We start from the raw sequence: 144,179 nt of genomic DNA, 5'->3' as shown, positions 1-144,179 counted from the left end.
ATGGGCTTGGGGGTCACACAGATCTGGGCCCAAAGGGCTAGCCAGGCTCTGCCCCTTAGCAGCTCTGCAACCTGATGTGCTTACACGTTTCTGGACATGTAAAAGTGGCGCCATCCAAGCACCTGCCTTATAAAGTAATTGTGAAGATTAAATAAGGCAGAATGTAGACCACAACGGACAGCGCTGGGCTCAGTCGACACTCAGCAAACAGAAGCTATTCCAATTATGACAAAAACGAAGGACAAGGGGACAAGTCGGGGATGGGGAGAGGGGACATCGTGGGAGAGATGCATGAGACAGCAGCCCCTCCCCCAGCCCCATCTCCAGGAGCCTGGGATAATGGATGTTCCAGTCCAGACAGATGGCTCAAATGTTTATTAAGAAACCATCCGTAAAAGTTATTGGAAACTTTACACTTGCAGCCTGGTCTCTGCACACTGCCTAGCTGCCACGGCTCTCAACAAGACCTCATTCACTTCCCCGGGCAGCTCGCTCTGCTGCCTCCAGCCCCTCAGTCTCATACCCGCCAGCACCCGGCCGGCCGGGCCTGGTTTACAGAGCACCCCACCCCCCATGTCTGGCCTCCTCCCCTCCCTTGGCTCTGTGATTTCTGACTTGCTTTTTCCAAATGTGACCTCAATCTTTGAATGAGGTCACTTCAAGTGGGGGAGCCGGGGGAGGGTCACCAATATTTCCTAAGTGCAGAGGTCCCTGGGGTGATTTTAGGTGGAACACGGGCAAGTATTTTTCGTCTTATTAGTTATACATTTTTGTAATGTATTTATTTTAATGTGCCTTGGAGGAAAAGGTAGAATATCAATGCCATGATATAGAGTTTTCAGTTCATGTAAACTTGAGTAAAGGAAAAGAGAATGAGAGTTGACTTAAGGAAACTATTAAATCAACAGTAGTGCAGGTGGCCCTCAGATCTGACAGATCCATCTGGGAACACTGCATACTTGATCTCAACCCTCACCTAAAGCTTCCTAGACATGGACAAGGTTTTGATCTAAACAGGAGGGTCCTACCCTGGGCTGGGCAGACAGAGGGGCTGCTCCATGTCCAAAGAGCTCTGGTGACATGTCACACCTCCCTGGATGGTGGTTCTGTCTGCCCGCTGTGGTCTGCACACCTGGCCCGACTTGCTGTCCTCAAATGCTACTCTCATGGAGTTTCCGTCGAACTGCTCAGAAGCCCTCTGTAAGCCCCCATTGCCTGCAGGATGGAGGCCGACTCCTCAGCCTGGCACTCGAAGCCCTTCTGAATCCGTCTTTCTGGCCTCTGCCCCTGGCCCAGGGCACTCACTGCCCAGGCATCTGGTGTCCTTCCTTTGATCTCCCCTCTGCTAATGCTGCTCCACCGAGGTGAACTGCCCACCCACCTCCAACCCGTCCTCGTCCTTCTCAACCCCCTCTGAGGCCCCCAAACCTCCTCCTCCCTGAGGAGGGACAGCTACTACAGCGTAATGCTCACAGGCAGGCTGTGAGTCCTGACCCTGACTCTACTGCTTACCAGCTGTGTGTCCTTGAGTCGGTTACTTACCCTCTCTGTTACCCAACTGCCTCATCTGTAACGAGTGGGTAATGACAGCAACATCTACCTCCTCCCAGTTTTGTTGGGAGAACCGAGTGAGATGCTCCTGGCATAGCACCAGATACACGCTCTCACCACAGTCTGTATCTCTGTCTCCAACAGCCTCTTGACTCTGGGTCAGGTTAACCCCTGGTCCACTGACCTCCTTTCCGGTTCTCTTTCTCATGTTGGAAAGAGCTCAGGATGGCGCAGGGCCACATCTGAACAGAAGACCTTCCCACAGCAGGGAGGGGAGAGTCCGCTTGCTCTGGGCTTTGAGAGGGATTCAGCCCGGGTCTTTGTAGCTGCTTCTAGAAGCCAGCAGGCCTCAGAGGTGTGGGACTATTCTACCATTTTAAGGAATCCTACTGGTCTTTGGATTCTTTGAGGTGAATCCTATTTTCAGAGATCTGTGGGCTCATGAGGCACTGTTGGGAAGAACCTGTAGCTGGGACCAGGGCTCAGTCTCGAGGTTAGTTTGTAGCTGGGACAGGGGCGTCCTCTGAGACTGGAATTGGGACCTAATTTGAGACAGGTTCAGGGTTCAGTGTCCAGCCCAGGTCAAAGGGCTGAGTGGGATTGAGTCAATTTGCAGGGTAGAAGTAGTGTCAGGTGTCCTTTAATTGAAACTTTGTCTTATATCGAGAATTCTCACCAAGTACCACCATTTTACTCTGGGTCAATTCATTTTCTTGAGGGATTCCTGCATCCTCTGACCCCTCACCTTCCTTGAATTAGTTCTTGCCAAGAGCAGCCTCTTGGCACTTGTTTTCCAGGGAGTAGGTGTTTGATAGACATTTGCTGATTGATCGTGGCTGTCCCGTGATGTGTTTTCTTACATTCTCTTGATAGTGGGCTCCATGGAGCCTGAGAGCTGCGTTCCTTTTCCTGGGTCTAAGGACCCTTTGGAGGCTTGAAGAGCATCTATTCCTGGGCCATCTCATGGCCTTCTCTTCTCTGGACCAAGTTATCTTTAGCCTCCAGGGCTCTTTGTGGAACCATCTACCTCTTATCCTTCAAATTTGGCCGAATAGCTGGAGTCTTCCCGGGAGTGGGCGAGGCCAGTGGAGGTGGAGCACAAAGCGTCCCCAGAGCAGGTGGGTGGAGACAGGACGGTGCCCGGACACGAGCAAGGCCACCTGCGTGCACAGGGGAGAGAGACCCGCAGCCCACACCCACCCAGGACTCCTCCCAGGCCCTGTGCTGGGCGCCCCCTGCAGGTCCAGGCCCTGCTCCCTGGTCTGGCCCCTCGGCCCTTGCTCAGGTTGGCTATAGAGACAGTCCCAGAGCCTGGGGCTTAGGACGAATTCTACAGCAAATGGCCCGTGGCCACCCTGGAGCCGGCCTGGAGGAAGCAGCGCGCCTTCCCTGCCCCGCCCAGGCCTCAGCCTTTTCTGAAAGAAATGCTGTGTTCCCTCAGCCCTCCCCTTCCACCCACAGAGCCCGGGTCCCCAGGCGGCGTTCCAGCGGTCCCTCTGTGAGCAGACTCCGGTGACGCAGGGCTTTGTTAGAAAGCCTCATTAGCAGAGACAGAAAGGCACGAAGCAGCTCAGAGCGGCATTCCAGGTGTCAGATGAGGGTGGCCACAGGAGGAAAAGGCCAGTAAACCATACTGAGGTCAGCCCGCAGTCGGATGAAAATAATCAACTGCGACCTGGGAGAGGGGTGGGACGCGAACTGGGGCCATTAAAAGGGGATGCCCCGGGCTCAAGGCAGGAAGGGGAGGCCCTGGGTCCTGGAAGGGCTGCCAGCTTCTCTTGCCTGATCCTAAGGGTCCCAGAGGTGAGGTCTGAACAGCTTCCATTATGTGAACATCTGGAGACGGAGGCTGGGCCTCAGGGGACCCTGAACCCCCAGTGCCCGGCACTGGCACGTACTCAGCGCCAGCCTGCGCTCAACATCCGTTTGATGAATGAATGTATATTTAGTCTGGTCCTGGGGGGCGGGGCCGGCAACAGCTCAGACCTCTGGTGCGTCAGGCGCTGTGCTAAGCACTGCCTATCTAGAAGCTCTTAGGAACCCCACCGCCCAAGTATCACTGGCTCCATTTCAAAGATAAGGGAGTACAGATACCAGAATGTGTTATTTGGGGCTCCCCTGGCTCTTCAGGAACTCACTAGAACATGACCTCCTGACACTCGAGACGGCTGAACTGGGGACACGTTCCTTCACTCCACTATTAGTCATAAAAAGGCTGAGCGAGCACTGGAGCTGAGGCAGCACTGAAGCTCACTCCTCCTGAAGGGTCATTAGTGTGAATGCTGGGATCTGGAGTTCCCTGTCCTGGGGGCGGCGAGGGCCTGCCCCTAGTCAGGCTCTGCGAGGGCGGGGACGGTGCCGGCCTGGGTGGGCTCCGGACCACTGCCGTGAGCTGTTTGCCTTGTCTGGGCAGGTATGCTCGGGGGCTGTATATTTCTGTCCTTCCCAACGGGGAATGTGTGTGATTTATGAAGCCTTTTTAACCTGATGCTTCCTCATAAAGGAGCTTTGAGGAGACTTCAGGGAACCTAGTTATGAAAGGCCTTCCTTTCTGGGGATCTGGTAGACAAGGCATTGCTGCCCGCCTGCCTGCCCTCAAGCGTTGGGAACTGTGCGTGCCCCACCCTAGGTCTGGGATGTGAGGATCGGGGACCCCGGGAAAACTGGACGTGGACTTGTGGCTTGTCCTCCACCCCTGCTCAAGGCTTCTTGTCCTCCTCATCCTCTTAGCAGAAACCTGCCCCGAGAAATCCCCGATGCCCTTGATTTCCAAGGCCCGGGCTTCCCTTGGACAAGCCACTTTACCTCACTTGAGCCTCGGTTTTCTCATCTGCCAAGTGAGCATGACAGTACCTCCCTCAGGTTCTTGTAGTCCCATATTGCACCTCTCCCCAGTCCAGAAAGCCCTCTGAGGACTCGCCTCTATGTGTCTCGTGTATTCTTGTCTCTCAGGCGCCTGAAACAGGGCACGTAGCGGTGGATGCAAAGTGACAATTTGTTGAGCTGAACTCTACTGGATGCAGTGATGAGGAATAAATGAAATGTTTTTGAAAGCTCCAAGCGCAGTGACTGGCTTTGGCGGGCAATTAGAAAATCGGGGTTAGATTTGAATTTAAATCTGACTCTCCCCTACAGAGGCAGAACCCAAGACCCTGGCCCAGATTGCAAGATGGGGCCCCAGGGCTTCAACACTCTCCTCCCGGACCCCCTTTGGACGACCAGGACCAGCGGCAGAGGGCTTTTGTCTGTCTCCCTCGCAGGAGCCCCTCCCCCCACACGGACCTCCCGGCCTCTCTCCATCCAGGCATTAGCTTCCGTGGCCCCTCTGGGGAGGTGGGTGTCCCTGTGTCGGCACAGCCAGGCTGGGCCCCTCTCCAGGGAAGGGGGCTGAGGAGTGTGAAGGACTGGTGTGAGTGACTTTGTTTATTTTCTCTGAAGGCTCCTGCCTGAGCCCTGCTATAAAAATAACCTGCCTGGAAACCTCATCTCTGAAGGGGAGAAAGAAGCTTTTGTACCCAGAGAAGTGGCTCTGACGGCCCCCGTGTACCTTCGTCTCAGCCCCACACATCAAGGAGGAGCTGGCTGAGGTGAGGAGGGTCCAGGGCCCAAGTGAGGGGGGTGCAGGGCAGCTGCCGATGGAGGGCATGGTGTGGGGGAGGGGTAGAGAAGGGGGAGGGGAAGGCAGCTCAGCAGCCTCTGTCCCCTAGCACTGCTGAAGCAGCTCCCTGCCTGGTTAACCCAGGAAGTTCTGAAAAAGGAGGGAGAGGAAAGGCACAAAGAAGAAATCAACAAGAGACATGGGCTTCCCTGGTGGCGCAGTGGTTGAGGGTCCACCCGCCGATGCAGACAGAGGACGCGGGTTCGTGCCCCGGTCCGGGAAGATCCCAGTCCCCGGTCCGCGGAGCGGCTGGGCCCGTGAGACATGACCACTGAGCCTGCGCGTCCGGAGCCCGTGCTCCGCAACGGGGGAGGCCACAACAGTGAGAGGCCCGCGTACCGCAAAAAAAAAAAAAAAAAAAAAGATAAAGGCACGCTGGATATCAAGAGAGAAACTAAGAGGAAAATCAAGTTCAATGGAGAGGAGGCCTGGGGAGGAGACTGAAGTTAAAGGAGAAAGAAAACAGTGAGAAATGTTCACCCACGAGGGATCGGAAGAGACTGCCGCCATGTTGACAGATGTAACGAAGGATTTGGTCCAATTCCTGGGATCCCCACTGTGTGTGCCCCCAGCCCCAAGGGAAGGCCGCGCAGGGGCAGAGCTGGGCCTTAGGGCCCATTCCTGCTTAGCTGCGCCAGCTCCTGCTCTGGCTCAGGCTGGGCGAGGCAGGAAGACAAGCCTGACTGAGGTTTCTCAGGGTATTCCTTACCCAGAGACAGGTCCAAAGGCAAGAAACGAATCTGGAGGGGTAAAAAGAACACTGGCATTGGGTTCAAGAGGCCCTAGATTCAAGTCCCAGCTCTCCCACTTTTGAGCTAAGTGGTCTTGTACAAACCATTTAAAGTCTTCCAGCCTCATTCTCTTCTCTGTAAACTAGAAAAATAACAACTAACCCCCGCCATCCCCAACTGCCACTGGGCACATCCCTAGAAGGGTGTCCAATGGACTCTCTAAGCTGTACGGTGCCAGCAAGATGACAAGAGGGGATGACCCATTTCTCCAGGCAGTGGCAACGGGCTGATGCTGACCTAGACGTCATTAGAGTCTTAGTAACCAGACCACTCACGCCACCTGAAAGCTGCAGGAGAGGCTCTCTGTTCTGCAGCCGGAAGGTCAAAGAAGGGCCTCCAGCATCAGCCATTTGGAGAAGAGTAGGTTCTAATATTAACCACGTAAGTGAAGTCCTTTGCTGTAAGAAACCTCCCATAGTTTTTTATCACCCAAACTTGGGATTGATCCAGTTAAAATCAGAGGTTGGTAGGACACGTGCCATTGAAGACACCCTTGAAACTTTTGTCTAGGAGGGAAGGTTAATCTCTCCTGAGATAATTTATGGGGCCAGCAGAGGGGACATATTATCTCCCTGGGACTTGGAGCTGGTGTACTTTGTGTGACACAGATCAAAGGGGAGAATAAAACTGGGGTCCTGGATGCCTTAAAGCAACTTTTAGAGGGAGAAGTTAAAATGTGGAAAGACTATAAAGGAAGCTCTACTTTGGGAACAAAGAGCCATGCAGCACAGCTGTCCAGCAAAGCTAGGAGAGGGCTAGGGAGCTACAGAAGCCCTAATCACAAGCAGACTGCTGGCACTGCAGGACCTAAAGGGTTCCCAGTGGCCTGAGGCTGAACAGAGTCCTAAGGCAGAAAGAAACAAGGAGTAGGGTGGCAGCAACATGGCTGCTGTGAAATAGAAAGGAATAGGCCTGGTGATGCTGCTGGGACTGTACCCCAAACTGGCCATCAGAAATGCATTTGAAAACTGATTCACGGCATGAGCTCAGGACGCTAATAACAATGATAGTTCATAGAAAATGGTTAGCACAAGGGCTTTCCTGGTGGCGCAGTGGTTGAGAGTCCGCCTGCCGATGCAGGGGACGCGGGTTCGTGCCCCGGTCCGGGAAGATCCCACATGCCGCGGAGTGGCTGGGCCCGTGAGCCATGGCCGCTGAGCCTACGCATCCGGAGTCTGTGCTTCGCAATGGGAGAGGCTACAACAGTGAGAGGCCCGCGTACCGGAAAAAAAAAAAAAAAAAAAAAAGGTTAGCACTGGGACTTCCCTGGTGGTCCAGTGGTTAAGACCCAGTGCTTCCACTGCAGGGGGCGCAGGTTCAATCCCTGGTTGGCGAACTAAGATCCCACATGCCGCGTGGTGCTACTGACAAAAACAAACGAACACACAACCAAAAAACCTGTGGGTCGGGTGCTACTCTGAACACTTTTCATACCTTATCTAATCCAGCCCTGACAAATGTCCTCTGCAGAGGACATGGTGGTTACTTCCTCAGCATCCGTCACACCCCACCCCCACTGTGGAGCAAACTTGCAGTTTGGTAGGGTCGACACCATGCCCAATTCCAAGGGTAGAACCTGGTAGATCTGAGCCAATCAGGGTAATCCTATCACTCATGCCCGGGCAACTCTTTCAGGTTGATCCAAACAAAGTGTAGAGCAGAAGTTGATTTAATGATGAGGAAAGAAAATACTGCTCTCCTCTTTCCTTTTTATGTTAGACCGTATATGTGCAAGTGTGAGGACTGCTGGTGGCGATCTTAGGATCATAGGTGAGCCATCATCATAGTTGAGGATGAACCAACATATCAGCAAAGCCAAGCCAAACCAAGAGAATCACAGAGTACACGCTGAAGCCCTGATTAGACTATTCCTGAAACTCTTATGACCTTAGGATTTTCTGTTATGTGAATTAATAAAGTCCATTATTATTTAAGATTGTTGAGTTGGAATTTTTTTTTCTTTTTTTTTTTTTTGTAACTTGCAAGTATCCAAACTGATGCAGAATATGAGGCCCAGGAAAGTTAAGTAACTTGTTCGAAGTCAAGTATGATACATAAATGAAGGAGTGAAGGAGCTGGGATTTCAATGAAAGCGATATGAACCCGGAGCCTGTGCTCTTCCAACAGCATCAACAAACCACGTTGCTCGCCTTCTGACCATAGACCATCTCTGTGCCTAATCACTTCTCATGTTATTTCGTCGCATCTTCACAACAGCCTTTAGAGGTAGATTCTACCGTTATCCCTATTTTTGCAGATGAGGGAACTGAGGTTAAGTAACACGCTCACCATCACATAGCTCTTAAGCTATCGAGTGTGATTTGAATCCAAGCATCTGTGATGAGGATGCTGGGCCTTCTCTCCAATCTGGTGGCAGAGGCTGCCTGGGAAAGACCCGGGCCGGTCTGCTCCACGCCCTTCGAGGATGAACTGGTTTCCTAATTGTTCCTTATAGGTCGGTCCTGTCTCTCCATGGAGACTGCACAAAAAGATGAACAACAAAGGGAGTCAGGGGGTCAGTTTTAGCCCAATGTTAGGAAGAACGTTCCTAGTGTTCCAGCAATGGAGTGGGCTGCCTGGGAGGGTCCCAGCTCTCCATGGCCGAGAGGCCAGCAGGCCAGGGAAAGTGGTACCTGCACAGCTTAAAGGAAAGGCTGACGTTCTGTGCCCCTGAAGGACTTCCCCTCCCTAGGCTTCAGTTTCCCCATCTGTACAGAGGTTGGGGCAAGACTAGGTGAGGGCTGAGGTGTCTTCCAGCTCTAACATTCTCAGATTCTGGAATTCCCGGAGGTAGAACTCCAGGGCCCAGGGTTTGGCGGAGAGAACAGAGCCACGGCTGTTTGGCCAGCTCCATAGAACAGTGGCTCTCATTGAGCTAGCAGTTCCTGAAACAGAAACAGCCGAATGGAGCACGCAGGGAAGATAAATTCATCTGTGGGTCTGGTGAGACTTGCTGGAAAAAAATGCAGTGCTTGAGGGCCATCCAAGGAGAGCCAATTTTCAACTAGTAGGCTGTGACAGTGCGCTCACACGATAGAAACAGCACCCGGGGCTGCACTCGGCCCTGGCCAGAAGGAAGAGGGTGAACTCAGAGATCACAGTCCCCGCTGACACCACAGGGACCAAGAAGCCCTACTTGGACAGGGCTCCTTACGGTGGGGTCCACTCTCCCTGCAGGCCCGGTGGCGTTGTGTTTGTAATTAGCAAAGGGAGTCCTTTTGGAAATTTACCTTGAATTAAACTGTTGTTGTTTACTAACCCAAAGGTGTTTATTTCAGCAGTAGAGAGAGAGACCACCCTCACAGTGTGGTGAGGCCAGAATTAGACTGAGAAGGCCTGGGGTCTCCTTCCCTGTGTGTATTTGGGTTGGACTAGAAGCCAAGAGGTGGACAAGAGGCCATCATAAAGCGTCTGATGGTCTTTCTGGGACATTCCCTCCACCCTTTGCTCTAATGATGACTGATTTTGATGCCGTGCCTATTTTCAACGTGCCCGGGCATCTGCAGTCCTACTGACCTTCTTTTTCAATCCACTGAAGTAGAGTCAGATAATACTGCACCGTCTAGAGAGGAGAGAACACAGGGTGAGCTGAGGGTCTCTCAGGTAGCACATTATGGCTCTGGGGCCCAAACCTAAGCCCCTCGGCCCCAAAGCCTATACCCTTATTTCTGGCACACTGCCCTCACTCCACCCCCATTTTGGGGGCCACATAGGACTGACTTTTCCAGGCTGATTTTCCTTTTGCTTAGGGACAATGCAGAGCCCTTGGAGCTGGATTAAAACTTCTACAAGTGCCAACTTTGAAAAGATTGATATTCAAATAAAAGCAATTCAAATGGTAAAGTAAGTATAAAGAAGTCCAACAAAGTTTTGGCTTTTACCATGATGACCACCTGTATGCTTAAAAAAAAATCAGATAGCAGAGATTACATGATTAAATTTTTATTTAGCGACCCTGCCCTACTGGTGTCCCGAGTAGTTTCTAGCCCACCTTTGGACCACCCAGCTCCGAGGACATCCCACCATCACAGGTCCCTGGGCCCCCAGGCTACACGCTGCTCTGAACTGAGAGGAAGTCTCTAGAATTGTCTGTGAACAGGGCAGGAAGATGCCTGGACCGGAGCAGCATGCCTGGCTGCTAAGCAGAGAACAGGGAGACCTGAAGGAGGCGCTCCCTGAGGGGGACCCAGGTACACAGGAGGAACAAGCCCTGTCTGGGAACAGCCTCACGTCCTCCCTGGCAAATAGGGCAAGGAAACGAGGCCACAGACATGGAGGCTCCTGCAAAGCTGTCAGTCATATTCTTCCCGGCCTTGGGAAATGCAGCCATGACTACCATCGCTACCCTCAGGAGGGAGATGGAGCTCAAATCCGGAAGGGCCAAGGTAACAGTGTGAGAAGAATGGAGTATTAGGAGTGTCCAGCAAGGGGACCAGGAAAGGAGCTGGAGATTTCCCGACTCCCCACTCCCTAGTGGAGCGGACCCCATCGTCCAGAGCTTCCTAGAGCTAGGGCTCCTTCCTGTATTCTCTGGTTCCTTCTAGACGCCGGTCTGGGGAAGAGGAAGCTGAAATGAAGTTCTGGGCTCTCTATCAAGAATCCGGCTGGCACATTTTCCCATCTTCCCTTCTCTTTTTGTTACTTCAGCAGAGGCTGAAGGGGGCTGAAGGGTTCTAGGGAGAAGAAGATAGGGGAGCTGTATTAACAAGCGTTTGGAGGAATCCGGAGCCCTTTAGTAGCAAATTAATAAGAATTTGTAAAACTCTTCTAAGTAATAGAAAAATAAACAGCTAATAAGTCTTTGATTCTCTGCCTCAAAAGAAGTAAAGCCTGTTTGTTTGGGGAGCAGCGGGCACGCAGTCCCTCCGCTCTGATTCTCCCGGACAGAGTCCCTCCTGCCCACCCCATCTCCTGAGCAGCCCTGCCCCTGGCCACCCACCCTCTTAGGGACCCCTCAGCGTGATGGGGCTGGACGTTCTCCGGCTGAGGGTGGGAGGGACTGGAGACCCCCGGATGTTGGTGAAGCAGCCCAAGGTCCCTGAGGATGGAGATGGAGGAGCCTGTAGAAGTCAGAGCAGTGAACAAAGAGGGCTTTGAACCAGGCCTTGGCAAAAGCTCTGAAGAGCCAGTGCCTTTGGCCCAGCCTTCTTGCTGCCCTCATACTCCCAAGGTCTGACTCAGACAGACTTCTGGCTCTGTCCCTTCTCTCCAAAGGGGATTCCTTAGGTAGCTTTGTACCCCAAATGCTGAAGAGTGCTGTGCCCAATTCATCTGAAATGTCACCAGGGATGGGTTCATCCCCTTGATGTCCTTCTCTTTCAAGAGTAAAGACTTTGGAGTCAGACAGTCCTGATTTCAGTGTTAGTTTCTGCCACTTATCAGGCAAGTGACCCTGAGCAATACGCAATGTCCCTGAGCCTCAGTTTCCTCACCTGCAAAATGAGAATAACGGTATCACTCACTGCACTGTTTGGTTTCACAATGCTTGGCACACAGAAAGCGCTCAATAGACATTAGTATCATGGTTATTATTCCGAATGTCCACCCCATCCTCCATTCTCTCTTGCTCCATGACCACCACCAGGCTTGACCCTCCCAAACTGACGACCCCAGCCCAGCAAATGGGTCCGTCAGATGAGAGCACCTCAGTCTGAGCCTGAGCTAGACTCTCCATGGAGGTGATGGGTATGGGGGTATGGGAATGGGGGTCGTGTGGGAGAACTTCAGACAGTAGGTGTCGGGCGAGGCTGACACTGACCTTAGATGATTGAGGGGACTTACAATGGCCATTCTGTGTCGCTTGCAAAGCACGTGACTCATACAAGTAGAGCCCTGAATGGTCAAGAAATTCACTGATTCTTTGGTTTTGAGGGAGTTCAGCGGACCTATGAGAAGCTGGCTAAACTCATGAAACCTCTTTCCAGCAAAATATAGACTTCTACATGTTTTGCGTATGATTTTAGTAGGTTTCTCTATGGACCTCAGGGTGGCCTCTCTTCATCTCACAGTCAGAGACTGGAGCCCAGAGGGGCTGACTGACTTACCTGGGGACCGCAGCTTGCAGGCGGCATAGCTGTGACTTGAACCCAGACGTTCAGAGTCCTTTCTCTTCCTTCATGGGGAGGAATGCCTTCATCCAGTTCTTTGGCCGAGAGTGTGTTCACTTCTCCTCCCGGGTACTCGGGGGATTTGCAGGCCTGTGGTGGGCTCCCCGGGGATCCTGAGGAGGTCGTTCAAGGGTTAACTCAGGTGTGGCCAGGCTTGGCTAAAAGGGATTGAGAGAGGCAAGGCCAGAGGCCAGGCTGGGAGCCAAGAGCCCCCCGCACGTGGTGGTGAAGGGTTAACAGAGCCCAAGTGTGGCTCTGTGTGTGTGCTCGAGGGCAAGGTGGCGTGTGCAAAGGCGCACGTCTCTCACTCGCGCATGTGGGAGCTACAGACCGCAGGCCAGCCTGGGAGAGAGGTGCCGCAGTGTCCTGGGATGAATGGGTCTCTGTCTTCAAGGCTGTGTGAGTCTCTGTGTGTGCAGTCCCATTAACTCGCCCTCGGCCACATGTGGAAAGGGGAGGAGAGACCTGGAGAAGCCCAAACCACTCAGAGTCCTTCTGATTTTAGAATGAAGTAGAAGCCACAGAAGAAAGACAATTATACTGACCCAAACTCATATATTAATAGAGCATGCACGCATGAAGGCGTGCACACACACACGCGCTCTGGTGCCCTGTCATAACCTCCTCTTCTCAACCCTACTGTCAACCTCCTTTTACACATCTGGGTACTCTGGGGGAAGGATCTTTAGCTAATACCCTAAAACAGATTCTAGAGACCTGACCCTATTTGCTTTTGGGGTGGTTTCAGTTTCGTACTGTGTGTGCCTGTCTTCTCCTTGTCTGTGAGTCTAGGTGTGGCTTCTCTTTCCCCTGCCTCACCTGCAGCTCCCGCGATGTGCGCTCAGAACTCCAACTCGGCCAGCAGGCCTCACTTGCACCGTTGTGCCTGTGATGGATGGGCTTGGCCCAAGTCCTGTCCTGAGCCCCATGTTCCTCCTCCCCCTTCGAGTCCTCTCTGGGCCCCTGTGGCCCTTGGCTGTGGTTTGTTTAATGGAGTGACTCCTGTCGGGAGCAACCCAGAGCTCAGGACACAGGGAGACACTTGTCCAAACTTGCTATTTTTTTCACCAAAAAGAGCCAAGCCACAGTGATTGGGCTTAGTGGCCTGGCTGGGAGCCTTCTTCATCCCTCCCACCACTAGCCTGGCCTCCATTCCCCTCACTGGCCCTTGTTACCAGTGGCTTCTGGTTCAGGACTTCTAGTTATCCATTGGGAGGCCTCCTCAGTAGGAGTCTGGCTTCTTATGTGAGGAGAGAAGGGAGATCTGGGTTCTGTGGAAGTAGCTGAGGCTGAGAGAGATGCCCTGGGGACCAAAGAATAGGCCCACAGAGACCAATGACCATACCATATTCGTCCCTCTCTCCCCAGTGCCTGACACAGAGTAGGTCCTAAAAGAGCGAGTGAGTGAATGTTGGATGGTTGGATGGATAAGTAGATGTGTAGATGGGTGAATGGGTAGAAAGATAGATAAATAAATGAAGACGCTTAGATCCAAGTAGACATTCTGATAAACCTAATCTGATTTCTTGGTCCAAACGTGGGACACAAGGAAGGAGAAACCTAGGTCTAGAAGGTGCAGCCAACTTATTCCTGAATCTAAAGGAAATCTCTTTTCCCAGACTCTTTACAGCGTGTCCTTGAGACTCCCCTGGAGGTCTGGGGTTGGGTGAAACTGGCCTTTTCTCCATCCTCATGTTTTGCTTCAGGCCTCTTCTTGCAGAGGCTTCTCTGCCACTAGAAAAGGTGCTCTGCAGCTGGGCAAAGCAGCACTGAGTTAGGGAGGAGATAGATGGGCAGAGATGAGGCTCAGGCTGACGGGGGTGCCATGGAACAGGACCCTGGGCACAAAATGTTTTAGGCTGGGGCTAGAGCAGACTGTTATGTGCTTGGACCAGGAGGTGGAGAACATTTCCAGCACCTAACACAGGGGCCTGACATAGCAAGCACTTGTATTTTTTTGAATGAATGAATAAAACATTCCTATGTCTTTTTCTCTCTAGATAACACCCCCAAATCATTTTCCAAAAGGTATAGAGAATACTCAAGAGCGCTAGGCCACTAAGGACCTTCCTTTGAGGGTAGAACGAATCAGGGTCAGCAGCCCTGCCGAGGGAAAAAGGGACAGTGGCATCTCTGCCCCCATCCAAACTCTTCTCACCCCCAGCCCTGCTACCCATGGTCCCCCCTCCTTCATCCTCCTCCTCCAGCCCCATCACTAGCTATCATAGTACTGATCCAGAAGCTGGGGGTGCCAGGAGGGAGCAACACAAAGCTGCTGTGTGTACATGAGTGCATGTGTGCTTGCATGAGTGGCCGTGACGAGGGGGCTTGACTGAGGAGACGGGCGACTCCATACCACCAAGGCCAGTGCTGTGGGGCTTGGAGACCCCCTTCAGGGGTCCTGTCCCCAGGCCAGATCCAGTAGATCTTCTCTGGTGCTGAGATCTTCATGGAAGGAAGTTCTCAGAGCTCCTCAGGGGCTCTTGTTGCTGGGATGTGCTCCTGGAGTTTAATCACTCTTCCCTGCTGCAATTTGTTTTGGGAGAGTCCAAGTAGAGCCTTCCCTTAAAGTAGATGCATGGTCAGAGCTGCCCTCTGAATCAGACCTAGAAAGCCTGGGTTTTAAGGCCGGAGGGGGATTGCCTCTGGTCTGTGCTGAGTCCATTTTCTGAGCAGACACAGAACTGTTGGCTCAGGGCAGGCAAGAAAAGACCTCGTGCGCCAAGGGGAAACAATTAGGAGTAATTACCATCAAGAGAGGCCCCCAGTGAGGGGTGAGGGTGGGAAAGGCCGTCTGTTTAAGAGGAAGCTGAAAGTGGCAGACTGATTTTGGGGAAAAAATCAGAGACAGAGGGTGGGAGGAAGGGTTGAGTGTGTGCTGTCTTTCTTTTCCAGGAAGACAGCAGGACTCCTCCCCCTCGGCCTCTACAGGGGCTCTCTGTCCGGAGGTGGGAGGGGAGAGCAGGAGGGCACTGGGCTCTGCATTCCTGAGATTCTCAAACCAGTCGGAACGGAATGGCAGAGGAAACTTCATACTGAGGGGACAGAGCCCTAGACACAGACAAAAGTGAAAAGATAAAATGGAGCACTGTGGAGCACCCAAAATGTCTCCAAGTGTCCCCCCACGTAACGCCCTCGATCCCTGAGAATCGGTGGGGATGCGCTGGATCTGCTTGGTGTCTCCCTACTCACCACCCTCCAATCCTCAGCCTTGCCCCTTTCGGGATTAGAACCAGAGGCCTCAAAGGACAAGTGTTGCTAGCATGGGCAACCTGGAGTTGGGGACAAGAGTGGGAGGCACAAAGAAGGGCAGTTGGAGAAAGAGCTGTCGAAGGAGGGGTGAGGGAATTCCTTGGTACCCCTCGCTAGAGAAGTCAAGAGGAAATGAACCCCAAAGGAGAGGTGCCCTGACATTCCACTTGACCTTCCAAATTAAGGTGAAGAGACAAGTAAGGGCCTCAATCCTGCTCATGACGGAACAGAGGGAGGCTTGGCCTTTGTGGACCTCATCGGAGGCTCTCACTGGCTTCATGCTGGTGGAGCCCCGTGACCCCTGCGGAGTGAGACGGAGCAGGGCTGGCTGTGTGAGGCCACAGGATTCGGGGACACAGGCTCTTGGCTTGGAGTCTCTATCACTGACAATCTGTGAGATTTTGGGCAACTTATGCAATCCCTATGCTCCTCGTTTTCTCATCTGAGAAATGGGGATAAAGTACCTACCTCATACACTTGTAAGGATTAAATGAGGTAATGTATATAAAGATTTGGCACATAAAGTCTGGGGCCAGGGCCTCAATAAATGCTGAGTCTTATTATTATTATTGGAAGAAGACAGCTCTAAGTGCTAAGTGGGTGATGAATCTGAAGCCAGAGGCCCTGGGGGAGGCTGCCCTCTCAACCATACACGAGGAAGTGAGTGAGGACTTGATAGGGTGGAGGCTCTCAATACGGAAGGTAGGCACTGCTCAGAGATGCTGAATAACTGTAGTTCGTTCACTCCTCCAACAATTCTCTCCTTCCGTTGTTCTAGGCACCTGGGATGCAGCATAAACAGAACATTTTAGCAAGAGACTGACAAAGCAAATGAGTAAATAATATAGTCAGATATGAAATGCGACAGAGAAAACATGAAGGGAGCTAGGGAGTGTGAGAACTGGGGTGTGGGAATGACAGAGGAGGTGAGTGAGTGAGGGGCGGGGGGAGAGTGTCTGGGGGAAAGCCCTCCAGACACAGGAAGCTGCAAGTAGAATGACCCTGAGGCAGAAGCAAGGTGGGTTTGTTACACGAACACCAAGCAGGCCTGTGCGCCGAGACCAAGGAGCCGGGGCAGAGTGATGGGGGAAGCTGTTGGAAAGGTGGTGAGCCACCGTGCAGGGCCTCGTGGGCCCGTGTAGGCACAGGTAATTGGCCGGTGGTGGGCTGACCGGAAACGGAGCTCAGGTGTACAAGGAAGCAAACTTTCTTTCCTGGGTTTCAGAAGAGCATCTGATACAAACACTATATATAAAATAGATAAACAACAAGGTCCTCCTATCTAGCACAGGGAACTATATATTCAGTATCTTGTAATAAACTATAATGGAAAAGAATCTGAAAAAGAATAAAAAGCGCATCTGGAACACGAATTCCTTAAGGAACGTGAATTCCACCCCCCTTCCCTTTGTAACCTTCTGCGGGGCCCAAGACCAACCCAGCCACCTGGGGGTAGAGGCTGTCTCTGACTCACGATTGGGTCCAGGTCCCCACTGTGATGGAGTCTTCTCCCCATCTGTAGACCCAGGCAATTGTCAGCTATCTTTAACCACATTGGGGAATCAGAAAACAAGGGTGGCTTGAAGGTTTCTCTCCTCACTCCAACCATTTTCAAACAGCTGAAAAATCTTAACTGTGTCAGAAGAATGTTAGAACTCAAGAAATGTCCTGGAGGGACTTCCCTGGTGGTGCAGTGGTTAAGAATCCGCCTGCCAATGCAGGGCACACGGGTTCGAGCCCTGGTCCGGGAAGATCCCACATGCCTTGGAGCCACTGAGCCCATGCACCACAACTACTGAGCCTGTGCTCTAGAGCCCAGGAGCCACAACTACTGAGCCCGCGTGCCACAACTACTGAAGCCCACGCGCCGAGAGCCCGTGCTCCGCAACAACAGAAGCCACCACAATGAGAAGCCCGCGCACCGCAACGAAGAGTAGCAGCCAAAAATAAACAAATAAATAAATTTATTGAAAAAAAAAAAAAGAATGTCCTGGAGACGACAAGCAGCTCTTCTAACTCAACACAGATAAAACTGTTTCACCAGGATAGTGGAAGATTTATCAGAAGTTGGTGCTTTCTTGTTTTATTCTTTGGAGTGCGAGTTTTACAGGTAGACCAGCGGAAGCACTTCCTGGAGGTTAGATGGTGAGGAGAAAGGGGTGTGGGAGGGGGCAAGGAGACAAGGGATGCTGTTAGGTATCCAGGGTGGGTTGGAAATCCCGACTGGTGTGTTTGGCTCAGGAGGGCTCTCTGGCTAGCTCCACAGACAGGTCTGGTTTTAAAAAGTGCCAAGGAGCCACAGATTTGCATGTTATTTGCGTTTCAGACTTCAATTCCAGGTATGTGGAATGAAATGAATGAATGAACAGTATTCAGACTCCTGGTTAAGGCGTGGACTCCGGAATCCAGACCACACTGAGGATCCAATCACTGATCCAGCTTGGATCAGGAGACACAGACACAGACAGAGACAGAACAAACAGTCAAAGAGACAGAGAGACAGTCAGAGAGACAAACACCATCGAGTCCTTTTTTACCAGGGAGTTTCCAAGTCAAAGCAAGAAAGCAAAATCCACAGAATTTATTTTAAAATAAATCAACTTTTAAAAACTAGGGAGAGAGTCACACATAGATAGTCAGATAAAGGCAACATCATCTATGACTTATCTCCACCTCTGCCCCTCCATCATCTACACCCAGCTTCAAACTGGACCATATGCCTATGAGTCTGCCTTCTTGATAAGGTCCATTGCTTGGTATCTGCCTGGCCTCCTACATGAGTTAGACTCTAAGGTCTTTGAGGATGGGTGGCTTTTATTTCTACCAAATGGTCAAACCATTTCCACCAGATGGTCAAACCATCTCTTCACTCCACCCTCCAGGGCCCCCAAGCCCAGTGCTTAAACACAGGCTTTTTAAACACCTAGCATAAGAGGCTCCCCAGAAGTATTAGATGGGGAAAATGCCCTCCAGGAACTTAGCTCTGGCTAATAGACAAGACACAGCCAGCATGTGAAACAGTCCATTTAAAGGACAAGGCAGACAGAAGGGGACCCACAATCCATAATGGACGTATAACATCACTGGAAATAAAAAACATAAAGAAAACTGTATATAATAGAAAGGTATGTGGTTAGAGAAAAAAATACTTTGATTAGGCCCCTTGCACAGAGACTGAAACCCCTGAAGGACATGACAAACTGCTGAGGAAGGGGCTTTTGTTAAGGGCAGAGTGAGGCATTAGGTTTAGGGTCACAAAGGAGGTGCAGCCTCAATGCAGGCTGATGTGAGTGGACCTTCTACCCCGGACTCCTGCAATGCTGGTTAAGTAAATGTTTAGTCAGTCACCCCTACTCCTCCCTAGCAGGCCAAGGAGAAGCAGCTTGCACTCCTGGCCTGGAAAAAAAGCACCAGATCATTCACCTGCCTTCACTGGCAACACAGGTCTCAGTCCATTCTTGATGTAAAGGACAGATTACAATACATATGCCATGTGGAGTTGTATTATTTTCTAAGCGCTCCAGATGTCCAGATAAGAGATTTTAATGTAATCAGGGAAGGCTTCAAGGGGGTGAGATTTGGGTGTGTGTGCGCTGTGTATTCTTCAAAGCAGTAAGAGTAAATTGGATGAGGGGTGCCCAGCAGGTTGAAGACTCTGGGCTCCTTGTGTGCCTCTCCCCGACAACTTTCCTTTCCCAGCGCTAAAGTTCTGCGAAGGAAGGAAGGACAATCTCCAGAAGTCAAGCAGTTGATGGTTACTCCTCAGTTTAGAATGGAGAAAAGTCAGCAGCTATGATCCGTTCCATTAGGAAAGACTGACCTGCGCCTTAACTCTAAGATCAAGCCAGTGTTAACACTGGCCTTAAACTTGACTTTGAATCTCTACCTTGACCAATTTCTATTCCAAGCAGCCTTATGACCCTCAATAACATTTCAGAATCTTAGACTTTGACCAGACCCTGGACATCTGGTTCAACCACTCCCAACTGGAATTCTCCCCACCCTCTCCCTGACAGGCCAGAGAGGCAGCCTGCACTAAGGTTTCCTCGAGGTTTATCTTGTAGCTAAAAGTCTCCTAGTTTCCCATTTCTCTCCCACAGGGGATGCATGTCTAAGTACTCTTCTCTTAGTGGTGACCAGCATAACCCCATTTACCCTTACGTTACGTCACTCCCCACCCCCAAAGCTGGGAATAGGAATTATGGGCTCTTAAAAGACAGATACTAGGATTCAGCACAGGTGAAATAAGGCCTGGGCTATTAGGAAAGCTGTTGGGTTGAGCCTTACTTGTCCCTTCCCAAATTTTAGGATGAATTTGAAGCTGTGGACAGATTGCTCCTGGGTAGGGAAATATGGCCACTTTGCCAGGAGCTCAGCATGTAGTCTGAGTCAACAACAGGGCCTGATAGCATTTCATGTCCTTTTCTGACTCTCTTGAGTATGTGAGCTCCCAGGAATGAAAGCCTCATATTCCACCCTACCTCAACCCCCCTGGCCCATCCAGGTGGAGCAAGGGAGAAGACAAATGCCAAGTGTCAGTTGTCTCTCTTACTCTGGGTTAAGACATATTTGAGAGCTGGAGGGATGGCACAGGAGAAGGACCAGAAGCTGAAACGTTAAAAACATTGGGGCTCTGAAGTGAACCCTCCCTCTCTACCCACTAGAGCCTTTTATGGGCCACGTAGAACCAGGTGGCGATGGACAGACTATGGAATATGGCTGCTGGCAGTGCTTTTCCAGGCAACCTGTTTCTATCCCAGAACACTAAAACTTTGGGGCTAATCTTGCTAGAGGCAGTGGGTAGAAGAGGCTAGCACAATTACAAGGGCAAAATAAGAGAGAAGTTGATACCACAGAGAAATATGTAGCACCTCATATACAGAGGAGTTAGTTTACACAAAGTATCCAGGCCAGATGAGGGAAAAGCACTTATATTCAACCCTAAACAGGGCTCCCGGGAGCAACGGTGGTTCCCAGGTGACAAATGGGATGGAACTAGCCTCTGCGCCTCGCACCATGTATCCTCAAATGGGCAGGAATGGTCTGATTTTCTCTGTACAGGGTCCAGGAGTGATTGTTGAGACTGCGGTTTCTGCTGAAGGCTTCATATCTGGCATCTAGAGCTTATCATCCATCAAGTGTTCCTTTATTTAGGGGAGGCAGGTAATTATGAGCACTGGACACAGAGGAGAGGGGAAGATCAGAGAAAAGGAAAGCAATAGGCTTTAGTTTAAAGCAGGTTAAACAAGACATTGGTAACATGCCCTTGGCCATGGAATACAGGAACGTCCTAGTTTTTCCCCGTCATCAAGGTCCGCCCTTAAATGAAGAAGAAAGTTTCCAGATGTTAGTCCTGCTCTTCTTGGGCAGCTCTCTGGAAAGAACAGCCCCCACTATGCTAAGTCTACTTGGTTCCCACCCTGGACCACAACCTGTGTCTCAGCCTGGCCCACTCACGCAGGGCATCTCAGGATCACTAACTTCACCTTGTACAAAACTGCACTGGTCAGAAAGTGGGGCCAAATTCAGACAGGCTTAACAATTCCTTGTGTATTTTTCAAAGTGCTTTTGTTGCATGTTTCATTTTCTGCTGTACATGGCAATAAATATTTGTTGCTTTGGTCTGTACAAAAAGTCTGTGAGGAAGGTAAAACAGATGTTATCTAAATGGACAAACAATAAATACAGAGAAGTATCTTGTTTTGAGTCCCCCAGACAATAGCAAGAGTGCCTGAAAAACTCAGGTCTTTTTGATTCATGGTCCAAAATCTATACCATATTGTCACCTTTCAAGTTGTCACTTAAATACATTAAGTACCAAGAATCGATGTTCAGGAGTCCCACAATGAGCCTGCATGCCATAGCTCTCTAAACGAGAATGTGAAAGTCCCAGGAACTCATATATAGAAAGCTATTTATTTCCTATAGAAAACACCAAAAAAACCCAAAACAAAACAAAACAAAACAAAACAGGCAAGAAAGAAAGAAGAAAAAAAAGAAACAAACAAACAAAAGGTGGTCTTCCCCCTAAAGGCAGGCAGTATGGAAAACGTAGGACATCTAGTTGCTGGAGTGGAAAACAGTAACATTCAGTTAACAATGGAATATTTAAAAAAAATAGTTTTCTTTTCAAATTGTAACCTGTGGTAACACATAGAAAAATGTACTAAACAAGCTTGATATAAAACAGAGTAAAATTTTCAAATAAGCCCAGGGAGAAAGCACAATGTTGGAAAGGATGAGGTACATGGGAAGAGAAGAAAAGATTTCGTACAAAACTACCTATTACAATACAGAAAAAAGTATAAAATGTTCCTGTTTTGGAACTTAAGTACAAAATGACACTGGCATTGGATCATTTCACTATCTAGCCTGAGGAGCGCTCAGAGGGTGGGGAGATGCCACATAGAACAAAAGGAATAGCAGTTTTTCATTCTCAGGTTGATCAGTACAAATTCCACCCGTTTTCCAGTTGAAAATCTCGCCTCCCTCTGTAACCTCTACCCCTAAGCCAAATCCATCCAGGAATCAAAATATTCTGTTAGGAAGTCCACAAACACCCTACACATAGGGGCTGGGATCTGTGCGTGCTGGAGCTAAATTTGGAAAATGGTAATAAACCTACAGGCTAAAATGGTGAACACATTCAGCCTTCAAAAAAAAAAAACAAAAACATATCCCTGTGAAATATATATATATATTAAATTCTCTGTGGTTAGAAACATATTTAAACTAGCTAGCCACAGACCAAACTAGACCTGCATTCATCCAATGCTGGAATTTTATGCTAAAGACTGAGGTCCTTCTTCTTGGTCAGAAGTAGGTAGCAGTAAAAGTGGTGCCTTGTCGCTCCACTAAACTGCTCCCTGGGTGGGTCTTCCCCATGTCATGTGTTGTGAGCACATGCAAGCCTCTGCTTTTAAGGAAAGGACTGCCTGGGACTTTGGGGTCCATCCAGGGCTCACGTGTTGTGCCTCAGGAGAGGAAGAAGCTACAGATGATAAAACAGCCTTGTACAGAAGCAGACGGATTTCACAAAGGGGCATATAAATAGGAAAAGTCCTGGAGGAGGGAATTACGCAGGTGCCCCAAAGTCCAGTTTACAGTCACTTTCCCAGTGACATATCTTGAAAATCCTGTGTTTATGTATGTGTGCGTGTATATGCTGGTGGTTTTCATCCCTACCTTTTTGCCCACGTCCTTTCCTACCTCTTAGTAAGGCCTAACAACAAGAGTTTACATGAAATCAAGAGTCTTTCCAAGCTTCTCTCAGGCCCCTAATTAGAGACTGAGTGAGGCTGGAGCCCTTTGAAAATAAGATGGCAGAACTGAAGAAGTGAAAAGCAGTCTCTCTCTTCAGCTTAGGGATGTCCCTCACCCCTTTCACAGCACCAAAGTTTCTTTGCAAAAATAGTATCTGAGATACAAAAGGAAAGGCAGATGTGCTTGTGAGTGCATCTCTCCAGGGCCTGGTCCAGGATCAAGGACTTTACAAGAACAGAGGGTTGGGAGCAGCTGTTTCCAAGGTCTCTGGCCGTAGACAACAAAGAGCTGGTCTCCCACAAGTCCACGTCTGCTAATTGAGAGAGTCTTCACAAGAGCTTTCGGTGGAGGATTTCCCAGACCATCCGCTTCCGGAAGTAGGGCATGTGTTGCTGTAGGGACACAGAGACACCCTTATTTTCATTTCTTGTATGCAGACCTAACACTCCTTTCCGTCTTGAGGTTTTCAACTAAAATAATCTCAGCTGAATTTCTGATCTTTCAAATGGCTCATTCTTTATCACATGTGATTTTTTTTCTTTCTATTGTTTTCTATTACTATCTTTATTGCTATTTTCCATTGTTGTAACCTTAGAAGTTTTGTTGGGCATTGCCAGGAGTCCCCAGGGTACACCCAAATGTCTCCAAGAATTTTGAGAACGGTGTCTATCAAGTCCTCTATGTTAAACTTTTAAGAAGATATGAAAACCTACCTAAGGATACGAAAGACCTGTATGCAGAAAATTATAAGACACTGATGAAAGAAATTAAAGATGATACAAATAGATGGAGAGATATACCATGTTCTTGGATGGGAAGAATCAACATTGTGAAAATGACTCTACTACCCAAAGCAATCTGCAGATTCAATGCAATCCCTATCAAACTACCACTGGCATTTTTCACAGAACTAGAATAAAAAATTTCGCAATTTGTATGGAAACACAAAAGACCCCGAATAGCCAAAGCAATCTTTAGAAAGAAAAAAGGAGCTGGAGGAATAAGGCTCCCTGACTTCAGACTATATTACAAAGCAACAGTAATCAAGACAGTATGGTACTGGCACAAAAACAGAAAGATAGATCAGTGGAACAGGATAGAAAGCCCAGAGATAAACCCACGCACATATGGTCACCTTATCTTTGATAAAGGAGGCAGGAATGTACAGTGGAGAAAGGACAGCCTCTTCAATAAATGGTGCTGGGAAAACTGGACAGGTACATGTAAAAGTATGAGATTAGATCACTCCCTAACACCATACACAAAAATAAGCTCAAAATGGATTAAAGACCTAAATGTAAGGCCAGAAACTATCAAACTCTTAGAAGAAAACATAGGAAGAACACTCTATGACATAAATCACAGCAAGATCCTTTCTGACCCACCTCCTAGAGTAATGGAAATAAAAACAAAAATAAACAAATGGGACCTAATGAAACTTCAAAGCTTTTGCACAGCAAAGGAAACCATAACCAAGACCAAAAGACAACCCTCAGAATGGGAGAAAACATTTGCAAATGAAGCAACTGACAAAGGATTAATCTCCAAAATTTACAAGCAGCTCATGCAGCTCAATAACAAAAAAACAAACAACCCCATCCAAAAATGGGCAGAAGATCTAAATAGACATTTCTCCAAAGAAGATATACAGAATGCCAACAAACACATGAAAGAATGCTCAACATCATTAATCATTAGAGAAATGCAAATCAAAACTACAATGAGATATCATCTCACACCAGTCAGAATGGCCATCATCAAAAAATCAAGAAACAATAAATGCTGGAGAGGGTGTGGAGAAAAGGGGACACTCTTGCACTGCTGGTGGGAATGTGAATTGGTTCAGCCACTGTGGAGAACAGTATGGAGGTTCCTTAAAAAACTACAAATAGAATTACCATATGACCCAGCAATCCCACTACTTGGCATATACCCTGAGAAAACCAAAATTCAAAGAGAATCATGTACCAAAATGTTCATTGCAGCTCTATTTACAATAGCCAGGACATGGAAACAACCTAAGCGCCCATCATCGGATGAATGGATAAAGAAGATGTGGCACATATACACAATGGAATATTACTCAGCCTTAAAAAGAAATGAAATTGAGCTATTTGTAATGAGATGGATAGACCTAGAATCTGTCATACAGAGTGAAGTAAGTCAGAAAGAAAAAGACAAATACCGTATGCTAACACATATATATGGAATTTAAGGGAAAAAAATGTCATGAAGAACCTAGGGGTAAGATAGGAATAAAGACGCAGACCTACTGGAGAACGGACTTAAGGATATGGGGAGGGGGAAGGGTGAGTTTTGACAGGGCGAGAGAGAGTCATGGACATATACACACTAACAAACGTAGTAAGGTAGATAGCTGGGGGGAAGCAGCCGCAAGGCACAGGGATATTAGCTCGGTGCTTTGTGACAGCCTGGAAGGGTGGGATGGGGAGAGTGGGAGGGAGGGAGACGCAAGAGGGAAGACATATGGGAACATATGTATATGTATAGCTGAGTCACTTTGTTGTAAAGCAGAAACTAACACACCATTGTAAAGCAATTATACCCCAATAAAGATGTTTAAAAAAAAAAAAAAAAAAAAGAAGATATGAGATCCGAGCTTGAAAATCAAAAACTCACTTTTTACAGGAGATGTTATAGGAACTGCAAGAGTGAGCTCCACCCAAGGGCTATGGTGGAAAAATCTTGTAAAGCCATTGATTTAAACAGAAGTAAAGAGTTAAGTGAAGGACACAGAATAACCCCCAATCTCTAGTCTCAATCCACCTTGGTCTCCGAAGGACCACATGGACAGAAATAAACAATCACAAACTATAAGAAGACTGACCAGCTGCATCAAGTGAGGGGCAGGGGAAGAGGGCAGCATAACAAATTATACTAGATCAAGGTGTGGCCTGTTCCAAAACTTAACTGCTACCCAAATAAAGGGGAACTATAGGAAACTTGCTCTGGTCCCAGTTCTCTGCTTCTCACAGGATTTGAGGTAGGTGGGAGAGATGGGCGGAGAAGAAGGCTCTGCCCATACATCACAATATGTGATATATGGTAACCCAGGATGTGGCCTATCACTACCCTTTTTCTTGTGAGGCGGCACAGGCAGTAACCACCCGTGTTATGAGCCACAAGCTGAAGCAGAGCCCCCTTAGTGGAGCAAGTGGAGGGAAAAACATCTATCTGGCAGCCTGGAGATGGGGTAGTCATAGAGCTCCCTCCTGAAGGCTTGGCTCACCTGTGTGAAGTTGATTGGTCTGTCTTTGGTAATGCAGTCAGCATATTTACAGGCAAACATGCCACAGTCGCTTCCATTCATCTGCTGTGGAATTTCCTGAAAGGCCAAAAACAATAAAAAAAGTGACATCTTTCCAAGCTTCCTTCTTTCTTATTTGATTATAAGTAAGAGCCAAAGGATATAAATTTTACAGGTTTCCCTGAATTTTGAAGAGATGACCCTGGTCCCCCACTCAGAACAACAAAGGCTCAGAGAAAAAAATTCAGCATCTCAGTCCAGCCTGTGTTATTTCATATTAATCACACAGGAGACTATCTTAGATTTCCATGACACCCAAGGGTGTAAAAGCTGGCCCCTCCCACAAGGGCCAAACAATCTGCAAACATTTCCCATAGATGAAAGTTTAGCAAAATAGCTGGGCATTTATAAAACCTAGTTCTTTATAAGAAACACAATACTAGTTTCCCACAGATAGCTTACTCTATCTTCCCCAAGGAACCAAACGACCAAGCTGAGGTGAGGCTAGACACTAACACAGAAGGCCTCTGGGGACCAAGCAGTAAAATCCTTTTCTTTCTAATACCCTAGTCTCAGGATTTCCATCTCATCAAGGAGAAATGTACCTGGCTTTTCTTGCTGAAGAGTTGCCAGCCATTGGTGTCAAACTCTTTCCTTTTCTTGTCAATGCTTTCTTGCTTCAGGTATTGCCTAAAGGTATTGGGAGAGAATGAGATGAGCTTGGGGAGCAGTGATGACAGCTGCCACTGCAAGAATGGGGTTGACAATCCTTAGGAAGAGTTTTCTTCTGCGCGTCTAAGGAAAACAGTATATACTACTGGGCAGAGAATCTTTGGACTGCTAAGCTTCCTTTGGAGGTCCCACAATTCAGGCCTGCCCTGTCAACCCAAGAGAAGCATGACATCTGCCTTTGATACCCAGGCTCTTTCTACCTACTGTCCGTCCTGAGGAACAAGTTCTGATTCTTCTCCTTGGTTTATATGGGCCTACAGAACTCAATCTAATGGAAGAAAAATGTTTCTCCAGCAATACTGAGGTATTTATTTATTTATAGTCTTGATTCTCCTGTGTGAAAATTCAATCCAAATCAACAATTTGTTGAGTGCATACCTCATATACAGCACTCTTCTTATGTGAACTGCTCACCATTCTGGAACCCAGCCCCCTCCTGGCTGCCAAAATGGTACAGTGAGGAATAGACATTTTGGAAAGAGAAACAGATGGGATATAAAGAGATTTGCATTCTGGTTCCCAGTTGAGCCACTAACTAGTAGGACCTGAGCAAATGTTAAGTTACCTCTGTGGGTCTTGGTTTCTTCATCTGAAAATTTAGGAGGTTGGAGTAGATGATTTCTAAGTAGTTTCTATATCTATATGTATATATCCACTCTATATTTAGAGCACTGGGACAGTAATTATCCCCATTAGGGTGTATTTTTGGTATTATATTATTATTAAGCTTTACTTACTTAGATGGAAAATACCCATTCTTATTCAAGATAAAGATTTCCTTTATTAATCACTACATTGAAGGGATCAGAGAACTGAGTTCAATAGCTGGAAAAACATAACATATACCCAACATCAAACTCTTTGTCCTCAACTCCCTACTTACAAGAGGATCCTGCAGGCTTCATTGTTTATCCCACCCATGGAGTCGTAATAGGTAATATTCTTCTTTCTAAAGTCTACAACCTGGGAATTAAAAAAAAAAAATCTGTGTTTATGAAGTGAAGAAAACTGGTTTCTCAGCTTTTTCCTTCCCTGGAATTTGGAACCTTCTGCCAGATTTCCTATGATATCATGACAAGTTTGATGGACGCTTAGCATTATACCATGCTTAATCTGCAGAGGAGAGAAGAACAGGGGGATTATTTACTCAGAACTACGATGGGGGCTAATTGACTGGTGGCTCCAGTAATTGCCCTGAAACCTTTTTCTAGTATTCAGGTTCTCCATCTGCACTGTGGGTAACAGTGAAGACAAAACATGCTCTTCAGAGAACGTAAGTCGAGTGAGATAATTTCCATACATTTTCTGAAAGATGGTAAAAGAGTCTAGGTTTTGTTTCTTTACTTGGAGAATTTCCTTTTGGCTTATGCTTTTCAAAGGTAACTCAAAACAGACTGTGAAATATTTTTATACTTTTATTAATATATTAAGCTCATGTATCCATGTTCTCAGAGTCATAAAAAATATTAAATTACCAAGTATGCAAGACAAGTCATGATTAGGCAGAAAATAACAGTCATAGAATCTGAGTTGGCAGCATCATTAAGAAGTCACTTTTACTCCCCATGCCTTGCCTTTAGCCTGCTTTGACTTATAACTCCCTTTTAAAATATTTCCAGAAAAGGAAAACTCCACAGCTTTCTTCCAAGACTAAGTATCTCCCACTCTTGACAGGGAGTTCACTGATCTATCCAATTTTTAGACAACTAAATGCTACTTTTTCTGTCAGTCATCTAGTGAAAATGTAGAACTAATATTCACTACTCTCTGTGTATTCTATAATTATATAGATTTCTTTTAAATTTTATCAGTGATAAAAGAGGCACTCACAGCAAGACACCAGTGCACTCCCAGGTGAATGGGCACCAAAAGAATGTCAACAGAAAAGACATCCACTTTCTTGGTCCAACGTTTCACTGCTTGATAACCAGCCGTTTTTAACTTAGTGAAAAAAAAGGTATTAAATGCATGCACACTTGGCAATCCCTTCTCTTTACTTCGCTCCATCAGCATATTCATGTAGAAATTGATGATCTGTGGGAAGAAAGTATATGTATTAAAATAGATACTCCAGCCTTTCAAAATAGTTGTGCTGTGAGAAGGAAACACAGCGGCTATATTGCACAGCATAGGTTAGTTTCCTAATCAATTCAATTATGACTTCAACACCCAACAGCCTCATGTCCCTATATCAAATTCTGACTAGAAGGGAGGAAGGGGTTGAGGTGGTTATAAACAGTGAAAACAGAAAAAGCTGGTGTGTGTGTGTGTGTGTGTGTGTGTGTGTACACACACACACACACACACACATATGTGTATATATATGGGTCCGGATACATATGGGAAGATGTTGGCCGGACTTGTAGAAGACTGAAGATCAGGTTAAAAAAACTGGAAAATGAGGAGGAAGGGGTGGTACAAGGTGAGACTCAGAGAAAAGGAAAGGAAGGAGTACAAGCAGTTTAATGAGGTACACACTAGCAGTTCCTTTAATCTATCGGGACTGTGCGAGTAATTTAAATAAATCCTGAGCTCAGAGTCTAGTGTTAATAAAGCTAAGATCAGTAGTTCAATCCTCCTATGTAGGTCTCCTGATTCTGCACAAAGATAGAAAATTCTGCTCCATGACTAAGGATTGCATTTTCAGCCTAACAAGCCACGTAGCAGAAGCAAACTGTTTTGGCCTCAAGTAGAATTGAGTGACAGAATAAACCATCAACTATACTGGAAAAACATCTCTAAACTGGCAGTAGCTCAGCAATGTCACCTTTATAGAGGCAGACATGGATATAGTATAACCTACATTACATGAGACCTGAAAGTAAAATGACACACATGAAGAGTAAAGTTCTCCCCCAGAAACTATATGGTTAGCTGCCTCATTTTTGTTGATTTCATTTATGCCTTCAATATCAAGTACAAGTGAAAGAAATTAAAATGCTTGATGCAGGAGATACGTTAATGAAACAATGTGTTCTCTAACAATGACTATGTCGTCCATGGTTCCTTTAAGTCCAGGACTCCTTGGTACCAAAGCTTGAAAGTTACTGTGCCGGAAGTTACTGCATACTTACTTTATGTGGCCAGCTGAGGTCAGGCCAGTGTCTGTCAACTGCAAGGAATGAATGGGCTAACTGATCCAAAGCTTGGAAATATGACTAAGAAAACAGGCACATTTTTCAGAATGCTTTTTGGGGAAAGGGAAAACACCACCGTCCTTTGACAAATATTTACACACTAGAATGCCAGAGCAGTGAGCTACTGCCCAATAGTAGGCAACTACATACTGGGGAGGCAGCACGGAACACTGCCAGGAACACACCGGAGCGTGGTCTAGACCAGAGAAAGGGCCTATAGACGAGGATGCCTAAGCAGCTGCAGGGAAACCACATTCACCATGAAGCAGAGCTCTGAGGGTGGTGGGAGGGAGAGCCAGGACTGAAGAAAGACACTGTTCTTCCTGCATCTCTGAACAGAACAACAGGCCCAGAGGACTCAGGTTGTGGTTAATTCTCTGCTGAGTGATGCCCAACAGGTAACTGGAGCTCAGTTATTTACAATAATGACAATGAATTATGACACAATTAGGATCACAGATTTCTCCAATCCAGGTTTTTGATCTAACCCTGCCCCCGAAGATAATGGTGCTAAAGGATGCTTCTCGGCTTGTGAAGGCAGCCAGGAATGCAGGAGGATCTTCTCAGCAAGCACAGATTTCACAGCTATAATCTACATCCTCTAGTGAGAGAAAATCAGCAGGAAGGGACTGATTCCTCTGGCATTCTATCCCACAATATTAGCCATGCTATGAGGCTAAATAAACCCTTCAATCCAGGGGGTGAAGTGAACAGGCAGACAACATGTCAGTCACTGTAAGCCAAACCCTCCAAGGGGCCAGACAAGTTATATATTACAACAGGCAACAAGGACTTAGGACGGAAGTAGAAGAAATCAGGGAGAGACAAGGATAGCCAAGCACATGAAAGCCACGGAGATATATCTCCCCCAGGTGCCCATCAGAGGGGTATACCACCTTTGGGATCGTTACCCTGAAGTGAAAAGGATGACATAAATGAGTGTCATGCTACACACGACTATCCTATTTTTCAGGAGGAAAGAGTGCCAGAAACCAATTAAGTTTAGCTGGACCTACACAGACTGAGCTGTTTGGCTTCTTATTTCATTTTGTTATTTTGAGAGAGTGGACCTATAAAGCTAAAGACCAAGCCAGCTGAACAGGAACAGAGACCTAGTGATCAGGACACCACACTAAGAATCCCTCTTCCACTGCTTCAGTTCTGCCTCCAACCAAGGTTTCTCCGCTGAGAGGGAAATGGCTTCCTCCAAAGTCAGCTCATTAATTAGCTCTATGGAGTGGTCTGGGTTCTTTTTCATTTCTACTGTATCTCAGTAGGAGGGAGTTTAGTGGCTTCAATGTTCCCTCCCATTAACTGAGGACATGTAATCTGACATCTGAGGCAGAATTTAGATCCGAGTTTTTCTCCTCAGTTTTTCAGCTCTTACTCTATACAAATGAGGAAAATTGCCATAGTTCAGCCAAGACACAATCATACCAAAAAAACAAGCTAGGAGTTAGGAGAACAAAAGGAATCCTACACGTCATCTCACAGAGGGCTGAAGATAAAGGAAAAAGAAATGAGAGAAGGGATCACAGTGCTTAAGATGAAAGAGGAGCAGTGATGGTCAGAGCATTTGCTTGTATTTTGTGAAGACAAGGGTCCCTCCCCTTGCATGGTGAGAGCCTCTCTGCACACAGGACTCTCTTAGCTTCAGAAGATCTTCAATTCCCTTTGGAATAGGGGGCTAGGAGTAATAAGTCAGCCCTGTGCCTACTGTTTGTCTTGCACTTGTCCCTCTTTTGGGGGCCCACACTTGCCTCTGCTTGCTGCAGCTCCTGGTGCCTGAAGAGCTGCCCTTCCTGCTGCCTTCGCAGCTTTGGCCATGAGTGCCTACTTGTCTATGCAGCCCTGTCTGGGGGTGGAATGGTTGTTTATAGTGTCTTATTCCTTTGTGATTTTATTTGAAGAGCTGCCAGGTTGAAGCTGAAAAAAGCTTCTCTTTAAAAGAAAAGCCTACCATGTTTTCAAACTAAGGACTCAATCCTTTTCCTGTATGCTACCACAATGACATAAATGACTGTTATTTGTATCCTCCTTCTCACGCAGTAAACCAGCCAAACTATTGTTTTCTCATGCATATAGAAGTAAAACATTTCACAATACAATCCTGACTTTAACCCTTTCCAATTTCACACTTTGAACCCTTATAATTGACTTAGGAAATAAATGTTCTAAAAGTCCTGAGCATGACAGTGTTCCTGAGCAGAGACCAAGATAACTTTCAGGGGGGAAAAAAAGCTGTTTTCCTATTTTACCCCTCCAGATTTTCCCCTCTACATACTCATTCTGAATTTTTTTTTTTAAAGATTTAATTGTATTTATTTTTGGCTGTGTTGGGTTTTCGTTGCTGCGCACAGGCTTTCTCTAGTTGTGGCGAGTGGGGGCTACTCTTCCTTGTGGTGCGTGGGCTACTTGCGGTGGCTTCTCTTGTTGTGGAGCACAGGCTCTAGGCGCGCGGGCTTCAGTTGTTGCAGCACGCGGGCTCAGTAGTTGTGGCACACAGGCCCTAGAGCGCAGTCTCAGTAGTTGTGGCACACGGGCTTAGGTGCTCTGAGGCATGTGGGATCTTCCTGGACCAGGGCTCGAACCCGTGTCCCCTTCATTGGCAGGCGGATTCTTAGCCACTGCGCCACTGGGGAAGTCTCCCTCATTCTGATTTTTAAATTAGACTTATCCTTGTCAACCAGAAAACCCGAAAGACTAACCAAGCAACAACCCCTGAATATTATGAGTCAGAAGGTCACTCACTCCTAAAAAGATCTAATCTAATAATATTATAGAAACCAAGAAGGCAGACTTCAGGTAAGCTCTATGTTACTGCATCCCTCACTGTGTCCATGCAAATTCAAGCAACAAATTATTAGATTTACTGCCAAGGTTTTAGAGAAAGAGAGGCAGGCAACATCTATTTTTATGGGGTCATGACAACTGTAATTATTCTCCCTGTGACCTCACATAAATCCCTGGTTTATCAATAGGACTAGTTCTACTAAGAAACACTTTAAAGAGGTAAACTATAATGATGTGGAATCTTCCCATGAGTCATGTTAGAAACACTATAACTTCCATTCTGGTCATTTTATTCCACATGTTAGAGTGCAGAGCATATCGTAGACCCCATCATATTCACTTAACTAATTTATCTCATTTTCTCTGATTTTTTTCCCTTCTTACGCAGTTTTTATTTCCTAAGGAAAAGCTACTCCCTGTGCTAGGTTTGTCTAGTTGGGCTTAATGTTTGGCAAGATGTTTCCTCTCTTACCAAGCATCACTTAGATTTAACTTCGCCTTGGAAACAGTTAATTATTGAGAGAGAGGTACTGAAATCTTCAACGGTGATTATAAATTTGTCTATTTCCCCTTCCAATTTTCTCAGTTTTTACTTCATCTATTTTGAAGTTCTGTTAGGTGTGTACATATCTAGGTTGTTAATCCTCTTGATGAACTTACCCGTTTACCATTATGAAAAGTCTATCACTGGTAATATGACTTGCTCTGAAATCTACTTGGTGTGATATGAATATAGTTACTTCATCTTTCCTTTGTTTAAGTGTTGGCACGGTATATTTTTTCCATCCTTTTACTTTTAACCTATATGTGTCTTCATATTTAAAACAGGTTCCCTGTAGACATATTTTTTAACCTAATCTGACAATCTGTGCCTTTTAACAGGATGTTTATACTGTCCAATACGGTAGCTACTAGCCAAATGTGACTCTTGAGCACTTGAAATATGACTAATGCAAGTTGTGTTGTAAGTGTAAAATACACACATTTTAAATAGAAGGTAAAATACTCATTAACAATATTTTCAGATTTATTACATGCCAAAATAACATATTTTGGATATATTGGGTTAAATAAAATATATTATAAAATTAGTTTTATCTGTTTCTTTTTACCTTTTTATTAATGTGACTACTAGAAAACTTAAAATTACATAGATGGCTCACATTATATTTCTACTGGGTGTGCTGGGTTAGGTCATTTACATTTAATGTGATTACTGAGATGGCTGGTTTTAAATCCACCATCATGTTCTTCTTTTACTATTTGTCCCATCTGTTCTTTGTATCCTTCCTCTTTCCCTGCCTTCCTTTGGATTGGGTATCTTTTAATTCCATTTTATCTCCATTACTGGCTTATAACGATACCTCTGTTTTTTGTTTTTGTTTTTAACTGGTTGCTCTAGGATTTATATGTCTTTAACTTATTGTAGTCTACCTTCGTATAACATTATACCACTTCATGTATTGTATAGGAGCCTTAAACAAGTATGTACTTCCATTTTTCCCCTCCTTTGTGTTATGATTGTCATATACTTTACTTCAACATGTTATAAACCCCACAGTATGTTGTTTTATTTTTGACTTGTCAATTGTCTTTCAGAGATATTTAAAACTGAGAGCATTTCCACTGCTCTTCACTCCTTGTGTAGACTGAAACTTTTACCTCATATTTTTCTTCTGCCTGACAAATATCTTTTAACATTTTTATGGTAGAAGTCTGCTGGTGATGAATTCTTTCAGCATTTGTTTGCCTAAAAAAGTATAGCCTTATTTTTTGAAAGATATATTTGCTGGTATAGAATTTAGGTTGCCAAGCTTTTTTTTTTTTCCTCCTTCAGAACTTTAAAGATATAGCTATATTGTCCTCTGGCCTACATGGTTTCTGACAGATCTTTGTTCCTCTGTACATGATATGTCTCTTTTCCTCTGGTTGCTTTCATTAGTCTTCTCTTTATCAGTGGTCTTTAGCAATTTGATTATTATACATTTCACTATGGTGTTTCTTCTACTTGAGGTATGCTGAATTTCTTGGATCTGTCAGTATATTTCCAGATTTGGAAAATCTTCCACCGTTATTTCTTTAAACATTTTTTTCTGATACCACTTATACCCCACCTTCCCTTCTGGGACTTCAATTACATGCTTAGGCTTGACACTGCCCCAGAGCTTGCTAAGCTCTAGTCATCTTTCCTCAGCCTTTTTTCTATTTCATTTGAACGGTTCCTATTGCTCTATTTTCAAGTTCACTAACTGTTCCTTCCACAGTGTCTAATATGTTAATCTCATCTCATGTATTTTTCATTTCAGATACTGTATTTTTCATCTCTAGAAGTTCAATTTGGGTCTTTTATATTTTCCATTTTTCTCCTCATAATGTCCACTTTCCTCTACTTTCCTGAACATGTGAATATGTTTATGATATCTGTTTTAATATCTTTCTTGGCTAATCCTATCATTTTTGTCTTTTCTGGGTATTTCTATAGTGACTGTTTTTTCCCTTTGTTATATTTTTCTTCTATTTGCATGCCTGAGAATTTTTAATTGGATGCTAGACATTGTGAATTTCATGTTGTTGGGTTTTGTTGTTACCAGAATTTGCTGTGTTCCTTTAAATATTGTTGGGCTTTGTTCTGTGATATAGTTAAGTTAGTTGGATCAGTTTCAAGCTTTCAAGACTTGTATTTAAGCTTGTTACCATGGGTTCAGGCGGCCTTTATTCTAGGGTCACTTTGGCCCCACTCTTGAAGCAATGCCCTTTTGAGGACTCTATTCAATGCCCCACAACTTTTCTACTCTAGATGGTTGGGACATGAACTATTCTTGGCACCTGTGTTAGCTCTCAGGCTTGTTCTGATTCCTTCTTCCTGGTGGTTCTTTCTCCAGGCTCTGGTAGTTTCTTCCCATATATGTACAGATCAGTACTCAGCCAAAGATTTGAGAGGGGCCCACTGCACATCTCTGGAGCTTTTTTCTCTTTGTTCAGCAACTTCCCCTCCAGTATTTATCTCACAAACCTTAGCCACTTTGGCCTCCCTGAACTCTGTCTCCTCCACTCACAAGACTGCCAGGCACTGCCAGGCTTTACCAGCTCTCTCCCCTCAGCACACCACCCCAGTAAGCTGTGGAAATCATAGGCTCATCCTTTTCATTTCCCTTCTCTCAGGAATCACTGTTATCCAATGTCTGAAAATTCTTGCTTGATGTTTTATCTAGTTTTCTAGTTAAGTTGAAAGAGTAAATCTGATCCATTTTATTCTATCAAGACCAGAAGAAGTCAGATTCATTTACTTGTATGCCTAAATAATTTCCATGTATTTCTAAATTTATCTGATGCTTTATAAAACAACTTTTAGGCCCTCTAAGAAGCAGAATTAGCAGGCCATAAAGAGAAACACAAAGCCTAAAGTAGTCCTCTCCTCAGGATCATTAACCTAAAATCTTAGACTTGGATTCCAGAAGTTATTCAACTCAATCTCCAGGAAATAATAATTTCTAGTACTGACATACACTTAAAAGTATTTCCTTTTGTTTAATTGTGACTTTCAATCTACTTTTGCAACTAATTCCTCCTCTCTTTAACCCTGTCTTCCTTCCCTTAATTAGAAATTTCTTTTAATAACTAATCACCAGACCTGATAAAGAAATCCCCATCTATATGTTATTAGCTTTCCAGCCTCATCTTCTATTCTTTACAAGGCAGCCACTTCCCACATTCCAATTTTGAGAAGTTTCATTTTCTTATAGTAAAGTAAAATGTTAATCCTGTCAATCATTAGTCCTTTGAAGCTGTATAGAATTTAACTATTCACCTATACAAAAATCCATTCTTGGTCTTCCCTGGTGGTGCAGTGGTTGAGAGTCCACCCGCCAATGCAGGGGACGCGGGTTCGTGCCCGGTCCGGGAGGATCCCACCTGCTGCGGAGCGGCTGGGCCCGTGAGCCATGGCCGCTGAGCCTGCGCGTCCGGAGCCTGTGCTCCGCGGCGGGAGAGGACACAACAGTGAGAGGCCCACGTACCGCAAAAAAAAAAATCCATTCTTAAAAACATGTTGGGGGCAGCGGAGTCGAGATGGCATACTAGGGGGATGCGGAATTCACGCCTCCTCACAACTAGGGCACCTACCAGGCACCAGTGGGGGACCACGGACACCTAAGGGGGCGGGAGGAACCCCCAGCAACGGGGTAGGACGTGGGTCATTGGGGGAAGGAAGGGGGAGTAGAGGTGGAGGCGGGATGGGATTGGTGCCCCGAGGGGTGGCTGAGGGAGGAGAAGGGGTAAATCGGGGAACCACTGGGAGGGTAGAGGATCAAAATGGAGTGTGGCCAGGTTTCCGCTGCCCACTTGAACCCCCAGGAACCTGCTGAGATCCCGGGCCTGATCCTCTGCCCACTGAGGCCCCCTCCATCCACGCGGGTCCTGAGGGAGTGGGAGGGAGGGAAGGGGGAGCAAAAGTTAAGGCCGGACCTCCAGGACCAGCACCCCTGAGGGGTGACTGGGGGAGGGGAAGAGTTCCTACAACCAGCGGGACCCACCCACGGTTAGGGGTCCAGGAGCAACAGGAGACCCTGGGGGAGATAGTGGGGGAGGGGCACGAAGGAACGGAAGGGAACAGGGCCAGTACTTTCCTGTCCACTTAGGCACCTGGAAGCCTGTTGGGCTCCCAGGCCTAATCCACTGCCCTCGGAGCCTCCCTCCTGCAGTGCAGAGCCCAAGCCCCACCCCTACACCCCCACCCAGGGCCCTGACTCTACACTCGGAGACCCCCTCCAACGAACTGGGCCTAAACCCCACCCACACACCCTCACTCAGCGCCCTACCTCCAAACTCCGGAACTTCACACTCCTGAGGCCCTCCTTTCGACATGCTGCCTCTCCTCTTCCCCACAGGTCCTAAGCAGAGGCCACGCCCCACACTTAAATGTCACTCACCTAGGCCCCACCCCATGCTCAAATGTCACCCCCCACCCGCCTAGGCCCTGCCCCACCCTAAACACCGCCCCTGCCTAAGTGCCACCCCAGCCTAAACTCCGCCCCCATGGCCAAGGCTTTTTTTTTTTTCCTTTTTTCCTCTTTTAGATTGGGGTTCTGTTTTACCTTGTTGATTCATTGTTGTTGATTCTTTTATATTTTTATTTTTACTAATAAATCTTTTATTTTTCTAATTTTATTTTATTCTTTATACTTTGTTAGTGATCTCTCCTTTTGGCTTTGCCTTTTCTTTTTCTCCTTTTGCCTTTGCCTTTTCTTCCTTTTTTCTGTTGTGGTTTTATTTTGCCTTGTTGCAGTTGTTTCAATTATACTTTAACTTTTCCTAATATATTTATCTTTCTACTTTTATTTTATCTTTTATTCTTTGATATTGTACTGCTCCTTTTTTTCTTTCTTCTTCTTTTTTTTTTACTGTTGCACAAACCTTGTGGGATCTTGGTTCCCAGGGTGGAGGTTGGGCCCAAGCTCCCGTAGTGGGAGCTCTGAGTCCAAACCACTGGACTAACAGGAACCTCAGACCCCAGGTAATATTAATCAGAGTGAGACCTCCTGGAGGTCCTCATCTCAACACAAAGACCCAGCTCTATCCAACTGCCTGCAAACTCCAGTGCTGGACGTCTCAGGCCAAACAACCAGTAAGACAGGAATACAGCACCAACCATCAAAAAAAAACAAAAACTGAAACAACAAAACAATATGTTATAAAGGAAGGAGCAAGGTAAAACCTACAAGACCAAATAATGAAGACGAAATAGGCAAACTACCCGAAAAAGAATTCAGAGGAATGACAGTAAAGATAATCCAAAATCTTGGAAACAGAATAGAGAAAATGCAAGAAACATTTAACAAGGATCTAGAAAAACTAAAGAGAAAACAAACAGTGATGAACAACACAATTGCTGAAATTAAAAATACTCTAGAAGGAATCAATAACAGAATAATTGAGACAGAAGAATGGATAAGTGAGCTGGAAGTCAAAATGGTGGAAATAATTGCCAGGGAGCAGAATAAAGAGAAAAGAATGAAAAGAACTGAAGACAGTCTCATAAACACACCAACATTCGAATTATAGGGGTCTCAGAAGAAGAAGAGAAAAAGAAAGGGTCTGAGAAAATATTTGAAGACAGTACAGTCAAAAACTTCCCTAACATGGGAAAGGAAATAGTGAATCAAGTCCAGGACACACAGAGAGAACCATATAGGATAAACCCAAAGAGAAACACTCTGAGACACATATTAATCAAACTATCAAAAATTAAATACAAAGAAAAAATATTAAAAGCAGCAAGGAAAAAGCAACAAATAACATACAAGGGAATCCCCATAAGGTTAACAGCTAATTTTTCAGCAGAAATTCTGCAAGCAAGAAGGGAGTGGCAGGACATATTTAAAGTGATGAAAGAGAAAAACCTACAACCAAGATGACACAACTCAGCAAGGATCTCATTCAGATTCGAGGGAGAAATTAAAACCTTTACAGATAAACAAAAGTTACGAGAATGTTACGAGAATTCAGCACCATCACACCAGCTTTACAACAAATGTGAAAGGAACTTCTCGAGGCAGGAAACACAAGAGAAGGAAAAGACTTATAAAAACAAAGGCAAAACAATTAAGAAAATGGTAATAGGAACATACATATCCATAATTACCTTAAATGTAAATGGATTAAATGCTCCAACCAAAAGACATAGACTGGCTGAATGGATACAAAAACAAGACCTGCACATATGCTGTCTACAAGAGACCCACTTCAGACCTAGGGACACATACAGACTGAAAGTGAGGGGATGGAAAAAGATATTCCACGCAAATGGAAATCAAAAGAAAGCTGGGGCTTCCCTGGTGGCGCAGTGGTTGGGAGTCCGCCTGCCAATGCAGGGGACACAGGTTCATGCCCTGGTCCGGGAAGATCCCACATGCCGCGGAGCGGCTGGGCCCGTGAGCCATGGCCACCGAGCCTGCGCGTCCGGAGCCTGTGCTCCGCAACGGGAGAGGCCACAACAGTGAGAGGCCTGCATACTGAACCAAAAAAACAAAAGAAAGCTGGAGTAGCAATTCTCACATCAGACAAAATAGACTTTAAAATAAAGGCTATTACAAGAGACAAAGAAGGATACTACATAATGATCAAGGGATCAATCCAAGAAGATATAACAATTGTAAATATTTATGCACCAAATATAGGAGCACCTCAATACATAAGGCAAATGCTAACAGCCATAAAATGGGAAATCAACAGTAACACAATAATAGCAGGGGACTTTAACACCCCACTTTCACCAATGGACAGATCATCCAAAATGAAAATAAATAAGAAAACACATCTCTAAATGACACATTAAACAAGATGGACTTAATTGATATTTACAGGACATTCTATCCAAAAACAACAGAATATACTTTCTTCTCAAGTGCTCATGGAACATTCTCCAGGATAGACCATATCTTGGGACAACAAATGTGTTGGGACAACAAAAGCCTTGGTAAATTTAAGAAAATTGAATCGTATCAAGTATCTTTTCTGATCACAATGCTATGAGACTAGATATCAATTACATGGAAAAATTTGTAAAAAATACAAACACATGGAGGCTAAACAATACACTACTTAATAACCAAGAGATCACTGAAGAAATCAAAGAGGAAATAAAAAAATACCTAGAAACAAATGACAATGAAAACACGATGACCCAAAACCTATGGGATGCAGCAAAAGCAGTTCTAAGAGGGACGTTTAGAGCAATATAATCCAACCTCGAGAAATAAGAAACATCTAAAATAAACAACCTAACCTTACACCTAAAGCAATTAGAGAAAGAAGAACAAAAAAACCCCCAAAGTTAGCAGAAGGAAAGAAATCATAAAGACCAGATCAGAAATAAATGAAAAAGAAATGAAGGAAACAATAGCAAAGATCAATAAAACTAAAAGCTGGATCTTTGAGGACATAAACAAAATTGATAAACCATTAGCCAGACTCATCAAGAAAAAAGGGAGAAGACTCAACTCAACAGAATTAGAAATGAAAAAGGAGAAGTAACAACTGACACTGCAGAAATACAAAGGATCATAAGAGATTACTACAAGCAACTCTATTCCAGTAAAATGGACAACCTGGAAGAAATGGACAAATTCTTAGAAAAGCACAACCTTCCGAGACTGAAGCAGAAAGAAACAGAAAACATAAACAGACCAATCACAAGCACTGAAATGGAAATTGTGATTAAAAATCTTCCAGCAAACAAAAGCCCAGGACCAGATGGCTTCACAAGCAAATTCTATAAAACATTTAGAGAAGAGGTAACACCTATCCTTCTAAAACTCTTCCAAAATATAGCAGAGGGAGAAACACTCCCAAACTCATTCTAAAAGGCCACCATCACCCTGATACCAAAACCAGACAAAGATGTCACAAAAAAAGAAAACTACAGGCCAATATCTCTGATGAACATAGATTCAAGAATCCTCAACAAAATACTAGCAAACAGAATCCAACAGCACATTAAAAGGATCATACACCCTGATCCAGTAGGGTTTATCCCAGGAATGCAAGGATTCTTCAATATATGCAAATCAATCAATGTGATACACCATATTAACAAACTGAAGGAGAAAAACCATATGATCATCTCAGTAGATGCAGAAAAAGCTTTCAAGAAAATTCAACACCCATTTATGATAAAAAGCCTCCAGAAAGTAGGCACAGAGGGAACCTACCTCACATAATAAAGGCTATCTATGACAAACCCACAGTCAACATCGTTCTCAATGGTGAAAAATTGAAACCATTTCCACTAAGATCAGGAACAAGACAAGGTTGCCCACTCTCACCACTATTATTCAACATAATTTTGGAAGTTTTAGCCACAGCCATCAGAGAAGAAAAAGAAATAAAAGGAATCCAAATCAGAAAAGAAGAAGTAAAACTGTCACTGTTTGCAGATGACATGATACTATACATAGAGAATCCTAAAGATGCTACCAGAAAACTACTAAAGCTAATCAATGAATTTGGTAAAGTAGCAGGATACAAAATTAATGTACAGAAATCTTTTGCATTCTCATACACTAATGATGAAAAACCTGAAAGAGAAATTAAGGAAACACTCCCATTTACCATTGCAACAAAAAGAATAAAATACCTAGGAATAAACCTACCTAAGGAGACAAAAGACCTGTTTGCAGAAAACTATAAGGCACTGATGAAAGAAATTAAAGATGATACAAACAGATGGAGAGATATACTACGTTCTTGGATTGGAAGAATCAACATTGTGAAAATGACTATACCACCAAAAACAATCTACAGATTCAATGCAATCCCTATCAAACTACCAATGGCATTTTTCACAGAACTAGAACAAAAAATTGCACCATTTGTATGGAAACAAAAGACCCCGAATAGTCAAAGCAATCTTGAGAAAGAAGAACTGAGCTGGAGGAATCAGTCTCCTGGGCTTCAGACTATACTACAAAGCTACAGTAATCAAGGCAGTATGGCACTGGCACAAAAACAGAAATAATGATCAATGGAACAGGATAGAAGCCCAGAGATAAACCCACACACATATGGTCACCTTATCTTTGATAAAAGAGGCAAGAGTATACAATGGAGAAAAGACAGCCTCTTCAATAAGTGGTGCTGGGAAAACTGGACAGCTACATGTAAAAGAATGAAATTAGAACACTTCCTAACACAATACACAAAAATAAACTCAAAATGGATTAAAGACCTAAATGTAAGGCCAGACACTATAAAACTCCTAGAGGAAAACATAGGCAGAACACTCTATGACATAAATCACAGCAAGATCCTTTTTGACCCACCTCCTAGAGAAATAGAAACAAAAACAAACAAATGGAACCTAATGAAACTTAAAAGCTTTTGCACAGCAAAGGAAACCATACACAAGATGAAAAGATAACCCTCAGAATGGGAGAAAATATTTGCAAACGAAGCAACTGACAAAGAATTAATCTCCAAAATATACAAGCAGCTCATGCAGCTCAATATCAAAAAAACAAACAACCCAACCCAAAAATGGGCAGAAGAACTAAACAGACATTTCTCCAAAGAAGATATACAGATTGCCAACAAACACATGAAAGGATGCTCAACATCATTAATCATTAGAGAAATGCAAATCAAAACTACAACGAGGTATCACCTCACACTGGTCAGAATGGCCATCATCAAAAACTCTACAAACAATAAATGTTGGAGAGGGTGTGGAGAAAAGGGAACCCTCTTGTCCTGTTGGTGGGAATGTAAATTGATACAGCCACTATGGAGAACAGTATGGAGGTTCCTTAAAAAAACTAAAAATAGAATTACCATATGACCCAGCAATCCCACTACTGTGCATATACCCTGAAAAAGCATAATTCAAAAAGAGTCGTGGGGGCTTCCCTAGTGGCGCAGTGGTTAAGAATCCACCTGCCAATGCAGGGGACATGGGTTCGAGCCCTGGTCTGGGAAGATCCCACATGCCACGGAGCAACTAAGCCCGTGCGCCACAACTACTGAGCCTGCACTCTAGAGCCCGCAAGCCACAACTACTGAAGCTCTTGTGCCTAGAGCCCATGCTCTGCAACAAGAGAAGCCACGACAATGAGAAGCCTGCGCACTGCAACGAACAGTAGCCTCCACTCACCACAACTAGAGAAAGCCCGAGCACAGCAACAAAGACCCAATACAGCCAAAAATAAAAACAAATAAATAAAAATATTTTAAAGTAAAAAATAAAAAACAGAGTCATGTACCACAATGTTCATTGCAGCTCTATTTACAATAGCCAGGACATGGAAGCAACCTAAGTGTCCAGGGACAGGTGAATGGATAAAGAAGAAGTGGCGCATGTATACAATGGAATATTACTCAGCCATAAAAAGAAACGAAATTGAGTTATTTGTAGTGAGATGGATGGACTGAGAGTCTGTCACACAGAGTGAAGTAAGTCAGAAAGGGAAAAACAAATACCGTATGCTAACACAGATACGTGGAATCTAAAAAACAATGGCTGTGATGAACCTAGGGGCAGGACAGGAATAAAGACACAGATGTAGAGAATGGACTGGAGGACATGGGGAGGGGGAAGGGTAAGTTGGGACGAAGTGAGAGAGTAGCATTGACATATATACACTACCAAATGTAAAACAGATAGCTAGTGGGAAGTAGCTGCATAGCACAGGGAGATCAGTTCAGTGATTTGCGACCACCTAGAGGGGTGGGATAAGGAGGGTGGGAGGGAGATGCAAGAGGGAGGGGATATGGGGATATACGTATGCATATAGCTCATTCACTTTGTTATACAGCAGAAACTAACACAACACTGTAAAGCAATTATACTCCAATAAAGATGTTAAGGGAAAAAAAAAAACATGTTAGAAAGCCTAATGTGTGAACAGGCACTGTGGCCTACTCTTCTTTTAGGAAAGAGAGCAGAGAAAGGGTAGCCTAATGGCTTTCTGTACATATCCCAAAGACAGGACTTCTGGATTTTACTTCCCTTATAAACTAAACCTGATCCCTTTCATTTCTAGGACCTTATACTCCTTGTCTATAAAACAGTAGAAATAACGTGTCAACCACCTTCTTTTGGAGAAAATTTTAATGCAGCCTATAAAACTGACACGAGAAATGAAAAGAAAAGAAATGGTTATTAATGAAAATATCTGTTTGCGGGAAGGAGAATAGCATTGAAGAGAGAGCAAATTACTTGCAAAAGATTGAGAGTTCACAATTGAGAAATGGAATTAAGTATTTTAAAATGATTATGAATAATTAAGGATATCTACTAATTCCCCTTCAGAATGGTATTAGCTTCTCAAGGGCAGTAATTCTAAAAGCCTGAGAAATGTGGTACTTTGAAAATGGTGCTTTTTAAAATAGTTAAAATAGTTATTAAAGTACTTATTATAACAGTTCTCATCATCATCATGGACATATGAATTTGCACCTGCTTTCAAGGTTAGCATTATTCTGAACTCAGAAGACAAGTACTCCTTACAAAAGTTATGGGTAGGTGTGGTAGAGATAAAGTAGGCAAGGAATCTTTCCTTTCCCTTGTCTCTTCTAAGTAATGTAATTTCCATGAACTTTGTTTGGTAAAAATCCAGCCTCTGGTGGGCCCAGGGAATGGAAAATATGTCCTGATGAATGCTGCCTCTGTAAGGGAGCTCACTGAGGTAATACCAGAATATATAGCAAGAACTCAGCTCATATCCTACTCATTGCTGCCCCCTAGAAGGTTCTGTATAATTTACAACAAACACGAGCTACAATCCCTATAGAATAACTGACTCTTTCCCATTTAGCAGTGGCAGTCAAGAAACGGTAAAAGACCACAGATTAATATCTCCAAATCAAAAACACTTAATTGGTGGATATTTATGACTGTTCTTGATTTTCATTTTGCCCTTTGATTTCGTGAGCTCTTTTTTTCCCCTGTTATTTGACCCAATGTTCTAATATCACTATTCTGAGCCACAAGAAGCAAGGGATGTTTCCCCTAAAGCAAGACAGTATCAAACCATAATTTCTTTACTATTCTTTGTCAAAGATATTATTCAGGGAGTGATGAACTTCTGAAATTTATATCTTATAAACTCACCAATGGCAAAGATGGTAGGGTTAGTTCAGCTGGCCCCATAGAAAATCAACCTACTGGACAAGACATGGTTCTCAAATCCTATACATCTAATCCTAAAACGGGATCCAATTTAAGATTCTGAGGCAGTATGACATAATAGATAAGACCCAATGCTTGAGTCTGAATCCTGGCTCTGCTACTTACTAGTCATGTAACCTTGCAAGTTTCTTAATCTTTCTATGCCTTGTTTCTTTATTAAATGGAGATGATAAAATTACAGTATCTACCTTCAAGGGTTGTGGTGACTATGACATGAGTAGAACACATAAAACACTTAGAATAAACCATAAACAAGACGAAAGACAACCCTCAGAATGGGAGAAAATATTTGCAAACGAAACAACTGACAAAAGATTAATCTCCAAAATATACAAGCAGTTCATGCAGCTCAATGTCAAAGAAACAAACAACCCAATCCAAAAATGGGCAGAAGAACTAAATAGACATTTCTCCAAAAAAGATATACAGATTGCCAACAAACACATGAAAGGATGCTCAACATCATTAATCATTAGAGAAATGCAAATCAAAAGCATAATGAGGTTATCACCTCACACCGGTCAGAATGGCCATCGTCAAAAAAATATACAAACAATACATGCTGGAGAGAGTGTGGAAAAAAGGGAACCCTCTTGCACTGTTGGTGGGAATGTAAAATGATACAGTCACTATGGAGAACGGTATGGAGGTTCCTTAAAAAACTAAAAATAGAATTACCATATGACCCAGCAATCCCACTACTGGCATATACCCTGAGAAAAGCATAATTCAAAAAGAGACATGTACCACACCGTTCACTGGCTATTTACAATAGCCAGGACATGGAAGCAACTTAAGTGTCCAATGCATAGAGAAGATGTCGCACATATACACAATGGAATATTACTCAGCCATAAAAAGAAACAAAGTTGAGTTATTTGTAGTGATATGGGTGGACCTAGAGTCTGTCATACAGAGTGAAGTAAGTCAGAAAGAGAAAAACAAATACCGTATGCTAACATATATACATGGAATCTAAAAAAAATGGTTCTGATGAACCTAGGGACAGGACAGGAATAAAGATGCAGACGTAGAGAATGAACTTGAGGACACGGGGAGGGGGAAGGGTAAGCTGGGACAAAGTGAGAGAGTAGCACTGACATATACACACTACCAAATGCAAAACAGATAGCTAGTGGGAAGCAGCTGCATAGCACAGGGAGATCAGCTCGATGCTTTGTGACCACCTAGAGGGGTGGGATAGGGAGGGTGGGAGGGAGACACAAGAGGGAGGGGATATGGGGATATATGTTTACATATAGCTGATTCACTTTGTTATACAGCAGAAAGTAACACACCATTGTAAAGCAATTATACTCCAATAAAGATGGTTTTTAAAAAAAAGGTATTTGGGGGCTTCCCTGGTGGCGCAGTGGTTGAGAGTCCGCCTGCCGATGCAGGGGACACAGGTTCATGCCCCAGTCCGAGAAGACCCCACATGCCGTGGAACGGCTGGGCCCGTGAGCCACGGCCACTGAGCCTGTGCGTCTGGAGCCTGTGCTCCTCAACAGGGGGGGCCACAACAGTGAGAGGCCCACGTACCGGAAAAAAAAAAAAAAAAAGGTATTTGAGTTCAAAAAAAAAAATACTGCATAACATGAGGTAAATGCCCAGCAGACGTTGGTCAATATTAGTATTTGGAAGGTTTTAAACATACAAGGCCAGGATACAGGTACCTAGAATATCTACTGCTTACTATATTGAGCATCTAAAACGTATCCATAGCTATGAAGCTTGAGTACACCCAAGCTATCAGGCAGGAATGCTCCTAGTGGGCCTAAGAAAGGAGGCAGGTACTTAGGGAGAAAATCCCAACCCAGCTCTCTTTTGCTGTGAAAGTATCCTTCCTAAGCCTGTAGGCTCCTACAGGTTTAGGAATAGGACAAATCAGTTTAAAGATTCTAATGTAACTAACCTACATAAAATAATTAGAACTCTCAGGAGCTGAGAGCCATACGCTTTTTTCTTTTTTAACTCAATACATCAAATATTTAATAATGTAACTTCTATGTCAGTTTAAAAAATAACACGTATAAATGTAGACTATTTTAGAAAGCTTCCCACTCATAACGTAAATGACCTAAGTAGAGACAGCAAGGGTAGTAGAAATGGATTCCTATATGGAAATCCCAAAGTATTCCTTGATGCTGCAACATGGTCAGCTATTAAATATTTGCTCAAAAGATGTGAACTGCAGGGCGGGTGGTGCCTTAAACAGAGCGAGAATACCAATAAGCGAATGTCCTCTCCCTTAGCATCCAAATCTTCAACACATAAAAAGACACAGACCTACTGGAGAACGGACTTGAGGATATGGGGAGGGCGAAGGGTGAGCTGCGACAAAGCGAGAGAGAGGCATGGACATATATACACTACCAAACGTAAAATAGATAGCTAGTGGGAAGCAGCCACATAGCACAGGGATATCAGCTTGGTGCTTTGTGACAGCCTGGAGGGGCGGGATAGGGAGGGTGGGAGGGAGGGAGACGCAAGAGGGAAGAGATATGCGAACATATGTATATGTATAACTGATTCACTTTGTTATAAAGCAGAAACTAACACACCATTGTAAAGCAATTATACCCCAATAGAGATGTCAAAAAAAAGAGATAAATCAGCAGTTCTCAGACATTAAGGTACATTAAAAAAACACCTGAGATGTTTGTTTAAAATACATAACTCTACCACACTGCCTCAAACTTATTCAGGAGAATGGAGAGGGCTGTGAGAGCTGATTCTGAAGCAGGTCATCCAAGGACCACACTTTGAGAAACAGTGAAATAATACCTTTCGTTTCCACTTGATGTTCACTTACTCTTTGAATATAAAAACAAGTGTGAGATTACCTCATCATTGAGCCAGTTCAGATGGTTTAGAGTTTGAATATCTTTGCGTGTAATGGTCAAGCGGAATGCTTCACTCAGAACTTCATCCTGGTTCCCATTACGAAATACATTCTTTATTTCTTTCTCCATTTCCTAGGGAACCAAGAAGTGTCAGAGATCAAGCATATATGGCCTTAGACATAGCAATCTCTCACCAAGCTCCATGAAATCCCTAGACTTAAATCAACTATTTACTTCTAACATTTTGGTTTCTATTCCTTCCAGTAACCTCCCTGATTACTTCCTTCCATCCTAGCTTGTCCTCCCTTCTCTGTTTCAGTACATTTCAGACCCTTGTTTCATATTATTCCTGAAGTCTGAAATAACCTTTTGCTGCCAAATTTCCTAAGTTCATGAGAAGACCTAATTATATTTTATATCTTTGGTCCAAACAATTTCCTGAGAAATAGAATCTTTCTCAAAGGCAATAAGGAAATAAAGGTAGTGAAGTCTTTTAGAAACATTTTCCTAGAAAAATTTGTTTTACTTTTTTAATGTAAAACTGTGGAATTCAGCACAACTATAATAAATGTGTTACACTCACCAGCTATATGATAGTTTTTCAAACAGAAGAATGAATTAAGGAACAGATTTTTAAATGTATGCAGACTTTTATGTATTTTCCAAATTTTTATTCTGTGTTTTATTGCTTAAAAAAAAAGGTAAGGCTCAACTTACTATTTGATATCAAAGTACCAGACACATGAATTAAGTAAAAGTGCACATGAAATGAAACACAAATTTATTAAATGCTTTTTTACTGAAGTCACTATAAGTCACCCATAATTCTTTCCTGAATTTTCAATAATCCTTTAAAAATAAAGCCAAGAAAAATAAATAAATAAATAAATAAAAATAAAAATAAAGCCAAGAGTGGTATGCAGTACAAATGAAAGCAGGAGTATGCAATACAATTTAAATACCAGATTACTTTTATGTTTGTAATTTGTCCAAAGAGTTCTCTCTAAACACAACACTTGCTAGTGTAGGAATTTGGAGTATATAGTTTACCTCTGTGATTTCAGGAAATTCATCTTCGCTCTCCGTTAATTTATGACCTTTTTTTCCTGTTTCTTGGGCGATCGTGACAGGAATCTCCTTTTCAAGAGGCACACGAAGATGCAATTCTACTGAATCATGTACTGAATGTTCTTGTTCCTGCAGTCTCTGAAAAACAGAGCTTCAAAATAAGTGGAATAAAGAAATCTACTATTTGTCTATGTACACTAAGTAGTACTAGCTGAAGAGACCAAGAACATAGACCACTTATCATACAATGCTACGCTACCACACTATCTTGCAGTTACAACAACTTTGATCCCAAATCCAGGTAACCTTCTAAAATTAGTTTCAACCTGGATGTGCTATTCATTTATTATCTCAAAAATATTGTTTTACCTGGTTTTGAAGCTGTAATGCCAGTGCTTTCTGCTCTTCAATCTGGCGCAATCTTTCCCGTGCTCGAGAATCATAAACACTAGTCCTTGGAAATGAAAAGGAATGTGACACAAATGCAGACCACTCTCTCAGCGTCAAGAACATTGCTGACGCACAATGAGCATTAAATATAAAACCCTCAGAGAGAAAGTCTAAAATCCTTATACTAACTTATCACTACATTTACTTTAAGACAGAGTGAAACCACATGGTGTTACTGAAATTATCCTATTATTTTTTGTTGAAATAATGAAAATTACTAGTTTGTTGCTAAACATGAACAAGTGACTGTTGTGTTCGTAAATGTGGAGTCCTTTTTAAAAAACATGCTTCTAAGATTATGGAAAAAGTGAAGCGTCATTCTAGAAATCCAAAAATGAAACTGAATCCCAAAGAAGAGAATAATATAAGATATCATCGAGGTTTTAGTTCAAATATTGTATTTATGATCCAGAAGAAGAAATATGGGTTTCTTTTTTTCTTAAAAAAAAAATCAACTAGACTGGGGGTTTGGATAACTCGAAGTGAGTCCTTGAAACTAGAGACTAAACTTTCAGTGATTTCGCAAGCTCCAGAAATAAAGATTATTCAATAAATTAGTTTTATCAATGTGAAAATAAAGGCACTTACTTTCCTTTCTATATAATAGCTAACTTTGAAATATTTTTCCAATTCAGTTGAGCTTCAACAATTGTTACAGATTTAATAAACCTGAGCATAGATATGTCCCAACTCCAATAGAACCTTTAAAACCCAATAACTTAAAAGTTATTTTCTATATAGACAAACATAGGAAATTTTTACTGACTAAAAATAGGTAGGGTGATTGGCTAATTGACTTCTTCTAACTGCAAAGAAAGTGATAGAGAGGGAAAAATGATACCAAAAATAATAACTTACAATTCTTTGATCCACAGCTCTGCCTGGAAAAAAGTAGGACTATGGGTGGGAAAAGAAAAATGTGACAAATGAGCAGGAGACGTAAAGGAAAATCAAATATTTTCATCAAGAAAACCAATTATTTAAACAGTTTATAAAAATGCTTTACAACTATGCAATAAATAAAAGGACCTAAATTACATAAAACAATTCTAACTGGGAAGTAAAGGAATACAAATATGAGTCATCTGCACACGTACAGTTAAAAAGATGACCCAACATTCAGCCAAGAAACTAAGTTTAGCATGCTCCTTACTTGGAAGAGAGACCAACATGATGTGAAAGAGTACATCACTTGTCAAGGCAATATATTAAGCTAGAACGTTCCTCTTTCCAAATGGCTCAGATTGACAGATTTATTAATGGTATAAAAAAATCTTATGGGTTCTTGGACTTCTCGTAGGTCTACTTGAGTAAAAATACATTCAACCACATCACGTTAGATACTGAAAATCCCCCCGCCACAGAACAGCCCATATCAAATGGATAATGAGCCAATGAACCAAAGCGGATAATCAGCAATACAACTCCATTCCAAAGATGAAAGGTTAGTTCTACTCCATGCAGCTCTTGCTGACAACCCAAGTCAATAGTGCTTAGCAGAGTCACAGGTATGCTCTCTGTTCTAGAGCCTTTTGCTCTTCTCAGACTTTCTTGTCTCCTTTCTTATCTCCTTGCCCCTAACTGAAGGAGTTCTCATAGAACCAAATTAAAGAAGAGTGAACAGTTTTCCAAAGAAAACTTTCAGATATGTAGAACAAGTAAACAGAGCATCAAATTGGCATTTAAGAGACCAGTATCTCCTGGAGCTGCTCTGTGACCTTGAGCAAGTCACTTCCTTTCCATGGGCCTCAATTTCTGGGTTTGTAAACATGGAGATTAGAGTCCCTTTCAGTTCTTAAATTTCTACAGTCTGTCCTGTAAAGGCAAGAGTAAGGGCTCAGAGATTATCCCCTTGCTCCTTAGCCTAACTTCTGAGAATTAGTATTCCCAATCATCCTTAGTTCTGGGTTTTGGTGACAAACTTGCTGTTCTATTACCTCCACACTGTCGGTAGCCTACCTCCTTAACACAGTGAACGACTGATGTAACAGCCAAGAAAGAAAGTCACAGAGATCAGTGGAAGCACTGTGAGGAACTACTTAGTGTGGGATACTAAAAACAAATGAACGTGAGAATACATTTATTGAACAATATAATGAAGTGACAAGAATCACACAGAATTTCATGGTACCGGATCATGCTATTCAAATTTGTCTGCTCCCCTTATTAGAATATAAACTTGATGAGGATAGGAATTTTTCTCTTTTGTATTTACTACTGTATACTCTGCACCAAGGATAGTGCCTGACACATAGCAGGCAGTCAGTATTTACTGAAAAAATAAATAATGTAAGGGCCGAGCACTCCTCTTTAACGGATCAAGGTATCTGCTGGCGCAGGAAAGCAAAATGCAGAGTAAAAAGCAAAATCGGTTTGCTTTTCAGAGATTATACATTACTTCTCATATAACTGAAGCGATAATAATTACAGCTACTTACTGAGCACCTACTTAGTGCTTTATGTATAAAACCCTCTTTGGGGGGTTTTACATATTAGTTAAGCCTCACAATAATCCTCAAATTAATTAAGACTCAATGAAAAATCTGAAAGTGAAATCAAGAAAACACTCCCATTTACCATTGCAACAAAAAGAATAAAATATCTAGGAATAAACCTACCTAAGGAGACAAAAGACCTGTATGCAGAAAATTATAAGACACTGATGAAAGAAATTAAAGGTGATACAAATAGATGGAGAGATATACCATGTTTTTGGATTGGAAGAATCAACATTGTGAAAATGACTCTACTACCCAAAGCAATCTACAGACTCAATGCAATCCCTATCAAACTACCACTGGCGTTTTTCACAGAACTAGAACAAAAATTTCACAATTTGTATGGAAACACAAAAGACCCCGAATAGTCAAAGCAATCTTGAGAATGAAAAATGGAGCTGGAGGAATCAGGCTCCCTGACTTCAGACTATACTACAAAGCTACAGTAATCAAGACAGTATGGTTCTGGCACAAAAACAGAAAGATAGATCAATGGAACAGGATAGAAAGTCCAGAGATAAACCCACGCACATATGGTCACCTTATCTTTGATAAAGGAGGCAGGAATGTACAGTGGAGAAAGGACAGCCTCTTCAATAAGTGGTGCTGGGAAAACTGGACAGATACATGTAAAAGTATGAGATTAGATCACTCCCTAACACCATACACAAAAATAAGCTCAAAATGGATTAAAGACCTAAATGCAAGGCCAGAAACTATCAAACTCTTAGAGGAAAACATAGGCAGAACACTCTATGACATAAATCACAGCAAGATCCTTTCTGACCCACCTCCCAGAGAAATGAAAATAAAACAAAAATAAACAAATGGGACCTAATGAAACTTCAAAGCTTTTGCGCAGCAAAGGAAACCATAAACAAGACCAAAAGACAAACCTCAGAATGGGAGAAAATATTTGCAAATGAAGCAACTGACAAAGGATTAATCTCCAAAATTTACAAGCAGCTCATGCAGCTCAATATCTAAAAAACAAACAACCCAATAAAAAAATGGGCAGAAGACCTAAATAGACATTTCTCCAAAGAAGATATACAGACTGCCAACACACACATGAAAGAATGCTCAACATCATTAATCATTAGAGAAATGCAAATCAAAACTACAATGAGATATCATCTCACACCAGTCAGAATGGCCATCATCAAAAAATCTAGAAACAATAAATGCTGGAGAGGGTGTGGAGAAAAGGGAACACTCTTGCACTGCTGGTGGGAATGTGAATTGGTTCAGCCACTATGGAGAACAGTATGGAGGTTCCTTAAAAAACTACAAATAGAATTACCATATGACCCAGCAATCCCACTACTTGGCATATACCCTGAGAAAACCAAAATTCAAAAAGAGTCATGTACCAAAATGTTCATTGCAGCTCTATTTACAATAGCCAGGAGATGGAAACAACCTAAGTGTCCATCGTCAGATGAATCGATAAAGAAGATGTGGCACATATATACAATGGAATATTACTCAGCCATAAAAAGAAACGAAATTGAGCTATTTGTAATGAGGTGGATGGACCTAGAGTCTGTCATACAGAGTGAAGTAAGTCAGAAAGAGAAAGACAAATACCATATGCTGACACATATATATGGAATTTAAGAAAAAAAAATGTCATGAAGAACCTAGGGGTAAGACAGGAATAAAGACACAGACCTACCAGAGAATGGACTTGAGGATGTGGGGAGGAGGAAGGGTAAACTGTGACAAAGCGAGAGAGTGGCATGGACATATATACACTACCAAACATAAAACAGATAGCTAGTGGGAAGCAGCCGCATAGCACAGGGAGATCAGCTCAGTGCTTTGTGACCACCTAGAGGGGTGGGACAGAGAGGGTGGGAGGGAGGGAGACGCAAGAGGGAAGAGATATGGGAACATATGTATATGTATAACTGATTCACTTTGTTATAAAGCAGAAACTAGCACACCATTGTAAAGCAATTATACTCCAAAAAAGATGTAAAAAAAAAATAATAATAAAGACAAAGGAACCTGAGGCAGTGGAAAAAAAATTAAGACTCAATATAATGTATAATAAGGAAATATTACTTATACTGTACAGAAAAGGAAATTGAGTTCAAAAGAATAATTTGTTTTGGAAGAGCCAGGATCAGAAACTATGTATGTCCAATTCCAAAGACTATATTCTTTCTATTATTATAAAGTATCTTCTAATAAACCAAAGTATTAAGCCAAAATGGAGATGATGAGTATTTGGGCTACTCAAGAGGGTATTTCAGGCTTTCTAGGAAATTCACTTATTTAATACAGATTTATTTACTAAGTACCCATGATGTGCCATGCACTATTATGGGCACCAGGTGGTAGTGCAAAGGTACTAGTACCGAACAAAGTACAGAGATAGAAGTACTGGAAGGAAAGACTAATGCTATCAGGAGAAGCCAGAGAAATGTCCTGAGAAAAAATTAACACCTGAGTCAGATTCTGAAACGCAAAATAAGAGTGTAACAAGTGGACAAGGAGAGAAAAGGAATTCCAGGCCGAAGGGGAAGGGTTGGAATGTACAATGGCACAAAGGCATAAAACACATGGCACATTCTGGGAAATAAGGGCAGATCTGCATTGCTGGAACTTAACCGAGCTGGAACGCTGGGAGATTAAGAATAAAGAGCCAATCAATCAACCAAGCCTTGGGAGAGCAGGCTCCAACTTTGATAAACAGCATCATCCAATAAGCCTTACCCAAGACTATTTCTTGTCCATCTCACTCTTCAGTCATCTCTAGGAGAAATTCTCCATAAAGGAAAGGCAGACTCAGTAAAGAACTGAAGAACTGAGAGCACCCATTACATGAAATCAACTTTTTCCCAAGAAAGAACACCTATTTTTGCACATACATGTAAAGCACTTTTATAAGTGTTTTATCTGGAAGTTAATCTTCACAACAATTCAATAGTAAGGTATTAATACTCGCATTTTATTGATAAGGAAACTGAGGTTTAGAAGAGTAACTTGTCCACAGTTACATGAAGCCTGGAAAAGGCAAGATCAGAACCCAGGTCTAACTCAAAAAAATAAAAAAGTATAAAGAATAAAGCATCTAAACTATAAAGTCTCCTTGAGAAACTATAACAACAGGAGAATTTTTTAAAATATCTAAAGTTTAGAACATACAGGGGAGCTGCAAAGACACAGAGGAACTGAGATGAGAAAGAACATTTTATTATCCTTAATCTTCTCAATGGAAAACTGATACCATTATTATTCTAGCAATTGAATTGCTAAGGCCAGATATGGCAAAGACATAGCAATCTGAGTAGCAACTTACTGGATTACAGAGGAAGAATTACTTGGTACCTCTCAGAGGGGTCAAGTTTCATATAGAAGATCACATTTGAATTGAGACTTAAAAGATAAGAAAAAGACTACTGCCAGATAGACAAGTGGAGGGGGGAGAAGGGGAGCATACCAGGCAGAAGGCACACAATGTGAAAGTAAGAAAATACCTATCATCTTATAAGTCAGCGTCTAATAAACACATGAAAGAATCCAGTATTTACACATGGTTCCTTCTCTAACCTCCACTGTGTTTCTCCTCAAATGTCACCTTATCAGAAACTTGCCATGACTATCCTAGATAAATAGCACCCCCAGACCCTAGTCTATATACTACCCTGCTTTATTTTTCTTTGCGGCACTTATCACCAACAGGCATGTGTTTATTTGCCCATTTGTTCTCTATCTGTCCCCCATCCCTCCCCTTACACCCCTTACAATTAGAATGTAAACTCCTTGAGAGCAGAAACTTCATTTTGTCCACTGCTGTTATTTCCAATGTCTATACTAGTACCTGGCACCCAATAGACTATCAATAAATACTTGTTAAAGGAAAGAACGCATGATAGGAAGCAAGACTTGTGGAGGAAGGGTGGTGTATACCATACTAGGAGTTTGGGCTTGATTCTATGTCTGATAAGCCACCCTCAAGGGAGTTTAATGAATGATTAGATAAGCATTTTAGAAAGATCACTCTGCAGAATGGAAGATGGACTAAAGAACAAGGCAAAGAATGGATTAGAAAACATGGTGGAAAATGGAATGAAGAACAAAATGGAGGCTGGAGGAGAAGAGATTCATCAGGAAGTTACTGAAATAATTCAAACAACATATAAGAGAGGTCTGAGTTGAGGCCATTTTATATTACTTAGATCTTAGTGAAGAAACGGTGATTAAATAGAGGGAGAACAATATGTTAAAAATGTCCTTTAACCAAAGTTTACCTGGGAGTTGGAGTCTGGGAATCTTTCACTTTGAGTAAAATCACAGAGTCTGATCCTAAACAATAAAACACAAGAGCATATCATTATTAACAAAATTCCACATGGCTGTACCTTCTAGATGTCTGTAGTTTAAGTTCCTATACTTTGTTATATTCTATTTCCATAAACATAACACAGCAGAAGGATAAAGGTAAGATGGAAGAGAAAGAGGGGCAGGTCCATTTTCACTGAGCCATAAATAGGGCTTAGTGAAGAGCCTGCCTCACAAATAAAGCAATCACTCTAAAAGAAAGTATATATGCCCTTCATCATCTTCTCCTGGGCTGAGCTTGCTCCCTGTGCTTCTTCTTTCTATTCCTGGGAAACAAGAATGTGCCAAGATTTCTCAAAAGTCTTTAGTTCATGAGCTACCACAAGACTGAATAAGGTGAAAGAGGGAAGGGGAAGGAGGAAGGGAAGAGAGGGGAGGGGACAAGAAGAGGAGGGAAGGCAGAAAGAAAGAGAGCAACCGCTATGTGAGAAGTAGCAGACTCTAAAGAGTATAAATTCTATTATTCTACCATTTATTTTCTATTGATAGAGGAAGAAATCATGTCCTTCTAAAGCACTATGATTAGAATCGCATTTAGAATATTTAATAAATGGTACAAGGAAAGTAATTAAACAGTTCAGTGTAGTATATTTGTTCCAGTTTAGCTGTATCTAAGCATCTGCCATACAATGCATGCTTCTGAAATTAACAGCTTTTAATAATAGTTCTCAGTAAATCACCTCACAAAATTTAAGTTTTCATGAATATGTGTAGCTATATAATGATGTCACCAATAATTTTAATCCCCAAGTGAGAATTTTAAGAAAGTGAGGAATAGATTAAAAAAAAAAATTAAATGACCTGAAGAAGGAGGGGAGAGCCTTAGAGACTGATCTAGCAAAAGATCCCTAATGGCTAACCACTTAACGTAAAACTTGTTTTGAGTTACATGTCTATATACATACCATAAATACACACATAACGCATACTTAAAGAAGGGGCAAACTAAGCAAACAAAAAAAAACTACCAGAGCAAAACTTTTAATTAACTGGAATGCTAAGAGACGGAATATTTTGGTTAGCTGAAAGTAAGGTAGGAAACTTTGTTTTCCAAACTTGCCGATGACCATTCCAAAATGCATAAGGCTACTATACAGGTTTTGTAAGTAGTACTTGTATAAGAACTTTTACTTTAGTTCTTAATTGATGTTCCAAAACTCCTAGAACTTCAGAGTGCTTAATTTTCATTGTAAAGTACTAGAAACAGAGACAGTACTGAAGTAATTGGGCTTAATATACTCTGACACAAGACTGCTCAGGAAGTTAATCTTTTAAATAAATTATTATAGGAAATCATTTGCACCTCCACGTAAGAAAAAAGTAAGCTACTTATTATATGCTTCATTTATTCGTGGCACAGCTAACTGAATTAAATGTATGTAAGGTATCTTGTATCTTATATCTTAATTAAGTTACATGTGTATTACTACCTTGCCTATAATTCACATGGATCCAATAAACTGTTAATTGGCTATTAGGGTTCAAAATACAGTTATACAACACACCATTTTTACCTTCAGATTGTGTATTTGAAGCTGGTAAGTTATCTGGCTGATGTGAAAGAGAGTGGTGATGTTGGGGTTGATGGAGAGGATCAGAATCTTTGGATCCAAATGCAACAACATCTGGGGTATAAGATGATATGGAAAACACATTGTGGGACAATTGTTCCTGGGCAGTTAAAATGCTGGCCAATCCGGATGATGAAGTATCAGAGCCAATGATCTGGGTTGCACAAGAGTTTCCATTTTTAAACAGTGAGTCTTTCAAAGTATTCTTACTGGAACTAAGACATCGAGACCTAGGAAGAGAAGAATAAAACTTCAATATCAAATAACAAAACGTAGAATTCAATTCATTTGAAGAACGTTTCCGTGACTCACAAGTGTAAAGGAAAGTGTGTGGTGGGTTTGGCTACAGAAAACTGTTTCCCTGTGACCATCTGTAGAAGCTGTCTGTAAATCTCTCGTTCTTCCTCTTGAACTGTCTATAAAAGAAAAAAAAAATCTTAAATACATGCAATGAGGCAAATGTTTCCCAAAGTGGTATCTAGACTCCCAGAAGCTCTGTCAAAACTCTGGCAGTGTCCTCACGATAATTAAGAATTATGGTTCATTAATAATACTCTAGAAAATTATAAAGTATACATAAGAGGAGTTGAGTGAAGCAAATACCAGACAGTATATTTTGGAAAATTATGGGGCATATACGTAAATAACAGCATAGAGAAACTACAGGATATGAAAACAGAAGGCCACTTTTGTGTGACTTATAGAGTGCCAGAAATAAAACATTTGAGGACCTCTAAATAGGACTCCAACAAATCCCTTGACTCCTAATACCTGTTAGAAAAACCACGAGGAGGTAACCAGAACAGTCAAGTGGGATATCTTGCTAAAGTTTCCTAGTCTATCCAATTTTTAAGAGTGTAATTATTTTCCAGAGATGGTTTTCATTATTTACTTTTTTCCCCCCTCAAGTCCCAACACTGAATTTAGGGAAAAGCACATACTTTACATCTACAACATAATTCACTTATTGACTTAAACACCTACTGTGCTCCAGTCACTAAGATACCACACTGAATAAAGTCCATGCCCTTGTGAAGCTTACATTACAGTTGAAAGACTGACAAATAAACTAGTCAAGTAGTATGAAGAAAATGAAAGATAAAAGAATAGAAAGTGATGGAGGAGGAACAGCAAGAACAGGTAAGACCTTTCTAAAAAGGTGATATTTCAATAAAAACCTAAATCAAAGGAAGAAATCAGTCATAGAAATTTATAAACAGTATTCCAGGTAGAGTCAGAGCAAATGCAAAGGCCCTGAGACAGAAATATGCTTGATGTGTTCAAGGAATAGTAAGGTCAGTGTGAATCAGGAGAAGAATAATAAGAAATGAGGTCACTTAGCAGAGAACCAGATTACATAAGGACTTGTAACTATAATCATGGTAAAGCATCTACTCTGCACAGATCCCCTGAAGCAATGGGCTGCATTCATTAAATAACATGCCCCAGCATTTTCAAAATCTTATATAGAGCTTAATACAAGCACCAATCTTCACAAAATAATTTTAATACTTTGTGCCAGTGCTAGCAACATCCTACACTGTGACATTTCAATATGCACATAAGCATTTCATTCAGTTTCAAATGTTTGTTAAAAGCACAGTGAAGGCACTTCCCTGGTGGCACAATGGTTAAGAATCCGCCTGCCAATACTGGGGACACAGATTCAAGCCCTGGTCCGGGAAGACCCCACATGCCGCAGAGCAACTAAGCCCGTTCGCCGCAACTACTGAGCCTGCGCTCTAGAGCTCACGAGCCACAACTACTGAGCCCACGTGCCGCAACTACTGAAGCCCACGTGCCTAGAGCCCGTGCTCCGCAACAAGACAAGTCACCGCAGTGAGAAGCCTGTGCGCTGCAACGAAGAGTAGCCCCCGCTTGCCGCAACTAGAGAAAGCCCGTGCACAGCAACGAAGACCCAACACAGCCAAAAATAAATAAATAATTAATTAATTTTAAAAAGCACAATAAATAAAGCAATTATCTATGCAAAGGTAAAGAGACACTAAATTTTTTCTTCTTGAATCTTGTTTTTTGTACATAGTAAATTTCAATTACATTGTCAGTGTAACGTTACTGATCTAACATGATACACCTTGCACTGTGCTGCATGACAACTCCTTATGAGAAAGAGCTATCCTTAAATCTGAATAGTTGAGTGATCAGAAAAGGTAGAACTAGTTGAGCATTTGGTGCAAAATAGACCCAAGAGAAAAAACAAATTTGCAATATTCTATATGAAGAAAATACACACCATTATTTTATCCCTTAGACATTAATATTATATTCAAGATGATGGTGGTCTTCTTTTTTAGTGTTTGTGAAAAGACTGTCTACAGTATTAAAAACCATAATTAAAATAAATGCCTCTTTATTAAAACATAAATTGGCTATTATGAAAATTCTTCAAGTAGGTAATATGAAGAATGAAGCATCATTACAGATTATTAGATTGTAAGAGAGATCTTTGCCAACCAACTCCACTGTGATCTATATACAGGAAAGCTGTGTTATCTGGCACTTTAATGACTGGAATTTTGAATACCCCTCCATGTAAATCTTGACTCCACCTTCCCACTACACCAAGTAACCTAATCCACAATACTACGGGGTTAACAGTATGTTGCTTTCAGGGGTGGTGAAATGGAAGGAGGGAAGGGAAACCGTAAGCGGAATACCACACCTGAGTCATGGATATTAACTCAACCATTTTAGTTCATTTTCACTGACCCAACAAACTACATCTTAAAAAGCTCTGACTGTATTATCATAACATAGGGAGGAAAGTAAAGCAGATAAACTGGTGTAGGAGGTTACTCTGCATACCAAGGGAAAATAAAAAATATGCCCATCACTTAAAGACCTCCAGAGAACACCAAGAATAATGAGATAGAAAGGACCTTTATTTGTGGTACCTTAAACACTTCAACCAAAAGGGGAAACATGAGGTGGGGGGAAGAATAAATCAGGAGCTTGGGATTAACATACATATACTACTATATATAAGATAGACAACCAACAAGGACCTACTCTATAGCACAGGGAAATCTACTGAATATTCTGTGGTAACCTATACGAGAAAAGAATCTGAAAAAGAATAAATATATGTATATGTATAACTGAATCACTTTGCTGTAAACCTGAAACTAACACAACATTGTAAATCAACTATAATCCAATAAAAAATTTTTTAAAAAGACTTAAACCATAAAAAGTTAGAAACATTTCCCTCCTTCCTGATATCACATAGCGAAATGTTTTCTTGAAAAACATTTTTATACTTAGGACTTCCCTGGTGGCGCAGTGGTTAAGAATCTGCCTGCCAATGCAGGGGACATGGATTTGATCTCTGGTCCGGGAAGATCCCACATGCCGCGGAGCAACTAAGCACACATGTTGCAACTACTGAGCCCGCAGCTGCAACTACTGAAGCCCGTGCGCCTAGAGCCCGTGCTCCGCAACAAGAGAAGCCACCCCAATGAGAAGCCCACACACTGCAACGAAGAGTAGCCCGCGTGCAGCAACAAAGACCCAACGCAGCCAAAAAAAAATTTTTTTATACTTATAAATAAAACATGAATAAACCAAGGAGCCATTAAGCAACTCAGCTAATGCAAATTACAAGAAATCTAGATTAACTGAACGCAAAGAGTTGATTTTTAAAAATACTTTAACACACACAAAAGTCCCCCACAAATCTTTTTCCCCAGTATCTTCAAAGAAAAGTTTCTGTCTGAGCATGAACAACCTCAGTCATTAGACAACATAAAATGAACAGAAATAAATCCATATTCCAAATAATTATCTGAACTCCTTCAAATCCCATACTTTCAGTTTAAACTGATTTATGGTTTAAAAAAGAAATTACAGGGCTTCTCTGGTGGCGCAGTGGTTGAGAGTTCACCTGCCGATGCAGGGGACATGGGTTCGTGCCCCGGTCCCGGTCCACATGCTGTGGAGCGGCTGGGCCCATGAGCCATGGCTGCTGAGCCTGTGTGTCCAGAGCCTGTGCTCCACAGCGGGAGAGGCCGCAACAGTGAGAGGCCCGTGTACCGCAAAAAGAAAAAAAAAAGAAAAAAAAGAAATTACAGAAAAAAGGTTAAGAAGTTTTCACTGTTCTACATGTTTATTTGGAAGTTACAAGAATTTATGTTTTTTTTTAAATGATGCAAGGCACTTTTCTTTTTGGGGCTTCATTAAACAATAAAACACTGGGTATATTACATTTTATTTAGAACCATTCCGGACAAGAAAGAACAGTCTAAGCAACTCTCAAAATAACACATCCCTGGTGGCGCAGTGGTTGAGAATCTGCCTGCTAATGCAGGGGACACGGGTTTGAGCCCTGGTCTGGGAAGATCCCACGTGCTGCAGAGCAACTAGGCCCATGAGCCACAACTACTGAGCCCGCGCGTCTGGAGCCTGTGCTCCACAACAAGAGAGGCCGCGATAGTGAGAGGCCCGCGCACCGCGATGAAGAGTGGCCCCCGCTTGCCACAACTAGAGAAAGCCCTTGCATGGAGAAACAAAGACCCAAGACAGCCAAAAGAAATAAATAAATAAACAAATGTGGGGTTTGTTTTTTAAAAAAAAGAATTTTAAAAAAAGGAAAAACTGAAATTATAAAAAAAAAAGAACACATAAGATTTGGCTTTACCAAAAGCAAATGCAAGATGCAAGGAGATAAGGCACCTGAAACTTCAAACATAATCCTTTTTTGGCGCATCTGGTACTATAATGTAAAAAAAAATTCTTTCTATGTACATAACATTAAACTATTTTCTACTGAGAAAGCAAATTAGGAAATTGAGAGGAAAGGAAGCTATAATTGGATAAAATGTTAAAGGAAGTTGGCTAACGTTATGGTTCAAACCTAACAGAGGACCAAAGAAAGTTTAGTAAGTATAAGGACAATTAGTAAAGTATGTTTTTCTTACAAAAAAAAGAAGAAAACCATCAGTGACATCTATAAGGCAGTCTAACATTTTAAAATGCTGCTCAATATGTAGCAGAGAAGCATGTCTGGAAACAACATATAATTGAAAATAAACTACTTGTATTTTTACTATTTAACATTTCTATTGTCCCTAATATTTTTTTCTTTCCTAAACAGAAACTCTCATCCTCTGTAACAGTGCTAAGAGAACCTTCTGTGATAATGGAAATGATCTCTGTTTGTACTGTCCAATATGGTAGCCACTAGCCATATATGGCTAATGAGTACGTGAAATGTGGCTAATGTGACTGAGAAACTACACTTTTATTTAATTTGAATTAACTTAAATAGTGCACGTGGCTGGTGGTAACCCTAATGCTGTGGTCCGCAACCTTTCTGGCCCCAGGGACCGGTTTCGTGGAAGACAATTTTTCCTTGGAACGGGGGGAGGGGGGATGGTTTGGGGACGATTCAAGGGCATTACATTTACTGTGCACTTTATTTCTATTGTTATTACATTGTAATATATAATGAAATAATTATACAACTCACCATAATGCAGAATCAGTGGGAGCCGTGAGCTTGTTTTCACTTGCCACTCACTGACAGGGTTTTGTGAGTCTACAAGCAATTGATTATGGTCTGTGTGCAGTCACACCTCTCTGCTAATGATAATCTGTATTTGCAGCCGCTCCCCGGCGCTAGCGTCACCGCCTCAGCTCCACCTCAGATCATCAGGCATTAGATTCTCATAAGGAGCACGCAGACTAGATCCCTCACATGCACAGTTCACGGTAGGGTTCGAGCTCCTCTGAGAATCTAATGCCACCGCTGATCTGACAGGAGGCGGAGCTCAGGCGGTAATGTGAGCAATGGGGAGTGGCTGTAAATACAGATGAAGCTTCACTTGCTCACCTGCTGCTCACCTCCTGCTGTGCAGCCCGGTTCCTAACAGGCCAGGGACCGGTACCGGTCTGTGGCCAGGGTGTTGGGGACCCCTGCCCTATTGGATAGTATCGTTCTTTAATGTTGCCCTTGAACCAGCCATCAGCCAAGTGGTGGTACAGCCACCACCTGCATATTTCCAAATTCTTCTTCCTCATGTATTATCTTCAAACCCGTCGTAAGACTGAACAGCACAGTGGTGACATGTTAATTCCGCAGATAGCTTCATATTCCTGAAGGTGTTAGACAACTCCAGAAGTAAGATTCATACACAATTCTCCTTCCTTAACATAAGCAACAGATGTCTCTTGGAGATCCCAATATTTCCACGGAAAATAACTTTTCCTCCAGCTTATAAGCTCCCATCAATATTTTAATCCAGGGGGAAAAAGTAACATTTCAATCTGGATTATCTGTAATATCCAAGACTAAATATCTAAATAATCTGTTGAGAGTTTCATTTAATAAAGTTTGGTCCAATATTTCGTCTCGTGCATATAACACGGGTTACTCCTTATTTCTACACTACAGGTGACTTGCTTTTCACAGCAGATTATAGACCTAAAAACAACTGAGGCAAAATTCCCTGCATCTCTTGTTCCATAGGATAGATTCAATCTTTGGCATCTTTTTGACACTGGAGAAGGAAAGATGAACCAGCTTCATGTCCTCCCTTGACCCAGCCTGTGGCCTGGAAGGTGGATTGGAAGGATGAAAGTATTGGGTCAGCCCAAGTCTTCAGGCTGGAAGTGGAGGTGAAAGGAGGAGGGGCTGAATGGTCCCAAGGACTGGCTGGCTAGTGGGTAAATGGGGGGCTTACAATGAACACATTCTAAAGGGCACTGGTGATGCGAGCAGCAGCCACACGGGGCAGGGACAGGTTTGGGAGGCCTGTACCAGCTGCCATGCTGTTACCGTCTTGGTCCCCACAAGTCTCTCGGTACCCTGCTGGCTGCCTGCACTCTAGCACAAGCACAACCCCCACAGCTCCAGTAACTAAAAAAGAATTATTTATGTATGTAATAACTGATACGCAGATCGTACTAAATTCAATGTTTCAAAAGGTACAGTGAAAAATAAATCGCCCTTTCATAACTGTTGCTCAGCTCTTATCACCAAATGCAACTGGGGCCAGTTTCTTGTCTATCCTTCCCCCGGATAATTATGATTTACGAGCTCTGTCATCCTCTGCTTGAATATTTTAGATTCAATACAAATTTAAAACCAAAAAATATACAGCATTTTAAACTATGTAACAAATAATTAAGTTTTGCCACCTAAGAGATCTTCACCGCCAAATTACATAATTATTTAGCACATAATGCTATATTGTTGACTCCACGGTCTGTAAGCGCCAGTGGACAGGAACCACATAACCATGCTGTATAACAGAAAGCATACCTTCTAGACTCCTGCAGAAGAACTGGGCTGCAGGCTGGCCATTTATTAGTTGTGTGACCTCTGACCTTTACTTTTCAACTTTGTAAAATGTGGTTATTACCTCATCTCTACCTATTTCACAAGGTTAAAAGAATTCAAAACAATAATACATGTGGAAAGCACACTGGAAACTCTAATGCTATATAAGTATGAGGTCATTATTATTTATTTGTATCTCCACAGCAACCAGTCCAAAGCTGACTGGATGCACAATAAATATTTAATTGAACAGGTGTAAGCACATCTCCTTATTGTATAAATTATATGTTATATATAAGGAACTGTTTTTTTCCTAAGTTTACTGAATGAATATAACAGTGTCAACACAACATCTTTCTTGTGGAGAAAGCTTATGATCTCAAAGATCTTACTCAAATGAAAGGATGTAAATTATTTAGCTGGCTTCTTGATTTTTCTTTTATATTGAGGAAAAATTATCCTAGTAAGAAGGGCAGGTATCAAATCCAGCAAGGTTAACAGCTTTGCCACATGAAACTAGAGCTTTAATAAGGGTCCAAAAGAGAACAGAGATAGTTTGATGTATGAGAAGCCACTCAGACAATACTGAAGATTAAATGTGCTGTCCAACAGGAATAGAAGATGGTAAGAAAAATACTGAAGTCCTGCTAAAATATCTCCTTACTTTCTTTAGAAGAGACGCTGGCACTCAAAAAGAGCAATTAAGAAAGAAAAAAAACACAGAAAGGATTAATGGAATGGTTAATAAACATCTAAGTCAGAGGGAACACATGGCTGAATGTAGGGAGAGTCTACCTTTTAGAAGCTTTTGTTGCAGGTTTTCCTTACCTCTTCTGCTGTACTAATGTGTCGCCTCTGAGTTTTCTTGGGGCTCAAAAGATTTCGACGACATGAACCACTCCAAGATGGACTTGGAACAGGCTTAATAGGAAAAGATTTTTCATATGCAGACACATGACAGTGATGGTTTGACTTTCCTGTAAAAGTGTTTGATAATCCACTAAAAAAAAAAAAAGTTTGTAAAAGACAAGAACAGTAAGTAAAAGTCTAACCAAGTGATTATTTTCACTTTTAAGAAATAACAAAAACAAAAATTAGCAGAATGACAGATGTACCCTGTGAGGGAAATACACAAGAAATGAGTTGCTGCATTAGGTTCTGCCACTTAGGAGGTCTTAAACTGCCAAACTATGTAATTATCAAACACCTAAAGTTGTATTTCTTAGCTTCGCCATCTATAAGTTCCTTTGGTCAGGAACCATAGACCTGTGTGGTATGACAAAAAGCCTATCAGATTAGACTTCTTCAGAAAACCTGGGTTCTAGGTATGCACCTGGGTTCTAGGTGTGCTAATATGCACACACTTTCTATTTACTCCCTGCAGTCCCCTCTCCCAGCCTTTTGGAGGGAATTACTTTAAGATTAAATATGCAAAGGTGGATAAAGCTGAAGCTTCTCAACTGTTTTTCAATTGAATTTAAGTTTCCTAAAAGACCAACAGAGGGCTCCCGTCCTCCACTAAAAAAAACTAGAAGGCTTATGAGGCTGCATCGCTGTGACTGCTCCTTCTGCCCTCACTACCTCTTCTGAAGGAGAATTTTGCTTTGTTTCTTTATACCATATGTGCCTCAAATAATGGGAAAAATTGGCAAGAAAAATATTTTTGTGGACTCAAAATCTAATTATATCTCTAAGGTTAGGTTAATAATTTAAAGTTTTTTTCTATGTGCTCTTTTTCAAATATCATTACCCAGCACAGGTACTTGTGCTCAATATAATTAATTTTCTTTCTTTCTGCTGAGGCTGAAGAGTAAAGTACATAGCTGACTAAGCTGAACTTATAGAAATGAACTCTTTAAATCAGTACATGTGGTCTGATCCAAATGAAATCAGACTAGGTCTAAAGAAAATTAAAAAGTACATCTACTCCCTCTGACTCTTCAATCTCTAATGTTTCCTATGTGTGTTAGAGTGGGGAAAGGAGCAAGAACTTGGAATTTCAGAAACACGGTTCTTTTCTTAGGATGGGTAGATGTGGCTAGGAAAAAATGGCAAGGGCAATATAATTTGCTTGGTAAAGATATAATGAATTCCCCACAATGTCTTTTGTATTTATTTTTCCTAGAGTGTGTGTGTGTGTGTGTGTGTGTTTAATGCAAAAGATTCTTCTTCCTAAAGAAACAGTATGAGGGCATTTGCGATGCCAGAAAGCAAGGGTGCTACCAACAACTAACGAGGTTGAGTCAGACACAGACATAAGCCTGAAGGAACTTCCACTAGCCAAAGTTGTGAGAATGTAAGCATTCAAAGAATAATGATTGTAGTAGTGGATTAAAACACACTAAATCCATGACACTGAAAAAAGAACAGAAAAATTCATTTGAACCACATCAAGTGGTGATTAAAAAAAAAAAACTTACTTTGAAAATTGGTAATGCAGAAGAAAGATCTAATCACATACCCTGCCTTCCCAGTAGGAAAACTATTTCAGGGTGACCAAACAGCCCTAATTCATGAGGTAAAAAGCTCTCCCTTATAGCAGAGTGCCAATTAATTAGTGTAAAAGAAATGATAAAATTAGAAAACTACTACTTCACTAACACTAAAATTATTATCAGGTCAAAGGAAGTCAAAAGGTACAAACTTCCAGTGATAAAACAAGTAAGTCATGGGGATGTAATGTACAGCATGGTGACTATAGTTAATAATACCGTATTTCATTATTGAAAGTTACTGAGAAAGTAGATCTTAAAAGTTCTCATCACAAGAAAAAAATTTTTGTAACCATGTATGGTGATGGATGTTAACTAGACTTATTGTGGTGATCAATATACAAATATTGCATCATTACACTGCACACCCGAAACTAATATAATGTTATATGTCAATTATACCTCAATTTAAAAAGTGCTATCAGCTAAGGATTATCAACTGATATTAACAACTCCTAGGCTGATGTGAAACTGGTCGTTCATAAAATGCCAAAGTAACATCATTTAGATTACATTCTAGTCACAAGGGGGAAGAAAACCTAACTGTACAATTAAGGACCAGAGCGCTATCACTCTAATCTAAAGGTCAATCCAGCATCACTAATGATAGGACTGTAGGTTTTCTAATATGATGTAACACAGCATCAGCTTTTATTAAAGTCAAAAATCTAGTTTATAAAATATACAGAGGATAGAGGACAAAATCATGATACTATGGGAAAGCAACTTGTCAAATCCAAAAGGTGGAACATTATGCAGAAAAAAGTCATGTCATAAAAAAAGGGGGTGCTGTTCAAGATTGTGAGACTTAAGGGTGATAAATACCAGATGAGATTTTAAACTGCATACTGCTTTGGACAAACTAGCTGTAAAGGATACTTTGGGGTCAACTAGGAAAACTTAAATATAACTTATTCAGTGTATAAGATAAAATTTACTGAATGAAAAAGAGAAGATGACTGACTGAAAAAGATTACAGAAGAGTATGCACAATATGAACTCATTTTTGGAAAAAAATGTGTGCAAACAGAAAAATATCTGGAAGGACATGTACTAAGACATTACAAAGGTGACCTCTGACTGGTGGGAATATGATGTTTTTATTGTTTATTTGTGCTTATCTGTATTTTCTGATTCTGTACAAAGCATGCGCACTGTTTCTGTAATAACATTATTTAAAAAAATAACAGCATGGCATTATTGAGGAAAAAAAGCAACTTGCCAAATGATGCATACAGAATATCTTTAATGAAGATAACATATTATACATTTTATAGTATTACACAGCATATATATCATTCTATATCTAAGCAAGAGAAAGTGAAAAGAAACAAGCATAAGAAAAGATCTGGAAGGAAACACATGAAGGGGAAGGGAGTAAGATTGTGAGTAGTGGTCAAGGGATCTTTGGCTTTATTGGCAATGTTTTAACTTTTACAATGTGACTGTGTTAATGAATACTTATGTAATTTTTAAAAATATTAAGAAGTGGGGAAGACAATCCCTGGGAGTACTCACACATGTTTCCAGAGTCCATGTGCTGATAATCATAAAATAAAATAAAAACCATCTTGTTGGTTTTAATCAGCACCAGAAAGCTTAGCTTTGACTAAGCAGGAAATTGAATGATCCCACATGCCTAAAACCATCACCAGAGTAATATTTAAGAAGTCATAAATACCATATTAAAGAAGAAATATTTACTAATATAATAAAGTACTTGAGGGAAAAGTTTCTAAGCCAAACTTCATCTGCCTTTAAAAATCAGTAGAAGTTTGGTGAGGGAATAAGCAAGGCTTATAAGTTAGGCTAAATATGATCAAGTTTTTTCTGAGTCTAATTTTACAATAGAAGTAGTTGACTAAGGTGTAAGGTTGCTTTGGTTTAAGTCAGGTCTCCGCTCACATGAGAGCCTACAAAATGTGCTGGTTTCTTTGCTACCGAAGTTGCAGAAATTGATCAATTTTCACTTTAAGGTTCAAAATAGCCATATTGATTCTGAAGGGTCCCAATACACTCATATCCACCAAGACTTCCCTCAAAATTCTCTCCCTCTAATTATAAGATTTGGCTGTCACCAAAATCCAGCACAAGATAAATTAAAAGTTGAAAGTTCAAAATGAATTTGTCCGTATCTCTATGGTTTAAAGTTCAAAAGTGGTGTTTGTTACTTTTTAAAAATGCCAATGTAACAACTATCTTATAGCCATTTTCCTTTATATTGGAGGAAGAGCTTGTGAACTGAGCAGCCAGAATACTTACCTTGAGGTCTTTCGGGTTTCGAGGTAAAGACTTCGGCTGTTTCTTGATTTTTGTAAAGTTGAACCTGATGCTGGAGTGGAATTTCTCCACTGGCCATTTGCACTCTGGCCAAAGGTTCTTAGGTCTCCTGAGCCAAGAAAACTGTCTGAGGAAGGGTTGTCTAGAAGAATAAAAGTTTGAATAAATTAAACAAATACCTATACTGGTTCTCCATATGACTGCAACCATGTCCAACATTGTATTCCAAAGTAATGTGGCATATCACCATGTCTCTAATGGAAGAAAGATCCCGGTCTCAACTGCCAGTAAAGTCTGCAGTAAGGGAACTTCTACAAACTATAATTGATTCAGCCATACTAACCTGAAAATTGATGAAGGAGCTGAATCCTGCCACAGCCATGTGCCTTATCTGCATCAATGTGACTCCGTGGTGTCCACCAAAAGTCAACATTTTACCCCAACTATATCTTGCAAGCACTCCCAGGCCTGGGCCTGAAAGAAGGTAGGCCAGACCAGTAAGAAAGCAGGTGGAGGGCCAAGGAGAATTGTAATTCAAATGAACAACAGTTATTGCTTAATAAGCAGCTGGTGTCACTTTCTTGTTTTAATTACCGTGTTCACGACTCAGGGGCTCTGTCTAAGAGCAGAGATAACCTAATTGCTGCTTATTCTGGCCGGCTTATGGCAGGAATGACCCGTCATTATGCATCTGGTTCTGGTATGATAACCTTCAGTCACTTAATGTTATAATCATCAGACATATCAATACTCGGATGCTTGCTGTTGCAATCAGACTAAGCGAGGTTTAATTATTATTTTAATTTTCTGACTTGTGGCTTACAAACTGGGGTGTAAGTTTGTAAGTTTCAGCTAGGAGTAGAATAATTTTTATAGCCTCCTCTCTCCATCAGCAGGATGGGACAATTTAAAACAACACCTTCAAAATAACTTCAGATGTTAGGCTATGTAACTGAGGAGCACCAGCAGAAAGACAAAAATTTAACTCTCTACTCCCTGAATTTTGTCTAATGCCAACATCACTTTGAGGATCCTCTTTCAAAGCATATTACTATGGAACTTTGCACAATATTATGTATTTATGTTATTTAAACTATTTAACGTAGCTTTTGATACTCTATCCAAAAAGTTTGGCAGCTGACAAAAGTATCAGTTTTGTATTGTATTGGAATTTTTTTTTTTAAGCTGATCAGGATTATCAGAATTTAGGCTAAATAAGATGGAAAAAAAGCAGCAGTCAGGGGTGGTATTAGTACCAGTTGATGCACCAGTGGTTGACCTAATGTACTTTCAAAATGAATTACAACCTTTTCCCTTTGTAATCAACAACTATGCTTGATATCTATTACTATTAATGTAAAAATAAGAGACGTGAGGCTAATGAAAATGAGTTTCAATAAAGGACCAGAAAATCATTATCTTTAAGCAAAGTAATAACAGTAGAAATCTTCCTCTCTCATACTTTTTTTTTTTTTGGTTAAAATTTGATTAGGGAATGATCTAACTAGAGGTGTCTACTTGAGGAATAAGTCTACCAAAAAATGCAAATTTGAGACCAAGGATAAACCAGAGTAGCCTCCTCAATGGCATCTGACAGAGGTTTGGGCTTTAAAATTCAAGGGAAAAGCACAGGATCAGGCAATCTGTTTCACCAGAATAAGGTGGTTCCATCCCCACTCAATGAAATCACTGAATAGTGCTCTACTGCTGATGGGATCAAGCAAAGCTAGAAAGGGACCAACAGGAGGCTGCACTCATTCTTTTTTAGTTGACAGTTTAACCCAGTATTCTGTCATCATTAAGAAGTCAGATTGCAAATGTCACAAATAAGATTACTTATGTGTACATACACACACATAGCACTATAGGGAAATACACCAAAATTTTAACTTTGGCTGTGTTCCAATGATAGAATGATGGGGATTTTTCTACTTTTCTCTACAAATTTTCTACAAGGACAGGCAGTAATTTTATGGACATAACAAAATTTTATATTTAAAAAAAAAGTGTGTCAGGCAATCACTTAGTATGAAAGTAATCATCAGTTGCTCCTGTTAACTTTCAGATTTATTTAGTTATTATGAATACAGGATGCTTTAATTCATCTTACCTACTAAATGCCTATTTGGCAACCTAATTTAACATATTTTCCAAAGATAAGACATTGACAATGATTCTAAGCTTGAGCAAAATCATTTTTTTTCATCTTAAGCTACTTTTCTTTAAGATTTAAAATGTTTTAATTTTCTTTTCAATTGTGCCCTTAATAAAATCAAGAGGTCTTCAAGTCTGACCAGCACTAAGTTATTAAAGTGAAAATGTTGCATTTTCTCTGCTTTCTAAATTAAAAAAAATGTTTTTAACAGTCTAATCTTGAGATTAAGAAGCAAATATTTAAAAAGCTTGATACAGAGAGGCAGATCTAGTAAAGTATAAATGGGAAGCTCCAGACTCTAGTTTCTGAAGTTTGAGTTTTTCCTGTGTTTGTTTTCATCTTAGTGGAGGAGAGGATAGTAAGGTAGGAGAGGAGACAAAGACCAGTACAGTCAGAATGAGGAGGCTGAGGCAGGTGAACTGGGGACCCACATCTAGTCCAATCAAGAGGTTAAGTCTCAAGGTGACTGACCACAGAAATCAATGTGGAAATTATTGGAAAAGAATAGGAGCTAAGAGACAATATTCTGCAGGACTTGTAATGAACAAGAATGGGTGCGGCAAAGGAACAAAGTTAAAAAAGTACACAGTAAAAAGATCTGAATTAAAGTCTTTATTATAAGAAAAAAGTATACAGACCCTTGGCATTCACAGATTGAAAGTTCTGATTGTCCGTGAGCAACCTAAAAGGTCTGTGGCATGTCCTAAGCTTGCTTGGTCAGGCGCTAAACTTGGCAGAGGCATAAATCTGAATCCTCTGCTTCAGGCTGTATTTTAGAGAATGAATCGAATAGCTCAACAACCCCATTTCAATATGGTTTTATTATTTGCTGTTGGTATTCTCTAGTCATCACCATGTATAAAGTAACTGTTATGAATTTTTTTCTTTTCCCAAAAAAATGGACTTCAAGTGAGAGATAAAAACTCTGGCATAAGATTTTGATATAGGGATCAAATTGTGGCATGAGGACAAACAGAAAAAATATAACCCTCAAGAATCATGTAACTGAGTAGAAAGCCAGCACTCTGGGTAAATACCACCACAGTCAAAAATATAGGGACCTGAGATGATCTCAGAAATATCCTTTGTGAGTCTATCAAGGGTCCACTGAAATTTAAAAGAAAAAAGCTAAAACAAATTATTTTAAGTCATGTTATTTATAATAGCTGAAAATGGAGAGGGTGAATGGGACCTAAACCATAGACAAAATGAAGGAAATGAAGACACAGGCCCATTATCCTAAATCACAGGCCCCTGGATCCAGTTGTGTTTCTACATTAAAAATTTTGATGATTTTACAAAGATAACCTGGTATATACTATGTAGCACTTCTAAGTATAACCTGAAGCAGCACCCTGTTATCAAACATACTGATATGTCTACAGTAAAATGTGTAAATATTCATATTTACAGAGATAAATAAAAGACAAAACATTTAAATGTCAGTTAAATGTCAGTTCGTGTAGCTTTTGCCAAGTAATGAATTGAGCTCAGGTCAGGTTTTGATGTCAAATAAATTATGAAAATATTCTTTGGTTTTCAGAGCTTTTTGGATTTTGGAATTGCACATAAAGGATTGTGAATGTGCATATAAATTCCATGGATTATGAGAAATCAACAGAAAAAGGTAAATAAGAAGAATAACAGGTAAGCAGATAGAAAATTTTAAAAATATATATTGAGCTAAAAAAAAAATCATATTTCGAATCATACAATGTGTACATAGATATATACTCAGATAAAAAAACAGAGAAGACCACAGGGTTAAGTAAGAGTTGAGTTAGCCAGGAGACCTTGATTATAATTTTCTATATATGATTGTTTACTATTAAGCAATTACTTTAAACAAAAACCAAATATTCTGTCCAATGGTAAATCAGCATACAAAATTACAAGCAAACACAGCCTGAGTTCAAATGAAAATATTTTCCACTCAACTGTCCTTCCCCTATGATCAATACTAATAAGCTATCAAGCCATATTTCAGGCTCTCTGCTCATCAGAAAGGCCTTTTCAACAATAATGATGGCAGAGTTAACTTTCTGAAAAAAGTAACTGATTTTTCTATACAATTATGCACATACTATGTGGACACCATTTCCCACCCCAGAAGAGGAAATCCAGTGCCCAGGGTAAAGTACCACCCACCTAAATGATATTTAAATATAATATAAATCTAAAAGAGCATCATACTAACGTCTTTTTAGGGGAGGAGATCTCATCTTGCTGACAAAGAATCCTGAGGAAGCCAAATAACAACAATAATTATTATTTGCATTTCATATTTATTATCTCAACTTATCCTTATAAAAATCCCATTGAAACAGGTTCAACGGTATGGCTAATATTCCCATACTTGGGTCAGGTGAGGAGATTAAAGCATGAGGAGTGAAAAGACTTTGGAAGACCACTATAATCTTCCTGGGTCATACTGCCAGGAGACTAACTAATAAAAAACTCTCAAGTTTCCCCAAGACAGAGCCAGATCATTGGAAATCCAAACCTTAGAAAGGGGGCAGATGAAAAGTCAGGCAGGCCAGGGGCTAGGAAAAGCCTAGAGAATGCTGACTTCTGTCATGGATCACAAGTTGAAAAGGCAAGCCCTTGAATATGCAAGCATGGCTGTGGCAGGTGCTAGACAGAAACATGTAGTTAACATTTCCTGCCCTAATGGAGGGACAAGCTTGGGTAGAAATAAATTTTCAGTATTTATGATTTCAAGCAGAATACAAATAGGCTAGCTCTGTGCTTCAAATCAGTATAAGTAACCTTTACACCACATACACATATCTAAAAAAAAAAAAAAAAAATCAAAAGCCAAAAACAAAGCTGTATTGCTTTTAACAAGGGCATAACAGACAAGTAGGAGAATGGATTCTAAAAAAAAAATCTCCCTTTAAAAAATATCTGGTTGAGACTAGATCAGTGAAGTATTATAGCAACCATACACAGAGAGCTCATTAAAATGATGTTTTGGTGGAGAAAATACCATTTTGCTTTTGACAATGTTTTCACTTTTAGAGACAGTAAACACGAACAACTTGCTAGGAAGAAGTCTGAAAGGTAGAAATGCCTTGACTCCAAGTAATGTGTCATACCTGAATAATAATTTGGATAAGCTGTACTTCTTGTAGAACAAGTATACGATCGGTCCAAATTTCCTCGCCTGGAAGGTAAAATCTAAACAAAACAAAAGTTCTTTCTTAAACCATATTTTTTACAATAAAACAAAAACTTACACTAGGAAAAATATATAATTAAACAAGATTATGACATATTTCAGAATGCAATACAATTAATTATATATAGTATAAATAAATTAAGCTACATACTAGTAAGAAAGGAAAACATGATGAAATGATTAAGGCTTCAAGGGGAAAAATGGGCAAAATATCTGTTATACAACTTAATTCAAAGAATGCTCATTAGAAGGTAATACGTATTTAATATAGCCTGTTCTCAAAGCCAGGTGTATCACATATCAAAGCAGCTGAAAAATCAACCTGGTTTTGATTCTCTTGATAACTTTACAGGACAGTTCTTAATCAGAGGTGCTGCTGCACCCCAGTACAAATCTGGAAATGTGTAGATATATATTCAGTTATCAAAATGATTACTGGGGGCAGATGCTACAGGGATTCAGTGCCCAAGGATGCTAAACATTCTGCACACAGCAAAGAATGGTCTCATCCTAATTCGTAATGGCTGCCTACTGAGAAAGACTGCTTTATTAACAGTCCTCAAACCTTGGAGATTTTTTAAACTGCAGATTCTGATTCAGCAGGTATGGGGTAAAGCCTGAGATTCTGCTTTTCTAATAAGGTCTCAGGTGATGCTGCTGCTGCTGGTCCCTTGAGAAACTAAGCTTTATAGAACAGAGAAATTTCAGAGCTACTGTATATTTTCATAGTTTCCCCCCATTTAATGCTCAGCAATTTTAAGACACCAGTTTAAAAGAACGCTGATCTGTGTATTAGTTAATTGTAATATTCAGAGGAATAATAAAGAGTTTCTAAAAGGTATCATTCTCCAAGAATTTGTACATAGCCTGGCTCTTATTTAACTTTAACGTATCAAACAGAATTCCAAATACTAGCATTACTGAGTGTAAAAAGTTTACATATATTCTTGTGCTTTTGAGTGTGGCATTTAAACTCTATCAGATGAAAACTTAAGCCAAAATAATTCATTAATTAAGGAAAGAAAATTATTACTAACCTGATGGTCAGAAAGTGAAAGCTGGTCCTCTGGAAAACCTGTTTGTGACAGGAGATGGGTTTTGAATATGGAGTTGTGGTTCACTAAAGTTACTTCTCCAGCATCCATCCTCATCCTATCAGCAGTATCATCTGGGGAAAGAGTCCGGATTAGTTCAAGTCACATAATTCTTCAATACCTACTTTCCTATGAACCAATCTTTTCACCTAATAAAAATGATTTCCCCCAAATACCTCTACAGTCAAATAAAACCACTCCTTCATAACTCTTGGCAAGAAATCTCAAAATGTCACTGTCAAAAAAAACAGGCCCATGTGCAGAAATTGGTTAATTTGGAATCGAGATCATCTACTAAACAGTTCAAAACTTGTACAAGAATAAAAAGAGCTTAATTCAAAGTTTTAAAAATAATGAAATTTTCCCAAAAGAAAAATTTTTTAATTTTAACTGTAGAAAAAAAAAGGGGGGAAAATTCCACCATTCAAAGCAAAGACTCTTAACCCTGGTTTATTTCCTCTGTTTCAACTCAACAAGGTGCTTTAAAATGTAATCCACTTGAAAATTTTTTCTGCAAAAAGCGTAATTTATTCATATAGCTCTTAACAGATATCAGCTCAGTTACTGTATACTGTGGCAGAACTGTACTTTATTACCATTTTTGAGACCTTTGTTACCATAAAAGAGTTAGAATAGGAACAAGTGAGAGCAAAGGAACTCAGGGATTTATACTGCTATCAGCAATGAGAGAAAAGGGAAACAAATGACCAGGAGAAAGAAGGTAGACTAAACAAAAGGAAAAAACAGTAGAGGGAAGACTAATGTGGACTTAAGAGGAGCCTATGGGATATTATAAGATCGAACTGTATAGATTTTTCAACCTATTCCTAAATTGACTATTAGTCTTGACCTTATACTGTTCCCTGTTATAGACATAAAGTACTATGAATAGCAGAAAATGTTCCAATCACAATTAATTCTCAATGCCACTAGCTAAATGAAATTTAAATTTTACCTTAATCAAATTATTTATCACATAGAGGGCAGTATAACAGTACTAAAGAACAAGGACCCTGGAACCAGTCCCTGAGTTTAAATCCTGGCTCTGCCAGTTATAGCTGTGTGATCCTAGGCAAGTTGCTTAACCTCTGTGTCTCAGTTTCTCTGTCAACAAAATGGAGATAATAATAGTACCTACTAGGTACTAAAGTAAGTCCCCTACATACAAACGAGTACCGTTCCGAGGGCGCGTCCGTTAAGTCCAATTTGTTTGTAAGTCCAACAAAGTTAGCCTAGGTACCCAACTAACACAATTGGCTATATAGTACTGTACTATAATAGGTTTATAATACTTTTCACACAAATAACACATAAAAAACAAACACACAAAGAAAGAAAGCATTTAAAATCTTACAGTGCCTTGAAAAGTACAGTAGTACAGCGCAGTAAAATGGCTGGCGCTTCTTAGCAGTACCACCTACATTACTGCTGCTTCACGCTTGCTTCCAGACATCCTGGGCTTGAAATAAAGACACCGTACTACTGTACTCTACACAGTACTGTAAAGTACACAAAAGCACAAGGACTTGTAGAGGATGCACACACGTGACAACGTACACCAGACACGTGAATTAACTTACGTGACTGGACATGCAAACGCATGTTCGCATCTTTGAAAAGAAAGTTCACAACTTGAAGGTTTGTATGTAGGGGACTTACTCTATTAGGTATTTTAAGTACTTAAAAAGCAAGTCCTTGCACACAGAAATGCTTGCTACTGTGTATTTAGCTTTTTCAACACAATGAATGAGCAAGTGCTTTAAAATGTTGCTATAAACAATATCCCAACCAAAAGAAAATTGTTTGGTATACTGTATTATATAATTAGGATGAGATCTCCTTTAAAATTATTAAGCACAAAGACACAAATATTGACAATATTATTAAGCACAAAGATGCAAATATTCTTTCACTCCAGCTTATCTAATCAGAGTAACTAAAAGGATTGAACACTACTTCATAGTCAGTCTTACCCATGTCAGGTATTTTCACATCACTGACTTCAGCAAAGATACAAAGTCCTATAAAAGAAGACAGAAAATAGAAATGTTACATTCTGAAACATCTCTTTCATGTCATTACACAACAGGAAGCCACTCAGAAGTGACACTTGTATTCTTAGTGGAGAAAAATAGAACATGGTAAGGCAAGTTGATGGGAAGAGAATGGGAACTAAAACTAGCCTGAGGTAGTTCCAAACATTTCTGCAACCTGTGTAATACTAAAGAGCAATTATGGACTACCCACAGAATCACAGATTACAGCACAAAGCAGGTTAGGAAAGCCAACCCTTTGCAGATTAATTTGCATATGATCATAAAGTTAGTGACTGCACTGAAATTACAGCCTAAACATTCTTCCCAATCCATTAATCTTTCTATTACCTCACGCGAAACCATTTTATTTTATTTTATTTGGACCATTTTTAAAGTCTTTATTGAATTTGTTACAATATTGCTTCTGTTTTATGTTTTGGTTTTTTGGCCCCGAGGCACATGAGATCTTAGCTCCCTGACCAGGGTTCCCCCTGCATTGGAAGGCAAAGTCTTAACCACTGGACCACTAGGGAAGTCCCACTAAACCATTTTATAAACAAGTGACAGATCTTGTGGTAGTCCTGTTAGGACTTCTCTTCCATATGTCTTAGCAGCCAAACAAAAAGTTATCAAGGAACACTTCGCAGTTGTACTAAGTACTTTTTCCCCCATCATTACTCAAACAGTTGCAAACCAAAGCCCCTTTGCCTACGTGAAATTATTTTTTTCCTCGATATATCTAATTTGCCCAGAAAAAGAAGTTAAAAGTCTAACTGATGGAACTAGGTTAATAAATGTACCCTTGGACACAGGCTTCTTGGCATTTACAATAGGAGGAGACTAGAGATGGTACATATATATAGTCATAATCTTATCACATATTTTTCAAAAGATTGAGCACTTCACCAAATACATAGCACTATCTGAGCTTCAATCTAAGGAAACTGCATGATGATAACAGGAATTCTTTACTGCCCCAATAACGAAGTGCACACATAAAGGAAGGCTGCTTGAGCTTTTCCTGGCATAGGTACAGACTAAGCTGAGTAATCATCTGATTACCTAGTCTTGCCAGGGAGGTTTCCCAAAGAATTTAAGCCCTAGATTTAGGCTTCAAATATATTTCCAAATGCTCAACTTACTAAAAGGTTTCGATCTGGTAATTCTACACATTATTCTTTCCGCTTCTTTCTTTTTTAATAAAGCCAAATTCCCTGGGTCCCCCATTAAGGGAAAAAAAAAAATCCTATCAACCAATAAACTAGCAGTGGCTTTTTCACATTTCACTCTTTCAGGTCATCCCGTAACTGTCATCGCTAGTCTAGTCTTTTTTTTTTTTTTTTTAACAAACCTACCCTTTTAATATTTATTTAAAGTTTCATAACACACCTGTTTGGCTTGGGTGGGGAGGGGTGAGGGGACATTTTTTTCAGGTTTAGTTTTAAAATATTTGCTCATTTTCTACTGTCTACTCATTTCAGCACTTCCAAAGGTTCCCTAGGACACTTTGCCTCTCTTCTCTCCCTGTCCCCCAGCCACCCCCAGCTCTGGGGGCTCATGGGCCAGGAGTCATCACTAGTCTCTTTTATTGTGTTAAGAAGAATGCCAATTTAAAAGCCTGGTGCCCATTAGAACAATCCCATGTTAACTTCCTTTGCATTGCTGAGATAGATGTGAAGAGGGAAGCAAGCAAATCAAAGAATGTTAGAGATTATGTCCAGTGGTTAAGTGACTTGCCTGAAATCACAAAGATGGGGCAAAGGGAAGACAAAAATCCAGGCACCCTCACTTCCAAGCAAATGTTCTTTCAATAAACAATACAAAATCACATCCTTTAGCATATCCTTATTCAAGGATTCATACACATTGGCAAGATAAAAGTAATCCCTAGCTAATTCTGGGGAATCCACACGTTTTTTATAATTTTAAGAATTAAAGTCCCACATTTACATTTTAATACAAATACATCCAGCTTCTTCAGTGTGCTACTTCCTTTTTGCCACTTTGCAAATACAATGGGAGAAGGAATATTTTACCCCAAGATTCAACATGAAATGTTGGACCTGGAACCTCTGATACCACCAAATTCTTTCAAGCGTAAGAATTTTTTCCCTCTAAGAAGAGCATTCTAGTAACACATTTTCTACTTCACTTTGTTCATTTAATTTATTAAAAGAACATAAGTAGTTACAGGTATTCAGGTGAAGTCAGGTAAGTAGCTGAACACAAGATAATAGGAAATCTGAAAGAAAAAAAAGATGGCAAAGTCCTGGCAATAACAGAATGTAATGAGTATGGTAAAACATTTATAAGTTTACATACATGCAAAAAGGTGATAATAAAAGTGAATGTTTAGAGCTATGATGAAGTTTTTTGAAAGTATATATTGAGGAGAGGCATTATACAATTAGCTTTATGCAGGACCAAGATGTAGTAAGAACAATTTATGATATGAGAAGGGTGTGGAAGTGATCATGTGAATTACCCTACTACGAACTCTGGGAAATTATGTTTATGAGACAGTTTGTACCATATCATTATGTACTTTTGTTGTTGTTTTTCATATTTTTACAAGGAATCTCTCCAATTAGACTCTAACACTTTAAACACCAAAGATGCACTTTCTTTCATACACAAACACTTACTGTGCACCAATAACATACAGGGGACTGGTGATACAAAGATGAATAAGAACTGGTCCCTGCTGCTGAGAATCTTACTGTCCACGGGAGGAAACCAGATTCATCAATAGATATTACAGCCATAAAATAAAGCTGGTGCAATTAGTAGGAGGTGTAGGAGTCAGCTAAAGAAAAGGAAAGACTTCCGAAGCAGCAGTCAAGAGTGACATCACCTTAGCTTGAGGCAGAAGAACCTGTCTTTTAATCCATTTGCTCCCTCTAGATTTGCCATCAGATGGGTGATACGAAGACCATCTTTGCACTTGGGATAATTAATTGGAATTAGGTTAAGAGTGAATGAGGCTTCTCAAGATAAAAACAAATGAGGCTTCCAAAATGGGACTAGAGGGAAAAAAGGGAAACTCTAAATTGGAAGGTTAAGGGATCATGCTTAAAGAGATGCTTAAGGTTTCACGGTAACTGTAATTTCAAATTCAGTGTAATCTATCTTTCAACACGAGTCCTTAACACAAATTATCTTTATAAAGAGGAAAGATTTAGGAGATGATGCGATCTACTCCATCCAAAAACATCCAATTGGAAGAGGGACCCTAAATCAAATAGTTAGTGGCCTATAAAAGGCTTTATATAAATTTCATAAGAATCACCACCACCCCAAATGTAAGTGAACCAAACGTGAGGTGAAATGACTTAACAAGGCTGACGTGAAAGTGATAAAGGAGCAAGTTATTGCCAACAAGATAGTGGAAATACTGCAGAGGCACCGATAAACAGAAATCACCAAGCTCAAGAGAAACTGGGCATATAACCAGAGAGATCACGTTAGGGGACCCCAAGAAAGAGACGGTTGAAGGGAATTACCAGAAGGCGATGAGCCAGGTAAGCAAACGGTGGCGGTTAAGGGGATTTTCATAACCTGGGCAGGAGGGTCCGGACGTTTCTCTCTGGTGGTGGCACTAGCGGTATGACATCTCGGGGAGACACCACAGAGTAAAAAGAGTTGGAGAAATGTTTACGTGAGGCGCAGAAGTAGTCGAGAAATATCTTTCACGTCTCAAGGAAGGCGGGAGGTGAAGCAGGTATAACAGAAAAGCTGAGCTTCCCGGTGAAAACAGCTTTCCCCTGAGAGAAAACCTGCTCTGGCGGGAAAGCCCCGAAATCCCAACCGGCCTTTTCCTCACACGTAGGGCTGGGTGCTGAGATGGGGCCGGCCGTGACCTTAGGGAGACGGCCTCTCCTCGACCCCGGAGAAAGAGGCCTCAAGGAACGGCCTCGGGAAACCTAACTAACGGCCACCGGCCAGATCGCGGCCGGCAGACAGCACGGGTGAGGGGAGGTGGTCCCAGGGGGCGGGGCAGAGGAAAAAGCGCCGTCCCCACAGCCGTCCCCGCTTCCGTCCAGCCCAGCCCAGGCTGCCGGGCCCGGGCCCGCACTGCCTCCCGGCCCAAGCTCCCTCCATCCTCACCCCTCCCCCAGCTTCCCGCCGCCACTCACCGAACCGGAACCGGCTGCTATGCGAAGGGGTTTCCGGCCGGGCGCGGAAAGCAAAACCCGGGAACCGCCGCGAACCGGAACCGCCTCCACAACACCGGAAGAGCTGTTCGGTGGCAGCGGAGGAAGGGGGTGGGGTGAGAGGTCAAAGAGCAGAGTCGAGGACCCGCGCAACGCCTGCGCAGTGTGGCGAGGCCTGAGAAGCCAAGGGATCATCTGAGGCTGTGGTTATAATTTCCTCTTTCAGTTTTGGCTTTTTCTCGTTCTCGTTGTTAGAATACTGTTAGTTTGCCCTTCGTCCTTCGCTTTTCTCTGTTCCCTCGGCCCCCTTACCTGCTGCCTTCTGGTTCCGCTCTGGCGATTTTTGCTTACGCTCTGGTTTCCATGGCAACTTCTTGCTGTGGCCCTCGATCTGCGGGAACCTGTGGCCACCTTGACAGATGTTGACCTGAGAGCTAAATCTAACTCAGGCTAGATTCATGTTTTATTGAGAATCACAAAACGTTAGTGCTTGTAGAGGTTATTGGCGATCATTCAGTCTGAGTTTCAGAGATGTGAAGTCTTTTCCCAAAGTTACAAAGTACATGGCAGATCTGGGCCTAGTAAACAAGTTTCTTAACTTGCAACCCTATACTCTTTGCACTACATCATGCTTGATTGGCCGTTGGGGAAAAGGGGGTGGGGAGCAGCTTGGGATTGGCTTAGGTTGGACTCTAGAAACGTGTAGAAATTTCCAGAACTCTGGAGGAGTTTGAAACACTCCTCCAGGAGGTGTGAGGAAAGCTATCTGGGGTCAAACCCAGATTTCTGCCCTCTGAAGAACTAAATGGCCATGTTGTTGTTCCTGGGACCAAATTGATTAACCTTTAATCTTTATTTTTAAGAGAAAATAATGAGAAGAAATATGTTTGTTCATTTAGACTTGTTACCAAGTCCCTCAGCTTGGCGGGCCTCAGGACCCAAGCCCTGTCTAGAAGTCTTGGAGAAATGCTTCTGAGTAAGCACTCTAGACCCAGATGACAGCCACAGTCTGAGGTCAGACTTGGCTGAGCTGGAGGCCCCCAGCCATTTAGCTACTCCCAGCTGCTGGAGAAGATGCGTGCTGAGTTCAGGATATCTTGCCCTGTCAAATGTATAAAAGTGGATTATATGTATCACTTCATATGCTGACATTTTATACTGTCAGGTCCTAAGGCCTGTTAGTATTGAACATACCTGGTCCATGTCACTTTTGTCCATCTTAATCATTCCACAGATCTGTTGATTTGCATTAAACTCTGTCTCTATTTCTAGGAGACAACCATGCATAAAGAGGAGTTGCATCTGAAAGTTTTCATGTGTGTGATTCAGTCTCGCCAGTTAGTCAGGACTCCTCAGAGAACAGGTACCAGTGTCTCCTGATCATACTCAAGTGACAGAATGGGTTCTCTTGCAGGGAACCGCAGTACAGGATATGAGACTTACTAGTGTAGAGGCAGGCTTTAGCAGTCAACTGACCTTGTTTTTCCATCCCCACTATGCTAAAATGTTTATGACTGAGGCTTGTCTTTTCCTTGTACAAGTATCAGGTGAGATTTTGGCCTGATGTGTGGGGATAGGCCCCAGGCAGGTAAGGAGGACTTGGAAGTTGAGGGAGAACAAGACTTATAGCACATGAGCTGGTAGTTGATTTCTCTGTCCTTTGTGAATTATTTCAACCTTTCCAGGTTCATCTGTGGGAGTCCTTGTTGCCATTGGAATTGACACTCCAAAACCTATAAGATAAATAGAGTCCCAAAGAAAAATGGCTTTCTCTTCCACCCCAGTCTTAAAGTTTCTAGTTATGTGTTCTGCTTTTACCTCATTTATGTCAAAATAGTAGAACCTTTTGGAGGTAAGATAGTTGTTGATAAGAGTCATCACTTCTCTAATTTGTCACTGGATTTATGTGAAAAGTGCCCTGGAAAGCTAACTGAGAGCCTTAGAGAAAGTGAAAGAGAATAAAGAGCACTCCCCTCCCTGAATCCCACCTTGAGGGTGACCTAGAAATATTGCTTCTCAGCTGAGGAAGCTTCAACTTGCAGCATGCTCATACAAAAGCCACCATCCAAGACAGACGCCTTGAAGAGTCTAGATACTATGGATGATCCAGACGCCGTGGAAGGCATACCTATTTTTAAAAATGGTGAGGCACGTGGTTAAACAAGGGGGAGGAATGTGGAAAGAAGTATTGGAAAGTGAAAAATTTATGAGTAGCATTATAAATTAGGATAGACATACTGAATTCAAAATATGAGTTAAGACGCAGGGGAGAAAGTTGGTGTGTGTGTGTGTGTGTGAGAGAGAGAGAGAGAGAGAAATCTGTAAAATTACAGAAAGAGGGACAGTTCCCTCTATGAAGAATAGCTTGATTTACTCAATAGTAAGTCATTTGGCTCCCTCATAACTGTAAGCTGCTAATCTGGTTTAACCTATTATGAGGAACCTTGATATATAAAAATGTGAAACTTAAAAAAATAAATTAAGGAGTCATTATATCACAAAGTGACTCCAAATATCATAAAAAGTATGCACCTTCAGAATCCACTTAATAACAAATTTCTCTTTAAGTAGTGTCCAACTCTTAGGCAATTTATATAAAACTTCAGAAACACATTTCTGTGTTTCTTCTCAACTTAAATATATCTGTATTGGAGTCAGTTCACTGCAAACATTTATTGAGTTCCCACTACGTACCCAAAAATATGCTAGAAATGATAAGAGAGGTTGTAACATAACCTTGTCATTGTCCCAGTAGTTTACAATTTGGAAATGCCTTAGAGTTTCTTTAGTCCAACTCCTTATATTTCCAGAAGGAATTCAGGTCTAAAAAGGTTTTCCTCAAGAAGTTAACAAATTCATTGGAGTAATTACTCCCAGCACCTATGAAGTATATAGCAATATTTATTCAATAATATTTGAGCACTTACTATTTGAAGTCATTGTACTAGACTCAGTAGGAGACGAGAAAATGAACTAGATGCTTTCCCTCTCCCCCAGGAGCTGACGATCAAGAAGGGAGATAATAAATTAAGAGCTCGATAACTTTGGTTCAAAAATGTTGAATTTGAAAAGAGGATGCCTTGGAGATGTAGGAAAGGGAGGGGCCAGCTGACTGCTTAGGTAGAGTTTCACTGAGCTCCAGCATGTTAGCAGGGCACCATGGTCCAGGATCCAGTCCTAAGCTTTGAAATGGCATACACTCTAACTTAATTCGGTCCCCTTAGTGTACCCAGGGTTAACCAGACTCACAAGAAAATGGTTTGTGTGCAAGAATTCCTGTTTATTAAGCTGTTGGAAGAATACATATCTATATATGGCAACTGTGTGTGGTCTGTGTCCCTTTAATCAGACATTGCTTTGCCCATGCATAAAAAGCTGCTAGGTAAAGAAATAAGCCCAGCTGGTGGACTCGTCCTGCAGTTTCCCGAATTTGTATAGATTATTTCTTATTTGCCCTCTTCTTCCCTGCTTTTCCCATTCTCATTTTGCTCTATACTTAATACTCACCTCAGACCCCCTTTGCTCTGATGACCCATTTGGAACTGCTTCTGTGGTTTGAACTCAGCATTATCCCAGGGACAAAATTTTGATGTTCAACTTCTGCCTTTAAGCACTGAGGCCTCAGGTAAGAGCTACATTTAACCCTTCCAACTCTCCCATTAGAGACTGAGAATCAAATATCTTCCCAATTTGCCCCACTGGGGCCTCCATTCCTCCTTTTCCGCCTTTCTCCCTGCCTACTTCCCCTCCTTCATTCCCTCCTCTTCCCTTCCTTTTCTTCCTTCCTCTCTACCTCCCTCCTTCTCTCCCTCCTTTTTGTTCCTTCCAAGAAAAGTTGTTTAGCACATATTATGTCAGGTACTGTACTTGGCACTGGGAAAAAAGTAAGGAAAATCAGTACATTGCCTGCCCTCGTGAGGTTTATGGTCTTGTGGGAGGAAGACAGTGATCACATGATCACACGTGTGGCTAGATAATTAGAATGATGCAAGTACAATGAAAGGAAAAAATACCATGTAATCAGAGTGTAAAACGGAGCACCTAACCTGGCCTGAGAAGTCAGAAAGACCCTTTCTTGGGAAGACCTGAGAGATGAGTATGCATTAGCCAGGCAAAGGGGAAAGAGAAGCTTTCTGGGAAAAGGGACAGTAGGCTCTGAGATGAGAAGGAGTTTGGCTCATTGGAGGAGTAGAGAGGCCAGTACAACTTGAGTGAGGGGAGGAGTAGCTGGGGAGCCAACTATAAAGATAGTAGAAGAGTCAAATCATGCTATGCCTTCTGGGTCTTACCACTTCTAAGCTGTAAGAACCTGTATTCTTGCTAAAGGAAAATCAGTGGGAGCTCTGCCTCTATCAAGACTGCCTTCATCTCAACCTAGTCACCATTCAACATTGAGCTCCCGATCCCAACCTCTCAGGACCAGCTCCAAGGAACTTGTGTTTTCATGAAGCTAAAATTTTCAGGGCTTTTATAATGTCATCAACTAAATTGGAAAGATCATTGAGTAGGAAAATAGCCTTAAAGATGCTTTTCTTCCAGTCAAGTATGCAAGGATACCAGTAGACCTGTGGAACCCTTTTTTGCATCTTCCATTGGTTAATAGAAATGATCTTATTTATCCTCTTGGACCACCCTACTCTGAGCCCCCTGTTAAACTGCCTCTCAGTTAACCCAGGGAAATGTGTATAAGAGCCTGAAGATATATCCCTTGGACTTGCTAAACAGCTAGGCCTTTCACATTATGCTCGATGAGGTAAAGCAGAAGATCTGAAGTAGAAGACTCACTCCCAATATTGTCTTATATAATGATTATTTGTCTTCGCTTCTCTGATATCCCCCTAAACTTTCTTCTTTAAGAAAAGAAAAAGTGTATCTGGTCCAAGCTTGAGTCTTCACACCTCGGCTAAAGACTTTGTTTACCTCTGCCCTTATCAAGACTTGAATGTGGTGCTTCAGCCTGCGGTAGGGGTCATCTTGTTACCTGTAACCTCTTTCTTGAGCTAGCTTTCTCAAGAAGTTGATCCTCATTGGCAGAAATGACTCCATAGGAACCCCCCAGGCCTTTGAGACATGCAGATTTATTCTTCAAGTGACTGGTGTTCCTGGACCGCCACAACTTAGAACAATGGTTCTTAAACTTCATTGTTCATCTGAATCACTTGGAGGGCTTGTTAAACCACATTGCTCTGCCTCAGCCCCAGAGTTCCTGATTCAGTAGGTTCCAGGTAGGGCCCAAGAATTTTCATTTCTGACAAGGACCCAGGTGATGCTGAATCTGCTGGACTGGAATCAAGAAGCTTTGTCTTAAGCCAGTGCACTGTGTCAGAAACTTTAATATTTGTTGCTAGTAGAGGCTGCAGGGTCTCCAGGGGTCATCCTATGCCAACTAGAGCTAAAGATGACTCTCTAGCGCAGACAGTGGTTTCATGCTTGTGCCCAGGGTCTGTCCTCAGGGAGCTTACATTCTAGTGGAGGCAAACACACAATAGCTTATTAGTCAGGTAAGGACTAGATGAGATCCAGGGGTTGTGTAGAAGTGAGAGGACCAGACAGATATTTGTTTCAACCCAGAGAGAGACCCATACCTAAGTGCTACATATGTTTCACAATATGAACCCACCAAGTCATAGTAACCCATTTACAATTCTGATTCTGGTCCAAAGGAAATCTTGGTGATCCTCGGGTATGATACTCCTAACTTCTTCCTGCCTCAGAACCTTTGCATTTGCTATTCTCCCCATCTGAAAGCTGCCCCTCCAACTGGTAGCATGGTTTTCTCTACTGTTTGTTCAGACTTCTTCCTAGAATGTCGTTTCAGCAAGGTTTTTCCAGAACACCCTACTTCAGATAGCACACTTGTTGCTCTGCTTCTTTGCCCTGCTTTATTTTTCTTCAAAGCATTTATCACTAATTGACTAACTTGTTCATTACCTGCTTTCCTCACTATTATTTAAGCTCCATAAGGATAGACAGGTTTTTTTTTTCCAATCCTGGATCCCCTTGTGTCTAGAACAGTGCCTAACATGTAATAGGTGCTCAATATTTGTTGACTGAACACAAGAAACCTATAGTATGCTATTTCCTCTTCTCCTGGGTTAGACTTACACCTGGATGACTGACATACCTACTTCTCATGCCTAAATGATGGTCCTGGTGCACCATCACTAGCATTATCAACATAATCTTTATCTTCTCATATCATCCTAGTGGTAGTGAATGGACTCATGAGTATAGCATACAACATCCTCTTTATTGCCCCTCATCTATACCAGCCTTTAGTAATCATTGTGAAAGAGATCTTCTGTCTTCATGAACTACTCAACTTCCTGGCAGTAATGTCTAATTTTATCCTAGTTTAGAGGGTCCTCTCCAAAGCTCTCTATATGTTTATTTAACTACCATTACTTAACAGGGTTAATGGGCAGAGCATATGAACCAAGTACTTTAGGATACCTCAGCTGGTTTACTCAAGTGCTCTTCCTATCTAGCTGTTGCAGAATTCTCTTTAAACATCTTCTTGTACTTCTCTCCCCCAGAATGCCTTATTTCGTGATAATTATAATTTTTGCCCCTATTATTAGCCTGGACTTCATGCCAATATCCCAAATAGCTGTCTAATACCTAGAAAGCTCTGGGGAGTCTAAGAGGACCTTCTAAATGTCTTCCTGTACTATGAGGATCTATGTAAACAATATGTCGTTCATTGCTTGGTACCAGCGTATGACGTATAAGGTGGCTCTCCTTTGTGCACATTAGCTTTACCCAATGTGCTGAAAACAAGAAGACCACCAACAGATAGTACAAGGTAGAAGAAATAGTAGACTTTAACCACATGGCCTTCTGGGTCCAACTGACTTTCTTCTTTTGGGTTCAAGTCTTTTTTCCCCTCACTCTCTGCCAAGTCCCCTAAAGCCTGAATTCTAGCTACCAACCTCAACAACTGAAGAAAGCTGATTATATTTTGGACAAAGTTCTAGATTTCCAGCAGAACCCTAGCTAATTCCTATCATTGAGTCATTAGAATGGGCATAAGCCCCCCTTGAGAAGCCTATTTGAGGACCCCAGGTTTTTTTCCAGTGCAAACCCAGGACATTTTAGCTTTCTCCTCTGGAAGAGGGGTCCAGGGTGTCTGTCCTTTTTCAGCCCCATTAAACCATACCAGTAATGAAAATAATCTTGTAATAGGGCAAATTCAGCTACTGGCTTAGTCTCGTCGCCTCAAGATTTTTTGGGGGTACCATCTCTTGTTTGCCTAACTTGCTGCTTTGTTTTTGTGACTCCTGGTCCTTAACTCTGCTAAGCTGTGTGCTTTACTCCTGACAATTTCCTTAGACACCCTAGCTTGTATGACAATGTTTAGACCCCTTTCTCAACCTCTTCTTCCTTAGTCACCATACTATGTTTACCTGTAGGCGTCACATACCAGCACCATGCCCTGAGGGATGCTTCTCAGACTCCCCTATTAGAGGCCCGAGGATTGGATATATACCATAGTTTTTAGAACTTCCCAGATCTCAAACATTCCCTTCTGTCATCATTCCACCATCAAATTATACATCCAAATTTTGATTCATAAGTCAACCATAGCTCACTAAAATGCCCCTTCCAAGTTGTTAAGATTCCTGGGAAACTATATTTGAAATTTAAGTTTTTTGATAAACAGAAAATTATGAAAAAGTGAAATGTATGGTCTTGGAGTTTAAGATTAAAATTAAGGAAAATCCATATAAGGAGCTGTCATGGTCTTATCATATCATCCATCTCTCTAATACTGGAATATGTATATCCATTGGTGTTCTTCTCTCAAACAGTACTAAATAAACACTGCCAAATTCTTACTATCCAGGTCCCATTTTTTTTCTTACTCCATTTTCCCTCAACTAATATATTTATGGCATAAGAATTTGATATATTATAATTGTTAATTGGGTTATTGACTTCTTCAATTATATCCCAGGTCCAATGAAATATAAGCTTCCTATGAACCTTTGATAGCCCCTCTAGATAAGCTTCTTGAGAGCTTATTATACCTCAGTACCTGACACAGTGGCTGACACATAATGAGTCCTCAATAAATATTTGTTGAATGTATGAATAAATTAATAATGAATAGGGGTTTCTCAAAATTCTTATCAACAAGACATTTACAGCCATTTCTTAATATGATGTATTTCTTCCATTAGCTACTCTCTATTTTGGGTTGGTTTTTTTTACTAATTTAGCTCTCAGAGAGTAACATCTTCAAATTTGGGTATTACACCAGGATGACCATAGGCAAGGCCTAAGTACTTTCTGTGATTCCAACCTCCAACTGACCTGAAAGTTCCCTAGGTGCCTTTTAAGATGATATTCCTTTGAATTGTGCTCATATAGTTTTCTAGGAACTCCTAGGGATGATTGATCCCTGGACAGAAAAAGGGATCTAAAGGATCAAGTATCTTGGGATAAGGCTATGAGTGAGTGACATTTCCTTGTCTTTACCTAATTAAGGTAGACTCATTAATGTAGTAATTCATTAAGAACACTTTCAATGAAGATATAGGAGTCTGTAGTGGGTAGAAAGGGGAAGGGGTGGATTGATTTTTAAATTTCAGCCTTTAGATTAATTTTTGGAGTTAAAAACCCCAGAATGTATGGGGAGCTTTTCCAGCCTCTCCTTTTTCAAATTTTAAATACATATTTATTGAGATGTAATTCACATATCATAAAATTCACCCATTTAATATGTATAATTTGGGCTTCTGTCTTCCAGTTTCCCCATGTAAGGCGCTTAGAAGTCATACTCCGTGCTAACAGCAAGTAATAGTAAAAAGACTGAAAAACCAACAACTCTTCTTGAATCTGTAAGAGAGAGAAAGACAAAGGGCAAACTGTTGACCCCAAAATTGGAGAGACAAACAGGTGAATACAGTTTATCACAGCTTACTGGAGCAGAGACCCAGGAGTGGAAACCTCGGGAACCAGTGAAGGGGTAGGAAAGCCTGAACTGTAATTGATAAATTACTGGAGGCTCAGTGCACACAATTCTAGGAGTAAAAAACTATAGGGGGATCCAATCAAAGGAAGACCTCATAATATTGTGAGATTTACTTCCAAGAGTTTGACCAGATTCCCACAGTAAATATCAGAGAAAAATCTCCTTGGGCTTCCAGCAGGGAGAGGAGAAGAGGAACCATTTTGAACTAAACCAGAGTGCTACCAAGTCCAAGCTTGTACTGCCTTACTCATGACAAGCCAGTAAATTGAGAGATGAGTTGTTGGGGCAAGGAATAGCAGCTTTATTTGGAAAGCCAGCAGACTGAGAAGATGGTAGATTAGTGTCCCCAAAAACCATCTTCCCTGAGTTAGAATTCAGGCTTCTTTTATACTAAAAGGGGGGGTAAAATCCTGGTTCCTACATATGTTCATTTCTTCCTCCCTGCAGCCATTCACAGGTGGACCTGGTCAGAAGGTTTCCTGTAAGGTAAACAAAGTATATTAGCTTAACGTTCATTATATGGGAGGCAGGATTCTCAGAGATGGACCATTATGTATAATTTAAGCTTATAGGCAACATCCCATTAGTGACTGACTTGTAGCAAAAGGAATAGACTACAAAGGTTAAAGTAAAAGAAATAGATCCAATATGGAGTCAGATTTGTTCCTGCCTGTTACAAGAGTACTTTATTCTTCTTAACAAGGCCTGCCTTCAGGAGAAACTAGTTAACCAGAGCCTAACTTACTGGGGTAAGTTATCAGAGTCTAACTGACCTGAGGAAGGGAAATACCCAACTCCAGCCCACTCTAGCTGTCCTATCCCACCTAAGGGGGGTGGGGAGGAAAAAAAGCAAGAAACACTTGTGAAATTCATAGTCCAGAGGCATAGGCACTGTAAAAGACTGAAATCTAACCGTAGGACTGTAGAATGCTTTCCCTCCCTCCATATTTAAGACCACATCATTAAGGCCTATTTACAGCACTTTCTTTCTTTTTTTTTTTTACATCTTTATTGGAGTATAATTGCTTTACAATGGTGTGTTAGTTTCTGCTTTATAACAAAGTGAATCAGTTATACATACACATATGTTCCCATATCTCTTCCCTCTTGTGTCTCCCTCCCTCCCACCCTCCCTATCCCACCCCTCCAGGCAGTCACAAAGCACCGAGCTGATATCCCTGTGCCATGCGGCTGCTTCCCACTAGCAATCTACCTTACGTTTGTTAGTGTGTACATGTCCATGACTCTCTCTCGCCCTGTCACAGCTCACCCTTCCCCCTCCCCATATCCTCAAGTCCATTTTCTTTTATCTAGTATGTCATGTCTGGCTGCCAAGAAAAAGTTATAAGGCATATAAAAAGGCAAAAAAACACAATTTGAAGAGACAGAGCAAACATCAGAACCAAACGTGGCAGTGATGTTGGAATTATCAGACCAGAAATTTTGAACACCTATGATTAATGTGCTAAGGGTTCTAATGGATAAAACAGCATGTAAGAATAGACAAGCAATGTAAGCAGAGAGATGGAAATCTTCAGAAATAGTATTATTTGAAACTTGAATTAGTTGCAAATGTATATTGCAAATTCTAGGGCAACCACTAAAAGAAGTAATAAGGTATTACTGATATGCTAAGAAAGGAGAGAAAATAGTCACATAAAATACTGAGGTAAAACCACAAAAGGCAGAAAAAGAGTGGAAGACAAAAATAGGAACAAAGAACAGGACAACAAATAGAAAATGGTAATGAATATGGTAGATATTAATCCAATACTCATTTTGAATGTCAGTGGTCTAAATGTACCAATTAAAAGACAGATTGTCAGAGTTGATCTGAAAACATGACCCAACTATGTGTTATCTACAAAAAAACCCACTTTAAATATAAAAATATCTATAGATGAAAAGTAAATGGATGGAGAAAAATATCCCATTCTAACACTAATCAAAGAAAGCAGGATAATTTTAATTTTAGACAGAGCAGACTTCAAAGAAGAGTTACCAGGGTTGAAAAAGGGCATTGCATAATGATAAAGGGCTCAATTCTCCAAGAAGATATAATAATTCTTAATGTCTATGTGCCTAACACACAGCATCAAACTGTTAGACCCAAACGGTCTACGAGGGATTCCAACTCGCCCAAGAACCGCCAAGAGTCGAGAGCCGCTGCAACACGCAAGAGGTTTATTAGGAGCCGATGCACCGGGGTTCCCTGAACCTCACACAGGAGGCCGATGGGGAACCCCTAAAAGCGGAATCACATACTTTTTATAAGTTTATTTACTCATAGGGCGGGTATATTCTCACAATGATTGGGTAAATGTGGTGACTTTTGAATTCATTGGCTTAGGAACTTTTGCCCCACCTTCTGGCCGTTACAGTTGTGCGTTCATTGTGGCGGTTAGGGCGTATACCTGTTACGGGCAACTGGAAAATTACCCGCTGGCTGCAAAGTCCCCGTCAACTGAAAAACTCCAAGAATGGTTTCGATAGGGAGAAGGAGTGGCACACGATAGGGAGAAGAATTGGTTTCGATAGGGAGAAGGAGTGGCGCAAGAGGTTGGTTTACGGGAACAAGTGAGGGGGTGGAAAGTCCCTAAAGGCCCCACATTCCCCCCTTTTGTTTTTTTGTAACTAATTTCAATCATGGAATTTCAGTTTCTTTTTGCGAGTTTTGGTATTGTTGCCTTAGCATTAAAACTTGTACCGTACTAATGCGTTCTCTAATAAAGGCTATCAGGCGATTCAGAATGCATGGTCCAAAAGTTAAGAGCAACAATAAAATAATGAGGGGCCCTAACAAGGTGGAAACTAAAGTAGTAAGCCAGGGAGATTTATCAAACCATGATTGAAACCATCCTTTTTTGATTTTCCCTTTCCTGTTGTCTTTTGTCCAGGCGCTCCCTAAGTTTGTCCATAGTTTTGGTAATAGCCCCAGAATGATCAATATAAAAACAGCATTTTTCTTTTAGTGCAGCACATAGTCCGCCCTTCTTAAGGAACAGCAGATCTAATCCCCTCCTGTTTTGCGTTACCACCTCTGAAAGCGAGGTGAGGGATTCTTTTAACTGAGTTATGGAACTTTCTAACGCCCGGAGGTCGACATCTACTGCTTGTCTCAAGGCATCATAGTAGTGAGGTTGTTGAATGAGGGCTGTTGCACCTGTTCCTACCCCGGCTGTCCTAGGAGTACAGCCAGGGTGAGGGTTATGGGGCTCTCTCTCAAACCTTCTTTTGCCTTCGTATTCAGTCAGTAAGGGTAACAAAGTTAAAGTGTTAAGTCTGATGATTGCAGAAGCTTGAGCTTGAGCGGGTTGCTGGTCTTTTGGGCTCGCCATTCCGATGATGCAGATGCTGGTGCGGCCTTCACGTGTGAAGCATGAATCCACGCAGCGACGCCGTCTACCTTTATAGCCGTGGGGGTGGTGAGCAGGACGATGTATGGTCCTTTCCACCGAGGCTCTAGAGTCTGGGTTCGGTGCCGACGGACGTACACGGAATCTCCAACTTGGAAGGGATGAGCCTCTGCTGGTGTTCCTGGTCGGTAAGCCTCTGCCAGCTGGGACCACACCTCCTTTTGGACCAACTGGAGTCCCAACAGCCTGGGCGACGAAGGCGGGACCATTATCTGATCCTATTACCTTTGGTGCCCCGAACCGGGGGGAAATTTCTTCTAAGATCTTTTTGGCCACCACAGTAGCTGTCTCCTTCTTCGTCGGGAAAGCTTCTACCCATCCTGAGACGGTATCTATAAAAACTTCCTCTAGGAAACTGCTTCCGTCAGTAAACCAGGTAACGTCGGCGTTGGGGAGGGGCTGATCCATCAAGTCTGGTCTGCTACCGTGTGCTGCAGCCAGTACTTCCTGACAATCATGGATGACGGTAGTGCTTTCCAGGTCAGGGTCGGGTAACAAGGTGGCCGGGTTGAGTCCTGTGGCTGATGTAAACTTAATACGATCTGAGTTTTAACAGCAGGGCTTGGTAATGAGTCATTCTGGCATTTGTTAGCCATCTGTCGGGTGGCTGGCGAATCACACTTTCTAATGCATGGGGGGGCTGTTATCGTTAAGTTCTGCCCCAAAGTCAGTTTGTCAGCATCTTTGACCAAGGCGGCCACTGCGGCGATTATTTTTAAGCAGGCGGGCCATCCCGCTGCCACAGGATCCAATTTCTTTGATAGGTAAGCAACCGGGCGATTCCAGGGGCCCAGTTTCTGAGTTAGTACTCCCTTTGCAATACCTTTATTCTCGGCCACGTACAGATGAAAAGGCTTAGTGATATCTGGTAGCCCCAAAGCTGGGGCTGATAGCAGGGCTCGTTTAATTTGGTCAAAGGCCCGTTGTTCTTTATCCCCCCAAGCAAAAGGGATGCCATTTTTGGTCAGAGGATATAGAGAGGCTGCTAATTCAGCAAACCCCGGAATCCATAGCCTACAAAATCCGGCCGTCCCCCAAAATTCTCTAACTTGTTTGGGACTCTTGGGGGCCGGTATCCAGGCAACGGTGTCTTTCCTGCTTTCCGAAAGCCATCTCTGTCCTCCTTTTAACAAGTACCCCAGGTAACTAACCTGTCGTTGACATATTTGTGCTTTCTTTGCTGAAGCCCGATATCCCAATGTTCCCAGTTCTGTTAACAGCCTCTCAGTTCCCTTGATGCAGTCCTCTTGGGTTTCAGCAGCTAAAAGAATATCATCGACATATTGAAGTAGAGTTACCTGGGGATTGGATTCTCTATAAGATGCCAAATCCTGGTGGAGAGCCTCATCAAAAATGGTGGGGGAGTTCTTGAATCCTTGTGGCAGGCGAGTCCATGTCAGCTGGCCTGACATCCCAGAGGCTGGATCCTTCCACTCGAAGGCAAAGTAAGGCTCTCGTAGGTCTTGTACCGGTCGGTAATTATTAGTTCCTGGCTTTTTAACTTCCGGGGTATTAAAGTCCCAATTCGGCCTGACGAGTGGAAAACTGGCATCAATCTCGTTAGGCAACTGGGTAGGTTGTCCATTGGCGCCTAACACATTCTTTCTAGCTTCCAGGAGAACTCGTTGTCTCTCCTCAGTTGTGAGGAGAGTCTGGAGGAGCTGTTGACAATCATCCCAGGTGGGTTGGTGGGAGAAGACAAGAGACTATTAAAGCAGTAAGAGCCTGTGGGTTTTCAGAGAAAGTAGGGTTATGCATCTTCCAGTTATAAAGATCTGCAGAGGAAAAGGGCCAGTATTGAAGGGGCCTATTCCCGTGGTTATCGGGGGGGCCATATTCTCTAAGGGGTAAAGCAGTGGAATCCGGGGAAACAGCCCTCCTGCTTCTGGTGCCCGCCGAGGGACCCCCCCTTCCGCCATAACAGGTGGCCCTACTGGTGCGGAGGGTTGTGAAGCTGGGGGTCCTAGGGGCGGCATGGGATTTAGGGCCGGAGGATAAGGAGGTGGGGGATCTAAAAGAAGCAAATCAGACTGCAGGTCAGGATATATCGCCTTTGGCAGGTCCGGGGCAGCAGGTGACTTTTCCGTGTCTGGGGTTTTCTTCAGGGCCAATATCTCCGATTGTGCTGGAGCGCATGCAGACGTGCCTGTTGAGGAAACAAAGGGCCGGACCCACGGAGGCGGGGAGAGAACTAGATCTTCCCAGACCAGAATATATGGTATCTGGTCTGGGTGTCCGTGGGGTCCTGTATTAAAGACCCTAGACTTGACTGGCCCGACCTTATCTAACAAAAAAGATCCTTCGGGTGGCCACCCTGTCTGAAATGTAGGCCACTCAGAGGTACACAGCGTTTGCCATTTTCCTTTCCTTACTTCTACTGAAAGGTTGTGGGCCCTAGCCCTAACTTCGGTCCAGTGGCTTAGGGTGAGAGAAAGAGGAGTCGTCATAGTTTGTCCCATTGTCGTCCGTCAAAAGAAAGATAATAGTACAGAAAAACAATAAAATTTCAAAAGACACACATTGATATTGCCGCTGCGAACTTAAAACCGAAACCAACTCAAATTCAGATGGCAGCTTATATAACCTGCCAGAACCAGATGAAGGGGAGACAAAATTTGTTTCTCCTTCCAGATGGACCACCAGGGCGTCCCCCGGGGCCCGTGGACACCAGCTATCGGCACGTCTGCCTAGCCAGGAGTCCAATACAGATTCCACAGCAAGCCGGTTCGCACGGCTTTTTCCTAATGGCGGCTAGCAACAAACAAACGACAAACAAACAGACAATTAGGCTTAAGCCTACCTGATACCTCCGACTCCCGATGTTCTTGTGACCCAGGAGCGAGTGGGGATCCCGGACGAGCCCCCAAATGTTAGACCCAAACGGTCTACGAGGGATTCCAACTCGCCCAAGAACCGCCAAGAGTCGAGAGCCGCTGCAACACGCAAGAGGTTTATTAGGAGCCGATGCACCGGGGTTCCCTGAACCTCACACAGGAGGCCGATGGGGAACCCCTAAAAGCGGAATCACATACTTTTTATAGGTTTATTTACTCATAGGGCGGGTATATTCTCACAATGATTGGGTAAATGTGGTGACTTTTGAATTTATTGGCTTAGGAACTTTTGCCCCACCTTCTGGCCGTTACAGTTGTGCGTTCATTGTGGCGGTTAGGGCGTATACCTGTTACGGGCAACTGGAAAATTACCCGCTGGCTGCAAAGTCCCCGTCAACTGAAAAACTCCAAGAATGGTTTCGATAGGGAGAAGGAGTGGCACACGATAGGGAGAAGAATTGGTTTCGATAGGGAGAAGGAGTGGCGCAAGAGGTTGGTTTACGGGAACAAGTGAGGGGGTGGAAAGTCCCTAAAGGCCCCACATTCCCCCCTTTTGTTTTTTTGTAACTAATTTCAATCATGGAATTTCAGTTTCTTTTTGCGAGTTTTGGTATTGTTGCCTTAGCATTAAAACTTGTACCGTACTAATGCGTTCTCTAATAAAGGCTATCAGGCGATTCAGAATGCATGGTCCAAAAGTTAAGAGCAACAATAAAATAATGAGGGGCCCTAACAAGGTGGAAACTAAAGTAGTAAGCCAGGGAGATTTATCAAACCATGATTGAAACCATCCTTTTTTGATTTTCCCTTTCCTGTTGTCTTTTGTCCAGGCGCTCCCTAAGTTTGTCCATAGTTTTGGTAATAGCCCCAGAATGATCAATATAAAAACAGCATTTTTCTTTTAGTGCAGCACATAGTCCGCCCTTCTTAAGGAACAGCAGATCTAATCCCCTCCTGTTTTGCGTTACCACCTCTGAAAGCGAGGTGAGGGATTCTTTTAACTGAGTTATGGAACTTTCTAACGCCCGGAGGTCGACATCTACTGCTTGTCTCAAGGCATCATAGTAGTGAGGTTGTTGAATGAGGGCTGTTGCACCTGTTCCTACCCCGGCTGTCCTAGGAGTACAGCCAGGGTGAGGGTTATGGGGCTCTCTCTCAAACCTTCTTTTGCCTTCGTATTCAGTCAGTAAGGGTAACAAAGTTAAAGTGTTAAGTCTGATGATTGCAGAAGCTTGAGCTTGAGCGGGTTGCTGGTCTTTTGGGCTCGCCATTCCGATGATGCAGATGCTGGTGCGGCCTTCACGTGTGAAGCATGAATCCACGCAGCGACGCCGTCTACCTTTATAGCCGTGGGGGTGGTGAGCAGGACGATGTATGGTCCTTTCCACCGAGGCTCTAGAGTCTGGGTTCGGTGCCGACGGACGTACACGGAATCTCCAACTTGGAAGGGATGAGCCTCTGCTGGTGTTCCTGGTCGGTAAGCCTCTGCCAGCTGGGACCACACCTCCTTTTGGACCAACTGGAGTCCCAACAGCCTGGGCGACGAAGGCGGGACCATTATCTGATCCTATTACCTTTGGTGCCCCGAACCGGGGGGAAATTTCTTCTAAGATCTTTTTGGCCACCACAGTAGCTGTCTCCTTCTTCGTCGGGAAAGCTTCTACCCATCCTGAGACGGTATCTATAAAAACTTCCTCTAGGAAACTGCTTCCGTCAGTAAACCAGGTAACGTCGGCGTTGGGGAGGGGCTGATCCATCAAGTCTGGTCTGCTACCGTGTGCTGCAGCCAGTACTTCCTGACAATCATGGATGACGGTAGTGCTTTCCAGGTCAGGGTCGGGTAACAAGGTGGCCGGGTTGAGTCCTGTGGCTGATGTAAACTTAATACGATCTGAGTTTTAACAGCAGGGCTTGGTAATGAGTCATTCTGGCATTTGTTAGCCATCTGTCGGGTGGCTGGCGAATCACACTTTCTAATGCATGGGGGGGCTGTTATCGTTAAGTTCTGCCCCAAAGTCAGTTTGTCAGCATCTTTGACCAAGGCGGCCACTGCGGCGATTATTTTTAAGCAGGCGGGCCATCCCGCTGCCACAGGATCCAATTTCTTTGATAGGTAAGCAACCGGGCGATTCCAGGGGCCCAGTTTCTGAGTTAGTACTCCCTTTGCAATACCTTTATTCTCGGCCACGTACAGATGAAAAGGCTTAGTGATATCTGGTAGCCCCAAAGCTGGGGCTGATAGCAGGGCTCGTTTAATTTGGTCAAAGGCCCGTTGTTCTTTATCCCCCCAAGCAAAAGGGATGCCATTTTTGGTCAGAGGATATAGAGAGGCTGCTAATTCAGCAAACCCCGGAATCCATAGCCTACAAAATCCGGCCGTCCCCCAAAATTCTCTAACTTGTTTGGGACTCTTGGGGGCCGGTATCCAGGCAACGGTGTCTTTCCTGCTTTCCGAAAGCCATCTCTGTCCTCCTTTTAACAAGTACCCCAGGTAACTAACCTGTCGTTGACATATTTGTGCTTTCTTTGCTGAAGCCCGATATCCCAATGTTCCCAGTTCTGTTAACAGCCTCTCAGTTCCCTTGATGCAGTCCTCTTGGGTTTCAGCAGCTAAAAGAATATCATCGACATATTGAAGTAGAGTTACCTGGGGATTGGATTCTCTATAAGATGCCAAATCCTGGTGGAGAGCCTCATCAAAAATGGTGGGGGAGTTCTTGAATCCTTGTGGCAGGCGAGTCCATGTCAGCTGGCCTGACATCCCAGAGGCTGGATCCTTCCACTCGAAGGCAAAGTAAGGCTCTCGTAGGTCTTGTACCGGTCGGTAATTATTAGTTCCTGGCTTTTTAACTTCCGGGGTATTAAAGTCCCAATTCGGCCTGACGAGTGGAAAACTGGCATCAATCTCGTTAGGCAACTGGGTAGGTTGTCCATTGGCGCCTAACACATTCTTTCTAGCTTCCAGGAGAACTCGTTGTCTCTCCTCAGTTGTGAGGAGAGTCTGGAGGAGCTGTTGACAATCATCCCAGGTGGGTTGGTGGGAGAAGACAAGAGACTATTAAAGCAGTAAGAGCCTGTGGGTTTTCAGAGAAAGTAGGGTTATGCATCTTCCAGTTATAAAGATCTGCAGAGGAAAAGGGCCAGTATTGAAGGGGCCTATTCCCGTGGTTATCGGGGGGGCCATATTCTCTAAGGGGTAAAGCAGTGGAATCCGGGGAAACAGCCCTCCTGCTTCTGGTGCCCGCCGAGGGACCCCCCCTTCCGCCATAACAGGTGGCCCTACTGGTGCGGAGGGTTGTGAAGCTGGGGGTCCTAGGGGCGGCATGGGATTTAGGGCCGGAGGATAAGGAGGTGGGGGATCTAAAAGAAGCAAATCAGACTGCAGGTCAGGATATATCGCCTTTGGCAGGTCCGGGGCAGCAGGTGACTTTTCCGTGTCTGGGGTTTTCTTCAGGGCCAATATCTCCGATTGTGCTGGAGCGCATGCAGACGTGCCTGTTGAGGAAACAAAGGGCCGGACCCACGGAGGCGGGGAGAGAACTAGATCTTCCCAGACCAGAATATATGGTATCTGGTCTGGGTGTCCGTGGGGTCCTGTATTAAAGACCCTAGACTTGACTGGCCCGACCTTATCTAACAAAAAAGATCCTTCGGGTGGCCACCCTGTCTGAAATGTAGGCCACTCAGAGGTACACAGCGTTTGCCATTTTCCTTTCCTTACTTCTACTGAAAGGTTGTGGGCCCTAGCCCTAACTTCGGTCCAGTGGCTTAGGGTGAGAGAAAGAGGAGTCGTCATAGTTTGTCCCATTGTCGTCCGTCAAAAGAAAGATAATAGTACAGAAAAACAATAAAATTTCAAAAGACACACATTGATATTGCCGCTGCGAACTTAAAACCGAAACCAACTCAAATTCAGATGGCAGCTTATATAACCTGCCAGAACCAGATGAAGGGGAGACAAAATTTGTTTCTCCTTCCAGATGGACCACCAGGGCGTCCCCCGGGGCCCGTGGACACCAGCTATCGGCACGTCTGCCTAGCCAGGAGTCCAATACAGATTCCACAGCAAGCCGGTTCGCACGGCTTTTTCCTAATGGCGGCTAGCAACAAACAAACGACAAACAAACAGACAATTAGGCTTAAGCCTACCTGATACCTCCGACTCCCGATGTTCTTGTGACCCAGGAGCGAGTGGGGATCCCGGACGAGCCCCCAAATGTTAGACCCAAACGGTCTACGAGGGATTCCAACTCGCCCAAGAACCGCCAAGAGTCGAGAGCCGCTGCAACACGCAAGAGGTTTATTAGGAGCCGATGCACCGGGGTTCCCTGAACCTCACACAGGAGGCCGATGGGGAACCCCTAAAAGCGGAATCACATACTTTTTATAGGTTTATTTACTCATAGGGCGGGTATATTCTCACAATGATTGGGTAAATGTGGTGACTTTTGAATTTATTGGCTTAGGAACTTTTGTCCCACCTTCTGGCCGTTACAGTTGTGCGTTCATTGTGGCGGTTAGGGCGTATACCTGTTACGGGCAACTGGAAAATTACCCGCTGGCTGCAAAGTCCCCGTCAACTGAAAAACTCCAAGAATGGTTTCGATAGGGAGAAGGAGTGGCACACGATAGGGAGAAGAATTGGTTTCGATAGGGAGAAGGAGTGGCGCAAGAGGTTGGTTTACGGGAACAAGTGAGGGGGTGGAAAGTCCCTAAAGGCCCCACACAAACTACATGAGGCAAAAACTGATAGCACTAAAAGGAGAAATAGATGAATTGACTATCAGAAATGGAGACTTCAGCATCTTTCAGGAGTGGACAGACGTAGCATACAGAAAATAAGTACAGACATAGTTAAACTCAATGCCATCAATGAACTGAATATTACTGACATCAACAATTCATCGAAAGATTGGTTCAAGATGGCGGAATAGAGGACATGCACTCACACCCTCTTACGAGACACCAGAATCACAACTAACTGCTGAACAGTCGATAGGAAGACATTGGGACTCACCAAAAAAGATACCCCACATCCAAAGACAAAGGAGAAGCCACAATGAGATGGTAGGAGGAGCACAGTCACAATAAAATCAAATCCCATAACCGCTGGGTGAATGACTCACAGACTGGACAACAATTATACCACAGAAGTCCACCACTGGAGTAAATGTTCTGAGCACCACATCAGGCTTCCCAACCTGGGGGTCTGGCAACGGGAAGAGGAATTCCCAGAGAATCAGACTTTGAAGTCTAGAGGTATTTGATTGCAGGACTTCAAAGGACTGGGGGAAACAGAGACTCCATTCTTGGAGGGCACACACAAAGTAGTGTGTGCACCAGGACCCAGGGGGAAGGAGCAGTGACCCCCACAGGAGACTGAACTAGACCTACCTGGTAGGGTTGGGGGGGTCTCCTGCAGAGATGGGGGGTGGCTGTGGCTCACCGTGGGGACAGGGACACTGGCAGCAGAATTTCTTGGAAATACTCCTTGGCATGAGCCCTCCTGGATAGCCCCACCAAAAAAGCCTATAGCCTCCAGTGCTGGGTTGCCTCAGGCCAAACAACCAACAGGGAGGAAACTCAGCCCCACCCATTAGCAGACAAGTGGATTAAAGTTTTACTGAGCTTTGCCCACCAAAGAAACACACCACCAGTCCCTCCCATCAGGAAGCTTGCACAAGCCTCTGAGACAGCCTCATCCACCAGAGGGCAGACAGCAGAAGCAAGAAGAACTACAATCCTGCAGTCTATGGAACAAAAACCACATTCACAGAAAGACAGATAAAATGAAAAGGCAGAGGACTATGTACCAGATGAAGGAACAAGATAAAACCCCAGAAAAACAACTAAATGTAGTGGAGATAGGCAACCTTCCAGAAAAAGAATTCAGAATAATGACAGGGAAGATGATCCAGGACCTCGGAAAAAGAATGGAGGCAAAGATCGAGAAGATGCAATAAATGTTTAACAAGGACCTAGAAGAATTAAAGAACGAACACCTAGAAGAATTAAAGAACAAACAAACAGAGATGAACAATACAATAACTGAAATGAAAAATACACTAGAAGGAATCAATAGCAGAATAACTGAGGCAGAAGAACGGATAAGTGACCTGGAAGGCAGAATGGTGGAATTCACTGCCGCAGAACAGAAGAAAGAAAAAAAAAATGAAAACAGCCAAAAAGACCTCTGGGACATTAAACACACCAACATTCGCATTATAGGGGTCCCAGAAGGAGAAGAGAGAGAGAAAGGACCCGAGAAAATATTTGAAGAGATTATAGTCAAAAACTTCCCTAACATGGGAAAGGAAATAGCCACCCAAGTCCAGGAAGCGCAGAGAGTCCCAGGCAGGATAAACCCAAGGAGAAACACGCCAAGACACATAGTAATCAAATTGACAAAAATTAAAGACAAAAATTATTAAAAGCAACAAGGGAAAAATAATATACAAGGGAACTCCCATAAGGTTAACAGCTGATTTCTCAGCAGAAACTCTACAAGCCACAAGGCAGTGGCACGATATATTTAAAGTGATGAAAGGGAAGAACCTACAACCAAGATTACTCTACCCGGCAAGGGTCTCGTTCAGATTCGACGGAGAAATCAAAAACGTTACAGGCAACCAAAAGCTAACAGAATTCAGCACCACCAAACATCTCTACGACAAATGCTAAAGGAACTTCTCTAAGTGGTAAACACAAGAGAAGAAATGGACCTACAAAAACAAATCCAAAACAATTAAGAAAATGGTAATAGGAACATACATATCGATAATTACCTTAAATGTGAATGGATTAAGTGCTCCAACCAAAAGACACAGGCTTACTGAATGGATACAAAAACAAGACCTATATATATGCTGTCTACAAGAGACCCACTGAAGACCTAGGGACCCATACAGACTGAAAGTGAGGGGATAGAAAATGCAAATGGAAATCAAAAGAAATCTGGAGTAGCAATACTCATATCAGATAAAATAGACTTTAAAATAAAGAATGTTACAAGAGACAAGGAAGGCCACTACATAATGATCAAGGGATCAATCCAAGAAGGAGATAAAACAATTATAAATATATATGCACCAACATAGGAGCACATCAATACATAAGGCAAATGCTAACAGCTTTAAAAGAGGAAATTGACAGTAACACAATAATAGTGGGAGACTTTAACCAATGGACAGATCAGACAGAAAATTAATAAGGAAACACAAGCTTTAAATGACAAAATAGACCAGATAGATTTGATTGATGTTTATAGGACATTCCATCCGAAAACAGCAGATTAAAGTTTCTTCTCAAGTGTACACGGAACATTCTCCAGGATAGATCACATCTTGGGTCACAAATCAAGCCTTGGTAAATTTAAGAAAATTGGAATCGTATCAAGCATCTTTTCCGACCACAATGCTATGAGGTTAGAAATCAATTACCAGGAAAAAAGCGTAAAAAACAATTCATCCAACGACAGCCAAATATAAATTTTTCTCAGGGTCACATGATTCACCCATACATATTCATTCATACATACATGATAACATATTTACCAAGCTAGACCACATTCTGGGCTATAAAAAACATCTTAACTAATTTAAAAGAACAGAAATTATACGATGGCTGGTTTCAGACCACAGTGGAATTAAACTAGAAATCAATAACAGAAAGATAACTGGAAAATCCCCCAATACTTGGAGATTAAACAACATACTTCTAAATAACGCATGAGTCAAAGAAAAAATCTCAAGGGAATTTAAATATATTTTGAACTAAATGAAAAACAACTTATTAAAATTTGTTGGATACAGAGAAAGCAGTGCTTAGAGGGAAATTTATAGCCTTGAATATATATATCAGAAAAGAAGATGATCTAAATCTCTTATAGTTCCCTAAGTTTCCATCTTGGGAAACTATAGGTGAAGAGTAAATTAAATCCAGAGTAAGCAGGAAAAAAAAAAAAAACCAAAAGAATTAGAGCAGAAGTCAATAAAATTGAAAACAAGAAATCAACAGAGAAAATTAATGAAACCAAAAGCTGGTTCTTTGAAAAGATCAATAACGTTAATAAATCCCTAGCTAGGGTAACTAAGAAGAAAAGAAAGAGGACACAGATTACTAATACCCAAAATGAAAGCAGGGACATCACTACAGATGCCATGGAAATTAAAAGTATAATACAGGAATACGATGAACAACCCTATGCCTACAAGTTTGATAACCTAGATGGAAAGGACCGATCCCTTGAAAGACACAATCCGCCAAAATTCACACAAGGAGAAACAGATGATTTGAATATGCCTATATGTATTAAAGAAATGGAATTAATAATAATCTTCAAAAAAAGAAAGTGCCTTTTATGTACTTATTGGTTATTTGTATATTTACTTTAGATAAATGTCTTTTCAAACCCTTGCCCATTTTTTTAATATCACAATTTTATTTGATATTTCATTGAACAGAATATATATTTGAAATTAATAGACTTTATTTGTTAGAGAAGTTTTAGGCTTACAGAAAATTGAGCAGATTGCACAGAGAGTTTCCATATATCCTCTCTGTTTTCTCCTCAGTTTCCCCTATTATTAACATCTTACAGTGGTGTGGTATATTTGTTACAATTGTTGAACCAGTATTGATACATTATAATTGATTAAAGTTCATAGTTTACACTAGGGTTTACTCTTTGTGTTGTACAGTTCTATAACTTTTGACAGATACATAATGTCATGTATCCTCCATTAGAGTATCACACAGAATAGTTTCACTGCCCTAAGAATCCCTTGTGTTCTGCCTATCTATTGCTCCATCTCTACTCTGAGCCCTTGGCAACCACTGATCTTTTCACTGTCTTTATAGTTTCACTTTTTCCAGACTGTCATATAGTTGGAATCATACATACGTACGTAGCCTTTTCAGACTGGCTTATTTCACTAAGCAATTTGTATTTAAGCTTCCTCCATGTCTTTTCTTGGCTTGACGGGTCATTTTTTTTTTTTAATTGCAAGATTCCACTGTATGGATGTACCACAGTTTGATTATCCATTCACCTTTTGAGGGGCATTTTGGTCGCTTCCAGTTTCTGGCACTTATGAATAAAGCTGCTGTAAACACTCATGTGCAGGGTTTTGTATGGATATAGTTTTCAACTCATTTGTGTAAATATTTAGGAGTGTGATTGCTGGATCATATGGTAATACTATATTTAGCTTTATAAGAAACTGCAAAACTATCTTTTAAAGTGACTGTACCATTTTGCATTTGCACCAACAAAGAATGAGAGTTCTTTGTTGCTCCACATTCTTGTCAGTATTTGGTATTGTCAGTTTTTTTTTTTTTTCATTCTAATAGATTGTAGTGGTGTCTCTGTTTTAATTTGTGGTTCCTAATGATATATGATGTTGAGCATCATTTTATATGCTTATTTGCCATCTTCTGTCTTCTTTGGTGAGGTATCTGTTCAGATCTTTTGTCCATTTTTAAATTCCGTTATCTTTTTATTGTTGGGTTGCCAGAGTTACATATTCTCGATACGTGGTCCTTTATCAGATATATGATTTGCAAATATTTTCTCCCATTCCATGGGTTGTCTTTTCACTTTCTTTTTTTTTTTATAAATTTATTTATTTGTTTGTTTTTATTTTTGGCTGTGTTGGGTTTTCTTTGCTGCGCGTGGGCTTTTTCTAGTTGCAGCGAGCGGGGGCTACTCTTCGTTGCGGTGTGCGGCCTTCTCATTGCGGTAGCTTCTCTTGTTGCGGAGCACGGGCTCTAGGCGCGCAGGCTTCAGTAGTTGTGGCGCACGGGCTTAGTTGCTCCGCGGTTTGTGGGATCTTCCCGGACCAGGGCTCAAACCCGTGTTCCCTGCATTGGCAGGCAGATTCTTAACCACTGCGCCACCAGGGAAGCCCCGTCTTTTCACTTTCTTGATGGTATCATTTGCAGTACAAAAGTTAATTTTGTGTAGTCACATGGTTTTATCTCCTAGTCACTTGCATTCTTATTGTTTGTAGAATGTTCAGGTGCAGAGACGAAAGAAAGCGAGAGGAAGGGCAGTAGAAACAGCAAGGAGATGAGAGATGACTGTGGAGAGGCATTGAAACAAGGCATGGGTGGAGCAGTGGAAAGAGTAAAGAGGATCTGAGTAAAGGTTGCACCTCTTGCTGTGGTAGTATTGGACCTATGTTCCCAGAATGGATTCTGTTTGCTTTGTAGCCCAACAGATATGCTTGGTTCACTATCAGAATCCTTCATCCGCTTCTAGTGCAGTCTTGAGAATGAGGCTATCAAGGCAGGGGTCTTGCCTCTTAGTACTCTCATTCCTAGGTAGCTTCTCCGTATTTTCTCTGAGAAAGGTACGTAAATGTAAAAGGAGTTTTTGAGGTCCCTCCATAGAAAATACCAGTGATCAATGTTCCTCAAGGGCAGGGATTCTGTTTCACTTGTCTTTTCATCTCTCAGAACCTAATACAAAACCTGGCACACAGACTTCCAATAAATGTTTGTTCAAAGAGTGATAGAGGTGGGAGACAATGGATAGGGCCAGAGAGGGAGGCTTATCATTGACTGTGGAGGATGTTTGAATGCAAGGAGTCTCAGGCAGCCCCCGCTCGGAAAAAAAGTGTCTCTGATGACAAGGGAAGTAACTAAATAAATTCTGATTCCCACTGTACACAGGAGCTGATGGCTCCCGAGATAGATGCGGGGACTCCAGAACCCTCTGCGGAGTGAAGAGACTAAGCCGGTGTCACATTTGAGCTGTGTTCTTAGCGTGAGGGGGAAGGGGAGGAGAAAAGCGACAAGGAGGAGGCGGAGCCTCCGGGCCAGCATCAGCTTAGTGGAGGCTGGAAAGGCTCTCCTCTTTCCCCTCCCCTGTTGCCTCCACCTGGCTCCTCCCCGTGTTCGCCAAGCTCCCCTCCCCCCTTCCCCAAGGACAATCTGCAAGGAAGACCGGGCGGGCGGAGGAGAGCTGAGGCTGTAAGGCAAGAGGGGCCCTTGGGTAAAGAGCGAGGGGGAAAGCTGAGAGCGAGGTGGGAATGAACGTGCTGGGAGGAGGCGGTGGGGAGAACAGAAAGGAGCAGAAGGGAAAAAAAGAGGTGGCATAGCATCAGAAGAAGGGGCTGAGGCGGGGGATGGGTGAAGAATCCTAGCCCCTTCGCTCGGCTTGCGCGCACTGCCCCTTTGCCTGGAAATCACGGATGGGTGGGTGGTATTCGGACCTCGTGGCCCTCGGCTGCCCGACTCCTACCCTGGCACTCATCCAGTTGAAATCAGTGCACCTAGAATGCTGCCACTCCAGTATTTCTCCCTCCCGCGTGCTTATCTCCGCGCCTGTGATTTTATATATAGGTTTTAACATATCTGTTTCTACGTGTGTCACTGTTGATCTGTTTATTCATGAATCTGCTTGCATATCTGTGACTGGTGCTTCTATAACATAGAGATGCAGAAGAAGAATTTGAGCTGTATTTTGCCGGTCCGCACTCCTAACCTTCCCCGTTTATGATGAATTCTCTCCCTCACTGAAGCCTCTGTGGGTGGAAGATCCCTGTATGGGTTTCTGCCAGTGATGAGCTCCCAGAGTGGCTGAGAAGAAAAAAACTCAGGGAAAAAGGGATCAGCATAGTACTCACATGTTTTGTTCTTTTCTTTCCAAAATTTTGCCTTCCTATTTGCCACCACTTAGTCTTTCTTTTTTTTGAGAACTGCAGAAATTTGCACAGGAACACTCTGGTTTAACTAACTCTGGTTAAATAGGAGAGTGTTTCTATCTATGTGTGTTTGTATTCCTCTCACTGTTTGTCACTATCTTCTTTCTTAGGTCCCATTTGTATCTGTATGTGTTAGAAGTAGAGGGAATATAGAGGTACATCTGTATCCAAGCATATTTAAAAATTTTTCTATATTTGTGTGCATTTCCTGTTGTTTGTCAGTTCACTGATGCTTTCCATAAGAGTTTATTGAACTCCTGTTCTTATGTGCATAGACTTCTTTAGGCTTTGGTAGGCCGTGGGAGAGTTTAAAAAATGAACATTATCTACCCCCTGAGGAGTTTTCAGTCTAGTTGGGGAAATGACTTTAGCAATCATTAGTCCAGGTGTCTGCAAACTTTTTCTGTTAAAGGCCAGATAGTAAATGTTTTAGGCTTTGCAGGCTATCGGGTCTCTGTCACAATAATCTCTTCTGCACAAAAGCAGCCATAGATAATATGTGAAAGAATGTGAGTGGTATGAGCACTGAAATCTGGATTTCATATAATTTTCACATGTCATGGAATTGTTTTTTCCACCACTTAGAATGTAAAGACTTTTCTTAGTTTGCTGCCATACAAAAACATTAGAAGGGCTTGATTTGGCCCGTGGGCTGTAGTTTGCTGACTCCTTATCTAGTCCAACCTTTTCAGTAAGTAAGAAGCAATTAAACTATCGCATAAAGTAGTAATTAAGTGCTAAGTGAATGATCTGGTTTCAGACAATGTGTGATTAGAGGAGGTCCAGAAAGAAGCCCTCCTTGACCTGTGGTAATCAGTGAGGACTTAATAGGTTTAACAGGGATGTGACTAGGACGGGCCTTAAATAATGGAGTAGGATATTGATCTGTGGAAAGAACCAGGGTGGCCTTCCGGACAAGTGATGCAGTGTGCACAGGCACAAAAGTGGGGAGGAACAAAGAAATGTTCGGGTGATAACGGAGCAGGGGATTCATGGGAGCAAAGGTTGAAACTCTAGGCAAGAGTTAGATCATGGAAGTTTGAATGCCAACCCAAAAAGTTTGGGTTTATCTGCCAGCACTGATTATATGTAGCATGTCTGTGAATCTGTGTTTGTTAACAGCACTATGTGTGTTTCTGTATGTTTTTCTTCATGAGTGTCTCATTGCATGTATTTTATTGGCATGTGTGTGGATCTGTATGTGGATGTGACCCATGTCTTTATCAGCAGCTACCCTGATTGCCCTGGGTTCACAGCAGAAACATGAGCTGTATTTAAAGGTCATCAGCTCCTGTTCGTGTGAATGAATCCTCCCTCCACCGAGGCCTCAGGGGCCTATGACCTTCCCATGGAGGTTTATTTTGTGTCTCAAATAGAGTGGAGAAGGGAAGCACAAGCAGAGGGAGACCAGCTATTGTAGTAAGGAATTCAGGTGGAAAGAGGCAATGAGGACAGAAAGGAAGAGAAGGATAAGGGAAGATAATAAGAAGGAAGAATAATAGGGTTTGGTAACCGTTTTGATTCTGAGAGTAAAGAGGAGATAAATTTAAAAAATAACAGATTTTAGCCCGGATAACTGGGAGAGTGATGGTTCCATTGGCATTTTTATGGATACGAAAGTAGTTCTTTTGTTTTCCTTTGAGAGAGAGAAGCCCTAAAGACAAAAATAGGAAGGTGTTCACATGTCACGTGTACATATCTGTGTATATGTGGCAGTGATTTTGTGTTACTCTTCCCATTTGATAGTATTTAGTGTGAGGAACAAGGCCTGAAGATAAAGGATCAAGAGATGCTTAGGAGGCAGAGACCCTGAGAGGGATGGGAAAAGCCAGAGAAAGTCCCTAACCACTCCTGAGCCTGAACCGTTATTTTGCCCGAGCTCCAATGTGCCTCTATAACCTCAAACTCCTGTTCTAGCTTAGCCCAATTCCATCACACCCGACCCTAATCTTCACCATAACCCACCCTGCCCTTGCTTTTCTGCTTCCACTTCGCTAGTTTTCAGTGCCCCAAGCCTCATCTGATTCCTATCCGCTGCAACAGCCCTTCCCTTCATTAAAAGGGAGGAATCTTTGAGGCTAACTTAACTTTTTCCTTTCTCACTTCTGTTCAGTCACCCACCCTTCTCCTTGACCTTAGCGCATTCTCCAGGTAGGCTCCAATTGGGGTGGGAGGCATTAGCGTGGATTTTTGCAGTCTTGGGCTTGATTTCTGTGACATTTCAGCTTGTCACTCTGTGAGGTGTGGCTGTCTTCTGGAGGAAGTCCAAAGATCCCAGGCTGCCAAGCTCAGACTCGGTGCAGTGGGAGAGCCTGACTGAGGTGGCTGTAGCCAGTCTAACAGAGCCATCACTCCCTGAGCTCATAGCACCTTGATCCCGCTGTGTCTTAACTGGCCATTCTCTTGAATTCTAGAGTGGATCATGACCCATGAAGAGCACCATGAAGCCAAAACCCTGGGGGTTGGCAAAGCCATCGCCGTGTTAACCTCCGGTGGCGATGCCCAAGGTAAGGAGGAGGGCCCAGCTTGGGGGGAGACGAAAGCCGTGGCTTGGAGGCTGCCTTGAATTTCCTCACTTCCCTAGCCTGTAGAACAGAACTATCCTCCTGAAGATCCTCCTGCTGTAGATTCACGCTGGAATATTGGGCTTCCCTAAAACTCCGTTAGATCTAAGTCCACAGTGCTTTTGGATTTCATTTGCTCTACTTTTATTTACTTAAGTCTCCATAAATCATCTTTCCAAGTTTCTCTGAAGATTTGGGACCATTTGGTCCTTTGGTACCTAGAAAACTGGTGTTTTCTCAAGCAACATTGGAAAGAAATAGACTAAAGAGATAAAATTGTTGAGGGGGCAGTAGGTGGATTCACTTCAAGTACGTTGGAAATGATGGGGAAGGGAGGAGATTTGGCATTGGTATTTGGTGGGCCCTAGTGAATCTTCAGGTACCAGTTCTGATGTCTGCAGAGCTCCTGCACTGTCCAGGGTTAGGTGCCTCACTCTTACAGCACAGTTCCTTCTACTAGGCACACTTCTGCGTCATTCTGTCATTCTCTGGCCTTTCTTCCCCTTCCATTCCTTTAACCCTTGAACAGACGGGAACAGCAGCAGTTAATCAGTACATATCCAAGGGGGTGGGGCAGAAAGCAAAGCCAGAGAGAACCCGTCTCTGGGTTGAGTCCAAGAAACCTAGGAGTCAGAAATATCAGGTATATGGAAAGATGAAGTGGCAGATAGGGGATGTGGTGTTTTTTTCTCAATTTATTATTTATTTATTTATTTTTACTGTTTTCCCTCTTTGATGTACGTTCTTGTATATCGTAATTTGTGATGTGTTGAAGAGAGGCAGAATTTCTTTGAAAGGGATACTAGGACATGGAGACTGTGATGAGGAAAAGAGAGAAAGAAGGGGATGTCAGCTAGCCTCCCCTTCCCTCTGCTCCACTCTCCCTAGGCTTTCCTAGACTTTGTGTCAAGCACCCACTTTGTTTAGTGCCCTGTCCTGTGTGTTGTGGGGAAGTTGATTTCCTTCGGGAACTTTAATGAGGAAAGATATCATACATTACTAGAATTCTTATGTAAGGCACATAAATAAAAATAATCAAGTGTGTCTTAACCAAGTAGAATCCACTTATGTAATGAAATGATAGGCGTTGGTTGGATTAACCAGGGAAAAGTTCATGAAAAAGATAGATTTCAAGAAACCGAACTCGTCATTTAAGTAAAGCGCTTAGAATAGTACATGATGCAATAAATGCATTACTAATTAAATAAAAAGTGAATTGTTGAGCATCTGCTGTGTGCCAAACAGGATGGTAGGCACTAAGGCTACATCAGTGGAAAAGTCACACACCATCTTTGCTCTTCTGATCCTTCTTATTAGTATATTGGTTAAGCTAGACTTTAAGTATATTTTAAACTAATGTTTATAACTGTGATATATTATGAACAGGAGAACGCTCTAATGAGGAAACAGGAAGGAGGGCACAGAGGCCTGAGTTTAGGAATAGGAGCCAGATTAGGAATGCAGAGCCCTCCTGGAGGCTGTAGAGACTGCTGACCTGGCTTCTGTTGCTTCTCTCTCCTCTCCTGGAAAGAATCCCATGCCAATAATGAGTTCTTCAACAGGAACTCTGAGTGTTGATCCTAAAACCTTGGTAGGATGGCCTGTGGAATTGTATTGTCAGATTAGGGGAAGTGAGAGCCTGCTAAAAATTCCAGATGAAGCACACAGAGTTCTGCATTTATGAAAAAGTAGAGCTTCCTGGAAAGGGAAAGAGGTTAAAAAAAAAAAAAAAAAAAAAGGTCTAAGATTTAACATGGGTCCAAGAGCAGCAGAGCCCTCTCAGCTTCTGATCCTGAGCAGAGAGACCCTCTTATTCTAGAGATGCCCATCACCCACTTTAAGGGAAGGATCGTCTTCTGTGGAGGCAGGGGCTATTGATAAGCTCATTTCTGGAGGGCCCAACTGGACTGACGCCTATGGGATTCTGTGACAGGCACAGTGTACCCAGGGAAACACCCCACTGTGAATCCCCATAACATCACAGGTGCATGTCAGTAGGGACTGAGAGTGGTAGAGGATGGAATTCTAGGGAGGAAGGAAGCAAAACAGAAAACTCAAAGTAGAGCTGAGAGGTCCCAACTGAGAGAGCAGCTCAAATGCAGAAGTGACCTTCCTGGAGATGGGTTTGAGGGGCCCTAGTTCTCACAGGGAAAGGGCACAGAAAGGTTTTTCCCTAGAGGCTGTGGGACACATGGGAAAGTGAGTTTGGGCTCTATAAGATCAAGAGGGGCCTCAGCTCTGTCATTCCCTGAACTTAGCAAGGCTAGTAACCTCTTAAAGTAGAAGAGTGGCCAGGAATCAGACATCCTGAACTCAGAAACTGGGCTGATTAGATACCAAATCCTAACTCCCTTTCCAGCCCAGAAGTGGTCCAGTCCTCTTAAAACCGTGCTACATTTGGCCTTATGAAATCGGCATATTCTGCTGGAGAGGACCTCAGTCATCTACTCTACCCCTCTGTCTCCAGACAGGCAGTCCATTCCAAATGCATGTTTATCCTATTTTTAAAGGTTCACAGGAACAGGACTCCATTCCCTCTCTGGATTGCTGTTGTAGGATTTACAAGTTTTAATTGCATATCCATCAGAAAGTATAATTCACATCTAACAAATATTTGCTCCTCATGTCCTTTATTTGTTATTTAATGTTCAGTTAGGCTAGAAAGAAACTTTTCAGCAAAAAGGTAGTGACCAAGTCATACATTGTTTCTTCTTCTATCTCATGTCATAGAGACCCATCACCCCTAGTTCTCCCTAAAGCCTCTTCCCAACAGGCTGTAATTGGAGACTCCAAAGTATGTGCGTCTGATGCTCTCCAGAGCCCCTCCTGGCTGTACCCAGAGTACCCACTGGATGGTGCCTGTAATCTTATCCTTCATCTTGCTTCTAATAAGTCAGACAGCTGCTCATAGAGGGTTATTTAGGGCAACATGGAGCAGCCAAAGACTGGCCTGGGACCAGAAGAGGCCAGTGATGTTAAGTAGGAGAGCCCAGAGAATTCCTGGGGGGGCTTCCCTGGTGGCGCAGTGGTTGGGGGTCCGCCTGCCGATGCAGGGGACACGGGTTCGTGCCCCGGTCCGGGAAGATCCCACATGCTGCGGAGCGGCTGGGCCCGTGAGCCATGGCCGCTGAGCCTGCGCGTCTGGAGCCTGTGCTCCGCGGTAGGAGAGGCCACAACAGTGAGAGGCCCACGAACTGCCAAAAAAAAAAAAAAAAAGAATTGCTGGGACTTTCTAGTGTAAGCTATCTATACAGCCCAGTCTGTGATTTCTAGGGAACTAGGGGTTTGAGACACAGGCACAGAGGCACAAAAGGGGTCCTAAAACTCGATTTCTAGGGAAACACTCAGATATCCAATTCAGAGGCAGGAAGGATGACCTCTGGAGGTTGATACGGTTGAAGTGAGAAGGCAGAGGGAGGAGAAAAGAGAATCTTCTTATGGGATTTCTCTTCTGCCCAGTGGATTTGGATATTTCCTGTCCACCATCTGTTTGCTTTACACTTAAAACCTTTTACGTGATTTGTTTTCCTTAAATGTTTTCTCCCCTACTCTTGCTCACCTACGGAGCAGGAAACAGCATTCCAGCCTATATGTTTCAGAAGGTTTTTTCCTTACTTCTTAAGATTACAGATTTATACTCCGGGACTCCAGGTATCCGAAAGAGAATTCCATAGGCCTTGTGAAAGTCTAGAAAATAAATAAACAATAGTTTCGTATCTGTTCTGATCTTTTTAAGTTGAGTTTATTCATCTTTCCTAAAGCACTGATGGCTTTGTGTTGACTCTAACCTTTTCATACACACAGGCTTTTCCTAAAGCTTCTGAGAAGCCCCCTTCCTTTACAGATTTTTGTTTTGATTCGTTTAAGTCCTTCAATTAGACTTCTAGACTTCATGGGGCTTTGCCTTAGTGATGTCATAAGTAAGTTTTCTTTTTTTTTTTTTAACATCTTTATTGGAGTATAATTGCTTTACAATGGTGTGTTAGTTTCTGCTTTATAACAAAGTGAATCAGCTATACATATACATATATCCCCATGTCCCCTCCCTCTTGCGTCTCCCTCCCATCCTCCCTATCCCACCCCGCTAGGTCGTCACAAAGCACATAGCTGATCTCCCTGTGCTATGCGGCTGCTTCCCACTAGCTATCTATTTTACGTTTAGTAGTGTATATATGTCCATGCCACTCTCTTCACTTCGTCCCAGCTTACCCTTCCCCCTCCCTGTGTCCTCAAGTCCATTCTCTACGTCTGCGTCTTTATTCCTGTCCTGCCCCTAGGTTCTTCAGAACCTTCTTTTTTTCTTTTTTAAGATTCCATATATATGTGTTAGCATACAGTATCTGTTTTTCTCTTTCTGACTTACTTCACTCTGTGTGAGGTAAGTTTTGACATCATTGCTCACCAATGACCTCTTGTTGGCAAGCCCAACCTTCTCGTCCTCACCTTAGATCAATTATCAGATGCATTTGGCAATGTTCCCACTTCTTGAAACTGTCTCCTTTGGCTTCCAAGACATTGCTAAGTCCTGGTTCTCCTCTTGCCTTTCTTGCTAGTTAATTTTCATCATGGAACCCCTGTTAGTTTTCATCATGTTAGTTTTAGTTTTAGTTTAATGTTAATTAGTGTTAGTGTTAGTTTTCATCATGGAACTCCTCTTTCTCTGCCCATTCCTTCAATGTTGGTTTTCCTCAGGGTTCCATTCCTTGCCCTTTTCCCGTCTAATTTTACGTATTTTCTTGAGGCAGTCTCTTCCAACTCCACATCGATGTTCCACAAGAACTTCAAACTCAACAGATCCAAATATAAATATATCACCCCTACCCCTACCTTCCCAAACCAAAAGCCGCCTCTGCTCAGTTAACCGCACCACCGTTTTCCCCGTGGCCTAAGCCAGTCACGGGACATCTCCTCCTTCCTCTCCAACACCTTGAAATCTAATCACATGGCCGATTAGATGGAAGTCCTGTTGCTTCTGTTTCCTAGGCGTCTCTTGTCCAATATCTCTGTTTTTTCCTAAATGCCACTCTCCCAGTCTAGGCCCTCATCGTTTTTGTCTAGGCTGCCATCTAACCCTAGTGTCACCTCTTTCATTCTGTCTTTCACATTGCTGCCAGAGTGATCTTTCTGATACTTAAATCTCATCATGTCCCACCGCTCTCAAAGTTCTTCAAAGATTCCCTGTTGCTTGCAACTTCTTTTTAAGGTTACAGACCCCTTTAAGAATCAAGTGAGGGACTTTCCTGGTGGTCCAGTGGTTAAGACTCCATAATTCTACTGAAGGGGCTGCAGGTTTGATCCCAGGTCCGGCGGGGAACTAGGATCCCGCATGCCATGCGGTGCGGCCAAAAAAAAAAAAAAAATCAAATGAAAGTTGTGGACCTTCTCCCAAAAGAAATGCCTGTGCCCACAAAGCTTTTCATATAGTTTCATGGGGTTCATGGATTCCCTGAAACTATCACCCATGGATCCCCAGTCAAGCCCTGGCCTTCAGAATAAAAGCCAGACTTCCTCGCTGGGCACACAGGTGCCTGCCCATCTGTGTAGCTTCATCTCGCCATCATTTTACATTTTATTCTTTATAATACTGAATTTCCTAAGGTTATTTCTTGACCCTCACCTTTATTTGTGCTATTCTTCCTGTCTATAACACTCTCCCCAAATTCATCCGCCTAGCAAAAAGATTTGAAAGGAAATTATCCTTTAGGCCTCAGGACAAATGCTGTGTTTTCTGTATCACCTTCACTGGCTTCCTCCTGGCAGCGTAGATGTTCCTTTTCCTTGTCCCCGCTGCACTTTGTATAAATCCCCTCCACATGGATCCAATTTGGAATAACACTATAATTCTTCCCAAGTCTTGAGGACCATTCCTGAGTCCTTTATCTTTGTATCCCCAGACCCTCTATCATTCTGTGATGCGTACCCAGTGCCTACATAGTGTCAGGAGCACGAGAGGTATTTAATAAATATTTGTTCAGCAAGTGAATGAACCTCCAATTTAATTTGGAGCTTGTCGCCATGTAATACCAACCTTTGTCGGCCTGCAAACAAACAAACCCCCAAAACAGACATTCTGGTCTTTTTGATTCTATTCCATCCCAGATAGCTTTGGATAATGCAATAGTTTGTTGTGGATTTTAGTCTGCTGCTGCAGACTTTTCCAGTTACTGACTTCTCTAGTGCTCGCTGGTATACGATATTTCCCCAGGCAGGGTTAAGGACCCTATGAATAGATTTTAGATTGAAACAAAAATGTGTAATGTATACAGGGGTATCTGAGGGAGGGTGATTAAAGTGGTTCGCAAGAAGCTGATCCATTACAGCATCACCTCCTCACATTACAAGGTAAGACAGGGTTACCAGGATCAAGACCCAGGAATGTCTCACCAGTGAGGCTGTGCTGAGCATCGTCTCTACTGTGGAGGTCTTCACAACCGTGTGTTGTGTGTTGAGACAGGTCAGCTCCTCCCCATACTCTTGGGAGAGAGTTCTTGTCATTGAGTAGCTACCAGGAGAAGGATAGTACTCACATGGGAAAAGGAGGAAAGGCTCTCCTCTCTGTTTCAGCCCTAATCGTTTCTCCCAGTGGAAACAGAATAATTGGCAGTGTGATTTGTAAATTCCTCATACACATGTTACACACAGGGTCACAGGAGAAGATCAGTGCGGGAGAAGGAGAGCATAGAGTCTCCACAAATTCTGTCTGCACACTTGGTCACAACCTCTTCTGGTAGTTTGGGAGCCAGAGAATCTCAGTATGTGGTGTACACTGGAACATACACCAACTCAATGACACTAAAAAAAAGCTGTGTGTGTGTGGAGACTGGGAGAATCCACCAGCCAGTAATTGTGCTCAAGAACAGCTTGTGAATGGTCAGGTCACTGAGCCCCAGAGAGCCATGTCTTTGTCCTGAAAAGCCTATACAAGCTGGATACCTAGATTCGATGCAGAAGGCAAGGAAAAGCCTCGTACAGACATTGGGATCAGCATGGAGGTCAGCAGTGTTGGTTGAGACATTTAGGATTTGGATTAGAAGCTGAGCTCGTCCCAGCTCTGTGACCTCGACCTCTTTGAACTTCAGTTTCCAAATCTGTAGAATGGAGGCAACTCCAGAGCTGTGGATAGGATTAAATGAGTTGGCGATCGACAAGCATCTAGCAGCAGCTAACCCCACAATAAGCATTCAGGATTATTATCCCCCAGATTGCCCTGGCAAGGAAAGGTCTTAGGAAAGATGGGGTTTGGGGGGGAGGGGAGAGGAATGGAGGTAACTTGTGCTATATTAACATTGAATGAAGTAATTCAGTGTTAGTGGTGAGGCCAGAAGAATTGGATGAGAGGATTCTAGATTCAGAGAAAAGCCTTAGAAAAGGACTGTCTCAGATCCTAGAGTCCAGGGCTGCTTTTCTTAGGATAACCTCTCTCTGACACTTTCCTCCTTGCAGGTATGAATGCTGCTGTCAGGGCTGTGGTTCGAGTTGGCATCTATACTGGTGCCCGTGTCTTCTTTGTCCATGAGGTTGGTTCTCTGCTCTGCTTTCTTTGGTTTCTCTGGTTTCTCCTTCCCCTCCCCACCCTCTTTCCTTACCTCCCAGTTACGTTGCTGTGTCTGGTTAGTCTTGGTTCCCTGTCTTCACAAGTCACCCCTCCCCACTCGGGGCTCCAGTAATGATGGTGGGTCCCAGGGATCTGCAAGCTGGGTCCTCGTGTTGCCTATTCGATTTAAAGTAAGAAGTGGCTCTGTCCTCCCTTTACTTCCCCCAAGAGAAGAGAAGGTGAAGTGCGTTAGTATTTCACAGCAAATTCAATACATCCAGAGACAGAGCCCTAGGAGGGACAGAGCCCTAGAGTCCCACTGGGTTTCTGCAGTTTGCCTTACTTTCTGAGGTTCTAAGTCCTCTTTGGTTCCCTCCTCTCCTTTTCCTCTCATCCTTTATCCACTCTTCTTTCCATAAGGTCTGTCTGCCTTTCTTCTCTCAAACATTATAGTCTCTTATCTTTTCAAGTCACATTTATCTCCCTTCCTCCTTCCAACATACCCTTCTTTTCTTCCTCCATTGTTGGTTATCAAAACCATCTGTCATCTAGTTCCCCTGGGAGGAAATGGGATGAACCAAAAATAAGAGGAATCAAGATCAAATATTAGGAAGGGCATTCCGATGTTTAGAGAGCGAGAGAAACTAGAAGAGGGTTTTGAAAAAGCTGACGTCTCCTTCCTTGGACTGTGTTATTCTCAGGAGCACCCAGGCGTCAGTAATGGGAGGCGGGATGGGTGACTTGATTCTCAGAGAACCTCTTCCCAGGGACTTGGTCTTAATCCTGGGGGTTTGGGGGAAGCCTAGCAGAGGCTGAATGGGTGTAATGTACCCCACAGGGTTATCAAGGCCTGGTGGATGGTGGAGATAACATCAGGGAAGCCACCTGGGAGAGTGTTTCCATGATGCTTCAGCTGGTATGTTGCAGAGGATTCCTGTCCCGTGTTTGTCCTGTTCTTGTCTCACCCCTACTTGGATTGGGGCTCGTGGTTTCCTGAATTCCCTGCCATGTGGTTTGATAAGAAGGGATTCTGTGACCAGAGAGGGGCTATGTTTGTCCTTTACTCTTTACATTTGAAAACATCACCCTGGTTTCCTGGGGCGGGATGGAGGATTGGGGGTGTGATCACGGGACACTTTGCTCTTTATAGAAAGGTCAGAGGCAAGACTTGAGGAACTGGCACGTAACAGGTCCTGCTCTGGGGTCACAGGGAAGGTCAGGCCCTGAAAATAACCTCATCAGAGTACTGGAGCCAGAGCCAGAGTAGAGCTGAAGTTTGCCAGTCCTCATGTGATGGCGATGAGGTGACCTGATACCAAACCTTTTAAGGAAGGAAGGAACTGAGAGAGCGTTTTAGAGTTTAAAGAAGAATCTAAGATGATTTCTATTGTATCCACAGCCCTTTTTGCTACTTTCTCTACGTCATTCTATACTCATCTTCTGATTTACTGAAAAATCTGCACATTACATTTGTATCCTCATTCTTTACCTCAATCCCCTAAAAAAAAATCCATGGGAAGAAATTTAATGAGCAGCACTTTGTGAAGGTTTTGTACAGGCAATGGTGCCTTCATAAAGTGGTCTGAGAACGAGCCAGGATTGCCCATCAATACCCCCGAAGTCATGGATGCCAGGAGTTCATATGATTTGTGAAAACCCTAAGTGTACTTTCCTCTCTTGGGGTGTCTACAAGCTCCTGGGGATTTAGGGCTTTCCATATTCAGAGCGGGTTTTTCCTGTGAATGCCTGGGTCTTGTGGCTCCTCCCACTAGCACACAGATCCCCAGGCGCAAAGGGGAAAGAGGATTAGCGGTGCCTTGTCCCTGTTGAAGTCACTGCTGCTGCTTCTTACACGTCTAAGATGAGAAAGATGGAGATTATTTCAGAAGCCTACAGACACGTGTGTATCCCTAGGTCTCTTTAGGACAGTCACAGTGACAAAGCCTTCAGTGGAATGGGCCCATCTTAGCAGTCTTCTAAGAAGTGTAGCAGAACATGGGAATGACCCTGTGATACTTCAGCCAGCGCCATCTCGCCTTCCTTTAGAAGGGGCCAGAAACAAAACAAAACAAAACAAAACAAAAACCAACTCAGTGAACTACAGGGAGGTTAAAAACAGGGAAAGCTCTGGGTAGGCCCACGCAAACCAAGCTGAAAATTAAGATAAAGTGAACAATCGTGAATGCAGTCAGAGGAGTTAGGCAGATGAAGTAGAAACGTGTCTGAGGCAATCAAGACTCGCATGTCTTCTATCAATGGCTAAGCTTGTACAATCATGTACCCTCAGACAACAGAGTTAAACATCAGTATTCATGACTCCGGAATTTGAAACTCATGTGAACTTCATTCATCCTTTTCATGAAGAATAAAACTTTAAAACCACACACACACACAAGAAGGGGCCAGTGACTGTTCAGGATGTCAGGGGACTTCCCAGGGAGCCACGTGGTGATGCCAGCCCATCACACTGTCGGGATAGGGCAGTCTTAGCATGTTGAGCCCGAATTTGGCCGCGTCACCTGGGGAGCTGACTCCCACCTCTTCCCCAAAGGGAGGCACGGTGATTGGAAGCGCCCGGTGCAAGGACTTTCGGGAACGAGAGGGCCGGCTCCGAGCTGCCCACAACCTGGTGAAGCGCGGGATCACCAACCTGTGCGTCATTGGGGGTGACGGCAGCCTCACCGGGGCCGACACCTTCCGCTCTGAGTGGAGTGACTTGTTGAGCGACCTCCAGAAATCAGGTGAGACATTGCTCTCGTGAGTGTGGTTTCTGCGTATGGGCACACACACCCGCCTTTCCCTCCCATGGAAGAAAATTGTTGCCCAGACACAGAGGGCCGTCTTTGCCCTCTTTTATCTGCCATTGTCAACAGCTGCCATTGGCTGCAGCCCCTTTCCTCTCCAGTCACCTGCTCCCTAGCATGCCAGGGACCTCACCCAGTGCCTCCTGCTTTGCTTCCCCTTGTCAGGTAAGATCACAGTGGAGGAGGCTGCAAAGTCCAGGTACCTGAACATTGTGGGTCTGGTTGGCTCAATCGACAACGACTTTTGCGGCACTGACATGACCATTGGCACTGACTCTGCCCTGCACCGGATCATGGAGATTGTAGATGCCATCACCACTACCGCTCAGAGGTGAGGGCCCAGTGGGAGGAGGCGTGGGAGGGTGGCGCTGGGACAGACCAACCAGCTGGGGACTAGAGAAGGTGAAAGTGCTTGAGCTATGGTGACTACAGCGACCAGTTTTCTGGGACCAGACATTGTTTTTAACTAAAAATTATCCCTAGAGCACTCTATAGATGCCGTAAGACTTGCCTCTGGCCACTATCTACCCACTGTCCAAATGTGTCGCTCTGAGGCCTTCAATACCTGTGCGGTCTCCTAAATGATTAAAAATGATCTGTCTCCAGACTGAGACAAATCCAGGGAGCCCCAAACCTTTCCAACCGTGTCACAGAGATAGTAGTGGCCATTACGCCGCTGCTCAGAAGGGCAGGACTCGGGAAGCAGCGCAGGAGAATGGGAGGGCGGGGCGGGTGACAGTCTCCTGCAGGTTGGTCCTGGAGGGTTCAAGGTTAGTGGAGTCCTCCCTCCGATTCTTTTCCCTTCGCTCCTTCCCTTCCCAGGCCCCCTCCTTCCCAGGCACAGAGCCTCAGTGCTGTCACCTTTTTCTGTGGTGTTTTCTCAGGCCAGGGACACCCTGTGGCTAAAGTGTTTACCCTGCATCTTCCAAGTGTCTCAGGAGACCTGCTAGAAAGCCCACGGCGTAAATGCATCTCGCCGAGAGGTTCCTTGGCCTCAGTGTGGGTGGGGGCTTGGTCCTGGCCGTAGGGCCGCTTGGACTGTGCAAGCCCTATGTCTGTCTCTTACAGCCACCAGAGGACGTTTGTGTTAGAAGTGATGGGCCGGCACTGTGGGTAAGATCCCCCACCTTGGCTCGTTTATGCCATGGACCAGGCAATAGCCCTTCCCTCTTCCCCGGGGAGTCCAGGGAGGCCTCCCAGTGGTGGCAGATTGGAGGTGTACACACTCCTCTTGGGGTGGCTGCCTGTCCCCGTCTCCACCCAGCCTCCCTTACATCCCACACATGCACGTGTGAAAGAGCAGACAGCGCTCTGAGATGCGGAGCCGCTGTGGCAGGTGAGTGTGGATAGAGGGGCTCTTCAGGGACAGAATCCCGCTGGTTAGCGGGACCAGTGGGGCTCTTCCCCTCGCCCCAAGAATGAAACGGGGCTCCTCAGACCTTTCAGTGGCTATGGGACTAGGCCTCGTCAGGAACGGGAGAGGCTGTTGGTGGAGCGTAGCTCCTGGCGCAACGCTTCTGGCTCTTGTCTCAGATACCTGGCCCTTGTCACCTCTCTGTCCTGTGGGGCCGACTGGGTGTTTATTCCTGAGTGTCCGCCAGATGATGACTGGGAGGAGCACCTGTGTCGCCGGCTCAGCGAGGTACCGGCGCCTTATTTCGCCCTTTGAAAGCCCTCGCCCTGCTCTGCTGCTGACCCCCTTCCTGTCCAGCAGTTTCGTAACACTGACCATGCTTTCCTTTGTTCTTGACCAGACAAGGAACCGTGGTTCTCGTCTCAACATCATCATTGTGGCTGAGGGTGCAATTGACAGGAACGGGAAACCAATCAGCTCAGAAGACATCAAAAATGTTAGTATGAATGGAGCCACAGAGGCCTTGACGCCTTACTCATCCTGGCCCCACTGCCGGGTGGTTTCTGAGTCTCCCCCGAGTCCTGCACGTCTCTCCCCAGCTTTCCTGCCCCCTGGTTTCCTCCCACCCAGGAATCATTACAAGATAAGAGGCTAAGTCATCCTTGGTTTATCTAGGTCCCTGCTTGTTTAGGGACCTTGACTTTAAGTCTAGGTCCTTGACTCTGTATCTCTCTCTGCCCCTCCCTTGATCCCTTCAGCTGGTGGTCAAGCGTCTGGGATATGATACCCGGGTCACCGTCTTGGGGCATGTGCAGCGGGGTGGGACACCGTCGGCCTTTGACAGAATCCTGGTAAGTCGTGGGGCTCTGGAACCCTCAACCTGCTGTCCTTTCCCAGCAGGACAGTGCCTCACCAGCACAGGGGCTTCAACCGTTGCTCATGCCACCCTGCCACCAGACTCGACTGCAGTGGCCCTTGACCCATTCCCATGTGCTCAAGAGTTCTCTTTTGTTGCAGAAAATGTCGGGAAATGATATGCTCCCCTAAGGTCTGATATCTTAGAGCTTTGAGCATGAGTGAAAGTATTAAGATCTAACCTCAGATACTCAGTTTGTACCCTCTTATCCTACTTTCATCAGGAAGGGAGTATTATTCAGCCCCAGTAATCCCCTTGATTACTATAGTGGATATGTTTCTCTGGAACCAGGTAGAATCCTTGGGGTTCAGGTGGCAAAAGGATGAAGAGTCATCAAGCTTTAGACAAAATCTGGGTCAGGAGGTAAAGCCCAGTGAGTTCTTGGCCACAGTCCTTAAATGCGGAACTCAACTCGTGATTTGGAAAGGGCCTTGAATGCCCAGGTTCTCTAGGCCAAGACTAGATGGAGAGGCTTGAACCAGACTGTCTCTGCTCCCTGCAGGGCAGCAGGATGGGTGTGGAAGCAGTGATGGCACTCTTGGAGGGGACCCCGGACACCCCAGCCTGTGTGGTGAGCCTCTCTGGTAACCAGGCTGTGCGCCTGCCCCTCATGGAGTGTGTCCAGGTGGTGAGTACTGACCCCAACCTGCCTTCCTGCCAGCCCCAAACCCGTCTCTGAGCTAGAGCTAATGGGGAAAGAGAGTAGCTGCGGAGGCTACCAGGGCGGGGGCAGGTGGAGAGGTGGCACAGCACAGGAAGAGGCGTGTGGGGAAGGCAAACGATGGGCTTTGTGCAGGAGCTGTCACCTGTCTAACTAAGCCTCAGTTTTCCCATCCTCCAGATGTTGCTAAAGAAGATGCGAAACTCTGCATCCTACCTAGTAATGAGACCCATGCAGTCTCTCTCCAAACTTATTAAAAGCAGGGGAATACTATTAAGGTCTGGCTGGGTAGCTTATCCCTCTCTCTGATTTCTCCCTTGAACATGTTTCTCTGAACCAATATGAGGTTACTAAGAAACACTCACCTCGAGGGTGAGCATAAGGACTGGAGAGAAGACATGTAAATGGTCTGGAAGATGCTGAGTGCTCAGGAAGTGGTGGCTCTAGTTACGGAGGAATCGCTCCTCTGATACCACATGGCAGATTCTGCGGCTGGAAGCTCAGGTGTCCGGTTGATTCTCAGGGCTGGCTCTCCGTCTCCTGGCTGCTTCTCTCTGAGACTTGGGAGTCCTAATGACCTACAGCCCAGACAAGCTCCAGCCTTGCCTGGAACCGTATCTCTAAAAGCCCCAAGCTGAAGCCGTGGCTCGCAGAGCAGAAAGCAGTAGTTGGGAAGCACATGGCAGGGATCAGCCTTTCCTCCTAACTGGTTATCTGCAGGATCGTTTTATTTAGTCATTAGTTTAGAGGCTACTCTGAGGCTGGGGCCCTGGGTGTGGAATGGAGGAGGATGCTATCTTATGTGTGTACTCCTCCACTCTGCCCATCTTCGAATAAATAGAGCATAGAATCAGCCCTTTTCTTTTGCTGCTCATTACTCAGAAAATTAAGGAAAAACAAAGATACTTCTTCTGTGAAAGTTTGGGGGGCATAGAAAAGGTGGGGTACAGGATGGGCAGGATCCAATCACAAGCCCAGAGATGAGCAGGGTCTCAGTGTGGGATGGGAATCCAGCGCTGCTAGAGTCTGACTGTTGCCATGCTTGTCCCTCAGACCAAAGACGTGACCAAGGCCATGGTTGAGAAGAGATTTGATGAAGCCTTGAAGCTGAGAGGCCGGTGAGGAAATGACCAGGAGCTCACTAGCTACAGAAATCAGATGCCAGAATGAAGCCAAAAATCGACGTAGCTCCAGACCCAAAATAGGAGCTTCTGCTTTCTCCTCTTCTTATTGTCTCTGCAACAGTTTCTTCTGAGAATTAGTTGTGAGATGACCAGGTGGCTCAGTTCAGCCCAAGGATTCTCTCCCTGGCCTTAGCCTTTCATAGTCTGTCATTTCTATATGTGGACCCAGCTAGATCATAAGTTTCTCTAGGCGAGGGGGGAAGAGTGCTCAGGGAGTGTTTGGTGAGTTAGTGGCCTCTTTGCAGCCCCGCCCAATCCCTGCTCGGCCCCAGTTATGTCCTTAGAGGTTTGCCCTGTGGAACTTCACGCTGGGAGCAAAACTTCAGACCAGATCCCCTTGGCTGCTGGCCTTGGGGAATGGCCTGGAGACACCACCCCTCTCTCCCTCCCTCCCTCCCTCCCTCCCTCTCTCTCTCTCTCTCTCTCTCTCTCTCTCTCTCTCTCTGTACTTTTTTAGGAGCTTCATGAACAACTGGGAGGTATACAAGCTTCTGGCTCATGTCAGGCCCCCAGTATCTAAGGTACTGGCAAGTTGCTCTCTTCCCTTATTCTCCCATTATGTAGTGCTACCCTCAATCCACACAACCTACTTCTTTGCCCGCCTGTAATCTTCAGTGCTGAGTCCTAGACCCCACTAAGATAATTTTCTCTCAGTCACCCCAGATGTAAGCCCATGTTCTTAGAGTGCCCTGAAGGTCTCTGAGCCAAGACCCACATCCAGTTTAAGGCTGACAAGATAGCATGCAAGGAATGGGAAAGAAGGCTCATGTATTATTTTCTCTGGGCAAATCTGGAATAATCACATCTAAATGTATTTGAGCCACCTCTTCCATTGGTGTAGTGGTTCTTAATATTTACCATATACCAGAATTATCTGGGTTGCTTATTAAACATGCATATTGCCCACCCCCCAGAGGGGATTCAGATCGGGGGTAGGGTCAGGAATATGCAGATTTAACAAGCTCGCTGGGTGGATCTGATACAGCAGGTGGTCCAAGGATCCCACTTTGGGAAACACTGCTCTGGAGGGTCTCCTATTCATTTTGCAGTGATACCTGGGATCAGGGAGCACAGCTTTATTTATTGATCTGTGATGAAGACTTTTTCTTCCCTCGTATGGGGGAGGGGACAGGCTGTGCTGGCGTTCCCTGGGGGAGGGGTGTGCTGTCAGGACCATAAGGGACTCAGAGTGTAGCTCCCCTCACTGACCTGTCCCCCCACCCCACTGCTGTCCCCTCTTTCCCCCTCTGCTTCCTTCTCCAGAGTGGCTCTTACACAGTGGCCGTGATGAACGTGGGGGCCCCGGCCGCAGGCATGAATGCCGCCGTCCGCTCCACCGTGAGAATCGGTCTCATCCAGGGCAACCGAGTGCTGGTTGTACACGACGGCTTCGAGGGCCTGGCCAAGGGTCAGGTACAGGGATACAAGGAAGGAGGGCGCTTACTTTGGGGCCAAGGAGCAGTGGTGCAGAGGTTAAGTGTAGTGGCTGACCTGCCTGTTCTCTTACCTTCCCCCATCCCTCACTGCCTTTTTCTCCTCTTGGGGTTCAAGCAGAAGTAGATACAGTAGTCCCCCCTTATCTGCTGGGGGCACATCCCCAGTGGATGCCTGAAACCACTATAGCACCAAACCCTAGGTACAGCTGATCTTGGAACAACTCGGGTTTGAACTGCATGGGCCCACTTATATGCAGAATTTTTTTTTTTTTTTGGTGGGGGTGGGGCATGCTGCACGGCTTGTGCGATCTTAGTTCCCTGGCCTGAACCTGGGCCCACGGCAGTGAGAGCACCGAGTCCTAACCACTGGACCGCCGGGGAAGTCCCCAGAACTTTTCAGTGGCAAATACTGCAGTACTATATGATCCGGGGTTGGTTGGATCCACGAGTGCAGAGCGGTGGACGTGAGAGCTGACTGTCAAGTTACACGTGTACTTTTGACTACGCAGAGGGTTGGCACCCGACCCCCATGCTGTTTGGGGTCAGCTGTATACTATGTGTTTTTTCTGTACTAACGGGTGGGTGGCATATACATCGTGGACACACCGGGCAAAGGGATGACCCACGTCTTGGGTGGGATGGTGCAAGATTTCATCACACCACTCAGAACAGCATGCAACTTAAAACCTGTGAATGGTTTATTTCTGGAATTTTCCATTTAATATTTTTGGACTGAGATTGACCACAGGTAACTGAAAGCTTGGCAAGTGGAATCACAGATAAAGGGGGACTACTGTATTTAATTTTAGGGCAGTGGGAACAGGCCGTTGAAATGAACCCTTTGCAAACAACGCGTCTGATTTAATTCTCTGTCCCAGAGTTCAGCACAGGGCCTGGCGTAATCTAAGGCACTTAAGATTTGTGAACGAGCAGAAAGGGGAGGAAGTTGAGTGAGGTGGGAAAAGCTGGTGCCTGGCGTTCCTCTGTCCGGGCAGGTGGGTGTAGGGGCGGGGTCAGAGCTGAGGGAGTTGTGTCAGGCCACCGTGCGGACCTGTGCAACCTTTCCCTGCAGATCGAGGAGGCTGGCTGGAGCTATGTTGGGGGCTGGACTGGCCAAGGTGGTTCTAAACTTGGAACTAAAAGGTCAGTGCATTACAGGAGCGCCTCCTCCTCGTCGCCCTGAAAGGCGGGCCTCGGCACGCGGGCGTCAGTTCATCCAGTCGGGCTCTGCCTGACCAGTGCTGTCTCTGGGTCCGCTCCCCACAAGCTCACAGTTGCCTCATGGGGGCAGACGAGCCAATCCAGACATCTCTTAGCATCTCTGGCAACTCAGAGCCCCAGCGTGTATCCTCGGACAGGGATGAGAAAGTGGGGTAGGGAAGGGGGCACAAGTTAAGAAACTATAAACAAAGTGCCTTCTAACTCTAGCATTTCTCTCCTTCAATTTTGCTGTCTCTTCCCCAAATTCTATTCCCCTCCCCCTGCCCCAATCAACTAGAACTCTACCCAAGAAGAGCTTCGAACAGATCAGTGCCAACATCACCAAGTTCAACATTCAGGGCCTTGTCATCATCGGGGGCTTTGAGGTGAGTGCCCCCACCCCCGTTCCCCCCGCCCCCACCTTCCCTCTCCCCTCATTCCCGCCCCCGCTGCTCTCATCTTCTCAGGCTTACACGGGGGGCCTCGAGCTGATGGAGGGCAGGAAGCAGTATGACGAGCTCTGCATCCCGTTTGTGGTCATCCCCGCCACGGTCTCCAACAACGTGCCCGGCTCGGACTTCAGCGTGGGGACCGACACGGCTCTCAACACCATCTGCATGGTGAGGGCCACCACTGCTTCCCAGCCTCTGGCCAGGACTCTAATCCCTGGACCGAGTCTGGGCCTAGGAAGTGAGCCACTTGTTTTGTACCAACCAAGTCACAGCGTTAGAAGAATGCTTCTTCAAGCCCCGGCATTTACACACACTGCCTTTAACCATGCATATGGTGTCCATCCTCCACGCCTTGTGAGTCCTGTCACCTAGAAAGGCGTCTGTACTCTGCATATCAAATGATTTTTCCTTTCTGAGGTCCTACAGCCTAGTTCCCCTACTCCGAGCAACAGGAGGGGTAGGGACAGCTTCCTTCCAGGGGAGGAGTTCCACACTGTGCTTAGCAGACGTGCCTGCCGTCCCGGAAGGCAAGCACTCGATGAGGCGTAGGGGCCCCGCTGGCCTGGGGAGGAGGTCGCTCCAGAGTTCGGTGATGGCAGGGGCCAGCAAAGTGACAAGAATCACACCCCTGACCGTGTCTTTCTATGACCTGTTGTCTTTACAGACCTGTGACCGCATCAAGCAGTCAGCGGCAGGCACCAAGCGCCGGGTGTTTATCATTGAAACTATGGGTGGCTACTGCGGCTACCTGGCCACCATGGCGGGCCTGGCAGCCGGGGCCGATGCTGCCTATATTTTTGAGGAGCCCTTCACCATTCGAGACCTGCAGGTAGACGGCTACCCAGAGCCCCTCTCCCCGCCCCAGTCTCTCCCCACTGTCCCCATGGCGACCTAAGCTGTGAGAGCCCAAGGCGAGGACAGAGCTGACGTGTGGTCTGTGTGTGGAGTCCTAGAAGGAGCACCAGGCGGGCATTCTCTGGTGTAACCTCCTGTACGTGGCCGCTGCTCCTGTTGCCGGAGCATTTGTTTGAAGGGTGGTATGCAGTTTACGTGCGTTTTTGCATTTTATTTTCATAACAGACATGCAAGGGAGCTATTATCTCCATATTACAGATCAGAAAGGTTTAGTGAGGTTACAAAACCTTTCTAAACTTTGAGTGGGTGGTTTAACTGACTGAGAAAGTCATACGCCCACCCCCCCACCCCCGCCAGATTTCCCCTGCTACCAAACCGGAGTCCTCATTCCATTTTTTGAGGGGATACCTTTATGATCCTCGTTTTCCAAGATCCCCGTTCATTGGAAGGAAAAAGAGCCACAAAGTGGAGGGCCGCCGGCTGAGGGAACTCCCTAATCCAATGGCCCAGCCAACCCCTGCCCGCAGTGGAGGGTGACCTTTTCCCTCCTTCACCCCCAACGCAAAGCCCAATGAAGCGACTGCTTCTGGGTGAATCACTGCTGTACACGGACCCGGACGCAACCCGTCTAGAGACCTACACGGAGAGCAGGGTCAGCCCTCTGAGGGAGGGAGAACTGGAAACCCCTGAAGGAGCCAAAAACTGACAGTTGCCACGCTTTGTCCAACTTTCCCTCTGCCTGTCCTGCCTGTTGCATCTGGAGTCTTAATTTCAGTCTGCACTGACCTTCTTAAAGGGCTTAGGCACGGTTCAGGCCCTGGGCTGTAAATAGCCCTCTTCATGTCCCTCTCCCTCCTGCAGATGCCTGGCGGGGAAGAAGGGATCTATGAGCCTGCCCAGCCGGATCCACTCTCAGCCGGGCTCTGGATTTTCTGTTTCATTTTCAGGTGAATGTGGAACATCTGGTACAAAAGATGAAAACAACTGTGAAGAGGGGACTGGTGTTAAGGTACCTCATCCCCGGTTTGCTCCTAAGTGAAGAGAAGCAATAGTCAGGCTTTGGCCCTAGTCAGACTGCATCCGTGGCTGGGACACCCTGAGGAGTCTGGATACAAATGGAGAGCGCCTGGCCGCGGGGGTAGATGGAACCGGGAGGGGCAAAGCTGACCGAGGCAGAAGGCGGGTGGAGGGAGGGGGACAATGCCCGGCACAGGCTTCGGTCTCTCCTGCAGGAATGAGAAGTGCAATGAGAACTATACCACTGACTTCATCTTCAACTTGTACTCTGAGGAGGGGAAGGGCATCTTCGACAGCAGGAAGAATGTGCTCGGCCACATGCAGCAGGTGCGGAAGACACGCCATGCCTGTCACCAGACAGCCATAAATAACCCCCAAGAGTCACTGAATCTCCCAGTAGACTCGACCCGCTGGAGGCTATCGGGGCTGCCACAGAGCGTGGGCCTGCAGGCTTTTACAGTCACAGAATCAGAAATCTTTACCTTGGAAATGGCTTTAGACATTCTGTGGTTCATCCTCTTTATTCAGGGCAGGGTTTCTCAACCTTGGCACTCTTGCCATTTTGAGCTGGAAAATTCTTTGTGGTTGTTCTGTGTGGTGTAGGTTGCTTACTTAGCAGCATCCCTGTACTCTCACTCACTAGATGCCAGTAGCACACCCTCCTCACTTGTACGACTGGAAAAATGTCTCTAGACATTACCATATGTCCCCTGGGGGGCCGAATCGTCTCCAGTTGGGAACCACTGGTTCAGATGAAGAAAATGAGGCCACAGAGGAGAAATGCTTTTTTCAGGGCCACTAGTCAAGCTGGAATGAGGTCAGAATGAGCCGGTCCAGTGCTTTCGCCACCACAGCATGCTGCCTTTTGTGGGGAACCTGTGAGATGAGGACAGGCACCTTGCTAGGGTTGGGCTCCGTCTGTGGAGTTTCAAGGGGAAAGGAATCCCTTTCTATCACCCACATTCAATCCCCACCCAAGGCAGGCCTCACTCACAGATAACACTAGTGGTCTGAGGCCTACCCCATCCCAAATGTCCCCACAGATGCCTCTTAAGCATTGACCTTTGACCTTTCTATACCCACAGATGAATTCACATTCTCTCAGTTTGAATGGGCTTAGCAGCTCCTGCAGGAATGGGGTACTATTGGATAAAGTATGACGACCTATTTTCTGTTTTTCCTTCCTTCCCATTTTCCCACTTCTGCTTTGTTCAGAGAAACCCTGCACCATGTTTTATATTGTTCTGAGGTGCTACCAAAAGCATCCAAATTGGGTCACAAGGAACACTCGTGTCATCAATGATGGTGACTGACAGAAGCTGCTAAGCTAATGAGGGGCAGGGAATTGACTGAATGGCCAGTAAGACTAGAAGGAAATGAACAGGGTCATGCAGCTACGGAGCTGGAAGAGGCGACTGTGAGACCAGTCATCCCCTTGTACCGATTAGTTACTCTGAAGTCTGATGACCGGCCAAATACACCAGGCCAGCTTGCCCTGGCTCCCGGCCCTGCTTCAGGATTTCCTTTCACAGTTAGACTTCCGGATTCCTCTTTCTGGTTATAAACTTTCCTCTGTGTATTCCCATCTCTCTGCCACTTCATTAGAGTCCTTCCCCGTGTAATTTTTATGATTCTTTTTCCAGGGTGGGAGCCCAACTCCATTTGACAGGAATTTTGCCACTAAGATGGGTGCAAAGGCTATGAACTGGATGTCTGGGAAAATCAAAGAGAGTTACCGTAATGGTAGGTGGGGTAAGAGGGTGAGCCCCCTTCCTAGAAGCTGGTTCCCAGTATAGAAGCTGACTGACCATCCCTGTTGCAGGGCGGATCTTTGCCAATACCCCAGACTCGGGCTGTGTTCTGGGGATGCGTAAGAGGGCCCTGGTCTTTCAACCCGTGACTGAGCTGAAGGAACAGACAGATTTTGAGTGAGTACCTCTACCTCCTGCGGTGGTTCCCTCCCCGGTAGTTTCGAGATCTACCCTTCCCAAGCTACTCACCTTCTTCAGTCCTTTTCTTTTAGGAGTAACACCTGTAGTCGTACTTACTTCAGATCTGATGCCCAGGCCCCAAATCCAGCCTCTTCTGCTCAACTTCTTCCCATAGGCTTTGATAGAAGTTGATTGGGGTGCTAAAGATTAAATCATCATCTACTTCGTTCCCCTGTAGGCACCGCATCCCCAAGGAACAGTGGTGGCTGAAGCTGAGGCCCATCCTCAAAATCCTAGCCAAGTATGAGATTGACTTGGATACCTCAGAGCACGCCCACTTTGAGCATGTCAGTCGGAAGCGGTCCGGAGAAGCTACCATCTAAACCTCTTTGCAGTGAGAGGAACGGATCGTCTGATCATGGTCAGCTCACCCTGATAGATCCAAGTCCATGCATTCTCAAGTGTTTCAGCTCAGCTCACTTTCAATTAGGTTTCCTTTTATTCTGTAACTGCAGCCATGGTCAGCTCTGGCCAGGGAGCTGGGGCAGGGGGCAAGTAAGCGTAAGCTCCTTGTAGTTAGAATTTATCCTGACTTCTACCCCAGCTTCATGTGTCACACGAGGCTGGGCTCCTCTAGTGCTACTGCTCGATTTCAGTTACTCGGTTAGAATTTTCCTAAAAATAAGCTTTATTTATTTCTTTGTGATAACGAAGTCTTGGTTCCTCTACTACGTTTATGACAGTGACAAACCATAACTACACTAATAAATGCCAACTGGTCACTGTGCTTTTGGTTCTCCTGTTACCATCTTCACAAGTGCATTCCTGTCAGCCTCAAGCACCAGATTCTGCCCAGCGGACACCTAGGAAAATGCAGCCCATGCGCTAACCCCATGTACGTCTCTCTGTTCTTGGACATCTCTTGACTCTGTACACAGGGTCCTAAAACACAGGACACTGTCCTTATCCTCATCCCGCGTCCTCTGCAGCCAACAGGATGCTCCCGTCTTCCTTAAGCATGAAGTTGTGTTTCACCTCTTGATCATCTACCCATTACCCAGCGTTGCTATTTTCCAGCCATCCCCCAATCTCTACTCTTCCTCTGACAATACAGGGTTCTTCCTTCTCAACTTTTCCCCTGTGCTCCTTCCTCGATGAAAGCCAGACACCATCGGTGGGGAGACAGGTACATCTTGAATGCCTGGGAAGTAGAGACACCCAGTCCTGGACCTAGTTTGGTGGGTTGGTTGAAATACTGATTAGGAAAAATTGTCAGTTCTTATTCAGCTCAATTTGTTTTCTGTCCCATACTGCCTCATGAGCAAGTATCCATGTAATACAGTTGGTTCTTAGGATTGGGACTACAGACTGTTCCCCCAGTTGATAGGATGCTTCCCTGTCAATGCCAGGCTTGAGATTAGTCTCCAATAATCAGATCCTGGCTCTTGGCACAAGTGTACATATTCCTCCCAACCTACACAGTTTCCTCGTTTGCTTGCTGAAGCAGGACGGAAGTTTGAGGTTTTACAAGGGATGGAGGAAAGGATTATCTGTAGTACTTCACTTTTGCTGGCTGTCCAAAGTATAACTGCTATACCCTAAAAACAGTTCTAAAAAATGACCGAGGGCTTCCCTGGTGGCGCAGTGGTTAAGAACCCGCCTGCCAATGCAGGGGACATGGGTTCGAGCCCTGCCAGGAAGGTACCACATGCCACGGAGCAACTAAGCCCGTGGGCCACAACTACTGAGCCTGCGTGCCACAACTACTAAAGCCCACGCGCCTAGAGCCCGTGCTCCGCAACAAGAGAAGCCACCGCAATGAGAAGCCCACGCACCGCAATGAAGAGTAGCCCCCGCTCGCCACAACTAGAGAAAGCCCATGCGCAGCAACGAAGGCCCAACGCAGCCAAAAATAAATAAAATAAAATAATTTATAAAGCAAACAAAAAATGACCGAGAAGTCTTGTCAGAGCCCAGCATTAAAGCAGCCAAATGCTCTTTGTACAGTTCTTTAAGGGGAAGAAAAATTAATATCAAGCACTGTTATCACTGATTCTTCAAAGCAGCCAATGCAGGTGGTGGTGACAGCCCCATTTCAGAGATGAGGACACTGAGGCTCACGGTAATTAAATAATGTACAGAAAAGTAGGAACAGTAGAAATTGCCAAACTAGCTTTTAGAACCGTTTATTTCTTTTTTTTTTTTTCAAGTGAGCAAAAAACACCAACAGCAAAAGGACAAAAGCGGACAAACTTTTTCAAATTAGCTGTGTCAGCAGATTCTGTTCATTTTTATTTATAGTTCCCAATCAATTTAAAAAAAACGTTTTCCACATTTGCATAAGGTCATCTAGGATCAATAACAACTTGATCTAGTTTAGGAACATGAAAAGGGAGAGTACTGTAGACTAAGTATTGTTCACTAAAACAGATCTTTTTTGGGTAGGTGGGTCATCTCTGAGGAAGCTCTTATAATGCTCCTCCCCCACTCCTCAACTCTCCACCCCCTCCACCAATGTCTAGTATAGATCAGTAAAAAGTAAAGTTTCCAAAACACCTGAAAACAAAACAAAACAAAACAAATTCCAAACTCTTAGCAGAGTGAATGAAGAAGACCAGAGAGAAAAGGCAGCCCAGCCCGCGTCCTCCTGTGCTACAGCAAACACCTTTGCCTACGGCGCAGGAAGTGCCTGTCAAGCCCACTAGAGCAAACTGGCTGTCAGGAGGAGAAAGAACTGCATTAGAAGAAAAGTCCTGAGGACTGTTAGTTCTTAGGACTGCTTAGAACCTCCTATCCCTTCTACTATATGGAAAGCAGCAAGACAGTCTTTCTAAAATAATACTGCTGAACTACTGTGACCCTTGGGCACACCCATGGAAAAGAAGCAAAGGCTGCCCTTCCCTTCGATGGTGAGAAAGGGGACCAGTCCCTTCTGAATGCCCCAGGATGATTCTAGGGATATCATCCAGCCCAATTCTGAACCTGCACACCATCTGAGGTTGTAGTATCTTCATTTGGGGGCTGCAATTGTTAGCTGGAATTTTCTTAAACTTCTTCACAGATCAATTAAAATGTTTCTAAGAGGGATTCTTCTGAAAACGTTAGTCAGGTCCCCAAAGGAAAACCAAACACATGTTCTATAAATACGCTTCATCTTCCGAGACAAATTTAGTCTCACTGTTGACTTTTTCCCTAAAGGGAGGGTTAGGGAGGCCTCTTCCTTTTCAGGGTGCAATATGAAAGGCCAGGTAAGTAAGAAACAGAAACAAAAGTGAGGGACGTTTTTGGTTGCTTGGTTTGGGGAGGGGAGGTGATGTGGAGGTTACTGTTGTGACATGTTGCCTCAAAATAGAAACCACAGAGCAGGAACAACTGCTTTCCCTGTTTTCCAAGACAGAGACAGTGCTGCAGGGCAAAACCTCACCCAGAGTTGCCTGCCTGACGGTGCACTCGTCTCCTCTGGGCTATTCTACGAGTAACAGGTATTCCTTCAGAGAAGCTGGCAGTGGAAGGCCCTTCACCGCATCCGGCAGATACTGGAGTCCCAGGCTCCGGCGCACAGCATAGCGAGAGAGGGTTTTGAGGGTCCCTGGGGCTGAGCACAGAACAGTCAGTTTTTCACATAGCTGCTGGTCTTTGGCCACTTCTCGTGGCATGGTGCCATTTTTCCTTAATTCAAAGTGTCCCACGGCTCTGTGGAGGAGCTCAAAGCAAGAGTCCTCTTTCTCTGTTCCAAGTCCCCTGACTAGCAGAGCCACCAGGCGGGAGATGGGCGTCTGGCCTTTTAGGTTGATGACTCTGACCTCTGCACCATAATCAAGAAGGATGCTGATGCTCTCAAGATTTCCCTTCATGGCGGCCCAGCTGAGCGGGGTGTCATTGTTGTAATCCAGGGCATTGACAGAGGCCCCGCTCTCCAGGAGGGCGCGCACACACTCGGCATTGTTCTTAAAGGCTGCCCAGTGAAGTGGGGTGTCTCGGTTGCCGTCCAGTGCATTGGGGTTTGCACCATATTCCAACAGGACCTCCACACAAGCCTCATCTTTCTCAGCTGCATAGTGGAGGGCTGTTCGGTTATAACCATCCAGGGCATTCACCTGTAAAGGGGGAGCAACTACATTACAGTGTATAGACGACTGAGAGGACGACAGGCTGGCAAAGACACTTGCATGTGTCTATCCGTTACCTTTGCTATGTAGCATTCTGAACATGAGGGTCAACAAGTAATTCCCAGGGAGTCATGGTGATCAGGATGGAGCTATGACAGGAGCTGAGGAGCAAATAGGAAAACAACTGTCCCCAGACAACCGACACTATGATGTCCACCGATTAGCTGGCCTGCATTATCTAGGGTTTTGCTTCCACGTTCTTATTTACTATTCACTAGGACCTCTACCACAGAGTAAGGGGAAAGAAAGAGAAGATGAAGTCTAAGTCCTCGTAACTACTCTGAAAGATGTTTATTGGAAAGCGGCTTGCATATACTGGCCAGAGAAAAGGTTTTGGATTATTTTACTTATCCTGACTCACTCTGTATCCCGTGGCTAACGGCACCCAGACTGAAAAATAATGAGGTCAAGATTCTGCCCGTGTAGCTCTGCTGTGTTCTTTAACCATCCAGAGAAGCTCAGATTGTTCATCCAAGTCAGCCCCCTGCAAACATCTGCTGTGAGGTCACAAGAGAGCCTGGAGGAAAGCATGTGGAGGAAAGAACACAGATCTTCCCTTGCTGGAAGAGCAGCTGGCTTGCTAAAACTCAGCATCACCTATAATTTTTGAAGGCTACAAAGACTTCAGATCCCAGGTTTAAATAGCGAATTATCTTCTCCCATGAAAGGCACTAAAAAAAAAATAAACCCCTGCCATATTTGAGTTCAACCTTCTACTTAGCTAAAAACTGCCTCCCCCACCGCCCCCTGGGGTAGTTTCACTTTTATCATTGACGTTAATCACTGGCTTTCACTTCAGGGTCACTCATAAAAGTTACGGGATAGTTAATAAGTAGAGAACAACATGGCGGTGTGGAGGTGAGGATGCGGGGGGCTGCAGCAGGCTTACCGACCACTGTGTCTGGGGCCTGCACACCAGCTTCATGGCGTGTGTGATTCAGATGAGTGCCGCAGCGTGTGCACCTTGAGGATGCCTCAAAAGCTGTCGAAACTGCTGATTTATTTATTTAATAGGCACTTACTTAGTAATTACTACATGCTAGTGCTCTAAACAGTTTACAACCTTATGAAGAAGACACCACTATCATCCTCATTTTACAGATGGGGAGACTGAGGCAAAGAAAGGTTAAGTAACTTGTTCAAGGTCACACAGCTGGAAGTGACAGAGCTGGAATTCAAATTTATGAAGTATGGTTCCAGACTCTGTTCTTTTAATCATTCATTATACTATTCTGCTTCTTGCTAATGCCAATAAAAAGTAATCTATGTTTTTTTATGTTAAGATACATTCGCAAGAAAATAGGAACAAGATATGCTAAGACAGAAAAAAAAATCAGTGGGCAGAAAGAGCACAAGTGGCTCAGTCCTGGGGAAGGGACTGCCTAGTGATCTATTTTCCAGTGACAGAGGTATCAGGAGTGTACATCCAGTAGCAAGTCTCAAGTGGTTTACGTTGGATCAGGGCTGAGGGGCCTGGATAGTCAACAGGCAATGAGAGGATTAAATGGAAATATAAACAACCCTAGAAGGAAGGCTGAGAGATTAAGGGGAGATAAAAATTCCCTCTTCCTGGAGTCATGGACAGTGTAAGAAAGAAAGGCAAAGGAATGAAATACTTCAGATGATTCACCATTACATTTTGTTTTAATATTGGCCATGCCAATGTTACCAGGAGCTAGAAGGTGGGAAGAAATGGGAGGAGAGACAAGAAATTGTAGGAAAGTGTGAAGCTCGAGTTTAGTGCATCACTGATGTGACAGCATTAGAAACCTTACCTCAGCTCCCTTCTCCAGCAGTAATTCCACACAGTCGGCATCGGACACCATGCAGGCACAGTGCAGGGGCTTCAGCGTGCCGTGGGTACAGTTCACATCTGCTCCCTGTGGGCGAAAGGAAAGTTCTATCGGTGTCTTCAGCTCTCGCTCACCACGCAGGACAAGACTCAGAACAAGGTCCGGGGGGAAAAGGGTCCTAACTCTGTACTGTAAACATACTACCAGCCCCAGTTTCTATTCCTATTCATTAAATGATATTATAATGCCAATATCCAAACCAAGAGAATACACTGAAGATGAACGAAAGGAACTGTCGATCCCTTAGATCAAGTCATTAAGTTTCTCCACAAGCTAGACTGCCAGATGGTCATTTGGACATCACTGAGGACATAACCTTATATGTAAAAGCAATGGAACCTTATCATCAGGCAGGAAGGTTGGAAAAGCAATCAACTTTCTATGGCTACCATGCTCTGAAAAAGTCAGGAAAGGGAGTCTTTCAGCCTGAAGCCAGGAGAACTGGCGTGCTCTTCTGCCACCTGACAGATGACCATCACTAATACTAAGGTCATCTTAATGTTATCTCTTTGTTCATAAACATCTTCAAAGTAGCCTATTATTATCAGCATTCTCTGCCACCTAGCCCCCCACTGGTACTTCTATTTCAAATGTGGTAAAGAAGACGGAGATACCACAGCAGACCAAAGTCACAGAATGACTCGGCAGCAGAGCTAGAATTAGAATGTGACCAAGTTTCTACTGTTCAGTCTTCTGATACCACTTTTGCCGAGAGCAAGCTAACGCTGTATGACTTTTTCTTCTCACAGCTGTGCCACACAACTCTGAAGCAGCTACAGGGCTCTAGGCTTTAAGTAAGGACTCTAAAGTTGTTAAAAAGAATGTACAGAAGTAACTATCTGGATGCATTCTCTAGTGACCAAAAAAATTACCCTGTAACTTCTCTTCAACAGGAATAATACACAGAAAAAGGCATCAAAGCCCTTCTAGGATACAGTCATTCAACAGAATTACTGAATAGTAGTGGTTAGACATCAGATAGTTAAGTTTTCTTAAGTCAAAAATTACCATGCATGTTAGGGGTTGATCTTCTCTGTGGAACTTTAAGTGGTGGCTGTTGGTAAGACAGAAGGCCAGTGATATCTCTCCATGTAATTATTACAAAACACAAGGATTTGAAAGCCGCTTATGCTTTGCTTGCCTCCTTCCTCCCTTAGTACAGCATGTGTTGAAGACTTTGAGCTTGCTGGGTCCCATATGCACCATATGCAGACGGAGATTTTTACAGAGAACAAGGGACTAGGTTTATCTAGAACATAATTCCTGAAGAAAAATATCATAGGCGCAAAGTGAAAGGCAGAAGGGAAGAGAAGCAAAACATAGGCTAAATATATTTTAATGGTCAAGTTAATACATTTTAGAAGACTGTAAAAACTCCCTGTGATCTTGTGCTGAGTCAGAGCTGCAAACCTGTCATCCATTAGGATTCCCCGGGAGCTTTCCCACTTCACCTCCCCAAGGACTCTCGCATCAACACAGCACACTCACCCCTCTGATGAGGTCCTCTACATTGTCATGTGGGAAGGAGCGAATGGCAGCGACTGTTCGGATTAAGCGCTCTGAGAGAGAGTATTTGCTCTGAATGCTCTGCATAATATACCACATACTGGAACTCATCAAGGCTCAGAGTACGTTCACATGCTCCAAACTGCCTGAAACAAAGATGTTTTAGGCATACACAGTCTCACTGAGCACACCTGTCCTTAGTTAGAGGCTCTCTGAGGCCTTCCCACTACTAAAACCAGATTTCAAATAGATCAATGATTCATTCATTAATATCATTTTTTCTTAATCATAAGAAATAGATTATAATAGTTGCTGAAGGAGCTGGGTAAACCTGGATGCAAATGTTCTGACCCTTGAAATCTCAGTTCTACTCTCGGACCTAGCCTGGCACAAGATTTCCCCAAGAGGCTCCAAGGTCCCCATGGAGCTCTGTGTGGTTTAAAAAAGACTAGGCAAGGAAGGGGATCCTTTTAAAGGCTAAAGATGCCACAAAACATTCTTTTCCTCCTCTGAATTATGTGGTCTTTATTATCAGCACCCCCTTTAGGTTACTTGTTACATGTGGACTTGCAGTATAGTTACGGTCATATTGTCCTTCCATCTAAACTGTAATCAATTGGAAGGCAAGGTCCTTGTCTTCTACTTTTTTGGCCCATATAAGGCCAGCCACAGAGTCTTACAAAAAGTAGGTACTTAATAAATACTGATTGACTGACTAAAGGGTATGGGAGTGATTGCTACTTGTGAGAAGAGATGGAACAAATACAAATGACAAGGCATCTGTGAAACAGTTTAAAATGTCTTCAGCAAAGAAAAAAATAGGAAGTTTTTGAGGTAATATTCTAAAATAAGGAAGGAACGCCAAAGTATAATTACTCTGGGGTCATCTATATAAAATTAGAAAAAAATTTCAAAGTTCACACCAATGACATATGCTTGCAGTTGTACGAAAACAAGCACATTTAAGAGTGAAAAATGAATTTAAAAATTGGCCATTTGTGACAACTGTGAAGCAGACTTGAGTTCGGCGTTGGAAGAAGAAAATAATGCAATATACATAAATTCAACTATGATAAGTTTCGGCTGTATAAGAGCCATGTATCAGTTGGGGAACATTTAAGATTACAGCAAAGAAGGTGGAGTATTTCTATGAAAAAGCATATATCAAACTGTAGAGAAAGCATGGTATGCTGTACGGCTCTCTAGGTAAAACTGTTTAGGAATCCATGTTCTTATCAAACTATAAGCTCCTTGGTGGTAAATACAGTGTTATTTTTAACAGTGCCTCGCACATGGCAGGTTCTCAATAAATATCTGTTGAACCAGTGTAAAGCTTATTACTTTGGATCCTAAAAAAATCCAAGACTTGCAGTAATTAAACATCTTATGCATATGATGACTACTAAGGGAAAAATCCAAAACTTATTTTGGTCATTTCATACTATGTAATTTTTGCCTTTTGTGAAGGACTATCCCCTTATACATTATGCAATATACTATAAACTCTAATAGTTTCCATTTTGCTAATCAGTAGCCATTTATCTGTTTAAAATATATACAGTATTAATTAATGGAATGCAATTTAAAAATATTCAATTCATAAGTATCAATGATTCAAATTGGGTATTCTCCCCTACTTTATTAAGAATAAGTAAGCTTCCACACTTGTTTATATGCCTCCCTGAAATTTTCTAGATAGTTTAGACTTGGCATACGTTTTAATCTCTCCAACAGCCACGAAACTCCTCAGAGACAAAGGGTCTGTATCTTACACTTCATTGTTGCAAGGAAAAAGGGGGAAAAGGCATAGCTGCATTTGAGTCAGCGATTTCAAGAACGGGGGCAGAAAACAGAGCGTCCAAAGTGGAAGGCTTACACCGAAGTGGTTCTGTTAACCATTTCTGGGTCATGATAATCTGAAAATACTAGACCCTGCTATCATTTTCGGAGCGCCCTTGGGTTCCAGGCTAAGAACTCCTAACTCAGAATATGACCACTGGTTCTCTGCTGCTGCCGCCTCGAAACTCGTGCTGAAGAGTGAAACTTCGGGGCACATAGACAACATTCACTGTCAGGGAAGGTAAACGAAATCTAAACTCGACGTATCTCCGGGCAGCAGCCTATGCACGGTTTGACCCCAAGTCTCCCCTTTCCTCTGCTGGTGCTGAAAGTCCTCTCTCTCCCGTTTTCTTTCACTTTGGATCCAGAGACAACCCCAAGGTTTTTTGTTTTTTTTTTTTTTTGCGAAGCTAGAAGCATAATAGGAGAGAGGTGACGTTCAAGAGCTCTGGTGCTAGTGAGGCCAGGCTTCCGCCCGCCCAGGCGGGCCCCCGCCCCACCGCACCTGCTTGGGGGAGAAGTCGCGGCAGCTTGGTCTCGCCAAATCTAGGGGGGCGACGGACAACTGCACGAAATGCGAAGACACGTGGTGTCACTTTCCGCACGGGCTCCTCAGAGACCGCAGCAATTCCAGCAGGTCCCGGGGCCGGTATTGAAACGGGGTCGCGAAATCTGGCAGGAGAGCCCCTGAGGCGGACCAACCCCTGCCCCGATCTCCCCAGGGCCCGGAACGAGGTCCCAGCCTCGAGGGCTGGCGGACCCCGAGCTGGGAGTGGAGGAAGCGTTACTGGGCGTGGTGCCCCGGATTAGGGAACCAGGCTGCAGACATTTCTGCAGCGGGGCAACACTCACCGAACTGCAGGGCTGACCTGGGTGGTGAAAGCCGCTGTCAAGACGTGACCCGGAAGCAGAAGTTGCCTCCCGGAGGCCCCTCTGTTTACAGGATAGGTGACTAGAACGGGCGCCTGCGCAGCGACCAGTGTCCGAAGGCGGAACGCGCCTGCGCAGACTTGTGACGCCGCCTTGGTCCAACCAAGGCTTAGTTAACCACTTTGCTATCTAGGCCCGCCGCAGGGTTTGCGCAGGCGCAATGTGGCGCTGTCGGCTGCCGGCCGGGCGCTGAGTCCGTGGCGGTCGTGGGCAAAGAGCTCACTCCCCGCTGGCTGTTCGACCAACTCCGTGGGGCTGTGCCTGCGTGGAGCAGGCCTGCAATGAGTTCATCCGAGCCCTCCGCTGCCTCCCACTGTCTCCATCTGA

General features: G+C 43.6%; 3 protein-coding genes across 10 annotated transcripts; 1 reads left to right on the top strand and 2 right to left on the bottom strand.

The window, feature by feature from the left end:
* Positions 1-22,951: 22,951 nt before the first annotated feature.
* SENP1 (SUMO specific peptidase 1) lies at positions 22,952-82,500 on the bottom strand. The gene is made up of 18 exons (XM_065887432.1): positions 82,062-82,500; positions 78,496-78,543; positions 76,466-76,596; positions 75,346-75,427; positions 70,075-70,234; positions 66,149-66,320; positions 58,333-58,436; positions 57,964-58,250; positions 56,359-56,413; positions 50,457-50,495; positions 49,518-49,602; positions 49,131-49,286; positions 48,081-48,212; positions 28,453-28,656; positions 27,506-27,585; positions 26,496-26,580; positions 25,873-25,968; positions 22,952-23,014 (listed from the first exon to the last, which is right to left on the bottom strand). Exons 1-18 carry the CDS (start codon positions 82,111-82,113, stop codon positions 22,952-22,954), a joined length of 2,031 nt encoding a protein of 676 aa, XP_065743504.1. The 5' UTR covers positions 82,114-82,500.
* A 1,484-nt stretch (positions 82,501-83,984) lies between these two features.
* On the top strand, positions 83,985-134,342 carry PFKM (phosphofructokinase, muscle). 6 transcript variants are annotated; one of them, XM_065886634.1, is made up of 24 exons: positions 83,985-84,075; positions 84,733-84,855; positions 112,062-112,154; positions 119,655-119,728; positions 120,584-120,661; positions 122,297-122,486; positions 122,715-122,880; positions 123,618-123,662; positions 124,083-124,191; positions 124,304-124,399; positions 124,662-124,754; positions 125,322-125,447; positions 126,534-126,598; positions 127,122-127,185; positions 127,928-128,077; positions 129,173-129,243; positions 129,599-129,686; positions 129,768-129,920; positions 130,417-130,581; positions 131,555-131,616; positions 131,840-131,951; positions 133,268-133,367; positions 133,447-133,552; positions 133,794-134,342. In XM_065886634.1, the coding sequence occupies exons 1-24, from the start codon at positions 83,994-83,996 to the stop codon at positions 133,936-133,938; spliced, it is 2,556 nt and encodes an 851-aa protein (XP_065742706.1). In that variant the 5' UTR covers positions 83,985-83,993; the 3' UTR covers positions 133,939-134,342. The 6 variants fall into 6 exon arrangements, with proteins under 6 accessions (XP_065742706.1, XP_065742705.1, XP_065742707.1 ...); XM_065886633.1 differs by having other exon boundaries at positions 83,994-84,075; positions 127,122-127,191; XM_065886635.1 differs by lacking the exons at positions 83,985-84,075; positions 84,733-84,855 and adding an exon at positions 108,865-108,918.
* A 1,385-nt stretch (positions 134,343-135,727) lies between these two features.
* On the bottom strand, positions 135,728-143,832 carry ASB8 (ankyrin repeat and SOCS box containing 8). 3 transcript variants are annotated; one of them, XR_010656348.1, is made up of 5 exons: positions 143,775-143,832; positions 141,066-141,225; positions 139,500-139,604; positions 136,359-137,652; positions 135,728-136,324 (listed from the first exon to the last, which is right to left on the bottom strand). XR_010656348.1 is itself a non-coding variant. In XM_065887528.1 (4 exons), the coding sequence occupies exons 2-4, from the start codon at positions 141,192-141,194 to the stop codon at positions 137,020-137,022; spliced, it is 867 nt and encodes a 288-aa protein (XP_065743600.1). In that variant the 5' UTR covers positions 141,195-141,225; positions 143,775-143,819; the 3' UTR covers positions 135,728-137,019. The 3 variants fall into 3 exon arrangements, 2 of the variants coding, with proteins under 2 accessions (XP_065743600.1, XP_065743601.1); XM_065887528.1 differs by having other exon boundaries at positions 135,728-137,652; positions 143,775-143,819; XM_065887529.1 differs by lacking the exons at positions 135,728-136,324; positions 143,775-143,832 and having other exon boundaries at positions 137,020-137,455; positions 137,555-137,652; positions 141,066-141,194.
* Positions 143,833-144,179: the final 347 nt, after the last annotated feature.

This window comes from Phocoena phocoena, chromosome 11 (genome assembly GCF_963924675.1).
Source record: "Phocoena phocoena chromosome 11, mPhoPho1.1, whole genome shotgun sequence".
In the NCBI taxonomy this organism is placed as follows: domain Eukaryota; kingdom Metazoa; phylum Chordata; class Mammalia; order Artiodactyla; family Phocoenidae; genus Phocoena; species Phocoena phocoena.
The sequence above is the reverse complement of the archived record's forward strand: the minus strand, read 5'-3'. Positions and strand labels throughout refer to the sequence as shown.

Excerpts from the sequence above, each read along its gene's own strand:
- ASB8 (XM_065887528.1), bottom strand. The coding sequence starts at position 141,194 with ATGAGTTCCAGTATGTGGTATATTATGCAGAGCATTCAGAGCAAATAC. Across the intron at positions 139,605-141,065 it reads TAGAGGACCTCATCAGAGGG|GGAGCAGATGTGAACTGTAC; the intron begins GTGAGTGTGCTG and ends TTTCGCCCACAG. Across the intron at positions 137,653-139,499 it reads TGCTGGAGAAGGGAGCTGAG|GTGAATGCCCTGGATGGTTA; the intron begins GTAAGGTTTCTA and ends CCCCCTTTACAG.
- PFKM (XM_065886633.1), top strand. The coding sequence starts at position 83,994 with ATGCATAAAGAGGAGTTGCATCTGAAAGTTTTCATGTGTGTGATTCAG. Across the intron at positions 84,856-112,061 it reads CATACCTATTTTTAAAAATG|AGTGGATCATGACCCATGAA; the intron begins GTGAGGCACGTG and ends CTTGAATTCTAG. Across the intron at positions 129,687-129,767 it reads TCATCATCGGGGGCTTTGAG|GCTTACACGGGGGGCCTCGA; the intron begins GTGAGTGCCCCC and ends TCATCTTCTCAG.
- SENP1 (XM_065887432.1), bottom strand. The coding sequence starts at position 82,113 with ATGAAAATCCCCTTAACCGCCACCGTTTGCTTACCTGGCTCATCGCCT. Across the intron at positions 49,603-50,456 it reads GAGCTGTGGATCAAAGAATT|GACTAGTGTTTATGATTCTC; the intron begins GTAAGTTATTAT and ends TTCATTTCCAAG. Across the intron at positions 23,015-25,872 it reads GACCAATCAACTTCACACAG|CAACACATGCCCTACTTCCG; the intron begins GTGAGCCAAGCC and ends GTGTCCCTACAG.